The sequence below is a fragment of the Thermobia domestica genome, chromosome 2, assembly GCF_964235325.1.
Source record: "Thermobia domestica chromosome 2, izTheDome1.hap1.1, whole genome shotgun sequence".
NCBI lineage: Eukaryota > Metazoa > Arthropoda > Insecta > Zygentoma > Lepismatidae > Thermobia > Thermobia domestica.
The window spans coordinates 318,433,175-318,577,353 of record NC_137455.1 but is presented as its reverse complement, the minus strand read 5'-3'; the positions used below and the strand labels follow the sequence as shown (position 1 = coordinate 318,577,353).

The window sequence follows — 144,179 nt, the reverse complement described above, 5'->3', positions numbered from 1 at the left end:
CGGTAATAATAAAATCCCATTTTACTTTAATATATGTAACTTACATATTTATGCAAATTTATAACTTACAAGTGGCTATGTTCACGTATTATTTTCAAATATGACTGGTTAATACATGCTTTTTATTAGCTTACAATATACAATGTAGCAAATAATACTACATTCAATTTTGTAGCTACATTTAATTCGCTAGGTGTTATTGTATTTGCTCAAGCTTGAAGATCTGGAATGCATAAACTAAGTGTAGCTAAAAGAAGAAAGTATCAAAAATGGACGAGAAATGAACTCAGGAACACCAGCGTAGAAATCCCTTTCACTAACCTCTGATCTAATAAGCTTTGACGTAAACATGACTATTTGTTAGTTATTAATACTCATCCAAACAACACGCTTATGAGAATGTGTAATAATTTTTGCTCTTTCTCTCTTCAAAAACGTAGCATATTTAAGACAATTTGATTCATTTTCCATTAGATCCTCGAAAAAGATGATTTGTGTTTGAGTATATTGTCTTCTTTATCAGATATTTCTAACCAATACAACTCAATTCACACGACAGTAAAAAAATTCTTACTGCCCTAAAAATGTTCCTAGAAAGGAAAACTTCATCATGCAGCATGAACGGTGGCGTAACTAACTGAAGTACGGTGCGGGAGACTTACAGCAGAAGGGGGGCCATTTAAGATTCATAACTCCTCTTTGTACATTTTTATATAATTTCACACTTTTTCCTCAATGTCTAAACTGGACACTACTTCATTCTTAGAAAAACAGGAAGTTGTAAAGGAACTGTAGACTGTAAAACCTACTCAAAACATTTATCCCCTCTTTGCTGCAACAACGTTAACGGACAGTAATAAAGGAAAAGATTGCGAGAAATTTTAAGTTAGAATGAATTAGCTAAAGTTTTATTCTTTGATAACTATCATTGCTAGTTGTGTTCCGTATTTGTTTAGATCCCTAGTCATTTATAAATGTATATCACTTTTCATGTGATGAGAACAGCATCTAAGCGAGCATCAGTGGACTAAACACCATTATAACCTATATTAATAGCACAATGGTGCAGATAACATTGAGGTCTTTGTCAATCTTCAGCATGGAAAACGAAAATAAAGGCACCCATTGGTATTGATAAAGTAGTCAACGAATTCCTCTTCGAGAAAGATTATATGCGTACTTAAGTTGGTTTAAATTCCTGCATAGTTAGTGGCTAGACACTGAAACCATCCCCATTAAGGGAGGAACGTGAAGTGTAAAAGTAGTAAAATACGAACGATATTAGTGTTGAATTCATAGTTTTCGGGGTCACAAAGATGAATAGTGACTCTGCTGATTATGCTTAAGTACGAGTTAAGCCTTGGTTGGCATGGAGGTCAGAGTGGGAGGGTGATAAGCAAAAAGAATCGAAAACGTTTTATACTTGTGTCGAAACCATAGTTTTTGGGAGCATTGATATAAATAGTGCCATTCCAGATGTAGTATATGTCCAAGGTCGGACCTATTTGCATAAGAGTCAAGGAGAGAACAAATTAAGATTTCCGAACAGTTCCTTTGGCATGAGTTTCAATACCCTGGGAGTGGAAAGTGGTAATTCATAGATACTGGTGTCACATCTGGACCTATCAGAGATGTGATTTCTGGGAAATTGACGTTGCATTATCCCCTGATCACTAGCTAAAATCGCCACTGCTTTGGAGGGGCTAGGCAGAAATTTATTTCAGGAATAGAAAGCTTTTTCAGGTGTCCAAATTTAATATTAGGACATTCTGTACTAAAATGTCTAACATCATCTCTAAAAATAGGTAAAATTTACAGATAAGTAGTGATATCGGGGTTCAGGGGGTTCTGGATCGCCAGTTCTGAGTCGTCATAAGCTTCTCTTCAAACGTATAAGACATATCATGTATATAAGAAATGTAGAACAGAATAAAATATAAATAGAAAATATATGTAATTATAACTAAGAGGTAGAAAATAATTACAAACTAAAGTGGAAGGACAAGTTTTTTTAAACAATTCACACTTGAAAAAAAAATATATTTATGAAGCCATTTTCCACTTATGTAGGGCTGAAAACAAGTGAGGAGCGCTCATCTGAAGTGCCACTATTCATCTTTTCGAAAAAGCAATCTATGAATTCGACACCAATATGTTTCGTTTTCTTTTACTTTTTTACATGTCATCTCTTCCCCTTCTAGGGTTGGTTTCAGTGTCTTACACCCCACAATAAATTGTTCAGATGGTAATTTAGACATATGCTAAATTCGTTTGAATTTCCTACAGGAATCCATGTTGCATCGTTCGATTTAATGTACCTATTTTCTAAGTCATTCTTCCTAAATATATATATACGAGATACGAGGGAGGATCAAATAAAACCTTAAGAGTGCAATAAATGTTAGAATGTAACAATGAAAAGGAAATCTTACCTCTTATTTTTCAAGAGGTAGTTCCCTTGATATTCAATGCAAGTATTCCACTTTTTCGGAAGTGCATGGGTACCTCGGTGAAAGAATTCTTTTGATCGAGATTGTAGCCACTCATGCACCGCATTTTTCACCTCTTCATCACTACTGAAATGTGTGTCGCCCATCGCTACTTCGAGTGCTCAAAACAAACGAAATTCACTGGGCACAACGTCTGGTGAATTGAGTGGATGAATGAGACACTCAAATTTGATGCCATCGATAGTCTCAACGATCAAATGGGTAGTATGCGGTCGGGCGTTGTCATGCTGTAGGAGTACTTCTGAGGACAAAAGTCCTCGCCGTTTACGCCTGATTGCAGGGCGAAGTTGATTTTTCAGCATGTTTGAATATGAGGCACTGGTTACTGTCACTTCTTTTTTCATGTACTGTTCCAAAATTATTCCATTAGAGTCCCAGAAGAGAGTGAGCATGACCTTTCCTCCTGATGGTTGAGTGCGGATTATTATTATTTTTTGTTTCGGCGAAAAGCTATGCCGCCATTCCTTGCTCGCTTTCTTTGTTTCTGGTTGATGACAGTGAACCCAGGTCTGATCGCCTGTAACACTCCTGTCCAGAAATGCATCACCCTTGGTGTTGAAATGACGCAAAAGTTCTTCACAGGCGTCGACGCAACGATCTTTCAATTCAACAGTCAAATGACGTGGGACCCATCTTGCTGATACCTTATTGAAATGCAGAAAATTATGCAGAATGTGTTGAGCTGAACCAAAGCTAATCTTCATTATGGTTGCGATTTCTTTCAGGGTAATACGCCTGTTGCCCTTTACAAGCTGTTCCACTGGCGCAATGTTGTTGTCAGTCACTACGTGGTGAGCCTGTCTCGGTCGAGGAACATCCTCCACAGATGTTACGCCACTTTTAAATTTCCTACACTACTCGCATACTTGCTGCAGGGACAAACACGAATCACCATACTTTGCTGCCATCCTGCGATAATTTTCAATTAGTTTCACACCTTTACTACTAAAAAAACCGGATCACCGAACTCTGTTCTAATGTGGGCAGTGGGGCAGTGGGGCGGTCATCATGAAACTGCTCCTGTGCTGACGCTTGTTCGACTAGACACTTCTGCCACCTACTGAAGAAAGAGAATGTTGTTAGAAAGAATATTGCCAACTTTCAAAGCAATAGCACAACATTTCAAATTTATAATAAACTTTTAAGGTTTTCATTTGATCTTCCCCCGTATATATATATATATATATATATATATATATATATATATATATATATATATATATATATATATATATATATACAATGGATTTTATATTACCGCCCGACAGTCGCTCATGTGCAAACATTGAGCATGATATGACGTATTGAAATGAATTACATAAAGGTAGTAGGATTTAGTAAAAACATTAAAACATAATAAGTTAAAGGAAAGCATGTAATAACAATATATCATATTTGAATATAATTTCGTCTTAAGCTAACTGTGACTACATTTACCTCAAAATTGAGTTTCTCGATTGCACAGTATGAGCGTGGCTAGAAGAAAAAGTAAGGAAGAATGGTCGGAATTCAAACCTAACGCCATCCAAGTAGGAATCCCTTACATTAAACATTCAGACAAAGTATTTGGCACTATTTTATCATATAGTTCTATCAATATAACTTAATGAACACAATAAGAATAAATTTTACTGACTTAAAAAGTGTTCCTGAACAAAGGGAAGTTCATTATACACTCTATAACTAAGCTACAAGAGGTCTGCGTCCCATCTGAACGGCGCATCCACCGTGTCAACGTTTGGAATATCCCATTCTAGTTGATAGAGAAAAAGTATGTGCAGACTACGTAGAGTTCTCCGTGGCTGAGTGGATAAAGTCATGGATCGACAACTAAAAGGTTCGTGATTAGAAACCCGGGTCGAAAGCTAAAGATTTTTTAAATTCTTAATTCTCCAAATCTTAAGATCTTTCTCTCCCTTCGCGATCGTCTGATGCTCTAAAAAGAATTCCCCATCTTAATTCAGGAACTGCCTAATGTAATCTTCGCAGTTCGGAACCTTTCCTTCTTCTGTTTCACAAAGTCACAATTTTCATCATAATACGGATTCTGTCCGATCATTTTATCTCCAATTCTAAACTTGTATATGTAAATCATTCCTTTCTGTCTCCATGTTTGAATCTCTCTCTCCCATTCTCTCTCTCTCTCTCTCTCTCCCTCTCTCTCTCTCAGTGTCTTCCATGGACTGTTATGGCTTGGGATCAAACCTTCGACCCTTGAAACCAAATGTAAGCGCTCTAGCAATGTGCTACCATTACTGTATAGGTTTATGTTAGAAGCAGCGTCATTTTAGATTTTGTTCGGGTCCAAAGGGTGGGGGGGGAGAAGCAGAGATTCTTCATCCACATAATAGTTTTATTTCTTTATTAGTAAAATAATGAAATGAAATCTTTAAGTTTACCGTCTCCGATTATGCGGGGAGGATAAAGGAGACAGTGACGATAAGCAATGATGGAAATGATGGAAAGAAAAGGTGGAAGGAAGCGGAAAAATCCACGCTCACGATGTTTGTCCACCACAAAGTTTATTTCTCGCGAGCTGGGATTGAACTTTTTTTTATTATATTATTACACATTTGATCAAACAATATGTATTTGTGAAATTCAAGGGAGGGAGCAATTACACCCTTCTATCCTCGCCTAATGACGAAATCTAGAATATCTGCTTGCAATTACTGACAAGAAATGAATAACACTAATTTCTGTCAGTAGGTTTTAGAGCACTGCGTCCGGATTACAGACTTTGGGAAGCACAAAACCTAGTGCCATGATTAACAATTTCCATAGTATTCACAGGGAGCATCTTTCTAGCTTGATGTGGTATGCAGCCTTTGAAGAATCGAAAGAATGCATATAAGAGTGATTATGAAAGTATGGGAATATTTTGTGATGGTTTGTTTTATTCGGGCTCAAAAAAGCCGAAAGGCACTTCAAAACAAACGAATGAAAGAGACGGTTTTAGAGCGATAAACCTTGTAAACTGGTTCGTGTTTTCTCCGTCTGAATGGAAAGAGTACATTACGTCACACACCGCTTTAGACATGTAACTAGTCGATGAGAAGTGTATTTCGAAATGCATAAGCACACGGCGCAAGAGTTTGTTCTTAAGTTGGACTTAAACTTTTTGTAACATTTTCTATGCTTCCAACTGTACATGGTTAAGATGTAGGTTTCTTGTAGCCTTGATGATAGAAAGGACGCTAAATTCGAATTCATCCTTCTTTTCTTTTTAACCACTGTAGGTGACCGATAGGAAGTGAATTTTTGGGCATGATTGATATACCAGAACAACGATTAAGTATCGGGTAGAAAAAAAGTGATATAGCCACTTTATTATTTGAGTCATGACCCGTTTAGATAAATAAGTAAACAAATATAAGCAAAACAGAAGTAATGTAAGCTTTGAAATAGAAACTACACCCTAATGACTAAGCTTAAATATGTTTATACTATCACCTACAGCCCTTTAACATACCCACCTAATATTTTTACAGTCGAGCGCATAATCACCTTAAATTTATGAAGGTATTAGAGGTAAATATATACTATATTTTTGAAAACGATCAAAATTATGCCCTCCAAAATTTGCATTGCATCTACCCATCACAACCGCGAGGCATAAAACTGAAAAGATTTCATAAAAATATGCACGTTTTTATGGTATTTCGATCTTGAAATGCAATTATATTTTTAGTATTAAAGCATACCAAAATCACTATATAAATTTTAACTCAGTACTATCAGCATATCTAATAACGGAAAAAATATTTCTTTATGAAAGCAAAATAATAACAGGAAGGCAAAAAGACTATGGTGATTTGTACTTAATGACATTTAAAAAAATAAATTTATTTTACTGAATTAAGTGTCTGTTCATATCAATGGATTTTTTTTACGATTGAAACTGTTATCTTTCTTAATTTATTGCAGACTTCATTTTCATGTTTTCTATTTTACTTTACAAATAAACAAAAGTATTTTATTTACCTCCAATTTATGAACATGTCTTATCAGACTATGAACTTTCTTTCTTTAACAATATGAACCTCTTTGTTCTTTGGAAAAGGGGCTCAGTACACTTACCGAAACAGGTAGTTGCAAAAGATCAACTTTCAGCATACTTATATAAACTATGGTTTGAGTTATATGTGAGTTTCAGTACTTTAAGTCAGAGTTGCCAAGCAATTTTCTTCTAAACAGCGATTTTCTACGAGAGTGAATACTTACAGTGCAATGAAGATTTCGGGGAGTGGCCCTTCCGTAAATCCACTGGAAACCACAAAATCCACCCCCGAAGGATTTCTCCAATCAAACTCATCCTGGTTTGGCACTATTATGGTAATATTATTTTTAGTCTCAGGAAGAAATATTCTGAACTCATGATTACAATACTTAATCACTCGAATACATATTAACATGTATATCATGTATGTATCGAGTTCTAATCATGTATATATATATATATGAAGTGGTCAAATGTTTGGAGTTTACGAATCACGTATAAACACGTGTTTCCATCCAAAATTTACTTTATCAGTTTTTCTTTATAATTGTACAAAATTAGCGATCATTAATTATGAACTGAATTTCATTAATTATTATTTTGTAAATAGATGGTGCCAAATGTTCCTTTCCCTTTTAGGCTTTACGGTAACTTTTATTACCATGGAGTAGTGTTGTGTTTGACCGCTAATTTAGGTCCTACAAAAGGTATTTAAGGCAGGTTTTTTTTTTTATTGGTCAAGTCAAGCATGGAACAAATAACACTCCAGATGCATTTCAAAATCCAATGGTCATCTTGGCGACGCCAAGTGAGGGCGAAGGGGCGTGACTTTTTTCTGTTTTCCTTAAGACAAATTAAAAAAAAATCACAACCTTGGTTCTCAAGATATCAGATTGACATTTTCCATACTTATTGTGTTAATCTTTGAGTATTTCTCAATTTTTTGAGATCTCTACGTGAAACTTGGCCGGGCCCGAGGAGCGCCACTATTCCCAGGAAGTGCTTTTGGTTTTTTTTTTAAATAGAAAAATTCCATTTTTTTCAGAACTTTTTGGTTGAGCTGAATGACACTAACACGTAACTGATACAGTTCGAAAGAACTCGTTACTAAAGAAAATGGCGTTTGATCCATGACTCTAGGCCACAGTAATAATGCAGTAATTTTTTATTATATATATATATATATATATATATATATATATATATATATATATATATATATATATATATATGGCTCACCTTCAGGTGTTTTGGCCCTTTGTTTCGAAGTTACAAGATTGGCATTTTGTACACGCATTGTGTGCAAAACTGAGTATTTTTCAAGAGATTTCCAGATCCCTATGTGAACTCAAGCCCGTGCCAGAGGGTTTAAATATTAAATTGTGATTTTTCTGAAAAAAAAAATCCTGTTTTTTCCCGCTTCAGGTGTACGATAAGGACACGTGAGTGCTACCATAGAAAAGCAGTTTTTATACTGAAGAAAATGTTGTTTAAACCATGACTCTAGGCCAAATAGTACGGACGCAGTAAATTTTAATATATATAGTAGTTAGTATATATATAGTAGCAGCTTAACTGGAAGTCTAAAATTTACCTCAAACAGTGGAAACCCTAAAAGAGTTACTGCCAAACTTTGGTCTGTCTTGATGCTCGAACACAGCCTAGAAAATATGTGGACGTGCTCAGGAGCCAGGGAAAAAGAGAAGAGGAATAGAAACAAAAAGAAGAAGAAAACAGGAGGAAATCAAAAGAAACAAAACAGGGAAAATTCAAATACTTTACTGTATTTCTTAAATTATATTAGGACCATAAATCGGAGACGTAAAAAATGTGAAGTTTGGACAGACTTCACAAGGGATGAAATGACATAAAGCTTCAGAATTCTGCAGCTGATTGATTTTGTAGGTGCCAAATTGAACAAGAGTTTCTTCATTCTATTTTTCAGCACTTTTTTCTCTCCTTATATCACTAATAATCGGTGTTCAGAATGGAGACGATAACTTATATCAATTTACAAGCTTGAAACCTTCGCTTACGCAACTATACTGTCACTCAAAGGTACATAATTTCTCTTGAAAGAAGAAAATAAAGAGGAAAACAAAAATTAATTCTACTTATAAAATATCTAAAAGTGTATTTTCAGGAGAGTCAATTTTCAAAACCAAACAAAAAAAAATAATAAAAAAATAAATAAAAAAAATGTAAAAATGGGCCCACGCTAAACCTGAAGAGTATTTCTTATCCCGTGATCTCTGGTCATGAATTCTGAGAGCACTCATGCTGATTTTAAAAATCTGGAGCCCTTGCTTATTATTATGTTGGTGTCCTTACCTGAAAGCAATTTACTTGTTGGTATACGCTAAAATTGGGGATAAGAAAGTTTATCTGAAGATGTCATGCACCTGAGTTTGCAGGAGGATTTTAGGAAGAGTGCTTGTGTTCTTTCGTAAATAAGATGCGATGAAATACATGCAGACATAAATTAGGAAATCATTATTATTATTATTATTATTATTATTATTATTATTATTATTATTATTATTATTATTATAACTTGAAAACACATACTATAATTTTGTTAATATTTCATATACAAGCGTTTTAGTAATAACTGGAGCAGAACTTGCCATTTAATAAATGGAAAGGAAAAAGTTTAGTGTAGTGGTCCGTATCTTTTATTTAATTTCTCTTTAAATAAATGGTTTACATAAAGTTATCGAAAATCATAAATTAAATAGATTTAAATGTTAAAATATATTAAGGTAAACACCCGTGATGGACATGGATAAACTCGCCACCAGTAATGAACACTTTGGCGGAAATATGTGAAAAATAAGACATTCACTAACGCAGGGAAGTTTGCATTGTGCTGGAAATTATCTACATGATATACTGGTTCCTCTCAAAATCGTGAGGCTGCCGTCTGTTATATCTACGGACTCTGCAGCTATGGTAAAGTCATGGTGTAGATTATATGCGCTTGTTTTCACATTTGTGTTATGAAGTTGATTAAGATAAAAAATCACTTGGCAGCTCTGCTATAATAAAGCTTTGAACAAAATGAAAGGTGTGTATGTTTTTCTACTCACTAATATAGGTATAGGAAAGACATAATTGCGGTAAAAATGTATATTAATAAATTTGAAATGTTAATATTGGGGTCTGCATGATTGGTAATATAAAGGTGCTATTTGCCAATGTTGGACACCCTCCGTCCATTACTTGTAGAATTGGAAAATGTCTCAATAACACAAATGTCCACTGCAAAAATACCATGAAAGCTATATGAACAAAGTGGCTCAAAGAAACGGATAGCTTGTGACGTGTACCAGTAATGGACCGTGGGAGTGTATTATTGGTGTAGCTTAAGAACTTTAGTCCAGTTATTGACACTTTTCGCACGTTGCAGATCATATACACGGGTTGATTCAAAATAACTACTACAAAACTTACGAGGTGATTCTAAAGTTCCAAAGAGGAGAAAAATGTATCTGCCGCTGTATCCTATGGGACATCGTTTCGTTGATAGGGTCCCTTAAAGAGTCCAAGATGTGAGTGATATGTTTGGCGCTCCGGCAAATTTGGCTGAACGTAAGGCAATAAAATGGTGATTGGTTGCGGGCCTACTCGGTAATATGTACGTAGTATGTAGAAAGTATATTGGGTCGATATCTCTGAAGATCAACTGTTTATTCTTTGTACTGTTAATTTGGGACATTTATTCTTACTACTACTTTCACGTAAGGTTTGAACAGATAGTGAAAATCAGATTCGGTATTTTGTAGAAAATCGTGTACTAGTCTTGTTTTCACTTGCACTTGTTATAAGGTACTGCAGACTTCGGTACCTTACGCTTGAAGATTTTTAAAAGAGATTATAGAACGATCCCAAAAATTTTGAAGTGACAATCGAAGCCGGAATGAATGGCGATTGCTTATAAAATTAATAAAACTTGTTTCAAATGTTCACCATTTAGTTAATTGATACCATCATAGCTAGGGCAACTGGAATCAATATTTGGAGCACTCTTCCGAATAACACTATAGAACACATTTCAGTAAAATCGAGTAAAACGATAAGCTCCCATGTGGGTAAGAGGTTAGCGTACAAGCCTTTGGAGTGGGAGACCAGGGTTCGATTCCCGGAGTGAGCTTATGTGGATCGGATCTCATATCAAGCTGCAGGTCCACGTCTGACATAACGTTGCTGCTGAAAGGGATGCTAAACTCAAAAACAAATCAAATCAAATCAAATGGTGGAAAACTGTAGTATGTTTGCATGTACAACGACATAGTTTTCTATTATACTAATGCCACAATTTCCGTAATAGAAATTTTTTCAGTTGAACTCTTCACGATCGTGCGCTTTGGGCTAAGGGAGAATGATGAAGATCAAGGCAAGAGAATGATGAAGAAAGAATTGGTGGAATGGAAATGTGGAAATTAACTTCAGTACTCCGAGGAATGGAGGAACGAGCGTTTCAGTATGCACCAGTCATATTCCGTACAGCATTATTTCATTGGTAAATCCAAAAGTTTCAAATATACCATACAGCTATTTAGAGGGATTGCTCCATTTCTTTGAAAAGTAATTGAGCGTCTTGTCTATCACGCAATCTCATTTTACAAAGTGTTATCATTCTATTGCTCTTCGAGCGTGGTTTGGATATTTTATCGTTTAGCTCTAGAATGAAGGAACATTTGACTGACAATAAAAAAAAGCGGTAGTAAATTTTAAATGATCCGATTTCGGGTAAGAATTTATTTGTTCGATTGCCTATTTTTCTGATTTACTCAATGTTTATTATTTTCAGTTGATAATGTTTTTTTTTAATTTCGGGAGGGGCTCCAACCCCATCACCCCTTGCGCGCACGACATAAGCATAACTAAACTGGGAATTACACTATGCATTCACTTAATTAATAACCATATGAAACATTTCAATGAATAAACCTTCGAATTCCAAGTTATGAGTTACCAAATTTGCAGCTTGAACTGGGTCAATCGTTTGACAAATATTACTAATTGCTATTGGGTATTAATAATAGAGAATTACGAAAATATTAATAAAAGACGAACTTTCTCTGTAGAACGATATATAGAACGATCTTTCTATGTAGAAATACGAACTATCATTTCTGTAATCATAATTTCATTTAAGCTATAGTAATTTCTAAACTGTATTTCTGAAAAGGAAACATCTTTGTTTCGAGATGGCTCTATTGTTGATATTTGCTCTTATGGCTTTCGAGTTCAATGTCGGTGGAATCTTATGTGTATCCAATCCCCAATAATCAGTAGGTACACGTCGCATATAGTACACGTATTGAAAAGAGGTATTAAGGCCCTAATCAAGCAACCAACTAATTGTAAAACAATTGTAATCTTCTTAGCAATTGATAAATATTATGTGAAACTGTACATTTTACCTGTTAATCCTTTATCTCTTCTAGATTCATGAAGAAAAGAGATCATGGGGATTTCCAAAATACAATATGTCTTTTCAATACTTGTGGTACTTCGAATAGAACATGTTCTCGGATTTTCTCCCCAGTTACGAGATGGATCTAATATTCGCCTTTCTGGCTATGTGGTTCCAGATCTTTATACCATCACCTTGATACCTTTCCTTGAAGATCGAAATTTTGATGTTCTTGGCTCCGAAAACATTGTTGTTAATGTAACACACGAAACTAACAATATAACACTGCATATTGCCAACATAAAAATAGACGAAGAAACTGTGCAGGTGGTTGATGTATCATCTGACTTAGAGATTGCGATAAGTGGCCACGTGTACAATGAAGATTTAGAATTTTACACAGTTCAGTTGGAAGATACTCTTCACCCAGGACAACAGTATGAATTAAGTTTAAAGTTCACTGGAACGTTGATTCATAGTGGATACCTACTTGGATTCTACAGAGATTACTACGTAACAAGTGATGGAGTAATGAGGTAAATACTATCATCATCTGTCAACTATTACAGTTATATTACCGTAAATCGACTTGATGCACAAAAGTATAACTGTCTTTTACTGTATGTACTATTCATACTATACTATTGCGTAGTAAGGGTCCAAAGAAATTAATTTTAGGATCGGATCCCTTGATTACGGAGAAGACTACTTTTTGTTATTTTCCCATATCCTTATCCCTGTTAAAATTCAGAAAAAAAATAACTTCAGCTAACTTAAAACCAAAAGAGGTTTCTAATGTGATCAATTTTGTATAATATTTTGATCAGAGATTTCCAGCTTGGGTGTCGCGTGCTAGTATCAAGGGATTTGCGAGATAGTTTGTTGTTATAAATCCAGAATATAAACTTGTGATAAAATAGTCTTGTATTTCCTTTTATTTCTTTCTGCGTTATAACTCCATGATAAAGTCGTTGATTTCTAAAATTTTGTGAGTTACACCCAACTTGGTAGAAGATATCTTTATCCTAAAGCTGGATATTGGTTAAAGCAATCTATTTGCTTGCTTAGTAGTAGATATCTTTATCCTAAAGCTGGATATTGGTTAAAGTAATCTATTTGCTTGCATTTTAACTTTTCGAGTGTTTTACAGCTCAGTGATCCTCAAGAGTGCGAGATTGAAACGCTTCTGAAGCCAATAAGACACATGATTGTTTATTATTGTAGATTCTTTTTCAGCATGTGATATGTTGGAATAGACTTCAATAAGTACACTGACGTTGGGTAATGAGCGACAAGGGGTAAAGAGCGCCAAAACATCATTAAGTCTTTATTTGTGAAATCAGTAGTTGGCGCAGTGCGACACGGATTGGATCATGTGATAAAGTTGTCCTTGTTTTGTATGACAATACACACGTTGTTCTTGACAGGAGCTGATGATATACACTTGTAAAAGCAACAGAAAATATATTTGTTTCATTCAAGATACGTAATTTTCATGCTCTTAAAATTTCAAATTTTGATACAATGGTGTTGTAGCATATTATGTAATATGATCAAATACTGATATGTATATGGTCATATATATATGTAAGACTTTGTTTTACAAATTAGAAACAACCTATTGACAGGCTGACCGCGGCGTTGCCAGTAACAAGGGAAACAAAAATTGTAATTTTTGAAGTTGTTAGTGTTAATATTATAATAGGTAAGTGTTTCGCGGACACTAACTGCAAGGCGGAGGTGCTTAAGGTCCTAGACCATTAAGTTCCTAGACGGCCAAGCCAAATATTTTTGCCATGGGTTTTTGAAACATCAAGATTCGGCTCCGATATTTCTCTTTTTGTTGATATTGTGTCGTCAGTTTTGAGTTCATTTTGTTTAGTGCCTCTTTCAGCAGAAAGGCTATATGAGACGTGAACCTATAGTTTAATGTGGGATCTGAACCACTTGAACTCCCTCCGGGAATCGAATATGAAAAATAAAAAAATAATAGTTATGAATATAGCTGTCGCTCTTTGCCGGACGGTGTGGGGCAACAAGCGCCAATTGTAGACCAGCTTGTATTGTCATATTTTTAAAAAATGTACTAAGACTTTTCATAACTTAATGGTTTTATTATGTTGCTAAAGATATACATAAGTTTTTTTGTTAAGTTTTAGTTTAATATTTCTAAGAACTTTTTACAGTCTATTTCTAAATCTTTAAGTGTCGCCAATACCTTATGTTTTTGAGTTGATTTTAAGTTTAACGTCCCATTCAGCTGAGAGGCTATATGAGACGTGGACCTAGTGATTAACGTGGAATCCGAACCACATAAGCTCCGCCGGGAATCGAACCCTAAGGTATTAAAAAGTACTACAAACTTACGAAATAATGGTATCGAAAGGAATAGAGAAAATAAATTAATTTATTATTAATATTTAAAAGTTCTTTTTTATCACAGGGGTACATAAGGCGGCACCTATTCTTAAAGTGGTGTCTGAATAAATAATCAATTTTCTGTCCACAAAATTCATCGTCAAAATTCGAGTTTGCGACTAAGAGTACAGAACGCACATAGGTAAGCATTTTCTGAAGACGTACTAATTAGTGGGTTAAATAGAAACCAATGATGAAGTGCTAGATATGGAAATGGGTGAAACAACAAGAAGAAACTAGTTTAAAGAGTTCATTGTTATTTGCTCATTGTTTCAAAAAAAAAAAAAAAAAAAAAAAAGCTGTTTCTAAGGGATGAGATAGAAATATTGTGAAAGTTAAGAATGAATTAGAGGAAGAGATGGCGCTGTAAACGCTAATTATTAGGGAGCATTGCTCTCAATTTTTATTCAATTTTTATCATTTTCAATTCATTACTTTTGACAATTTTATTATTTGTTACAATCTTAATACACTGTTTCTTTCAATTTTAATATATTCATGCTCCGCTTAACCTTCCTTCTTACATTAACAACAGTGTGATAAACAATTATATTTAGAACAGGCAAATTCGGCCATTTTGGTACGTGCCACTTTAGTACATACACTTACTTCAAACAATTTTTATTTAAAACAAATTTATTGAAACAGCCCACAAGGCTTTAAGGCTGGCACTTCTTTTATAAATCTCCCGTAGGGGAGACAGGAGCGTCATTTCAGATTTTGCTTGGGGGGGCGGCAAGACCCCTTGATATAAGTAAAATTTCACTTTCTTCACCGATTTATTCTATTGATAATATATATATATACTGTATATCTAACTCAGGGAGGGCAATTGCCCCTCCCTGCTCCTTCTAAATGACGCCCCTGAGGGGGAGATGACTGAAACTAAAAATTGAATTAACTATTTAACTATATAGAAAGAGAGAATTAATACGTGAAGACGTTAGATGAGGACAGTGTTTTTGATTTTTTTAATTGCAACAAGTGAACTGTCAATAATAGCGGAGTACCTTTGAAGTATGTAAATATTCTACTTCTATGTGTAACGTGTATGTTGGGTGGCTTAAGTTATAAACTTTAGTTTTGAGTATTTTACATCAACATCGTAAAGAAATATATAGGAGTTTCTAATCATTACAACAACAGAGAAACAATTAAACTTAAAATGTTTCTGGGAAATGTGGTATATTGGTTCTTATGCAGAATGTAGTATTACACTTTATCAAATAATGTGATTAAGCTAATTTCATTTATATGTAGACCGAACAAGAGACTCTGTAGATAAAATGTTTGAAACCGAACTATTTCTACGTCTTATTTTTTCGATTTTCAAATGACTTAATTACGTTTATCTGAAACAATTGTGTCATTGCATATTGATTTTATATCACCACAAGAAATGTTTTGCATTTCTAAAATGTATACTATTTCTTTTGCATTTTAATAAAGGTCGATAGCAGCAACACAATTCAAACCAACAGGAGCTAGACGAGCTTTCCCATCATTTGATGAACCCGGATACAAATCCAGATTCAGAATTTCTCTTGGAAGACCAGAAGGTTACTCTACTGTGTCCAACATGCCACAAGTTGGAGAAACTCAACCCATGTAAGAGCTATATGTTGAATTAAAATAATTTTAACTTATGCAAAGAGTAATCAATTTTAGGCCTAATTATTTTCTCTTGATAAAGTTGTTCCCAAAACATTCGGAGGATGAAAATTGTTTCTATTTAACTAAAATATTATTTTAACATATGACATACACAGAGGGGTCCATAATTCTCCCGAACTACAACGAAGTGAAAAAAAATAAGGATGGTGTCATTTTATTATTCTTTTTAACATTCAAAATATACTTCATTTGAATCAATATAAGGTATACTGCTGATACGTACTTTTGCCTTTTTCAAGGCCCTGAAAACTTCTTCTGCAGGAATCTTGTTCACCTGCTCGGTCACCAGTATTTAAATCTTTTGATGGCATTGCATTTTTCACCGTTTACTTGCACCTTCATGTTGTGAAATTGAAAATAATCGGACAAAAACTGATCTGGAGATTAAGGAGGATTGTGCAAGATTACTATTAGTTTTTGAGCAAGAAACTGCTTAGTCATTGTTGCCAAATGGGCTGGAGTGTTGTTGTGGGGACGGAAAATTTGTAAATTCGGTACAGAATAGGATGAACTCGACAGTTGAGTGCTATAAGGCGTTCTAGAACTGAGGCAATTTTATCATCGGTTCGGGTTGTTTGAGCCAACCACTGCACCTGGCATTTGTCACTGACTCCCTACCCTCTTGAAATCGTTTCTGTCACTCACAAATGTTTATTGTACTTAAAGCTTTACTGCCATAAGTTTTCTCAATTGTATTTAGAGTGTCTGTTGCAGAAATACCAGATTTACAGCAGAAGCTAGCCGATACCGTTATTTTGCCGCCCTTCTAATCCACTTCACACTTAGACCCAGACTAACAAAGCGGTATGAGTCTCAAGTCCTGTCATCTAAACTACTGCAACTATTCTAACACTAATTTGCACTCTTATTATGTACATATAATACTACGTAATTCAATGGTTATCCCACAAACAGAGTTGGTAAAAAAACAATAAAAGGAATTAATTCGAGGACTTTATGAGCCACCCTGTTTATAAGAGTCAATAGAATACATTAAATTGAAAAACGATATGTGTGGAGCTAAATTGTCTTGGTAGTACTTGAGAAAGTCGAAACAAGAATCTTTTGTGAAGATGAAAAGACTCTTCGCTGCCAATAAAAACTGACAATTTTATTCTGTTGCAGGAAATTACTTATGAGTAATTGTGTATTGTAAAGCTGTATAAGGACCAAACTTTTTACTCCCAACAAGTACCAAGTAGCCAAATTAGTCATTAATTTATGTCTGTATATGATGAAAAGTAATTTAAAATTTATTTTGAAGTTAGTTGTATTTCTCTATAATCTTTTACTCCTTGACGCCTTACTAAAATGTTATATTACCTGATTATTATAGTTATATTGCACGTAGTGGATATGTTGGGTACTATGTGTGAAATATATTGTGCTCATACTTTACATGTACGTATTATACACAACATATACGTATTTATTACACTTCCTCTATATGAACAATGAAAATCACAATTCTACATTCACACAAAAAAATATTATTCACAAAACACAAAACTATGTTGCAGGCTGTGCACTTTTCAGTTAAGGACGTATGTTGACAATAATAGATTTACCTTTAAGCACACTTTAAAACTACTTTTCCGACACATTTATCACAAACACATAGTTTACTACTTTTACACACATCACTTGTTTAATACGTATTGAACAGCAACATTTAATACTTCTTCCGTTACTTGCACTCCGAGCTTCTGTCCTAGAGATTTTTTCCATCCTTCTTCTTCAATTATACATAGTTTTTGAAGCTCTCAGCCAGTACTTATCTTCCTTTCAATAGTTTCGTTATACAAAATGTAAATATTTGGACTCGCCTAACCCATCACATTGTATATCACATGCACATTCCATCTCCTACTAATTGGTTTTCTGGGCATTTGCAAAGCACTTGGTCAACAACATCAACACCAAAATTAGTTTTGTTATGTATCTACTGTCTCTGGTTTCTTTTCGTTTTTCATTTCATCTGTCACTGATATATGCATACTATGCATGAACATGTTTAATTTTTATTTATACTATGTAAGTATACTAGCTTTATTGTCCTTGTAAATACCAGATGCATACATTTCCTTCTATTTTCATACAATATTCCTAGAGAAAGTCCTTTACTGTTAGACATTTTGGTACCAACTCGAAATGTGATATTGATCTTGAAATACTATGGTATGTGTCTCTCTGTGGGAAAAAATGTACAGGTGATATGGAGTTAAAAAAAGACGTTTTCTTCAAATTCATCACCACTATTTCCCTAGTTATAAGTGATTTGAGAGTAACGTCTGTACTCAAGTAAGGAAATTCATTCGAAACGTATTTAAAGCACAATCTATAAGCTATCAAAAGTTTACTCCAATTTATTCGATTTTTTCATCATATAATGTATAAATTTGACTAAACCTTTGGTGGGGAGAAGTTGCTCGCCGACACATATGACATTGATAAGCATTGTTTCGCCTCATGTAAAAGTATATTGTGTTCATCGTGCATTGCGTAACAACCAAGACAGATGATTTGGAATGTAGTTTATTTCTTTTACGCTCATGTGTATGTGTGTTGATATATGAATATGTGACATTCGGAATTCATATACCTGTACCTCTATTGTATCACTATTTTGGTTTTTATTTACTAGATTTAATTTTATTGTGTGTGTTTTAATTCTGTAAATAACCTACAAATTCTGAATGAATTGTATAGAGTGACTTCTGTAAACAACTTACAAAAAACATTGACCAGCTTTCAACTGAGGAAAAACTTGCAATTCAGGCTTAGGCAAATCAAGCGTAGGACAATTCACGAGAGAGTTCGAAAAAAATCCGGTTTAAATTTACAGGATAATTTATGACAGTAAAGTTGTTTGCACTAGATACATTTTCTCAATTTATTTTAAATTTTCCTGGATAAACTGTGAATAAAGTGTGTTCAATGTACATTTTTTATAACACTAATCTCTGTTACGAACTCTCTTTAGTCAACGCTGAAGAGGAATTCGGATCACTATCTTGGACTGAGTTTGCTAGAATGAATCGTTCGCAATAATCTAGAAAAAATATTTATTGAATCTACAAAGCTTCTGAAATTAATATTAACTGTACCTATGGCGTCAGCAAAAGACGAAAAGTATTTTTCTACATGAAAAAAATTGACACTTTCAAGGAATTGAATGTTCCAAGAAAGCTTATCACCATTGGTTATGCTTTCCATCGAAAAAGACCTGACAATAAGAATACCAGAGCTCACCCAGCATGTATTACACAGATTCGTTCCATTCAAAGAGAGGAGAATGAACTTACTAATTAATTAAGGTGATAAATCGGATAAAATGTTATCCTTTTTTATTTTTTTTAAAAACAGAATTTTATTTAATTTCACATGTCACACAGCATTTGCATCTAAAGTTATGCTGATTAGTCAATGAGTCCACTTTATATCTTCTGTCTCTTATCGTTCGTACTGCAACACCCGAAACCACAATCCACCGGCCGCCACTGTAATTAGTAGATGTAATTATTAACTGTATGTCCCTTCAAGTTACGAAACTTTCCATGTTTAACTACAAGATTCGTCGATGTTTACTATTTATTGCACAACATTTTTAAATTCGGTATGTGTAAGATTTGAAAATTCTGCATGTTGACACTATCTCTCCCAGTTGTATATACAGCTCAGGGTGTCTCTTGTAAAACTTATTTAATATTATTTGTTATGAAACCTGTGCTAATCCTTCCAAAGTTCTCTTTCTCCCATGTAAATCTAAGGAATGACAAGAGACATATTTTAATCATTATATCTATAATCAACACAATTCCGACAAGCAAACTAAAGTCAATTAGGTGGACTATATTACTCTATTACTTGCTAGTTGGAAATTGGAATCAAGAGAATATGTTCATGAAAATTCACCCACTAACTTCAAGTTATAATTAGTCTTTACGTAAGCATATAAATAATTATTTTTTTAACTCTTTCTGTATTTATACTTGTAACTTCCAGTGGTACTATTATTCTACCATGAAAATCCAATACCATGAACTTCAATTTCAAAACGTGGCATATTTTGTCTACTAGTCTAAAAACTTACTTTTCTGTTTCTTCTTCTTCTTCTTCTTTTTGTTGTTGTTGTTCTTCCTCTTCTTCTTGTTTTTATATCCAATTTGGGGTCAAGACAGTTAAATTGCGGAGTGCTCACCTCTGGTGCGAATGATCTGTTATTGAATTCCAAACGAGACCAAGCATGTTTGTGTTAGTCAATAATCTATTCTTAGGCTTCCTCGAAGCCAATGTTCTTTAGCTTACAGTACATAACATTCGACATAAAACTAAAATGATATCATTTTTTAAAACATCATACATTAACGTTTGCCTAGACGTTTCTATTTACACACGTTTAATTCAACTATGGTCCTTAATAATGGTGTATATTTAATTTGTAGCATCGAAGAATGAGGCTAGTTATGGCACAAGTGTTGATGATTTGTCACTTACAAAAGGTTGGTACGATTATTTTCTAGAAATAGAACACTACATGATGTTTCAATGATTAAGAGTATTTTATATGTTATTGGATTTTGTCAGTTTAAATCGCACTGAAAGTTGATAACAAATATTATTGTTAACCTATTTGTTATGTTACAGAAGAAAACTTCATACGTAGTTTACCTAATATAATAAATTTTATTACATTGTTGCAATGACCAATGACTCATTTAATTGTAAATTTTGTTTCACACATTTCCATGGAATGAATTCTGATTTTCAATGATCAGTTTTGGAATTGGGCCATTCTTTCAAAACTTCATTATCAGAAATTATTCTTGTTTTTCGTTTAGAATAGTATTTTCCTGGTTTATGAATTTCATTATTTATTACTCAATAATTTCTTTGAATTCGTATTTGTTGAAAAATAATTATATTTTTACTTTACTAGATCTGGTATTCCTGGATACTATTTGGACACATTTGATGAATCCCCGTATATGTCTTCATATCAGGTTTCTTTTCTCGTATCAGACTTTGCTACAGTCTCCAGTAGTTCTAATTACACTATTTATGTTCAACCTACTCGCATAAATTACACACAGTATGCATTAGAAGTTGGTCCTAAACTTTTAGATGTCGTAACTGAATATTTAGGCATGCCATTCGCTCTTCCAAAGTTAGAGTCAGTAGTCCTTCCTGGATATAATGGAGATACCGAGAATTGGGGATTGATCTCATATGGGTAAGTAAAATACAATAATATGTACGTAAATACTATAAGTAGAGGGAACGTCAGAAATTAGGTAAATACATTTATTTAATTAATCACATAAATTTATACGTTATTCATGGTTAGAATTTATTATTTAAATGAAATCTACTTATTATAACATCATATACAACTAACGTCATTGTTAACAGCATGAAATTATAAAAAATTCTACATTTTGCACAAGAAAAATAAAGTTTATTTTTGGTCGTTTCGGACAAATTTCATTTTTAAGATGTCTATCTTAAGTCCTTTTCAGTTTTTTAATGGTTCAGATCCAAATATTGCAAATAACTTCTATAATGTAAAAAAAGCAGTGTAAACATTTCAATGTACTTGAGTATATTCTACAAACTTTGCCTTTTTTTTCACAACTTAGGTAATCTTACTTGATTGCCCAGTGCTCTGAACATCAATTCGTAACTTAATAAAATCTAAGAATAACTTTCAACTCTTTCTATGAAGATATTATAAGTGCAGATATATCTCAATTTCTGGAATTTTAATTTTGTTATACAAGAGAATTATATGCAATATAATACTGCACTTCCTTTATTATATACTATTATGTAACATTAGTAAAAAATGTGACTTATTAATGTCCATCCATACTACTATGGATTGAAACGTGAAATTTGCACAACAAACTCTTTTGTTACGAGTGGTAGAGCGCTCACCTCTATTGTGAGGAGTCCCTGCCTCTATCCTAAAACAAAGGAAGTTTGTTGTCGATTCTTACTTTCAGTCAGTAGGTTCACTCACGAGTTTCCAGTTTCGTCTCACATTCACATTCTACTTCATTAATCATGCATCTGGTTTAGTATAAAGTGTGTAAACCTTGTACATTAAATTTGTAATCATTCACAATCTCCTTTCTGTCACGAAAACAAAAGATAAAATTGGTATTTTCAAATACATATCCTAATGAGAGGTTCACATATTTTAGCAAGAATGCAATTTATAAGAAAGCTCTGAAATTGGATAGATGAAACTTGGATAGACGAACTCATCATTAAAATAAGTTAAACAGCGTTGTAGAGTTTTCAAAAACTCTGCCTCTAATAGCAAAGAGGAGAGCTGACTTGCATGGTATTCAAATTTCCAATTATTAATTAAGAAAATTGTATAATATATATGGGTTCATTTAAATTGTGAATATGACTAGAAATTAAAAATAAGGGAACACGTGAGTATTAATGACAATTGGTTCTGATTGGCTGTTAGAGGTCACGTGACCTGTTCACTTGGTATGACATAACACTGTTCCCGTGCATGTACATCCATCTCATTATTACATTACTACTGTAGCTTCTGTGCGTAATTGCGGGATGTTAAACTCAGAAAAAGAAATATCTTCCTTACCTTCACTGCTCTTATTACAATGCATACTCAATTCGAGCTACATAATTCAAAGTTGTAGATACACCAAACAACAAACGTTAGTAATTGTTTGTTTATTATTTACTTCTAGCTGAAATCTAAATTCTTCGCACGGGTGTGTCACTACTTATCTAAGTGGTCCCCAAAACTATGTATTCTACACCAATATCTGCCGTTTCTCATCATTTTATATTTCCTTCCTTCCCAGCCCTCAAGAGTACTTCAAGGGTCTTAACACAACTGGGAACTAACCTTGGACTTAAAGGACACTAAAACTGTCACCAATGAACTTTGTGATTCCGAAGACTGTGGATTGGATGAAGATATCGATCATTTTCAATTATATTTTCATGATACCACCCTCAAAAGTATTAATAGTGGTTGTATATGGATTCAGACGCATCGGAAGTGTTATTGTTCATCTCAGCAACTAATAAATTCGAAAATAATAGCAGTCGTTTTCCATCATTTTCATATATCTCTGCCAATCCACGCTCTATAGCTGTACAAGGGAGCCCTTACACTGACTGGGGAGCAGACGTTGAACTTAAAGATTATCGACACTCTCAGCAATCAGCTCATGGATCCCAAAACCAAGGTTTTAATACTAATATCGGTCGTTTTCAATCCCTTTTGTGTCTCCCCATTCCCCTTCAACCCAGGGGAACGGAAAGACATAAATATGATTGAAAGAGGGAGAAATATTGCTCTTTTGGAGTATTACTCCAACGTTTCTTTGCGCTGTTGCAAATCGATTCAAAATGTGGCCCACGATCATGAGGCTACAAACCATATGGGTTTACCACTTGAACAAAAGAGTAACACATTATTTGACTCTGAACTAATATCGTGTTTCCGTATTGAAAAGCTACTTAAACTAAGCGTTATCATACTTCGTGTTAAAAAAAACTTGAAACACGGTGCTGTGAGTAAAGGAGTAAATTATGCATCCTGATGTTGAATGTACACTCATGCCCATAATGTACACTCACGACCGTAGGTATTAATTCTAATAGAAAAGCTTAACAAGGTTTCTTCCAGATCTTGCGTCACTATTAAAATTGTAGCATCAATAGAAAAAAAAGCAACTTGATTATTCAGCACATTATATCGAATAGCGCTAAATCCAAACGCCATAATAAAGTAAGACTAATACACCTTAACAATAACGCAATGTTCGTCAATAAGGAATTATTTGGTAAAGTAGCTACTTCTGGTACAACTATTAACATGTTAACCACTTAATTTTGATTTCCTATTTGATCAGTACAACTATCGCAATAATTTTTAAAACCAACAATTGTAAATTCGAAAAAACGTAGTGTTTAATTTTCAATATCCCTTTTCAATAGTACAAGCTATATCTAATTGCTTCTTGTGTTGTTTATAGGCGAGAATACTTTGAAACATGTGTCATTCCTTATAACTTTATAATTTTCAGCATGGGTTACTTTTATTTTTTCTTACTCGCAGTAACTGTCAATATAGGGTCTAAGGTTAATGGAGTTAATTTCAATGTATGATATGCTTCATAATATGGTTATTTTTCAGACCAGGTAATCTTTATAATCCTTCTCAAGACAATATTCTAACTAAACAAAGCATTATTGGAGATCTAGCTCAAAAACAAGCTCATCAGTGGTTTGGTAATTTAGTAACGGCGCATTGGTGGAGTGACGTTTGGCTTAACGAAGGATTTGCTAATTTCTTACAACACATTGCCGTTGAGGAAGTAAGTTTAACTGGCATTTTCTAAAAAGAACAATTCTCCTTATTATTAATAGTTGAGTCAGGTTTTGGTAACCTTGCTCTCTTTCGCTGGATTTCTTTATTTTAGTATTTCTTTACTACCCTACGGATTTTGGTTCAATTCAAGAGAGATAATGATAATGCTAATGAATAAAATGGTGGTATGAAGCCATCACAAAGTCCGTCTGGCACGAGCTCGAATAGAACCAGGGATAAATGGGAACGCTCTTCCACTGAGCTAACCTGGTTCATTGTGTTCCTTTTGTGATTATAAATTCATTTACTTTACACCAACAAAATCCCCAATCATTCAATGTTTATCTAAATGAAACCTTCGTTGTATATACTCGATTGCCTTGTTGATCATATGTTCTTCTCGACATACATTATACTACTGTCTAAATAACACTGAGGAACAAAGTCCTGTGTTGGAAAGTCCAATGGATTTGGATATCATATTTCTTGCTGAATCTGTTAAATAGCTTACAAATACCAAGGGAAGGAATGGTGTTTCGACAAGATTTCCCGGAAAAAGAATCGAGTAAGATTGAAAATGCAAATTGCTTAATAACCTACCATTAACAGCTGATATTACATTTGTCAACAGTTTTAAATAATATCAAAATTATTAACTACTAGCCTGATATTGAACAACTAGTAATTAGCTTGAGTGACAGACTGAGGTGTCTTGCATTCATAATACGCGTACTTCTCTTCCTTATTTCACACTGGCCTGAAGCGGCCATGTTTTCTCAATAACAGAAGAAGTAAAAACGAAACAATTAAAATCAAATTTTCGTAGAAATGTCACATAAACGTGAAAGGGCAGAAAGTACAGCTCACAGTATAAAGAGTTATGGCGAAACAGTGAATATTTTCAGACTTAACCTTATATTTAGTTTTTATATTTAGTTAAAAAAAGCTTCTATTATACAACTTAAAATATAACTCTATTGCCTAAGGTATTTGAATATTCAATACCGCTTTCAGAAATGTTCTCCATTGACTTGTTTGTTTAGCCAATGGATTCTACTTCGTTGCAACCATTATAGTTATTTTTCTTTCTAACATTTATTGATTTTAATATCTTATTGATTGTCTTCTCATATTCTGCAACAATGCAACATCACCTGCAAACCTTTTAAACCTAATTATTCTACCTCCTACCGAAGTGCCGTCTACGTTATGTATATTTTTTCACTATATCTTCTAGATTGATATTAAATAATGTAGGCGAGAGTCAGCATCCCTGTCAAATCCTCTTCCAATTGTACTCTCCTTTATTATTTCCTCCTCTATACTAACATTTACTTTTGGTTCGTGTATAAGTTTCTTTTGAATCTTTGATCTTTCTATTAATACCCAATCTTCTTAAAACTCCCAACAAAAAAATCCAAATTCACACCGTCAAAAACCCTTTCTCAATCTACAAATACAACCTACCCGTATTTCACTTTTCTAGAAACCTTTCGCTAACTCTACCCTTAATAATCCAATTGCATCGATGGTGCCCTTACGTCTCCTGAACCCGAAGTGTTACTCATAGCCTTTTCATTTGCTTTTCATTACAACCTCCTGTTCAATATTAAAAACAAAATTTTTGCTGCATGCGATATGAGAGTAATAGTTTTGTAATCCTCACATCTCTCTGAATTCGATTTTTAGTCTTCGGTAGCATGTTGATCTTCAGGAAATATTTTCGCGATTCGTCTGCTTCATATATTTCATTGCAGAGTCAGAACACTTCTCTCTTGTCTTCCATATTCTCAATGAATTCGATTGGTATAACACCTATCCTCGCTGCCTTTCAATTTCTAATCTTGAATATAGCTTTTCCAAACTCATTCCGAAGATTACTAAGCTATTTATCATCTTCTTATACTTCATTTTCTTTCTCGAATGCTGACAACTTTCCCATTCCTATTTTATTCTGTCCTTATGATAATCCCTTGTTTAATCTGACGTTCCATACACTCCATCTCCTTATATATTTCTTCTTATGTCCCAACTCTTACTATTTTTTTCTGTCCATGAATTTTATTTTGCAGAATTCTTCCCTTACTCTGTCTATTTCCTTTCGTAACTCGCTGCATAAGTTCCCCGTACATCTTTCTGCTCTTTTCCATATCACCTTGTTTTCACATTATTTTCCACTACTTCTTCATTTATCTGAAATAATCGATACGTATCTGAATCACCCTAAATCGTGCTTTCTCCCTTTAATCTTTAAATCATCTACTTTCTATGTATGACTTGATATTTTAATTAGGCCTCAGTCAGTGGAGTCGTATATTGATTTTCAATATTTATAATGTATATATTCCTTTCGCGAAGGAGCAATATAAACCACATCAGTGAGCATCAAGATTATAAAAAAAAGTCTCCTTTATTGGATGTGAACACTAGGTTATAGGAGTCTCTGCTGGGAGTAATATATATTAGCTTCAAACTATTGTTATTGTTGGTATTGAAGGTCTCCAACGTTTGGATTACAAAGTATTTCTGAAATTCAATGTCAAACACTGATTCTTACAAATTTAGAGTGAGTGTTTTCCCTATGTAACGATTTACCTTGTTTCGGCACGTTTGGTCATTTTGCAAATTTGCAAGCAGAATAAGGATTCTCTTTCTCAATTGCCTATTGACTGCGTCAAATATTAGGTAGAATGCACACAGGGCTTTCTCTACGTATCTATTCTGGCTTTCTCTGTCTCTGATGGGCTGTCTCGCACTGTGATCAACTAGCGGCCGGCCCAATACTTTTGGCCTTTTATAGAATCAGATTCTTATAAAGGAAAGTAAATTTAAGTTATTTTCTAATTACTTTTAGGTTGATCCGGGATATAAATATGATCAACAGTTCTTAATAGATCAACTGCAAGCTGTGTTTCCTGTGGATTCAACAAGTTACACGAGACCTATTTCTATGAACGTTAACACCCCATATGAAATTCAGAATATGTTCGACGATATCACATACAAAAAAGGTATGTAGAGAATTATATATACAGAACTGAAATATCCTGGTACAAAATGCTCCATCTATTGGTTAACTGGCGTTAATGCATTAAATAACTGATCGAAACTATACCAAACAAAACTTTAATCTCGTATTAACAATGAGAGAAGGTACACTTCTGGCTAAGTGTTCCAAAATGTTCTTTAACATATGATTCATTTTCCTATAGATATTCTCAATTACTCTAGAGATCTTAGACTGAAGCGTATATCTGTTTTAATTTACTTATGAAGTAAGCTTTCTTTTAATTCAAAGAGAATGAAATATGTGGTTTATGGCCCATGCTTATACACAATAAGGGAAAAGCGATAGATGGATGATTAATGAAAGTGGAATGTTATAATCGAACGAGAATGGAAGAAAATGGAATAATTTCCAGAAATTTCATAAACATTATATTGTAGCCCTGTTTTTCAATTGTTGATAAATCTTATATAATAGTAAAACATATAAGTTCGCGTAACTTGCTCTATCGTTGAATAGCTGATAGCTTGAAATTCCGTGTATGAACAAGTCGCTACATGTTATACCACCGCCATTACAACTACAACACAAATCAGAGGAAATCTAGGTCGAAATTCTCAGTGTGTGTAGAGTATAGAAGGACAAGAAAGTTATTTAGCTCGCCACTGGTATGTATTAGAAAAGGACCGGCAATATCATCAAGTGAGAGAAGCATGCGGCCAGTCAGAGAAGAACAGTTCACTGATAGATTGGATCGAGGTGATTATAAGAATGGTCAAAAGTTGACTGTTGTCGAATGCCGTACACCTTGTACGTGGTTTTGACCATTGATCATTGAAGAATAGTGGGAGTGTGATTTATTCCTTTCCAATATTTGTGCCATAGTAGAAAACATGCGGCCCCAGTGCAGCACATATAAACTCGGTGGCTCCATCAAGCCACTACACAACACACTGGACTTCAGCGATCTTGCCATCCAGTCAAGCAGATCAGACACCATTATCCGACACAATAAGGAAAACACAGAAGGCTGTTATCACAGCTAGTTCTATGTCGGCAGGCAGAGCAGGGTATTTTCACATGGCTCCCATTGCCGTGGTTTCTGTAAAATGCGAAAAATAGGTAAGGAAGATTACAATGTTGTCGCATGCATCGAACATGAAGAACCAAACGGCAAATCGTTCTCCTTTCAGATGAACTCCACTTTCGTTGTAAACGAGACCCTATTTGGCCTCATCATGTCACTAGAGCGGGCGACGACTGTTTTTATCGTCACGTTAGTCAGGGGTGCCCACGAGGGGGCTATGACGCAAACTGCGTCATTGAAATATTTGGGGGGGTTAAAAATCTATATAAATATGTTTGAGGGTGTGTAAAAATTAATCGAAATTTTTTTCTCATGGAAGAACACTTACGGATAGACAATTGAGGGGGGTGCGTCATGGACATGAGGGGGTGGGCACCACTGCGTCAGTACATCACCAAGTGTCGTGGTGTAGGATGCCCCGGAATCAAGTGCCCATTCGTACTTGGTACGTATTAACTTACATTTAACCAGGCAACGTAACATTGCTGACATATTGAACCTGAAAGTTTCCCTCTAGTGCAGGTTCTGCAAGGGCTACCTTTCAGGAGAATAGCTCGTGCTTTGTATTGCATGTACTGTCTACACTTTTTAGCAGTAAACAATATTCCCTGATCGTTGTATAACCGCTACCAGGTTATAGAAGGATTTTTTGTGGACACTCTGTATATTTCGTAAAGACAGTGATTATTATTTTCGATTTATACTTTATTCTGCAACGCACATAAGTTCTTTCTTTGGTGGGAATTGCTTCTTTCCCACACAATTGGACAAAGAAGTCTTTCATCATTTTTTCATATATATATTTGAAACGTTGTTTTTAGTGAGAACATTTTAGCTAGTGACTAACCATTTCAGTGTTTCTCCCTGACTCATTATATGCACAGTAGATATTCTATAGTTATTGGGAACTGAATTAAGTGCTTTCTTTAATCGCTTATGGAAACATTATAATAGATTAGAGAAATATGGGCTGACCAGATGTCCCAGTAGCCGAAGTGGCACCAACTGCGTTGTATTCCAGCCCGTTATCTGTACTTTCTCACGCCAGTGTTATCGCCGTGTCTAGTGCATTATAGGCAGTTGGCTAAAATTAACATAAATTGTTTTCTATATTCTGTTTGTATGTGCATACAGGTGAGTAACTGAGTGATTTTTGAAAGGAACTGCCAACACTTTTCTGTTGAAAATTGCAACCCGTAGCTTGAGCTTGGATGCTCAGGGAGTTCGACTCCGGTGTTGTACGCAACCACCACGCCCGTTGCGTTGGTTAAGTTTTGTGAAGGGGCACAAGCTATTTAGCCGGTGAAGGACGATTTCTTACGGCTAGCCCCAACTAGTGAAATCCCAGGTCCGCAGACCTTGTGCGTTTAAAATGTTATATACGCGCCCTCCAATATCTGTATTCCACTGTGGAGATCTTCTTTTGTGTGTTTGCTGAAGATTTACCTTTACGCTGCAGGACTGTCAGCGTAACAATTGGATTCATTGTGAGACGATCCAGACAACTTTTCCCCAGTGCGAATCCCCCAAGTGTGTTAATGGTGTGAGCGAAGCATTTGTAGTGATATCTGAATTATAATCATATATATATATATATAAAGGGCTATATTGTCCGGAAAGGGCAAAGCGTAATTTCAGCGGCAAAATTTATTAGTGTCCAGTGTTGTATTCATTTCTCTTCGTTATTTTTTTTTCAAAATAGTGTTCTAATAAATAAGTATAGTGTCAATTAATCCAGTGTGTTTTCGTTGTTTATATGAGTGATGTTTGTGTGCGTTATGGTCTGGATGACCGTCTGATCGTCCGTGAGGTTTTCGAGACGAGACACCCGAATCTCTCGGCGCCTAATGCTCATATTATTGAGACCGACGAGCGATTTGGGAACAGTTTGTAACCTTTTCTTGTGAGGTCTTTCATCGTCCTGTCCAGGTAAGTTAAAGTATCAGAAAGATACTTATTGGTAGTACCACGAGCCACGGACAGCGACCAGATTATCCAGGCGGTTACAAATAAATAGCTGCCCGAACATGGACCACGAACTTGAGATTGGTTACAAATAAATGGCGCCCGAACTACCGACCCGAATCGAGACCGTTGGTGCTCGAATATACATATAAGATTAATATTTTAATATATCATTTCTCTTTCAGCTTAGTACCAGTAATCTGAAAAAAAATCTCTTTCAGGTGATTTTAATCATATGTTTTGGTGATAATATATTTTATTCTAATCATACGTTTTAAATTTTACTTTTGTCCATAATGGAACATCAGGAAGTAGATATTATAACTAGAATGAGTTCACTTCTCGAAGAATCGATGAGAGACAATAAAAAGAATTTTGCTCAATTTAAAGAGAATTTAGATAGGTTAGAACGAAAGCTAGATAAATATAATGAAGAAATGGAGAGATACATAAAGGAAAGTAAAGTTGATTTTAAAGACAGCTGTGTTGAGTTTAAAGAGAATTGTGCTCGCTTGAAAGAGAATCTCGTTGAGTCAAAGAGTGGATTAGGTCAAAAGATAGACGCTTTACGGGACGTGTTTCGTGAAAATAGTCAGCAAACTGAAAATGCTGAAAACAAAACACCGGAATGTGAACCCCAGTTACAGTTAGATTTTCCTACTGAATACGAAACACCGGAAATTGAACCTCAGTTAGTGACTGATATTCCTAGTGTAAACAAAACATTGGAATTGGAACTTGAGCCAGACACTAACACTCTTAATGAAAAGGAAACGCAGAAATCTGAACTCCAACCAGAGACAGGTAGTCTAAACCAACCTCGTAACATATCTGATAATGATTTTATCTATTCAGAATCTAGTGACGCCGCTTGTAGTAGAAGTAGTGAAATCCACGAACATATGATTGTAAACGACAGAGGTCGCAAGCGCACAAGAATAACTACCACAAACCACAGAGAGAAAAGGCGTAAACGAGATTATAGCTATAGCAATAAGCAAAGATACAAAGATCAGATCGTAAACAATACAAAATTTAAAGGGAATCAGAACCAAGAGCGCACACGAAAGAATAACAGATACAAAAAAAGTCGTAAATCACGGCCATTTAATCTGAGTTATCACAAACGAGATAGGAACCGCAATTTGTGTGACAACATTAAACATAGATTTGTACATAGAGGTAACCGCTGTAGGAATAGACGAACAAACCGTAATTATCAAAGCAGAAACAGTAATCATAGAAAAAGAAAAAAAAGGCAACCAAGACTTTGTGTGTTGATACAAATTTTTCTGCCAGGAAGGCAACGCATTTCTTTTAATCTTTCTTTCAACTTTTAAGCAATAGACATTCATTCATTTTTCTTCCTTTTTGCTTTTAGTTTTTGATAGAACACCTGGACACGAAAAGAAGAACTACGCATTTCTTTTAAACTCATTTTTGTTTCCGGCTTTTAACTGTTCAGCAAAGAGCAGATAACACGTTTTTCTTTCTTTGTTTTGATAAGATAATCGCTGCATTTCTGAGCACCTGCTTATGTCGCTGAATACCGGACGGTATACAGCTGATTAATTTTTTTCCTCTTTTTGTCTTTGCTCCGTGTAGCATTTCGTACCTCAGTCAGCTGTGCATTTGTGTTGCAAACCTTATCACTGACTTACTATTAGTTTAATGTTATTAATTTTTTCTTGTTTTCATTTCAGATGTTTGAATTTAGATTTTTTTGGTAAATAATTAACGTATCACATACGTAGGGGAATTGCATTTTAAAAGCAATTTGAAATCTTGGCGCGATTTCCGTATCCCCAGCCAGTGGGAAGATATTTTGGCCTTATAACATATTTTTATTAAATGTTTTAAATTTTAAATCCCTTTTTAGGATCCCTTCCCACTTTCGAAATTCTTAAATGTGCTATTACGTGTTATTTACAAATAATGTTCGATTTTCTTTTTAGAATTTTTCCAAAAAAAATATCCAGGTGCGCAGGTCAGAAAATTTTTAGTTCTTACTTATATATATAGTTGTATGTTTATAATTAAAATTTAGTATGTAATCACATACGTAGGGGAAATGCATTTTAAAAGCAATTTGAAATCTTGGCGCGATTTCCGTATCCCCAGCCAGTGGGAAGATATTTTGGCCTTATAACATATTTTTATTAAATGTTTTAAATTTTAAATCCCTTTTTAGGATCCCTTCCCACTTTCGAAATTCTTAAATGTGCTATTACGTGTTATTTACAATTAATGTTCGATTTTCTTTTTAGAATTTTTCCAAAAAAAAATTATCCAGGTGCGCAGGTCAGAAAATTTTTAGTTCTTACTTATATATATAGTTGTATGTTTATAATTAAAATTTAGTATTAATCACATACGTAGGGGAATTGCATTTTAAAAGCAATTTGAAATCTTGGCGCGATTTCCGTATCCCCAGCCAGTGGGAAGATATTTTGGCCTTATAACATATTTTTATTAAATGTTTTAAATTTTAAATCCCTTTTTAGGATCCCTTCCCACTTTCGAAATTCTTAAATATGTTATTACATGTTATTTAGAATTAATGTTTGATTTTCTTTTAGAAAAAAAATATCGAGATGCTTAGAATGAGAAAATTTTTAGTTGTTAGTTATGTATATATTTCTGTATTTGTAAATGAAACTTAGTACGTAATCTCATGCGTAGAATATGAAACTTTACATTTATAATCAACGTTAAATTTCTTTTCAGTGTTAATCTTAGATTTTCATTTTCATTTTGAAGTGTTTACTGTAATTTGATTGGACCTCATTTACGTCATTTACCCGATTTTGACTTATTTGAATTTCCAGGATGTGACATGATATAATTCGTTCGAAGAGAAAAGTTTAGAACGGAAAGTAGGCTAAGCCTTAAACGAGTGAAACCGACATTTCCTTGTTAGCTAATAGTGTGTGTAGGAATGTCGTGTGAATAGTATAATTCTCCGAACGAAAGCAGTAATCTTTTTATTGTAGAAGGAACTATATGAACAGATATTCTGATGGTGAACGGTCGTTTTTCCCCTCATATTAATATATATGCGGAAATATGTTTAACTTCTATATTTTCTTGTAATTTCTAATTAACATTTTTTTTCGTCTTCTCTAGACCACTGAACGACCGTAGGGGAACTTCTTCGGGTAGGATATTTTATGGGTATAAATATTTTTTTTCAGGGAGGCAATATTTCCTGGAATTGCAGATCTCTTGCAAAAATGGATGTGGCTAATCCATTGGATATTCCATAGCTAACTGTATTTTCGCCATCAATCGCAAAATATAGTTTTCATTTCCCTTCTTCCTTTATGGTATCCGTAACTAAGTATGCGTATTCTTAGGTTAAATATTTTGAGTATATTTTATTGTCTAGTAATATTCTAGTGAATATTTTAATGTTTATGAATCTTAACTATATTGTGTACTTGTATGCTAATGAGTTGTAATGTTTATTTTTCATGTTAATTTTGAGAAAATTGTATTTTAGTTCCAGTATGTCCTAGAAACTATTCGAATTCGATATAGATCCCGAATAATAAACTTATTTTCTTTCCAACAGCGTGAAGCCATAACGATTTTTGAAAATTATTTTGTTAATTATTTCGTATGCTTGATGACTGAATTTTAATATGTTAATAAGACCATTTTGAGTATTTGTAGCGAAGATGCCGAAGGAAGCTTGTTACAGCTGTTTTGTAGGGAATTTAATTTGGATGTTTTCAGACCGACCAGAAATTTGTAATGTCGTTGACTATACTCTTGTTTGTATCCCATGTTTTTCTTTTCACCGGTCTCATGTATTTTGTCTTATAGAGACATATCTTTACCATGCTAGGAGAGCATTAGTATTTCGTGTGTTTACACATCTTTTTCCAGGTGGATGATGTACGTTATGTTCCAGGGAACATACGTGTATTTTACTGAATATTAGTGTTGATATTTCAGTTATGTATAGAAACATTTTGTAAGTGCCTATGGTCGCAGGCCTTTCCACGTTTCTAGTTTTTTGCCTCGCAGGTGTCGATGGCATATTGTGTGTGTAAGTACGTGTAGTATTACACATTTTTCCCACCTATGGTTTTGGTCAATTCATGACGTAATGACCATTTATTTTCAGGAATGTTTAGACTAGTGAGTCAACTTCCTTGATTCAGACCTTTGAAAAACTTGGATCAACACTGTATAGTTTTCAACGCTTTATTAATAAGTTCTCTTGCAGATAATACCCATCTATTCTGGTAACCCTACAATGTTTACGTTTTTGGAACTGAACAACAACCATTATTCTAGGCCTAAGCTAATAATAACTTTGTTTCAGAATGAAACCATTTGTTGTATTGAGCATTATGGAATTAAAGTCTCGATTTTCACGACGAGCAGATGGCATTTGATCTTATGGCGTGCCGAATTTTCTTCATACATGTCAACGAAATCACGATCTTTTCTTTGACATGCAGAATCATGCTTGTTTCTTGGAATCACTATGAACGTCATCTTTGACACTTAAGTTTATTTTTTTTTATTTTTGAAAAACGATTTTTCGTTCTTTTCTGTCAAACAACACGAGGCACAGTTAAAAAAAAAAGGGACATACAGGTAAAAATCTTATTTTGTTTATATATTGTCAGTTTATCATGTATTTACATTTCCATTCATTTTACTTTTTCAATGATTTTCGGCTATATCCCATTTCGCTGACCGATTAAACTCATCTCGTCGATAGTTGCACCAAAGATCTCATACTTGTGAACTCCACCACTAAAATTGGTGAGCGGTAGAGTAGTCTAAAAGTCTTCACTATCTCTAATCATGTATATACTCTTTTTATTTTTGAGTGGAAGATTGATTCAGAGGTCAAAAAGTTTGCATAAAAGACTATTAATCTCAGGAACCTGTAAATTTCGGATGATACTTGAAGAAAACAATATTATTTTACCAAAAAATGCCCAACGTCGATCCAATATTATTTAAAATTTTCATTTCAAGAGTATAAGGGAATAGGGGGTGATGTATAAATTTAATCGTAAAGTGACTGTTATTTATATCACACCCACACCATGCTGGGTCATTGAGATGAATAGGGATACTCCCGACACCGTTTTACTCAAAGTTAAGTACCAATCATCCTGGTGGGGAGGTTTGAATGAAGACATGAAAAAATTAACCCCTATTAGTGAAGGCTTTCGAGATAGCTGAACTCATTGGTGGCACTCCGATGACATTTAACCCCAATTGATTTTTAAAGGGAAAAGGTATTGGGGTGGGAGACTCCTAATATGTTAAATTATTTGAAATTATAATGGTTTTGAAAACATTCCTTTGAGAACATTATTCTCCCCACCATTTTATCCAGACACTGCGTTAAAACTTGGCAAAAATAGTTACATAATACTATTCAAAAAGAAGGAAATAATTTAGGCTATCTGTGAGTTTATGCAAGTTTTGAATGTTAATTTTGAAAATATAAATTACATGGGAAGGAGTGAGTTTTCAAACATGTGAAATCTTTCAAGAAAAATACCACTGATTTTTAAACGAACGTTGTAAGAGAAACATCTGGCAGAACATCCCTACGAGACGAACCCATGAGCATCCAAAGAGAGTTCAAAATGACGTACCATAATTTTGTGGAGAACTTCGTACTGAAATACTGACTACTTAGGAAGCTGGAGGAGATATATGCATTCGCACACAGTAGATTACAAATATTTGGCACGATTTTGACCGAGAAGGTGCAATTTTAAGCCATATAGGCGAATCAAACTAATTTCAAAACGTTCTTCACCAGATACACGATTACATCAGTAGATAGTGTAAAACTACAACTTTATAATAGGAACTTGATAGGATCGAGCGACAAATAGATAATGTCTAAATTGTAAACCTTTGTGGAAAGCAATTCTTGTGTTCTGAAGCCAGATGTTCCAGGCTTCTCTAACCACTGGCACCAATTTTATACATATAAGTGTAATTGCTATTAGTTAGTAGTCTTTCTCGCTGAGTAGATCATTCGTAAACATTCAGGAATATTTATATTTATAACATGTTGATTTGTTTTGTAGTCTTGAAATGAAATCAACTAGAGAACATAACATTAGTTTGAGTTAAATGTATTTGGGAACGATATTAAACCGAAAATATATCTGTGTTCACTTAAATAGAATTTAGGTAAGTATCTCCAGTAAATTCTTTAGGTGAGAAACCAAATGTTCAGAGCATATGTCATAGTCTGGCATTTTACCATAATAATAAGAGGATTTAACTATTATTTTAACAATAAAGTTCTTACTACACTTTTATCTGGCTGTGGCGAACCTATATCGGTTATTCTTTTCGCAGGTGCTTCCATCATAAGAATGCTACAACATATATTGACAAGGGAAGTTTTTCGTCGAGGTCTTAACCGCTATCTAAATGAAAGGTATATTATATTTCTTGTTGAATAAACATTTAGACTTGTTTATTTTCTAGATAGCTATATAATTATATTATTTAGCGACATAGTCCTTAGTCAATACCTTCTTCCATCTGGCACCAACTTAGAATTGTTTCTGTTACCCACAAACCTATGTTTACCTGTTTTAATAATATAGTCATCTGCTATAACTTTTCTAGTACAGAATGTTTTTACAAAACGCAAAAAATCAGTCAGTCATTCTAAGCTAAATCACAAGTGTTGGATAATATGGCAACCTACATCATAAATTTCATTAAATACTACACTGTTCTAATAATCACAGGACAAGAACACAAGTTGTATTTTCTACTTCCATTGTCTGGTGTCACATGTATTGTTAGCTTTAGTTAATTGCTAAACTCAGTAAATTTCGTATATAAGTTATCTTTTAAAGAAATCAGGTCATGTATGTAAAATGTATATGGATGTGAGTATATACAGAGGTTATTCGGCCTACGTTTGGCAGATTTCTTTCCTTCCCCCTCCAAGTGTGTTTCCAAGTATGTGGGTTTCAGCTCGCTGACCAAAATGCCGCCCAAACTAAACCGGTTTTGGAAGGCTATCTGCGGCTCTTTATGATGCCCACTTAGTGTATCTATCATTAGAAAACAGTGCAAGAAGAATGGGTGTACATCAGTTTAAGTGGGATAAAGAATGTTATTAAAAGTACAAGGGCAACGAAGCTCCACCATTTGCATCACCAACGAAGTTGCCTAGGAAGCTAGAATTCACCAAGGCCACCTCCCCCATGCAGAGGAAACTGGTGTATGGCTAATTGTCTTGACGTGTCTTTGGGGACTGTGAGCCGGACGTTAAACCATCAACTCAAGCTGGAAAAAAGTTATGACATCTTCTCACAGCTGCCCACCAAAAGGAACGAAAAGGTAACGCCCAGAAGCTGTACGAACGGCATCTGCCAAAACAAAGGTAATTGAACGTCGTAACGCTCGATGAAGCATGAATTTGCTTTACCGACTGTGGCAAACCGAGAGCCGTCATGTACTTGAGAGAAAGGCGGCAAGAACTTCCGAAGGTTGGTCCGTGCCTGTAAAGAATCCTTCCCAAAAGGGTTCATGGTCGTTACTGGCTACTGGTACCGAGGTAAACTGAAGATTCGTAGGGTGGCGAAGAACTGCAAAATAAATTTGCAGTATTTTCAGGAACATCATGCGGCCGATCTAGGAGCATGAGATTCCAACAATGTACGGAAACGACGCCAATCTGGTGGGCATTCACATGGACAAAACCTCATCACATATCTCACGACCGTCTCTCGCATTCTACAGGGTGATGGAGGAGGAAAGTGGTATACAGGTGATATATTTCACTGAGGTACCTGTTAAATCTCCAGATGCAAGTCCTAAGGACTATTGTAGATTTGGATTGCTGAAGCGGGCTTTGGGAAAACGACGTTTGACAACTGTGGAAGGACTTTGGGCAGTTGTGCAAAGGGAATGGGGCAAGATTCTCCTCCCAGTTCTTCAGAGAAGCCTATTATAGTGGAAATTACGCTGTCCGTCTATTGTTAGGAACCAAGGGAAACACATCGAGCACTTACGGACCGGGTGCCATGGAATCATTTTAATTTTTAAATAAGTCGAAATTGGCCAAATGTAGACTGAACAACCTCTTTATAAGGTGAACATAGATACACACAAACATGTGTGTCTATGTATAGGTAATAAGATAATGAAACAAGGAATATTATTATATGTAACAGTACGTTTGAGCACTGTGACTATCTTGTCTTAGTTTTGCATTGGTTGATATATTATTAGGCAAGGAGTTTTGGTAGTTATTTCCTGTGGAGTGAGACTCTTGCAAGTGCGAAATGAAAGTCCCTGCTGTGATTTTCAAACATACGATATTGTGGGTGCCTTAATCATTGGAGTAAATTTATGTGAGACTAGTAGTGTGTCGAAAAACAAGTGTTGAAGCTCGTGATCACACATAGAACTTACGGAAAAATATACTCACATAGGAGTAACAGTAGGTGGCAACCACTTCTAGTTGAGACGGACCGGCGAGTTTTAGAAAAATTCGCTCTTTCATTGAAAGATTACAGAATAAAGGTGGCGTTAGCGGAAAAGCTACTACGAAAAAGGATATGACTAACGTGAGCTGCTAATGAAGGGAATTCAAAATTACAAAAAAACCTTCTAAATGAGGTGCTATAACGAATTCGAGAAATCTATTAGTATTTTACACTCCTATTTTTATAATGGCAATTCACTGAGATCTGTGTGAACTAAAAATTTTTTCAGTTTCTAATATCAAATCATTTGATAGCCTATTATAAGGCCGTAGTGTAGAAAAGTTGATGTCAATCCGATAGGTACTATCTGTCTTTGTTTCCAATAATAGACCAATTGATTGTATATTTCGTGCCTAAACAAACATATGCTCTGGGTTGTCGGTTTTCTTCATTTGAAATGATGTTGCCTTCTTCATACGTACCACAATTTCATTGTATGACACTTTCCTATTAGATTTGAAATGGCTAGAGACACGATTTTGTGCTAAAAAAGAATTCGTAATTTCGTTATATAAAATATGCGTAAAGCGGGATAAAATCGGTGAATAAAAATTCATTGTAAGAACACTATTTTACTTGGCAATTACAATTAGTTACTTTCTATTTCACTTTAATTTTCACTCATTAATCATGACATGAGTTCATGCATGACTATACAAAACAATATTTAAGTTTTTAAAAAATAACACTAAGCATCCTCATTGAATAAAAGTATCATTTAAAGAAAACACACACACAAAGAACATTAATAGAAGAAAATAACTTTATTGTTCACAGTTTACTTTAACAAATAACAGGTAAGCATTGTTTCATTGTTCTCTGGTGATAAATTTGTTCTTTATTGCGAACAATCTGGTCTAACATTACAAAATTTACACATAACTATTTTTTGAAGTACATCAAAAACGTAGTAACCATCATCTTTAAACGATTGTGTTCTATCAAAACATGTGATTTTCGGCATTATACCGGTTGCTTTGCCGTTCAGAAGTACACGAGGCAAATCTGGGACTACAATCGTTACTGCCAAGAAACAGACAAACTTAGAGCGGGCTGGCACTAGACATCCGGCAGTTCCATATTTTATTGTGGGAGACAAATGACAACCTAGTAGCGTTTACTCACGGTCAAGTATGCAGAAGGGAGAAATATTGGTAATGAATAAATCGTAAAAGCGTCGAAAAATTGTCATTTTTGCGTCAATTTACTGGAATATTGGAGGATTCAACGGGAAACTTGTTGCAAATTTCGCTAATTCGACAAAATTTCACGTTTAATCGCGAGCGTTATATGGCTTAACAAATAATGAAAAAGTATATATTTTAAGTACACAATATTTTTATACAAAACTGATACATATCGTGTTTTCCAGTATCATCAAAACATCGTGTCTCTAGGAATGACAAATAACTGTCAGTGTTTCTGTGAACATTTTAGTACAGCACATGCATCCTAACATACAAGTGTCCTTTCCGAAAAACGATACTATTTTCGAAAATGACAGTACGCCAATTCATTAAGTTAGATGTGTTTAAGCGTAGCTTGAAAAATTTCAGGATGATCATTAACATCAGTACTTCACCCAATTTGTTTTCCATGTGCCCACATTCATCTCCAGTTACACGTAAAGAAACTAAAAGCAGTTTTATGCTCAAGCGTTATAGTAGTGTATGATTGAATTCCGGTTATATGAAGGCCCATAAATATACAGATTACTGGTATAGGCCATTAAAATTAGTACAATAAACATTGGGCCTCGGAGAACTTTGCATTTGAATCAATTTTACACGAATTCCGAGGTAACACTGCGCGAATATACCTTGCTCGACTCACTCTATTCCTAATTGAAAAATATACTTCCTTAACTTGATAATTTTACTGTAGAGCATATGGTTCTGGAACACGACCTGCACTGTATGCAGCTCTGAACGACGTAGCACATGAGAAAGGAACATTACCAGATGATCTGAGTGTGGAAGAAATTTTTGAGCCTTGGACTCTGCAGGCGGGATATCCTCTGGTGACAGTAAAAAGAGACTATGAACATAGAAGCGCACATGTCAGTCAGGTAAGCAAGATTCTGAGACGAAGTAAGAGATTATGTCACACGAAATGCAATTATTTGAATAAAGTTTTCAAAAGTTTATGATACAAAGATTCCTTCTTAAGCCCTTCTAATACGATTAATGTCTCTTATTTAACTTCTAATGAACAAAGTGTTGTAGTATAAAATTGACACTGCACACAATATACTTAATGTTGTTCAGAATTAATTGCTCTTAAGTTTATTTATGGCATTGTTTGACAAAATCATAATTAGTAATACCCATAACCATGTTATTTAAATATTTGAAAATGTAGTTAATAAAATGGTATTACTAATGAATTATTTTAACACATTCATAATATAAATGAAATTAATTATCCGAACAATTTTACAACATTAAGATTCCAAATTAATTTTTTAAGCTTTGAAATAAGATTCAGCTATAGATCTCAAATATGAAATAGGTCTAAAATGGGCAAAGTTTAACCTGATTCTCGTGTGCATTTAAATCACCATATATGTAACATGGCTGGTAGACCTTATCAGTTGCCATTTTTCCTTGAGAGCCATTTTACCATTTGTCATATATATATATATATATATATATATATATATATATATATATATATAGGGTGTCCATGAAGTCCGTTGTCACCCCGTGTATCTGTGAAACTACTGCGAATATGAGAAAATGCTAAAACATGTCCATCAATATAATAGGGGGTTGCAATTGTGTGTTGTAAAAGTTTCATCTCAAATTTCTCTCCCAAATAGAGGTACGGGGTAAATTTGAACATTTCAAATGGCAAAGGGGTCGAGTAATTTGAACAGGCTCGACAAAAGACCTTTTGCTTGTAAGTTCTAAATTTGCTAGGTTGCCGACATCTAAATTGACGGTGAAATCAAATTTCGGAGTGAAGACCTTAGATGACTTTTAGATAGCTATGGTTTGTGAATGTGGTCCCTCTACTACTTTATGATTTGTAGGCAGGGTGTAGGTATTGTAAATACGTTTGTGAAACGAGAAAATGATGAGTGTTTGGGTCGAGACATTGTTTTTGTGCATGTTACCCCTAGTATGTAAAACATATATCGATTTTGCTCTTATACTGTATTACCATTAGAGTAAAGATTTACGGAATGGTTATGTCAGAGGTGGGAATAAAGAGTTGCGATAATATCGACATCAGAAAAAGGGATCAGTACTACCGCAGCGTAGAGAAGTTTACACCGGTACCCCTATTTGGGGGGTCTGAGCTGGAACTTTTATAGCACGCAATTGCAACCCCTTAAAATAATGAAAGACATTTCTTTGCTTTTTCTCATATTCGCAGTTGTTTTGCGGATACACGGAGTGACAACAGACTTTATGGACACGAAATGTGAACCCCCGTCATTTTGTACGGGGTCAACATAGCGACTAGAAATATCGGCAATCATATTTCACACCTTTCCAACGACATATTACTCGACCTATTTGCCATTTGAAATTTTCAAGTTAACTCATACTGAAAAAGAAAACAATCCTTTCTCCGGACAGCGGTATATTGTACAAATATACTTAATCCTCTTGCTTACTACATAAATCAGTAATGAAGTACTCTATTCGTATGCTACATAGGCGCTGCCCTTACATATTATATCATTTCGTTAGAGGATATCTGATATCTAACAGTTTTCCTTATATTACACACACACACACACACACACACACACATATATATATATATATATATATATATATATATATATATATATTACCTTCGTCAGCTATATGTTATATACATCCATTTGTATGTGAGATCCTGACCGCCTATATTGTTTCATTCGGTAAATACGTACAAATGGAATACATACAGAAAGTATTATAGAACATGGGTTTTCAGCTATACGTTTGCTGTACGTTAAATCCAAAAACTAGGGGGATTTTCAAATGTATGAGACGATTTTATGTAGGCGGCATACATTTTTTCTCACTGGTCGTACCTCTATATGGAGGTGTCTGGGGATAAACCTTCTATAGCTCAAAATTCATGCCTCTCACAATAATGACGGACGTGTTTTTGCGTTTTGTCATATTCATTGTCGTTTCTAAGATACACGGGCTGGCAACGGACCTTATGGATACCCTGTATATATATATATATATATATATATATATATATATATATATATATATATATATATATTAACAATATTATTTTACTTCGTTCAATTTAAATAGTAGAGAGTCACTTCAATAATTTAAATCTTAAATAATTGAATGAGACTCATCTGTACCTTTTATACATGATCCCATTAAACATTCCTGGTACGTTTAATTCAGTTTAATAATTGCGGTAGACGTGATATAGACTCTGTAATATTGGTGAAATGCCTCAGTTGGTTTATCAAGAGTGAAAGTGTATAGCAGAAGTTTTCGTGTAATTCTGGTATTAATCATGATAAATCTAATAAATTCAGCGTTGGAAGAAATTTTATTCAATAAATACAACCTTAAAATGTAAATTGTATGCATTTGGTTAAAATGACATATATTTAACATTAATTAGCAGGTTACTTATATCTTGAGCTGTACGCTACGCAAAGAGTAACTATATAAAAGTAGCCCTAGTAGTAAGAGTTGAAATACATTAATTCTATCACTCTACCTCAGAACTTCTGAATATTTTACAAAATATTATTGTAGCAAATTGAAATCAGAAACTAGTATTTTACAAAACGTAAGCACATAAATAATGCTACTTCCTGTGCTATATAATGGAAAGATTAATATAGAAACACATATTCATATCTAAAAATAATTAAGATGCTTTAAATATCCTATATAAAGAAACTAATGAAATAAGATTTCAGAGATAAACTAATAATAGTAATTTTAAATAGAAACACATTTCTTCCATGAGCAATTTTAAAAGCGTATCTTAGCTGAAATTTTGAAATTGGTTGGCTATTTATCAATGTATGCAATCTTGATCTGTTTAAGTTATGTAAGTGTTAAGTTGATGTGCACGAATATCCTGATGACGTACTTTGTTACACATTTACGTAGCAAAGATTTCTCACTGATGGTTCTACGGATAATGAATCTCTTTGGTGGATCCCTGTGACTTTTACAACGCAAGAAGAGTTGGATTTTAATGACACTTCTCCATTTGACTTCCTAAGAAAAGAGAAGTCAATCTTAATAGATAGCCTTCCTGGTGACGATCAATTTGTAATCTTTAATATTCAGCAAACAGGTTAGTTGAGATAAGGTTATTTATTTACTAGCAGAGATACAGATTTCAGTATAGACAAATACTATAATAAAATATTTGAAAGATGTATAAAACTGGTGTTTTCTGAATACTTTCCACTTCATTGTAGTTCGATAAACTCGTTTCGGTTTCTCGATATATCAAGTTTTCTCTTCGTATTCTAGTAGTAGTGTAATAGCGTAAACTATTTCTGTATGATCAATAAGATTAGCACATGTAGTTCCAGCACGACCAAATAATTTGTGTTTGCACTTGTCTGGAGGTTCACGAAACAGATATCCTGAATAAAGTCATTTGTTGCCTATAAATAGACGTTATGGACTTATGTTGGGTATGTTACGTTCTATAGATACGTGAAAATATCATGTAGTAATTTCTGTGGGAACTCTCAAATATCAAGGATCAACATTAACGGACCAATATCATATTCATGAGGAAATTGAATGTCGATTAAAAGCAGGGAGTTCGTGTTATTATTCTTTTCAAACTATTTTGTATTCGCGAATTCTGTTGAAAGATTTTAACCTTTAGATATATAAAACGATTAATAGAACTATTTACTGTATGGTTACGAAACGTTACACTTCCCTTGACGAAAGAAAGCAGACTGAACGTTTATGAAAATAAAATTCTGAAAGGAATATTCGGATGTAAGAATGATAAGAATAGGTAATGGCCCAAAGTTCGTAAGGAAGAATTGCATAATTTAAACTGTTTACAATCATTGTTAGAGACGTTAAATTTAACAGGGTGGCCGGGCTCATTATTTTGCCAGTAGGAAATGGAAGAAAGTTGCAACTATTAAAAAAAATTAAACTGGAAACTCAATCACACAAAGACCATTAAGAAGACTTAAAACGAATAAGAGGACCTCATTTAGATGGATCTCGTAGAAACAGTAACACAAAATAGGAACTTGATTCAGAGATAAGAATACTTTGTTGAAACGGAATCCATTTTCCTGAGCACGAAAGTAATTGCAGAGCTTTCATGAATGAGGCATTGAACTTTCGGGTTGCATTGGCCACAGAGTTAGTCAGTTTCTTATGTAACTATCTCGTAGTGTTATGAACAAAGTTTAAAATTGGTCTACACTTTATTAGAAGAAAACGAATGGAATCAATCTTCTGTATTATTCAATGTTATAAGAAAAATATCAATACTATTATTGAAAACTAATTCACTGTATACAATATAGAAACAAATAGTGAGTGAGTGAGAGAGAGAAAGAGCGAGAGAAAAGGGAGAGAGAGAGGTAACTAACATCGACTTTTACCACTATGATTTGCCTTTCCATTTCAGATTTAACACTAAAACTATTTTGCTCCATTTCTATCATTTTATACTATAACACTAGTCAGCATTGTTAAAAAGTAACCTTAAATTAACTTCCAGGACCTTTTCATATATTTCATTACTAAAATATTTCTAATCCTTTAAACTATCGTGTTGGCATATTTTTATCATTTACGAACTTAAAGTAACTTTGATATAGGTACATTACAATTCAAAAGAATATTCGAATTTTTTCTAATAGATGTCTTAGAAAAATAGTTTTATAAGCTAAGCTGTAAGTAACATTGCATCTAATATCTACTTAAATATGTTTGCCATTTTTACCCAATGTTCCATTTAGTAATACCTTTTCTCAACTAGGTACTAATTGTTCTAAAAATTTAAAAATTTACATTGAAACAAATCTTTGTGATAGGTTACTACAGAGTGAATTATGATGACAGAAATTGGCAGCTGATTGCTAATTATTTGGACTCTGAAGATGGACTCAACATCAGTCCCTTCAACAGAGCTCAGCTGCACGATGATTCCTATGATTTATATGATGCTGGTCTTTTAAACATAACTGTGCCCTTGGACCTTACAAGATACTTGAATAAAGAACTTGAATATGTTCCCTGGTATGTGGCCTCAAACAACATATTTCAATTGCTGAATCTATATCTGAGACACCAAGATGTTTATGACACTTACAGGGTAAGATTTGATACTTGAATACTTGAATAAAGAACTTGAATATGTTCCCTGGTATGTGGCCTCAAACAACATATTTCAATTGCTGAATCTATATCTGAGACACCAAGATGTTTATGACACTTACAGGGTAAGATTTGATTAAATATAGTAAGAGATAAGAAACAACAGAGCTACTTCGTGGCTAAGCGGTTAGCGTATGAGTGTTTGGCGCGGGAGACCCGGGTTTGATTTCCGGCCGAGCTCAAGTGGTTCGGTATCCACGTTAAATAGTAGGTCCCGTCTCATAGAACATCGCTGCTGAAAGGGAGGTTGAACTCCAAATCAACTCAACTTAGAAACAACAAGTCCAAACCATAACCATAATGAATCTTTAGATTATTAAATTTAACGCGATGTCGTTTTAACTTTCAATGGGAGATTGTGTTCTGTCTTTGTAGGACCGAGAAGTCTTATATCCTTGTTAAGTAGATTATTTATTAAGAAGACGATTTATATGTTAAAATTGGCATGGCTTATGACAAGAAAATCAATTGTGTCCAAAATTTCCGACTTCCCATTACAGCGATTGTCAACAATAGCTATATAAAATACATCGCATCAACGTTTTTGATCCACCGTTGTATTATGCATGTCGCTATTATGACGTTATTCTATGACAGATATCATATATGGAAAAATTAATGGACCAGCTACGGCCAACAAACTTAAATAAATTGTATTACTACGTATTATATTAAGCTTCAGGAACTCTCTTTTGATAGCATTTACTACAATATCCCTTCTAAGCTTTTGCGGTATGCTCTTGGCATTTGTTAGATTGATGTCAGGCATTGCGTTATCTATTTCTTTCTTTATAAATCAACATGAAGCAAACAAATACAGAAGGTCAATCCGCGTATAAGTGTCCAATTTTACACCTGTACCCCTGACCACAGAAGCGGCCGAACCAAGTGGCTAAACGCCTGTGCTATACCTGGAGGTCCATTCTATCGTCTGCCAAGCGAAACTGTGTATCGTGTGCATCATGGCTCCAAAGGTGAACCGTTTTTGGATGGGCTACGTAATTGGAATTTCCACGCTAAATATTCGGTTTCTAAAATTCAAAAGCAGTGCAAAGAAAATGGTTGGCATTGGGTTCGACGACTATCAAGAACATAATCAAGCAGTATAAAAAAGAAGACATACCAGGTAAGCATTCACCCACTAAGGGGTCGAGGAAGCGAGCATGTACCTCAGTGACTCCACAAGTAGCTCAGAAGTTGCGGCGAATGGCCTTACAAGAAACCCCCCCTCCGGAACGTGTGATGGCAGCTCGAGTCCACATACCACAGTCAACTGTTAACCACGCCCTGAGTAGGAAATTAAACCTCCGGAGGGTCTACCTAAGGGCGGCCCATCGCCGTGAGAGAAAGGCCAACAGCAGGCGCCTCTATGAACGTCATCTATCTGGGGAAAAGTGAAAGTTTGTGGTCACACTAGATGAAGCATGGGTGTATCTATCAGATTGTGGCAAAATTCGCTCGATAACTTACACTTCGCGAGATGCAAAAAGCTGTCCTGCGTTCATCCGTCATTGCAAAGCAACTTTCTCGAAAGGATTTATGGTTGTCGCCGGTTACTCTTATCAGGGCAAGTTCACAATTCGTCAGGTCCCTAAAAACTGTAAAATCAACTCTGCATTCTTTCAGCAACATATACTGACCCCAATTTATACAGAAGATCTGCCTCGTTTGAATGGGCATGCCATAAAGCAAGTGTTTGTTCATATGGATAAGGCCTCCTCACATACATCTCGTTCTACCCAGAACTTTCTGAAGCAGATGGAGACAGACACCGGCATTCGTGCTATTCCATTTCATGATATACCAGTGAAATCACCAGATGCCAGCCCCATGGATTTCTGCGGGTTTGGTCTATGAAAAGGGCACTTTCTTCTCGTCGTGTCACTACTTTCGGGGGTCTGTGGAAAGCCTGCCGGGAGTAATGGGAGAAGATTCCACTTCCTGTACTTCGTCGTCGATGGCGGTCTCATGGATTTTCATAAGGTTAGTGCTATTTCAAAATTGGACACATATACGCGGATCGACCTTCCGTGTTTATAGTAAATGAACCGTATCATAATTGTACTTCTGCTTAATCTTTAATATTTCATAGATTTGTAACTACAATAAATTACCTAAGTCTGCAAAATATTTCCTTTCGGTAAACCACAGTTTCATATTTTCAAAACGTGTTGCAAGTTTAGAGAAAATAAAGCAAGAAGTTTGTGCTTCCGAACAATATCATAAAGAAATGAAATGAAACCTTTAAATTTTACGTCCCACGATTATGCCGGTTAGGCTAAAGGAGACGGAGATGATGAAAGATGAATGAAATGGTGGAATGAGGAAAGTGGAAGGAAGCGGGAGAACCCCAGGAAAACCCACGAGCATGGTGTTTGTCCAGCACAAATAATATCATAAAGAAGTACACTAAGAAAATTAAATTTGAATATAACGTTTAAAGTACTTTATCTTATGTAAACAATATAACAGGAATGTATTACACTAGACACTCAAATGGAATGTATTATACTAGAGAGACATGCAAATATCCTGGCTATTTATGATTACACACATCCGCACACTGTGGAGTATTAGATAACTCATTTAAGGTAACATATGTGTAAAGAATCAATAATTTACGCCGTTATTCAAAGACACTCTACCTCTTTATTCAGGTATTTTTATTTTCAGTCTTTCATGTGTGTGTTTCATTGTGGGTGTAATTTTTGTTTATTTCATTATTTATTATAATTTGGAAAAAAATAATATTTATATGTGTTGTATTATACACTATAATTTTACACATGCACCAATGGATATGTGTCATTTTTAATTAAAGTTCTATAAATAACTGAAGTATTATATTCTGATCATTGTATGATTATGTAGGAAACAATGCATTTTTAGTCTTAACTTCGCCATGCAAATTAAGATGAAATAAATAAATATATTTGAACAATACAGAAAAGTTATCAGCCACTTCAACTATTCCTTGATTACCTAAGAAAAGGGACTAAACTTATTCTTAGACTGATTGCTGAAAGATATTTATGATATTAATATTCTATTCTAAACTATGTAATAAGTAATTTTCAGTTTTAAATTATTTGTCGTTTTATTTCAGACCTACCTGCTTGGACTTCTTGAGGGTATCTACGAATATATAGGTTTCGATGAACAACCAAGTGAGTCCAAAGATAAAACACTCTCAAGGTATCTTTTGCTTCCACTTATTAATGATCTTGGTAATAGAGATTCTTCGCAGCGTTCTCTGAAGGCACTTCAACAGTGGATGGCATCAGGAAATCCAGACAAAAGTCCGTAAGTATATTTGTAATTTTAAACACATATTCTAATCACTCCTATATATCAAATCTATTGTCCTTTCGTTTTCTGCGTAAAATTACTGCTTGGATTTGCAGATGTATGCACCAACAACCATCACGTAGTACTAATAGACCAAATTCTGATACGCGAACCTACTGATAGACTAAATACAGCATCCAAACTGTTGTCAACACTTTCAAGTACGAGTGAAGTATAGCAAATGAATAGGGTCGTGTAAAAATATTATGTGCAAGAGATGAAAACAATTCAAAGTTCTTAATTACATTAATTTTTAAAATAATCAATCGTTCTGAGATTATTCCCAAGCTGTTAGTAGAAACGAGATATATTTCAAAAGAAACATGCGGAAACCCTTTATGTGATGTTCTTTGTCACAGCCGAGTTGCCAGAAAGAAGCTTTGAATTAGGAAGAGGAATAAGAAAATGAGCTATCAATGTTCTGAAGATTAGAATGAATATACTAGTGTGGGAATTTATGAAACAGAGCAATTCTAAGTAATCTTCTGATGTTGACATCAATGTAATATTCAGTTTAAGAAAGAAATTACTAGGCTAACAACGAAACCTGCTGATAATAACATTGAAGCATCGAATGCATTTATTTATCATAGCATGGTTTTGCGAGAGCACATCTCCGGTGCAAGGTATCAGCCTACATAGATTCCAGCCCATATAAGTTTATAACAGATATCATCCTCTCCGTGTGCTTCCATTTCTTCTAATATATTCATTCTACTAACTATTTTATGTTCATTCACTTTCTAGTCATCCATTTCGGCTAGCATAAGGAGCATACCTCTGACATATAAACAAAATATTTCATTTCATTTCCAGAACATTCTTCCTTCAATTGTCTTTTTTCTGAAGTATACAATATATTTTGTGTATATTAACTAGAACTTTCAACTGTTCTCATACCCAAAACTTATGTACGATGGAAATATCTTATAGGTAGTTATACAGATAAATAAATCAAAATCCAAACCCCACAAACGCATGTTTTACTTCAAGTACGTCCATTGCTTCTCCATTGAAGGATTTTTAAAAAAATTAGATTAACCTTTCATGTTTGTGTGTTTGAGCCCAAAATTGTTTGTATTATTCATTTTGGAATTAGCAAATATTATATACTTATCTTGTGTTTTCTGTTTGTTGCAGAATTTCTCCAAATTATAGAAGATCTATTTATAAAACAGCAGTAAGAGAAGGAGGAATTGCTGAATGGAATTTCGCGTATCAGCAATACTTAAACGACCAGCAACTGATAGATAGTCCATATTGGGTTGATGCGTTGGGTTCTTCACGAAATGGAACTCTTTTGAACTAGTTAGTATACATTAGAGAATAAAACATGTACAGTAAATACATTAAAATTATCTTCTCTGCATTAACCGCATTTGAAGATATAGCCAACATGATTAGAATCTCGTAAGTTTCTAATTTCTGTTGAATATTTCGTGTGAATCAAGCAAGCCAGTTCACATTTCACTACTCTACGTTGCTTATTATCTGAACTAGCTCGTTATGCCCCTTCTTTGCACGGATCAGATAAAATGTCAATGTAAACCAACTGAACAATGAAAGAATTAAGAATCATTTCTCAAATTGGATCTATTTTGTGTGATATATCCAACAACGTAGACATGTTTTCATTGGGATGGCCGATGAGGGCTGAATTTGAACGTAAACGTTATCGGGAGTGTCACTATACATCTGAATGACCCCGATAAATATTGATTCGACACAAATATTGGTCATTTTCTACTACTTTTACATATCCCGGTAAACTCCCCATATGACCTCTTGATTCCAATTAAAAAAACGTCTCTGGTCCTAGCGGATGGGAGCTGTATTTGGAAGTCAACGCCTGTGGGAGTATCACCATTTATGTAAGCGACAGCGAAAACTATGCATTTGACACTGATATCGGTCATCCTGGATTATTTTTACCTGCCTCGGGGATCCCCTTTATTATGCCCCCGGTTCGTTAGCTGATGTGAGGTAAATGTGAAAGTAAATGCGATCTTGAGCTTCACCATTGATCTCAGCGACCCCGAAAACTATGATTTTGAAATTAATATAGGTTATTTTAGATTATTTATACATGTCTCAGAATCCAGTCTCCCCGCCGGTGACCCCGGCCCGCATACAGTGGTGGCTGAGATTGAAAAACATCGCTAATGGAAGTGTCACCATTGATCTCAGCGGTCACTAATAATAATAATAATTGACACTAATATCGACCATTTTCGATTATTTTTACGTCTCAGAATTCCCACCCCGGTGATCACCCGGGCCGCATCCAGTGGTAGCCGAATTTGAAAGTCATCGCTAATGGAAATGTCACCATTGATCTCAGCGACGGCGAGAACTATGGATTTGACACTAATATCGATCATTTTCGATTATTTTACATGTCTCGAAATCTTCCCCCGGTAACCCCAAACCCGCAGCGGAAAGAGATGAATTTGGAATGTAATGGAATTGGAGCATCACCATTGGTCTCAGTGACCGAGAAAACTATGAATATTTGTTATTTTCTACTACCTTTGCATGTCCCGGTAAACGCCCCTCCCCTGAGATCCCTGGTTCAAATTTTTTTAAAAAAAGCTTTGTTTTGCTCTGGGTCCTGGACCAAGGTACCTGCGACCAAATTTGATAACTCTCGGTCCGCTCGTCTGGTCCCCAGGTTGCACACAGAAAAACACAGAAACAAACTTTTTATTATATTTATATTATCTCGGTAGAAGATAGATTACTAGCACAGTACGAGCAAAGAATGGTTTCTGGTTTTAGACTCGAGTTGAGTCTATATCCTTGTTTATGACAAATTTCAAAACAGAAGATGTACAATGATTGGTAAACTTCAAAGGAAACATACTGTGTTTACTAAAAGTGAGATTTTCTTTAAAGAAAAGTAAGGTTAAGACATTTTCTAAAGTTAAAGATATGAAAAGTCTGCTCTTTCCTTTCATCAATCTTAAGCTCAAGAAGTCTCCGGAAGGTCACAGCTTGCTATCAGTAGATCGTATTCTGCTTTGATGTTACTTCAATACGCGGTCGTTTTAATCAATTGCTTATGCTTCGATGCTGTACATTTTCTGCAAGTATTGGACATTCTACGAAGTTTACTTTTCTTGTTACAGTTCTATTAACAAGCAGTGTATATGCCATGCTTTAAGTTCCTTTACATTGAGACGTACATATTATTATTATTATTATTAGCTATTGGCTTTTTCTCGCTTGGAGGGTGCATTACGAAATGTGCACAGTAAAATGTTAGTAGCCTATAACAAAACTTTGGTGACCTCCGAAATGTATTTGTTATTTAAATTTTATAATTCAGATAACGGGAAATAGCCAAATAGCTAAAAGTTCATAACGACCAATTATTTCCTTCTCTCTGGGACCGTTTCTTCTCCATGATTGTCCCATTCCAAGTTTCCAGCGCGTAATCGTTACTCCACTGTTCACTCTCACGTCAGCTCGCTACCATACTTGTGTGATGTGTTGGCTACAGATAACGCTGTTATATGTTTCCCAAATACACCACTCACACATTTTCAACGGCTGCAGGCCCCGTTTAATGGGAAGAGTGTCAATCAATATTAAACACCCTAAATACATACATCTGAATGAAATCCCTATAATTGGCTACAAATTAAAATAATCCAAACTCTAACAATTATCTGCATATCTACCAAGCAGGAAGCTATGAATGATGTCGCTAGCATTCCGAAGACTAATCGGACATTATTAATACTACATATCCATTATAAATATAAAATAAATACATTTTAGTTCACTTTTCTGGAATCTGAAACTAATAAATAAACAAAGTGAAGACGTTGTATCATACATAAGCAAATACACCTGTCCCAAAGTATTATTATTAGGATTCTGAACATAACATACAAACAATGTATCCGTGCTAAAGGGCAGTTATCATCTATAATTCAAGTGTCTGAGATTCATACTCTAAAGGTTGTTTGTGTCTGTTACAGCATAAAGATGGACATTTTAAATGTACCCGTGCAAAATACAACTTCTCAATCACCTAACACGATATAAAGACGCTCATGCTGAAATTGCCTATGCAATATACAAGAACAGAATCAAACAAGGTACAGCTTACCAGGTTCTGAAATTCAAAAGCACACATAAGTATGAAATACAGGCACTTGTATTTACTTGTTTATATCCTCGACCGTAATAGTAAAAAGCAAATCACGGTCAGTGTCTGCATCTGTATTGACACAACTCTATCATATACAGGTCGTGGCATTATACACAAACAATTGCCCAATATATATATACAATATATAATATTCAAATGTACATTGCGTGTTCGGTGTCTGCGTACAGGGAACTCATAGTGATGTAAGGAAAACACAACATATACATACATACAGTTGTCCTGTATACATTAATATAAGAGTGTGTCGTGCTAACTACTACCAAAGAGAACAGTTGCACTAATAGATGTCGCAATTGCACTATCAATTTTCAGCCTGGTACTAATACGTGTTACTATCCTGCAGAACATTTGCGACTATAACTGTTTTCATGCTTTAAATGCAACATAAATTTGTATTGTGTCAATTTACTTAACTCAATATAAGAGACGAGCTGTGATCATATTTGATTTTAACATTTTTTTCTGCAATAACATATTGTGACGACTTAATTCCAAATTAAACTCTATCGCTTTAACTTAATTATTTCAAAATGAATAATTATAACAATGAATATGAATATGCATCCAGTGAATTAATATAATAAAGCCCTAAAACGTATTTAGATTTGGGAGCTAATATTTGTATAACTACATGCTCTGTAGCATACTACAACATACATTAGATAATAGAATTTAATTCATTAACATTAATTAAAGATGCAATGTAAGCATTAAATATAAGAATAAACACTGTTCCTGCTTTTGTTCAATTTGAAACATTCCAATGCCCATTTACAAATATGTCTCTTAATTTAAGGTGCGACACAGTTGAAGCCTGTTCCTACACCCTCTGAAAGTTAAACTAAAACGGTGACTTGCTTGTAGTTTTCATGGTACCAGCAGTTTCCATCCTTGAACTTTTTGAGAGTTATAACTATACTATAATGATGTACATATTTAATGTTGCTAAATTGAATACACTTTAGTCTGTTTTCCGCAATCAATTACGGTCTCTCTACTATATCTCTTGTGTTGCACCCAACGACTTGCTATTACTAAAGTGTGTTGCACCCAATCACTGGAGGTGATGACAACGTTGTGTATTGTTAATGGTTTTAACACTTATTAAAACTTAATAGTTCAATACTTTATTACGTCTTATTGTATTTTCGAAAATACGTCAAATGTAACACTTTGAACATATTTCTTTATATAACGTGATAATTGTGCATTACACAACAAGTAATAGATTTGACAATCTTGAAGAAATACTTAAGGCATAACAATCTTCGAAGAATAGCATATGTTTAAAGAATTTAATTTATTCTGTCTAGCATTTTACAGCAATCTATTGTTGATCCATCGAATGGAGGAGTGACTAGTGTATATTTCCCTACATTGTTTTATGCAATTGCTGGCAACGAAAATGTTCCTGGATTAGCATTTAATTTCATAAGTGAGAATTTTGATGCAGCTGTTGAATCGTAAGTAGCTGACATTAACCTTTGTATGATTATAGTACCTTATAAGTATTAGTAATGTAAGTAATAGGAACTTAAATGTAATTATTTACTCACTTCTTATATTACTGTGGTAGTGAACTATTTAGGGCCTGATCTTATGACCGTGTTATTGAGGTGGTGATTGGCACTGCAGAATAGTACTGATTGGCATTTTGATGAAGAACTAAAGAACATTAAAAACACAGAAATACCAGAGTGTAACTAGAAATTTGTTCTAGGATTGAGGCTACCAGACACTCCAGTTTAGACTGAACAGTCTCAGCTTTACATCATGTGTCCCAATAAAATTATTGGAAACTCCAAATGCGCCACCCCACAAGTATAAGTTAACATCATTTGAAGATATTTAAAAGTGTATGTTTTACTAGTCGTCGCTACTAAACTAATAATAATATTAATCCATTCTATCTCTCTCTCTCTATCTATCTATCTATATATATATATATCTTTCTATCTCTCTATCTCTCTCTCAGTATTCTATTATTAAGATTATAAATTATGACTATAGTAAAATTTTTCATAATGTTTTCTGACTTTACCCCTAAGTTTTTGTAAGGCATTTATACATTATTCGGCGTAAGCTCTAAACTGCGATAAACAAAGCCACGTGATACTAAATCTCGCTGATTTGCTGTTGTCCTACCGACGCTTGTACTCCTCCGCAAAATAGTTTATGTGATTGCATTATTACTTTTACTATGAAGCTTCATATAAAACTGCTATATTATTATAAATGACAACAATATAATACGGATTATCTAATAATACTGCAATCGAGTGTGGCTAATGAAACAATAGAAATAAACACTAAGCATGCGCAGTAATTATGGCGCCAACTCAACTGTGGACGGGTGTTCTGCTTTTAAAGTCTGAAAGATGACTGGCATGAATCTCGGTTCCGCGAGTGTTGTGGTAAAACACCAACAAGGCAAACCTTTACTCACTAAGCAACAATTGTTTACGAGCGAAATTCAAATACTTTTTTTTAATCTTTCGAGTTTCTTTTCTTTCTTTTCTGCTGCTGCTGTAAGTATCTGGACAACACGAGACAGTATTGTCAAAATGCACGTGTATAATTTGCCCCTCCCCGTGGGGAGTGGGAGTGATACATCACTAGCCAATCGTATTTGTGACAAGCGGAAGGATACAAATATATTGTTTATCGGAGTTTAGAGCTTACGTTGAACAATGTATAGTTTTGAAGTCTCGAAACCTGGGAGTACTACCTCAAGTTGCCTCATTTCTTTTTGAGGGGAAACGCGCTTACTACAATCTAACCAAAAGTTTTATTTCAGTATACCAAATCATTAGTAATTCACCATATATACATAAATAATGTTACACACGTACTTCAACGTGCAATAGTATGTTTTAATCTTAGGATCAGAATTAAGTGATTTACAAACACTAAATATATCCACAGACCTAAATACATTGAGTAGTAGACCGAGCGCTGAACTCTCACTTCAAGAACGTTATATGAAATCTTTAAATTTTTTGAATTTGTATGAAATTTGTCTCACGCTTATGCTGGCTACATTAAAGGAGACGGTGATGATGCGAAATAAATGAAATGGTGGAATAAAGAAAGTAGTAGGAAACTGCAGAACTCCGAGAAAATCCACGCACACTGTTTACCCACCACAAAGTTCACTTGACGCGAGCTGGTATCGAACCAAGAATCTCATGCACCTGAAATGAACGCTCTACCACTGAACTACCCATTTAAGAAAGTTAAGTTTTGTAGGTAATTGAAGAGTACAGACATCTGAAAGAATAGTTTTGTTAAAATCCACATAATAATAATGTTTCAATTTTAAGCCATTTGCTGTCTTCTTCAGCCTAATGTCACAACCAATGGACGTTATACTAAAGTTTATTTTTTATTTACACTTATACTGAGCTGTGACAATGCAATTTTCAACTGTCTTTTAAAGCAATCTGAATAGTTGACTTGTATTTCAACTATCATTAGGGAAATTTGTACAGTACATCAAATCATTTTTTAAAGTTGTGTATCGATGATCCATTTCACTATGTAGGTGATTGGATTTAAATAGAATAGTCCCACTATCACTTAACAAAAAATTGTTGTAATACCATTTCTATAATTCTTTCAAATGTTAATATTTCAGACTTGGATCTGTTCAGGTACAAAATGCAGTTTTAGCTATACTAGCCTACACGAACACTCAAGAGGAATTTCAACTGGTAAGTAATAATTTCACTCTTCCTTTTAGTTTGGTAGATACATAATTACAAAAAAATCTTAAATACAATCGCGTTAACTAGGTAAAGTAGAAATTTCAGTATTCATAATTGAGGGCATTACATTAGGAATTAAACATAGAAACAGACATAATTCTTAGAAAATTGTGTCAATATTTCGCTCCATTATGAATAATTTCATTGGTTGGTTTATTTAGAGTTTGAAATTATTTACATCATGGCTATATGAAACGTTGACCTACATATCTCTCACGATAACCACATAGGCACGAGGAAAATCTGTTGTAGATTTACACAATATATAGCATGAGATGTATTAGAAGCAACATGTTCTTTTTCAAGAAAGTCACTGACTGTTAAGAAAATCGCAGAGCGTATAACCTTTTAGATAATATTAAATATTACATTATAATATTGTTATATATATGAATTTTATAATCGATATCTTTAACACATCTCGAAGAGAAATTGCACTTTCTATAAGTTACATAGCTAAAATTTGAACTGATATAACTTTCCAAGAACAAACATACACACGATGTTAAGCAGTTTACTTTAAATATGTATGATTTAATAGCAAATTCCAGTTGGAATAATGGATAATTCTGAGATATGTAGTATTGATTGCAAGACTTGTCTATAGTAGGTTTAAGTTCTGCTAAAGGCATAAGAGTTTTCTTTTCTCCTTTCATCATTAAGGTTACTACCATGAAATAAAATAAAATAAATAATAAATCGTATTTCAATATTTATAACCTTGACATGAAAAAATGGATTACAAAGACAGTCATATCTAAAACCTATTTCATAAAATGTTGCTCATATTCAGTAAAACTTTTAAACAAACTACGTATGTTATTCACATTTTGATGGAAACGGTTAATTTGGATCAATTTCAAGTTGCACAGTACAATTTCTTTCTGAAAAAAATTTGGAACTGTCTATATAATATACATTTTTGTGGCTGGCGGAGTAACGTGGTCGGACGGTCTGAGGCGTCCGGCGGATAATCATAATGGTAAACCAATTTTGGATCCAAGTCTCATTAAAATGTATCAGAGTTACTAACTGTTCTTCATATATCTACATCTAGTCGCTTTCATGCCAATTAGGTAAGAGTAAAAACCCTTAACTACGAAACCCAGAAGCAAAGAAAAATGAGTTTTGATTGTTGATTGGTATATATGTTGCTCTGGGTTTTATTCTTTGTCGGGCTACTCGGCTCAGATATAAACCTGGTTATGGGTTCGCATAGGACATTAAATATTCAGCGAAGATAGTTTACCTGGGATTTGAGATACTTGGTTGGCAAAGAACAAAACCAAAATCGACATATATCTTATGGTTCCAGAATTAATGTTAATTAGCCGTAAAGCAGTACAAGAAATAATAGAAAACTGGGAGCAGTGACAGAAAATACTGTAGTGACAAATTCATCAACCAAGTGGCTACAGCTACCATTTAGTAGGGAAGGCAGCATGTTTCTCCATATTGCATTTTCCTTCTTTTCTTTACCGTAATAGCTTAATGTAGAAACATTTAATATTAAATTTCCGCAATAAGTAGCAGCCTAGGAAGTTTGAGTAGTACAATTTATGTAACAACCTTATTTTACATCTGACTGTAAAAATTAGTTCTGAAATTAACGAAAATGCTTAATAAATATTTTTTCTTTTAGGTGCAGGATTTCATAGGTCAACATCAGGAGGTTTTAGGAGTATTATTTGGATACTATCCAGAGGTTGAAAATAAGTTGCAATGGCTTGAAGAGAATTATGATAGTGTTGCTAATTGGCTTAGGAATGTAGTTGCTGATTAAATAAATCTTATATATTTAATTCATATGTTGGCAATTGAATTTGTAATGGAATGGCGAAATTATTAAATATTGACAATCCTAACTCAGTTTGTGTCATTTATGTAGAGTACAAAACGTAACTACACTATTGTGTCACTTTTCTCAAATATATGTGATTGAAAATATAATTAACGAGCTGTTTGAAGGAACTAGCTATTTGGAGAGACACAACGAATTGATAACATTGTTCCATTATCCCAAACGCAAATGCAATTGGGACAGTCAGAAATAATACGGCCAGAATATATAATATTTTATTCATAAACCTTTAATCTAATGTAAATATAAAATGCATTATTTTAAATAAAACTGAAATTACTGAGTAAGTTTATTCGCAAAAGTAAAAACAAACCAAAAAATAATCAAATTGTTCAGAAGGGTGACAAATTTCGTGAAACATGATTATGCTAATAATGGAAATATTGTGACACACTTTATGTATTACTTTGATTTTAGAAGTTTTTGATGACCGTTATTTTCATGCTAAGTTTAATTAATTATTCCACAGTTGTTGCTAAATTAGTATTGCTAGATACCTATCTAAAACATAGGACACTTTCTTCCTATAAAGTGGGTAAGCTTAAGTAATATACATGATCATATATGAACCGCTTACTGCAAAAACAAACATGTCCAATATTTACGCATTTCCTTTGTGTGACGATAGTGGTTTGTATTATGCAATGGATGGGTTAGCACCGAAATGACACTTATCCGATCAGTAACAATAGGTATCGCGACGTCTTAAATTTTCATGTTATGGTTGAAAGATGCTTTTCTTCAGTTTTTTCCCTATCGTGCAAACATTACGAAATGTGGACATGTTTGCTTTCTGTAGTAAGCAGTTCTATATAACCAAAGTGACAAAGTAGAAAAGGCATAGGGAGGTCGGGAAATGTTTGAAGGCACATCATAATGACGTCCGATATCTTGAATTGTATGCAATTTTGTTAAATGGGAACCATGACAAATGACGCATCATTTTCAGAGTACATTTTCGTAGAAACTGAACGGCATTACTATTTTTGCTCTAGAGCTAACCATTATGAAGTTATGATTGTTATTTTATTCTGTCCTCAACAAAAGAGGTTAGTCATACGGAAGGAACACTCATTTTATAGGGACATTCCGATCAATTGTCAAATGCATTTTGAGTTCCCAGCCATACAAAACGTTACGCATAATATATTATATAATGTTGGAACATGAGTTCACAACTTATTCTTTAAGACGCTGAAGATCCCTTATATTTACAGCATACACAATGGAGCTCACAAAATCCAACAGGTAATAGTCCAGTGGAGTCAGGTCAGGGTAACGACATGTAATTAAACAGCACCTCACCGAACAATACATCGTTACAGAATTGTTGATCTAAGTACCCACGGACACAGGTACTATAATAAGTGTCGCTATCACCCTGGAAAAATTAGGAAATGACCAGCAGAGTTGGCAAAATGTTGTCCCCTTACTACTCCGATAACATATCGCAGTTGGCGCCCTGAGTTGAGTTACTGTGCGTCTCTTCACACTATCACCCTGCCGTTAACATAAGCGGATGGATCAAACCAATGAGAATTACCACCCGACCAGTACTAAATTTTCCGTTTCTTAATCTCGGCCTACACATAAAATATTTTCTAACCAGTAAACATCGTGTCAGAGGGAAATACGAGGTTATGTTCTAGCTGGGCTCTGGCCCATTGAGAACATTTCAGAAGACGATCTGGCTCAACTTCTGTAAGATGTTGGCGAATTCTCAGCTTATACGGATGTCACTTATTTACTGACACAATGCACACGATCAATGTGTGACTAACACTACTTTAAGGGGATATACTATGCGTGCTTCTCTTGGAACTTTTAATGAATTACACCAACACTGCCAGAATTGTTGTTTTTTTCTGTTGCAATATGAAGTCTACCAGTCTTGGATCAATCTGCTACAGATCCAAGTTTTATGATTTTCTTCAGCAAATTGAATTCAGTGCCATACCTAATGGAATTTCTTTCCGGGGGCAAATTCTTCTGTATTCACTTTGTTGCTTCGTATCGTAGATACCAGAAAGATGTCATCGCAATTTGCTTGAGTCAAGGCCATATTGTAATTGTTAATCACCTACAATGATTCAAACAGTTATAATTTCGTAAAGGTTAGCGGTAGAACAAAGTAACAGTGCTACTCGATTTCTACGAAATCTTGGTACTAAAAGTGGCACATCACGGTTTCAACTTAAAACAATTAAGTAAATTTATAGATAGCAGACGTTCATATATACGTTATTAAGTTATGATTGACTACTTTCAAAAGAAATTTGATTAATTAACGCTATCAGCCCTCGAGAAGCTTCCTGCTTTAGCTCCAAAGACCACTGTTAAATTATTAAGAAGTTCATGAAGTCATTGTCTGGTGTGGATAGATGATTACGTTTCTTCAACGATTAGCAAGTCCCCTGTTTGTTTGTACCAGCCTATCTGTGAAGTAGTTGGTAACCATCCACATGTGTTGATACCACCTGATACAATCAATGTTGCCGTGTTACACTATCATGTTGGAGAACTGGTGTTTTACGACACAAATCATTATCACGAAAGTCGGATGTGTACACTTGGTATCAATGTATTGTTGATGTTTCAGAACGATGCATTTTGAACATTAGTTTGCAAAGAAAAGTAACAATTGAGTTCTATTACTAATTCTTAGCATTTAGGTTTAAAATCTTCACCTTCGTCTTTCTCTGGCACTCCTAGGGAGAAACGTCGAACCCCAACCCTCGGATAATATCTCAATATCTGAATGGAAAACATTTTGTTGTATTGAAATTTCGTTCGTACTTATTGCTCAAATGCACTGAAGTACCAAATTTTCAGATTGAAAGACTTTATGAACACCCTGTGGCTGAATCTTGAATTTTCACCAATTTATGTGAGGTTACAGCAAGAAAGTACCCTTTCAACAAAAGACTAACTATGAAAATCGGTGCATATATGTAAAAGTTATGTGTGATCAAACACAAAATTAATGATGAAAAATGTCAGACGTTGAGGATTTTCGTGTTTAGCACCGAAGAACAACATTAGATTCTTACTATTACATGGGATCAAAGAAATAATACTCTCCCAAACAAAAAGAAACGATCATCAAAATCAGTGGAACTTTTTCGAATGTATGCGTGATGATACACTACTTATTAGGGTTGGAGTGGCTCAATGGAACGTGGGTCAAGTGGGTCAAGATTTGTGAATTCACTTTTGTCTATTCCGCCTATAATTATTTCCCTTTCTGTTCTTTGATCAAGAAGAAATGGCACTTCTAACTTTGGCATTCGTCTTTACAGTGAAGTAGTGGATCAACACATTTACACCAAGCAATATCAAATAAGGATTCTCTGGCAAATTTTTGAAATTGTACTATTTTAGCATCACATGTAGGGCTGGAGTTTTTCACTGATTTTAGGAGCTGACAATTTGTCTCGTGATATTCAAAATTAAATCAACAATTCGTTGTTGACTTATAGTAACCTTTGCACATATATATCACTTCTTCCAAACTTGAATTTTTAAGAAGCAACTATGTAAGTAATGTCGTAGGCTGGCGGATCTTTTCTAGAACCAGAATTATTCTTTATTTCCCTCTTCCCATAGGATTTTTTTCAGCACACTTTCTATTGTAGGCAATTGAACACAACTAAACTCCTCTGGAGAGCCAATAACATCGTGAATAATGTTTTTTGTACCCTCTGACTGTAATCGAGACTTTTCTCCAATTCCATGTTGATACAAGCAAAACAATGGCGCACTCACAAACTTATATGCAGAAAGCCACAGGCCTGTAGACAATAGGATCAAGCAAGAAAACACTGTCACGCGTCAACGCTACCAAACTAGCAGAAGCACAACACTCAAATGTGATAATTATTCACCTAAAACTGATTGTTATGTCTGAGTAAGACAAGTTCATTTGTTTCGATAATTGAGTTGCAGGGGAGGCATATGCCACACACAAACATTATAAATTTATCGATCCACCCCGATGCGATGGCGGCACCTCATGAACAAGAGCTAACGATTTTAAATTTCTTTTCTCATTATATTTGAACCCTTTGGAAAACAATTATTACCAAGGGTAATACTGTATAAAGCAATAAACATTTCATTTATTGTTTTAAAAATTTACGATTTCATTATTTTCTTTTTCGAATTTCAAGTCAAAAAGTTGAGGTATCGATTTGACATTTTTTATATGTTATATTAAACAGATTTGGCCAAGGGTAATAAGATTTCGAAAAAAAAACGTCTTTTCGATACACTCTATTCTTCAACTTTATAATTATGTTTCTCAAACCACATCCAACATCTTCAGCTGTGTGTGAATATATTATAACCTTGGAATATGACGTCCGTGCCCGTAAACAACGAATGGTCCGTAGCATAAGCATGACTCCTAAAATGCCCACTGAATAACGGGCTTTGACGAGACCGGTAATTGTCATACATGACCCACTGAAAACCAGGAAATTGCTGTAAACAACATAACAAGGCCGCCGCCAAGTTCTGCGGTTGAGCAGGGAGGCATTACGGACAGTAGCTTTTTAGGGTATCTGCTATACATAAACACAGTCCGTAGTTCGAAAGAAGGTGCACGATAACACATACACATACTACACCAGCGGTCTATGTTGCATAATAGGCGCGCTGTGCTAAAGCGTTATGGTATTTCATTCGTGTAACCCAACACCGTTTCTCCATGTCATATATAATCAGCTAGTGAATAGCGTTTATCGGTGTTTTTATAAGGGGCATTCAAATGAAACCCGGTCAATAGTATAAAGTAACGGTAACGATTTTATTAACTCAAAATGTAGTTATACACAGTACACATATTCAAAAATAGTCGCCAAAACTGTTGGCACATTTATCCCATTGCGACACTAGCCGGTCGATTTCATGCTTGAAGAAGCTAGTAGGCTGCTGATGGATCCAGGCCTGGACCCAGTCACACAGTTCGTCGTCCGTTGCGAATCGATGTCCGCGGATAGCTTGTTTTAGAGGCCAAAACACATAAAAATCACACGACGAAAGGTCGGGACTGTACGGTGGATATTCCAGCGTTTCTCACCGAAACTGCTGCAATGTAGTCTTCACCGTATTGGCCGTGTGTGGGCGGGCGTTATCATGCTGAAGGATAACGCCATTAGACAGCATGCCTGGGCATTTCGACTGGATGGCTCGTCTAAGGTTCTGTAAAGTGGCTTGATAACGCTGGTACCCAGTTAAAGGAACTCGACAAGCAGTGGGCACTTGTGGTCAAAAAAGAAGGACATCATGACTTTACCAGAATTGGTGTGCACAGCCTATGATATCTTTGGAGGTGCTGAAGTTGCATGTTTCCACTTCTTGCTCTCACGCTTGCTTTCCGGTTCAAAATAGTGACACCATGTTTCGTCCCCTGTGACAATACGCGACAGAAAGCTGTATTTCTCCTCATAACGTTGCAGATGACTCAAAGACAGCGCCGTTCGCGCATTGCGCTGTTCGGAGGTCAGTTGGTGGGGAACCCACTCCGCACAAAATTTTCGAAATTTCAAGTGTTGATGCATTATGGTGTGGGCGGTGCCCACGCAAGTACCTAGTAACCGATGGATCTTGTCCACGGTGATTCTGGTGTTCTCCAAGACTAAAGCATTCACTTCTACAATCATTTCCGATATGATGACACGATAAGCCTGTCCAGGACGAGCATCATCTTCCAGTGACTCGCGCCCCTCAATGAATCTTTTGCTCTATTCAACAACACTTGCACGACTCAAACTGTATTCACCATACACAGCCTTCATCCGTCGATACATTTTACGGCCTCCAACTCCCTCCGCCGCCAAAAATCGAATCACTCCTCGTTGTTCATGCTTACTCGCCTGCATGTTCGGTAGTGGACGATAACTTGTGTGACCACCTTCTCTTCGGCTTGAAACCGCACTGGCTCTATCCAAAGTCAAACGGTGCTTACGCGTCAATCGATGGCGCTACCATACCCGCAGTTGCATGGTGCCACCTTATATGTAAGGCAAATTTAGATCCACTGACAAGGTTTCATTTGAATATTCCTGATATAAAATATGTCCAGTATGTTGTTCTTGTCAAAGGTCCACACTATAAATCTTAAAGTCACAAGTTTCTGACTAATTATTATTATTATTATTATTTTCTGAATGGCAAAAGAAGGAAACAACAGGCACATAGCTATTGATAAGAATAGAAGGTATACTTGTCAGGTGCTTCTTACATTTGCACATGAATATAATAATATTATTACGTTTATGGATTTACACAAAGAATTATGATTCTATAACAACAAGAAATTGATTATAAACATCTTTTAGCTGGTAGCAGAAATAAATTTTGTTTCGGCTTTCTTCTATGTAGGAAGAATAGGTGACATCTTGAACAGACTCGTTGTTGTGACTAGAGTTGTAAAGCTGATCTCTATTTGTAATTTGTGTCGTTCCTTTAATAAATTCTGAACTATGTATGAAGCATTAAAGCTAATAATAATAATTTACTGACGAAATTATGAATACAATTCACAGACATAGTCAATTGTGTAAATTCTGACATAACACGGACACAGATCGAAGTAACGTGGCCGCAGTAATTTGTGTATGTCTCTTGCAATATTAAAGCAGTTTTCGTCTTTTGACTATCGTCCTTCGTGGAGTATTGAATACCAAGGAGTCTGAAGATCTTGTAATCCGAGAGTCGATTCACGTACACACCGAACACTTTTGGTTTCTTGAGCAAAAGAAGAAAATTTTTAAAAAATCTTTAGTCACATGAGATCTACAGCTAAGACTGAACCAAAGTTATTAGTCATTACGTGAGTTGTTTAAAGAAGCTACAAGATAGTGGAAAGATGTGTTATATCTGTATAGGAATGCGAGTATAAATAAAAGAAGATACTACAATAGTTATGTCCTGTTGGAAAATAAGAGGATGTCACTCGCTCTTAATAAGAGGAATAAAATATATTGATAATATATTAAACAAAAAGTAACTCGTTTGAATTTGTATGAGCATCAGAAGTAAGAATCTCTCGTATTTTGAAACATCAAAAGAAAATAATGAAATACACTAAAACATTTGTCTTTGATACTTTGAGGTAATATTTAACTATTAACAAATCATAAAAACACATGAATGAGGAAATACATAAAAATAGTTTCTATATAAAAAACAACAAAAATGATAGAACTTCACTTTTACCAGAAAACTAGTTAAATTTCCAGAAATAAGTGTAACAAAGAATTTCATTTACCTCAGAGCTGTAAAAGAAACAACATTTTTGAATAAACAAGAAAAAAGAACGAAATAAAATTTCTACATACAACTACACAAATGAAATGAAACTTTAATTTGAGTTTTCCACAGTTTGCTGGCTAGGGTGCAGAGGCGATGAAGGATGAGGAAAATAATTTATGTCAGAATTGGTGGAATATATTGTGTGGGAGAAAATGGGAGAACTCCAAGGAAACCCATGCACACAATGTTATGCACTATAAACTCACATGACTTAACTCTTGGAGCCAGAGGTAAGCGCTTTATCAATGGGGAACCCTGGTTCCTATTACTATCCCTAAAAGAGAAGGAAGTAAAGAAGTCACATTATGCTTCGCATGGAGAAATTAAAACCTATTATATTCACCATTTGCAGGGAAGTAATGGGGGGGGGGTCCCTGGATCCGAAACCCCACTTCCGAAATTTTGACTTTTGTGTAAATTTAGCCTAGTCTTAGGGGCAATTTTAGGAATTTTAATATAAAATAACCTCATATTGAGTTTGGACCCACACGGAAATAAATTCCTGCGTAGGCTCTGACTGTTTGCTTCATTACCATCAAACATATTGACGGGCGAGGTCGGAAGTGATCCCAGAATGCCATGGCGTGAATCTGAAGAAGTTCCTGCTCTCGCTCATGCACTCTGAACCATAGAATGCTAAAGATGTTCTATGGGGCTAAGAGCAGGAAATTTGGAAATCCAATCTGGGCAGATCTGTTCAGGGTGATCATCGTACCATTTTGTCGTCTGTGTTGATGCATGAACAGTGCTATTATTGTGCATAAAAATAAATTCGTCTTGTTGCTGGAAATCTTTTTCAAGAGATGGCAGTTGCATGTTTTCTAGTAATTGAGTATAGGTTGCACTGGTCATCCTCTCAAGAACAGACACGACCTCACCAGGACTCACAGCTGTCATATATCTTCAAAATTCAGCTTGAACTCGATCACAGTGAGAAGTTTGAACGTGCTACAGCTTAAGTCGTGTTCTACGTGGTCGGTGTAATGTTGCTCTTCTGTGTTGGTTGGAACGGAATACCTTCTCATGGATGAATAGCGCCGATTTGCATTTCGGTAGTATTCACATCCGAGTGAGCCCAGTGCAGACAGACTGCATTGTGCTATTCTTTGAGAATATTTTTTTCGGGACATACATGGTTGGTTTCAACAGCCTTGAGTCGTCATCTCATTGTTTCGTTTGAACATCCATATTCTACAGATTTATCCCTCAAAATAGATCGATGACGCAGAGACTGCTTTCGCACCTCGGCAATAAAACCTGCATCTTGTTGCACAGACATTGCTCGCAGCCGGCCACTTCGACGTCTTGAATTTATGATCCAGAAAAATGAACTGAACAGAAAAGTACTGGTACGTATTTGTGCAATAAACATACACTTCACATTTCATCCACAGTTCCAATATGCAAAATCAATCAGTATCTTCAGTTGAAATTTCTGAAAAAGACAGAAAATGACTATTTAAAACTTCAAGCGTGAACTTGCGCTTGGACTGATCTATTAGCAACATTACAAGGTGTCCATTCGTAAGTTGCCTCGGCGATCAAGCGGGTTTAGTAGTGTTGCTGAAATTCTAGTTATGAAGGGCGGTAGTTCGAATCTCTCTCCGGAAAGTTTTTTTTTCAAAATAGGAAAACATTCTTATAAAATATAAAGTTATACTTTCAAAAAACAAAATAAGGTAAACTGTCAAGTTTCAAAGCTCAGTCACATTTATTAATCATGTCCATCATTTAGGAGGCTGTATACGAAGACGCTAAAATGAGGAACGTTAACACTCCTCATCAACGTTAATACCACATTCGTTATAATGAAAACAGATGTCTGATTTGAATAACAATCATAAACCATACCTCCAAAATGAAAATATTCTTATGCCTCATACCTACTGCAATGTACAGGTATATATGTAGAGAGAGAATGACAACGAAGCCGTAGCCTATAGGTGAGCAGAGTGGTGCCCCGGGCGCTGATAACAACAGGACGCCGAACAAGCAAGAAGAAAAAAAAGTGTTGGAACTGAGAAAATTACGAAGCGCCCCGGAAAATTATTGGCGCCCCATAAAATCAATATATATATATATATATATATATATATATATATATATATATATATATTGTGGCGGATACAACGAGAGGGCTATAGGGGCTATAGCCCCCCTTGATGCTCAGGTTTACACTGGATAAAATGGGCTTCAATCCTGTTTTACACTGGATAAAACGGCAAACTATGCTATAGTAGCCCCTCTCTTGATGATATCCTGGATCCGCCACTGTATATATATATGCGTGTTTGTGTGTGTGATAGTGAATTTCTAATGTTAATTGATAACAAGTACCATTAAATTCAGATCTTTCATTATTAAGAAATTACATAATTACTATAATTCTAAACATACGTAGTAGCCAAAATATATTTTGGATTTTAAAGACAAACATTAAACATATTCTTCACCTTCATCGATCAATATTGAGAAATACGTAAAGAAGGCTCCTTTTGAATTTCCGTTGCATTTTACAAAAATGTTTATTGTGAAAGAATCGAAATTGTAATGGTATTTGTGTGGCCACACACAGAATAAAATTACAAAAGTTTACAATTATTACCGGTAATTAATGCTGTCACTCAGTTTGAACATTCTAAAAGCACATAGTTTCTGACGTATTGAAATTTCATTTCTTATCGATATCATGAAACGTTGTAAATAGGTGTAGTAATTGCTCTCCAAGTGGATTTGTATACAACCAAAGGTAGTTTTGTCAAGTTTAACAAAAGGACCAAAATAAAACAGCTCGTATACATAATGATCACTTTTGACTGCTGCAATGGTCTGTCTAAACTGTTTGATAAAAATTCTGGGTAGCATAACAACAAAAGCAGCTTCTCTTATTTCAAAAAAAAAAAAAAAAAAAAAAACTTGGTAGGGTAAGTGTAGGGGTGAGAATTCTACATCGCCCCAGGCATCGAAATCTCTAGCTACGGCTCTGGCTATTGATGGTACAGAAATAGTGTAGAGTTGATTTTGAGTTTAACACTCCTTCAGCAACGAGGATATGTAACGCATGGACCAACTGATGAACGTGGAATCCGAACCACATGAGCTCACACCGCGAATTGACCCTGGTATCCCAGTCAAGAGGCACGTACGCTAACCGCTTAGCGACGAAGGAGCTCGCTACAAAAATAAAATACCACACATTACTCCTCATCATTTCACAGACAGAGGTCTGTTTTGTGTTCAGCTATATAGAAGTAATTGACAAGAGATGAAGAGGGTCGGTGGGTCAGTGGGTCAAGTGGGTCGATAATTGTGAATAGGTCAGTGGGTTGTGGGTCGGCAGGAAGTGTCTCACTGCGACCCACCACCCACCGTTACCCACTCTTACCCACCGACCCATCATGATCCACTCTGACACACCGACCTACACTTCTCAGTGCATTGCAGACAGGATCTTATAAACACTTTACTTTCAAGGACATCATTTTTCTTCCTTTTCCATTTGTTTCTAATTACTTACCTGGGCTGAGCATATCTAACAAGGGAAAGCATACTTTCGTAAATGAACTTCGATGCCGTCTTTCGCGAGGAAGCAGTGCACATTTAAAATTGCAATATTACAAAATGGGAGGGTGGAATAGCCACAAATACCAGACGAAAACAGTATTAATGTTTCCGACTCGACACATATGACACGACGCGTTAAGTTGTCAAGTGACGGCATGACACAGTGAGGAGCATCCCTATCTCATGCGCAAAAGGCCCTCGGTTCAATTCGCTTTCGAGTCATTTTTTACTTTGACCAATAAATTAACCATTTGTAACTACAAGTAAAATATTAATTCACCATATGTTATAATGCATAAAGCAATAGAAATGTTCAAATCAGATGTAAGACATTACAATATTCCATGTTAACTGGCAACAAAATGTAAGCTTTTCTATAAATATATTGATATCATGAGTTATATTATGGTTACAACAGTTGTTGTGTAAAAAAAATATCTGGACGCTTCGTGTCCATATCTGTGGACAGTGTTCGAATTACAAGGGGGTTGAGAGAGAAATCCCCTCTGGTAATACTGGATGTATGCTATAATCTGGGGCGTCAATTCAAACTTCGCTTCAGTGAAAGAAGAGAGCTACCGACATAAGACTCACGTTTTATAAACTCTTCGGGCTGGCAATTGCCCTCTCTTGCTCCAATAAATGATTCCCTTTGCTACAAGTATAATACTTTCCATTGCTATTGCCGTCACGCCCCTGTTTCAATAGTTATTTCCTTGTTGAATTACAGAAACGTTTCAGTGGAAAATGGGATGTAATTTGAAAGTCTCAAACCAAAATAAAGTAGACCAACCTAAGGGGGAAAATGTAAAATTATCTGTATAACTAAGCATACCGTACAAACCTAAAATTTCCATGTAATTAAGCTTACAATACAAATTTTATTTGTGACTGAGAAATATTTGTCAGTTTCCTCCCAACTTTAAGGCTTGATTGCATTGTGCTCTGAACTTTCCATATATATACGTAAGCATCAGCAATTATTATAACAGAAAGCAGTTGATGCAAAATGTGAAGCACTGTAGGTTTTATTTCTCAATTAATATTTTTTCTTACCTAATATCGATCGTTTTTGATTATTTTTTCCAATCGAACCACTACCATTGTAATATATGGTAAATTCTCCCATAAAGGAGAATTTAAAAAATGCTAGGACACGTTATGCTTATTTTTAATAAAGAGTTAATATAATGAATTTCAGTTACCTAGGTTGAAAGACTCGTGAAATACTCAATTTTTTGCAAACATTCGGACCCCTACTCCTCCCACTCCCCCTTAGGATGTAGAATAATGAAAACTATATAACATGCTAGTTGGGATAAGGGACTAACTATATACCAAAATGTGATTTCATTTGACTTTGCAGTTTGGCCGTGATAATCAGGAACACATAGTTACATTTAATTTTTATAGAATAATTCACATAATACATGTGATTCAAAAATATTATTTATCTAGTAGTTAGCTTCTCTAAAAATACCCACAGACTGTGTCTCGAATTCCATGAAGTAAGGAATGTTTCTACTATTACAATTACAAATATCAATATCCAAATGTGTCTGAAGTTCTGTTTTCACTTGTGAAATTAGTGTCGAATTCATAGTTTGAGTTCGTTAAACTATTAGATTATAATTGCGATGACATTTAATCACGAGTTTAGGCATGAACAGTCATGTCAGTTGGATTGAGAATTTACAAGGGCAGCTCGGAGGGACGTTATTTCACAAGATTAAATATTAGATAGATATATGTATGAATGTATATTCCAGTACAACCCCGGAACGTCTGGAGAAACTTTGACCAAACTTGGTAAACATATGACTCTCAGTTTAAAAAAAAAGGATACTGTTGCTGTAAAAGACCTCAAACGATGGGACTTGGAGGAAGTGACATGTATAAACATTAGTGGCAATTCATTGTTTATTGGGTCGCTGAAATGAATAGTGACGTACACAATGACTTTTAAGTTCAAGGTCATCCCATCACACCAACTCCCAAAACAGTCCACTTTAGAGTTAACTAAATGTTTCTTCAAATATTTCTGGTGGTAATAATTCATTTTATCATATTTTTGTCCAGTTCTATTAATAAAGTAAAATGCTGTGCAAATTGAACTCAAGAAACGACGAGTGAAAGTCCCGCGCTCTATCAGTGAGCTAACATTAACAAAATTACAAATGTAATCTATATAATAAAATTCAAAATGACTACGTTTGTACTCTCAATCTCTTTAACCACCATACCGATCTCGATCAAATTTCCAACATAGATGAAGTCCGTGCCTGGAATGATGTTTATCAATTCACTTTGACGGTAGTACATAGAGGAGGGGGAGTAGAGGAGATATACAAATATTGCAATTATAGTTCATTTGCAAGTCTACGGTGAAAATTTTTGTGTGCAAGTAAAAATGTCCGGCCCCCAATGAATACGGGCCTGATTCACAGTAAAATGCTCTAAATTGTTAAGAATAACTATTTGAAAAGTACATGTACTGTTTTGAATAAGAATCATTACGAAATTGTCAGTAGAACGTGGGACTACTTTAGTATAGAATGTTGTCATCCTTAGTGCTGACCACTAGACTACCCGGTAGTATGAAGATATAATGCTACGTACTTGTGAAGAGAGAAGACGTGTCGGTAAAGCATTCATGACTTTGTGCTCTGTTAATGTTCTTCTGGCCGCAAAGCCATTTTTGTTAGGGTGTTCTCGTGGGCGGAAACCAATCATCTCCAAATGTTAAGACACGGAGCCAAGTTTATTAAAATTTGCATAGATTTGAATAGACTGAAACTTTCGGGCCTGTGGCTAGAACCCATCTGGCTCGGTACGAGAACTTATCAGTCTCATCATAAGGCTATAGATTTCTATTAAGTTACAATTCTATGTATTAATGAGCATTGTTATTACCACTGGAAGCGTTGACTAGTACAATTTGTCTCAAAATTGATTAACTAATTATTAAAGTTTCTTGATTCTTAAATCCTATAGCTTTGCGACACACCTAATGAGGCTCCGAGACCCTAATGTGTGGCGAATCACAGCTCTAAAACACTGATGGGTTGCACCTGTTTATATATAGCTGATCCTAGAGTTTTAAAATTGTGCTGTTCCAGAATGGAAATAGATACCAGTCACTTTTCTTGACTCACTCTGTACTGCACATCTGAAGAAGAAAAAAATTTTCAGAACTATTCAAATGAGATTATACTTTGTGAATGTATCTTTTGCTATTGTGCAAATAATGTAGAACATTAAAGTTGCTACTATAAACAATTTAAAATGTTTCAAATCTTTGTTAAAATAATCAATCATGCAGTTCTAGCTTATCTCAAATGCATAACATTAGAATGTAACATAAGCCGTTCAAATCTCTGTTCATCTCCTGATATAATAAAGTATACATTACTTGTTTGCTTGAAAACATAGTAGAGTTATGCTTTGCTTAAATGAAAATCGACAGATTTTCTAATTAAAATTACATGATTCTGCATCAAGCACTAATTTTCACCATGACCAAGCTATGAGAATTGGGAAACAAGTATAAGAACCCAATGACAAAGATTAAATTTGTTATATCATGATATTTCCGGACCAATTGAGGAATTCGAATGGGTGGAAATAGGTTGAGAAATTTTGACAGAGTGTGTTATTTTCTACTGAATAGCTTTTCTTTATAAGATCATCTTGGATTCTGAGTGCAGAGTAAAGTTTTTAAAATTAAGTAGAACAACTCCATATGTAAGGCATATACTGGGTTTATGATTGTGCAATGCCAACTTCATTGTTTTGGGTTTACAGTGATTCAGTGGAGAGAATAGGATGATAACAGAAGACTACAAGACTTAAGTACTGAAGGAATCCGGGTTTTTTGGAGAATTTTTTAGACTTTCAGTCAAGCAGCTACTGCATCGTCACTATTTATCCTAGGATCATGGTTCATACATCATTCTCTTTAGAATGGAGCTGGCTTTCAACTGGTACCACTGCATGCCCATATCATATAACAGAAGAGGGAACATTGATGTGAAAGAGAAAATTTCGGAGGTAAAAATTTATTCACACTTTGAGCCCCTCTGGAGCGGCCCTGTGTGAACGTAGAGATCTCAAAAAAGGTGATAAATAGTACTTGGTAGACTGAATATGTGTGCCAAATTTCAAGTTTCTATCTTGAATACTAAGTTCGGGAGAAATTTTATCAAGAATCCCACGGTGCTCCAAATTATCGCAGAAGACCATGATCTGAGGTAAAAAAAATCCTGGGACATCAATAATTACCCTAGGGTCATGTTTCGCCCATCATTCTCTTCAGAATAAAACTGCCTTTCAGATGGTATGGGTCAAGTGTCTCCATCGTGTATCTAAGGCGGGAAAATCCCGAAGAAAGGGATTTTTTTGTCTAAATATCCCTTTTTCCAATTTTTTGCCCCTCTGGACCCCCCTGTTTTAACGTAGAGATCTGAAAAAAATCTGATAAATACTACTAGGTGGGCTGAATATTTATGCACAATTTCAATCTTCTAGGTGCAAAAGTAAGCCCACCAAAAAAAATATATACCGATAATGTCCCATATTCCTCTATACAGAAGTATATTTTGATAAACATTCTCTGGGACATACCTAATTACTCTAGGGTCATGTTTCGCCCATCATTCTCTTCAGAATAGAACTGCTTTTCAGACGGTATGATTCACGTGTCTCCATCATGTATCTAAGGCGGGAAAATCCCGAAGAAAGGGATTTTTTGGTGAAATATCCTTTTTTCAACTCTTTGCCCCTCTGGATTCCCCCTGTTTTAAGGCTGAAATCTGAAAAAACATCTGGTAAATACTACTTGGTGCACTGAATAGTTGTGCAAAATTTCAGTCTTCTAAGTGCAAAAATAAGCCCGCCAAAAATTAATGAAAATAGGTTTAATAAGAGAAAACATATATTTTAAAATTATGACGTCATCACCTCCTATATCTGGACGCAGGAAGCTGTGAAGCCATACGTAAGGTATTCTACAATGTCTCTGGAGTTGAAAAAAAACGGACGAAAAACCTCAAATAGAAGAGTTATAACGGAATGTACCATGAAACACCCGTATGGTACAAATTGTACCATCAGATCCCTTAAGGGATAAGAACTCAATGATAAACATTAAATTTGTTATATCACGATATTTCCGAATCAATTGAGGAATTCGAATGGGTGGAAATAGGTTGAGCAATTTTGACAGAGTCAATTATTTTCTGCTGAAGAGCTTTTCTTTATATGATCAGCGTGGATTCTGAGTGCTGAGTAAAGTTTTTAAAATTAAGTTGAACAACTCCATATGTAATTCATATACTGGGTTTATGATTGTGCAATGCCAAGTTCATTGTTTTGGGTTTAGCCTTTTATTCAGTGATTCAGTGGAGAGAATAGGATGATAACAGAAGACTAGAAGACTTAAGTACTGATTTTAGTTTTATGAAAATGATATTTACGTACGAAAAATGAAGGAAATTTTAATATAACAAGTATAATGAATTAATACATTAGGGTTTTTTACAATTAGGATGAAGCAACATAACTGATGAGACTTCCCTTTTAGAAACTCAGAAGCTCCTAGAGTGATGTTTCATTCGTATACATTGTTTCTATTAGATACACTTATAATTAGAATTAACCTAGAATAAGAAGATACATTCAGTTACCGAGAAAATATGTTTTCCTGTGCATCGTGCATTGATTTTATCTTATCTCAATAGCCTACATTCGAAATAACAAGCATAAATCATGACATGAAACTGAACTCATCACTGCACTCTTTCAACCTCTTAATAATTTTCTAAAATAACAGATGAAATTGCACACTTACAGATCATTTTTACTCTTTTACTTATTTAAATAACAATAACATCAGATACTACTTTCTTTTTACTATTAACATTATCTGAGATATACATGTTGTAGTTTGTACACAAACAAAATCAAGGTTTTGGAAGCAAGATTTAAGGGCAATGTTACTCACCATTACAGATAAGATTATGAGAGGAAAAATCTACCAATTTTTCGATAACGCTAATTCCTATGATTCAGTCACCAATTCCGTTAATAATGTCTCCCTCATGTTAATAGATATCTATTGTGCAGACAATTTGCAGAGTTAAAAGTATTGTAAGGATTAAATTGCCGTTTAAAAGATATTTTGTTTCAATTTACTTCGTTCCAGGACAAGGCTCTAACTGTATTTAGATTTAGTTAGGAATATGTGTATATTCCTCCAGTAATATATTATGACAATTTAATTGCAACTTAAACTGTATTCTTTCAATTAAGTTTCCTTTAAACGAATAGTGATTATGATAAACACGAACGTGCTTTGCTGTTAATCATTAAGACAATGGGTAACCATAGTTACATTTCAGCATTAACACTAGTGTATTAATTTCAAACCCTTATTTTTCTCATACGAAGAGTTATTTTTCTTTAAAAAAAATCATTAAAGTACAAAAGTTTTCAAATATTCATTTCTGTATGTCTTCATTATTTTTAAATTTATGGCATACAAGATGGAAATTTTTAAATTCAGTTTTGATGAGAAATCAATGAGACGAAAAATTAGCTCTAAGGAATGCCATATGAGCTTACACTTTCCCAGAATGATGCTTGTAGTTTTCTGAGGGCATGGAAAAACTCAAGATTTGCTACATCAGATTGTAAATTCTGAGGGAAAAACTATCTACGACAGTCGTAAACGATCAAGATAGTGCTCGGGTTGTAATCCATCTGCAGAAGATATTGTTGCTGCCATTGTGGTTGGGGGACCATCATGTCCTTTTCCAGTAAGACGAAAACATCACATTCACATTATTGCTGAATTCTATGTGAAATGCACGGCAAACGTGATAGCAAAAACCTAATAATGTTCAACAGACGGCGTACTTTCTCTGTATGACAATGGATCTATTTTATTCCGGCACAGTCAGGCACTCCAATAGCAGCACTACGAAACTATTCTCTATAAAAGTTTATTCTACTTACGTCTCTTTCATTACCACTTCTTTCATTACTTCTGGCACACTCCTCAGAAAAGATCTTCCCTGATGACTGGGGGATTAACCATACGCCTTGGCATTACTTCATAAGACAGACTCGAGAATTCTTTAGTCGTGGAGTTCAACCGTTGGCTGAACAACGGTAAAAAATGTGTGGTTGGACCTGGAGGCTAAATTGATTAACCAGATATTGTAGGTGTTCATTCCCATGTGTTAATTTGAAAGTGCCATGCTCTCAATGGAACCTTTCAATCGTAAACACTGAATATATTAACCTAATATTTTGTTGTGTATATTTATTTACATTAAAGAATTGAGTTGATTTTGCGTTTAACATTCCGTTCAGCAGCGAGGATATATGAGACGTGAACCTAATGATTAACGTGGAATCTGAACCACATGAGCTCTCGCGAGGAATCAAACTCGAGTTTACATTAAAGAAATACAAGAGTAAAGAGAAATATGAAAACACCTGAAAAAATGATTATTTGACGCAGGGGATAAACAGAGATTCTGTATGTTTTAAAGGAAATCTGCAGTCCTATTTCATGTAAAGATAGTTCCGGTAGTGACAAAGTAGATTGACAACTTAGCCGTACTATTATTTTTCTATGCAATGTTGTGATGTCGATGATAGTATGGAATTTCATCTTTGTGCTCATAAACAACGAGTGACCCTAATAAAATGGACATCAGCTTAAAGGTAAAGGCCATAGCAATGGCGAACAAACTTTACTCGATTGGATAAACGGGGCTACAAAATCTTCACATAACCATTGGCAGGGACGTGACAATGCAGGGACGGCACTCTTTAAATATCAAACTATTAGAATCACACTCTAGGTAACTCGTTCTCCAGATGCACATTCGCCCAGAAGTCGCAAACAGACTAAAGATTTACTCATGACCAAGTGGCCGTCTTCCTTTCTTCGATAACCCATGTTTGAAGACTTTGAATCAACTGTCCCCTCTTAGAAACATTTTGATTACTGATGATTGACTTTGCTTTTATATGTTTCCTGCTTGTGAGCTCCTGTTTGTACTACCTTGGAGCTGTAGAGTTTGTGAGAATTGTATTAATTTCATCAACCGCTGTTATAACTGCAGGGTTCTTATATTCCTTCATAATTATACGCAATGTTTATCTGCCTTAATCAATTAATTCACATTTCTATCCATACCGGTGTTTGAGGATGTATCTTTAATTTTCAGTCCTACTAAAGGCCTTCGTAATCTCAAATACTGCACATTACGGCACAAAAAATAGTTTTGCTACCTTGATCACTAAACGAACCTCAGTAACTTTTCCGAGGTTTATTTCTCTTACCCCAAACATGATTTACTGATGAATGCTCATAACGCTGTCTCCACTACAAATGAAGTTTGCCGCATGTTAAGGAGGCTGTACCGGTGGTTCTATTAGGGAAATACATCAGCGTCATCTACAAACTTCACCATTATAAAAATATAAAATCACTCGGTGTTTCATGTATTTGTTAACCCTTGTACTATAATGTATGCAGGCAACGAACTAAAAGCAACTATAAGATATTAAGTGAGTTAAGAACTAACAGCAAAACCAAGAAACAGGAGATTGGAGAAATAGTTCATACCAATATAATGAATTTAACTAAATTCTAAGGATAGAGAAATAAACACATATTCAAATTATTCTATATTTTTATTTTGAGTATGAAATATGAGAGCCCAATAAAAAGGAACAGATATTACCCCGGTGTCGCATATTACCCCAGTATCCATTTTTTGTCGGTACATGCCAACTCTGAACGCTGTCACTTCTGGTTTTCTATACCAGAGTTCGCTGGACTTAAGAATTACACCATATATATTAGTAACAGCAATGGTTAAGCACCATATGTCATGATTCGTAATTGAGAATCGAACTCGGGTTTCAGAGCCGAAGACACTTTTACGAAATTAATTAAACAAATAATTAATTTTATTTTGTCTTATTTGTATTACTTTCTTATATAGATGTAAGTTCAATAACATGTTCAATTTCCTCTAAAACCTATTCCATTATTAAAAAATAAATAAATGAAGAGAAAGAAGGCAAGATAAAAATAAGAAAGCAATCTGAATCTGTTCCTGCAAACACTATTATCTATCTTGTGGCATTGAAAAATAATATTGGTCATTTCACATCTTAACCTGTTGTTTTGTCTGAAGATAACAGAGATTTGTTAGTGATAGTAAGGCATTGTATGTCCATAATTGAATCATTTTTGCTGTATCATCACATCTGAATATCATAGAATGACTGTATATTGGGGAAAACTTGTCTAGCCGATAAAAAAGTTACATAATTATATCTTCATGAGCATAGTTATTGTATCAGTGAAACAGCAATTGTTAATTTTTCTTGATATCTGTCCATTATAAAAGGATGGATAAAAATAACTCTAAGCTTTCTTTAGCCTACTGCCATCAGTTAGTCCAGGAGAAAGGAAGGTGAGTTGCTTCTGAGAATTTGCATCGTCATTGTGGATAATAGCAGTAGTAGAAACTTGGGATTTAATTAAAATTATTAATAATTACTTTTAATGTGTGACTATGTATGAACCAGAAAGGTGACAATCTTATATTTTGACGAATTGACATTTAATTTGAAATCGTAAAGTACAAACAGTTCTTCCATTGGATTATAGGTAAAAATCTAGTACAAACCATCTTGTGTACAGGTTACTTAATGCTTAATATTCAAAATATATATTAAATAATTCTTTACATAAACTGACCACCTTCTTCTCCCACTAAGATGAACGTTTTGTAGGGTTTCATGGACACTCTATATACAAATAATTGCTAACTGGATTTTTGATTGCTACAAACAAGACTGAATTGATATTTGGAGAATGAAATCAAACAATTAACACATAATCGAAGGTAGACCCCGCAAGTTACATTTTGAAAACGGTATAACACTAGTGAGAAAAGATGACAAACACGTAGCATATTTATTTTTCAGCTCTCAATGGTAGAACTCTTACGTCTGGTGAATAGTGTCTCTAGTTCGATCCTTATCAAGTAAGTTTGTAATACACAACATTGTGACAGTGAGTTTTCTCGGAGTACTCCCATTTCCTCCCACTTTTCTATTCCATCAATACCTTCATCATCATCCAGTTAGTTTTATCATTGTCTCCCTTATCCTAGGGACATAATCGTGGAATTTCAAACTTAAAGATTTCATTTTTGTTTCCCAACTTAAAAAAAAGTAACTCGAAATGGTATTAACGGCTTAAATTCGCCATAAAAGAGTATTATTTTTAATACTAAAACTAATTGCGTTATGCCAAATATAATTTATTTAATTCTGAAGTAGAATACATTTATAACACATTACTACATTGCTTATTTTAAAATAGAGGACAGACTTATTCTCATGGATTTTAATTAAATACCAAGGTCCAATTGATCCCGTTTATCATTAGAAAAATTAAAAGATTTTCTATGTCAATTCCGTCCTCAATGTAAAAATAGTATGCACCTTAAACCAGGGATTTAAATCACGTTATGCACGTCTTTAAAATATTGTTACAGTTGTAAAGCGATTTGTTCGACTGTATGAGTATCATAGTAGCCACTTCAAAGAATTCGATCAATCAAGACTACTTGGTGAAAACAAAAATACTAAACTAGTTTAAATACAGTAAATGGGATCAAGCGAAGCGTACACAGCTGTATGTTAGAAGGATAGTGAGCGTTAAAGTCGCCGTTACCTGTATACATGTTAACGAATTAATTCAAGTAATGTACTCGGATGAGATAATCGCTCTAACTATTCATTACAAAAATACAAATAAAACAGAATTCGACCAGTGTGATCCCAACAAACGCACATATTTCTATGTGTGAAATATAAGATAAAGATAATTACGGGTTAAAGCCACCGTTACCCTGAAGATGTTAAAAGATTGACTACATTAACGAACTCGTCTAGATAATCGTTCTTATTATATGTTTTAAGAAAAATAATTCAAAATCCACTATCATGGAAGGTAGAATAAAAGATGTACGTACTAATATAACACTCTTCTTTCTTAAGCTTTTGTAATCCTAATAAAAAATATATATGGACAGTTGAAGAGTTGGATGCAAGAACTAGGTAAGTCCACTTTAAGAAATGTTTCCGAAGCTGCCTGTTTCTTGCTCTAACTTCACAATGAACAGTGCAGGTAGGTACTTCCTTTTACATTATAACACTGAACAAAATCATTGGATCAACATGATTCTTACACACAGTGTAGAGTGATTTTTTCCCTAAAGGAACATGTGAGAATCTAAAACAAAATGGGCCTATCCTAGTTCTTGCACCCAACCATTCAATTATACTTTGTGCAATATAATTCAGACAAAGACACTGAAAACTAACAGTATTCAGAACTTTCTTAATAAAACATCGTGCTTCATCTGATAAAGTTAGTTACCTACCATTTTACGATTGCATTGAAAACTGGCAAATTTCCAATTAACAAGGATAGATAAGGTATTGATCTGACCCCATCTGACCCCATGCCGAAAGAGAATGCTATAAAATGGTAGTTTCCTTCCAAACTTTTAATTTTGTCTATAAAGGACACATAATACTTTCCTTTCTGCAATATTTTCTATCACATTCTATTTCTAAGTTCGGTTTTAGTAAAACATATTTTCATATTTACTATTTTTATTTGCCAGTCCTAGAAAAGGAAAACTCAAGAACTACGTGACGATCACCAGTAATCTTAGCCGGACAAAACAAAAAGGCACAGCCGAAAGTAGTTACCTGGAATTGATTTAGCGTTCTAAGAATGACTACTATCTTGTCCCTTAGCCGTCTATTCAAACCTGAAATTGGGGGCCATGGTGTCTCCATAGTAAAAGGATTACCTCTGCTATGGGAGTCCCTGGTTCGATCTCCGGCGAAGTAAGTTTGTGGTAGACATATGCCACAGCATATATCTTGTCCGTGGGGTTTCGGTACTCTCATTTTTCTCACATTCTCATCCCACCAATTCCTCAATCATCTTTCACTTGCCTTAATCATATATCTCCTTTAGCCAAAAGGGCATAATTGTAGGGCGTTAAACTAAGCAACGATATAAATAAGCAACGATAAACTGTGTTGCCCTGTCAATTCCCGAGCAAGTAATTTTTTCTTGCTTAAGCTTAGGCTTAAAAGTCATCAGGACAGTCACGAGTCAGCTTAGCAATTAAGAATATTATGGATTTGATAACAATATCGGTTATTTTAGACATGTTACTGTTCGTTTACCTTCCTTGACGAAGGGCGGTTAAAATTGTACTTGAACGACGTCGTTAGTGCTACTAATTATCTCAGCGACCTCTAAAACTGTGGTGTGGACCGTTGGGACTCTATAGTTAAAGTACCCTGGGTTCAATTTTTGATAGTAGGTCATGTGATTAGAATCCTCCGTTAAGCAATAAGTCCACGTCTCATATAGAACAAATAGTATTTTTTCATGATCATACAATACTTATTGTAACCATAATTACAGTCCTTGTTAAAGGATACACAAAATTCCAATCTACCATCACTAATACCCCTCATTCATCCTCTCGTTTTCGTACATACACTTCAAGCCCCAAATCCGACTCACAGGTCAAAGATCCAGTGAAGAGCTGCATAGGCAATTAGATCTCCTAAAGATCTAAGTGCACAAAATTTGGTGCTTCCAGGTTACTGTTTTCTAAGCAAATAGCTGATGACAAACAGACCAACATAAACGCATACACTAATTATTTAGTTATTATTAAACACGATATAAAGTTTATATCATTTGAATTTTCTCACCTTCCTTTGGTCAATGGATATTTTCTTTCTGACCGAAAGTAGTAATTTAATATCACCGTGTAAAAATAATTTTCAATGTACCGCATACTAAAAATATCAGAAAAAATATTTCATAGTTATGGAGATACAAAGTTTCAAACAATATAAAAATGAGCTACGTCACAGCAAACCATTCTGCAGCACTTCCATCAACTTGGAAGCACTATAAGTTAGAGATGCAAGGGCTCGGAAAAAAACCGGCTTTTTTGGAAAAAAACTCGGTTTTTTCTGCTTTGCTTTTTTGCTTCGGAAATTTTGGGCTTTTTTCAAAATACTCCTTTAAATGGATAAAACAGACTTTGTATCGCTTCTCTATAACACAAAAAATCATTTAATTAGTGGTTGATGCTGATAATAATATAAAACCTCGAAAATAAACTATGAATTTCGAAAAAATATTTCAAACAATTTTTCTTCAACATATTTACATTATGAATTCCACAGGATTAACCAATGTATTTGGTCTAGGAATTAATTCGTGCGGGTGGACAAGAGATGGCGCAACGAACGGAGCGTTCCACAGTTCCGTGTATCCACACATGTGTTGCAAACCCCTGTCATCGCGTATCGTTCGTAGTATACGGCAGTGGATTAAAGCGTCAACAACACCAGTTTGTAGTTAAGTGAACATGGCGCAATTTGTGCCTGATAAAGTGTTTTTGCGGGGTGTCCTGCTGCATTACTTTAACATGCAGAAAAGTGCGACTGAAAGTCATCGTATTTTGGTGGAAGTGTATGGTGACCATGCTCTAGCTGAGCGAACGTGTCAGAAGTGGTTTGCACGGTTTAGAAGTGGTGATTTCGGCTTGGCAGACCAAGAGCGAGCTGGACAGCCAAAAAAATTTCAAGACGAAGAATTGACAGCATTGCTCGAGCAGGATTCGTGTCAAACGCAGGAACAACTTGCAGCAGCATTAGGTGTTGATCAAACAACAGTCTCCAATCGCTTGAAAGCCATGGGAATGATTCAAAAGATGTCACATTGGGTTCCACATGAATTGAAAGACAGAGACGTTGAAAGACGAAAAACCATTTGCGAATTGCTGCTTCAACGACAGAGCAGAAAGGGGTTTCTGCATCGAATTATTACGGGTGATGAGAAGTGGATCCATTACGAGAACCCTAAACGAAAAAAGGCCTGGGTGAAACCAGGTGAACCAGGTCCATCACAACGAAAACGAGATATTCACTGTGCAAAGGTTATGCTGTGCATATGGTGGGATATGAAAGGTGTGGTGTACTATGAGCTGCTGCAACCGGGTGAAACTATGAATGGAGAACGTTATCGACGACAATTAATGCGTTTGAAGCAAGCTCTGGCCACAACACGACCAGAATGGGGGAACAGACATGATAAACTTATTGTTCAATATGATAACGCTCGCCCACATGTCGCAAAACCGGTCAAAACCTATTTAGAAAATGTCGGATGGGAAGTTTTACCCCACCCGCCGTATTCACCAGACGTTGCTCCTTCGGACTACTACTTGTTCGATTGCATGAACAACGATTTGATTGGACAGCGGTTTACTTCTTCAGAAGATATCGAAACATGGGTCTCTGACTGGATCGCTTCCAAGGATGAGGACTTCTTTCGCCACGGAATCCGTACATTGCCTGACAGATGGGCGAAAGTGGTGGCTAGCGATGGACAATATTTTTCTTAAGGTATTTATGTATTTTGTGTTTGTACTACAGCTTCAATGTGTGCGTACCAACCGCACGAATTAATTCCTAGACCAAATATATAATAAGAATTTTTTAACCTCCTATATACAAAAGTAAGCAGAGTTGGCAAGAACCGTGGTTGTTTTTGAATATGCCAAAAACACGTTTTTGGGGGGATGTTTAAACCAGGCTTTTTTGGTTTAAACCAGGCTTTTTTGACTTAGATTTTTTGCTTTATGCATTTATATTACATATTCACAGAAATAGCCTAAGTTTGTTTCGCCTTGATGTTATTATGCAACAGCGGGATTATGCCGGAAGAACTCCCATAAGCTTAAAGAAGTGCGATCAGTAAATTTCTTAAGTTGAGAATCTCCCGCCCTAGCCACTGGGAAAATCCCGTCATTACTTGAAATGTAAGACAATAACGGGAAAATCCTGTTATTGCTTTGCATGTAAAATTTAAAGGTCAACGTACCATAATCAGTACGCTAAAACTGAGGTATTAAATTACAAATTTAGTACCGGTACGTAGATATCATTGAAAGTCCAATCCAAGCTAATGTTGGAAGCTACGTAGGCAATCGATAAATTTTGCCAATTTCTATCAATATATTTAAGCAATATTGGCTTCTTTATAAAACAACACGCATTTAGGCATGTAGAAATATACAATTTGGTTTGTTTCGTATATTTAGGCTTAACATCCTTACGAAATACCGAGGTTATCAAGGAGAAGACTTTCGCTTAAACTGACATCCGAACCGCTACTTGGGTTACGCATGAAAAAAGTATTGTGGTTCGACTGAGAATTGAACATGCGATACCTTGATTAAAAGGTGAAAGAGAAATAAAACTATTGCAGGTGGTTTGATATCTGGAAACGTTACCATGAAGTTCACACGATTCGCATTTTTCATTCTTTTTATTTTTGTGGTTTAAACCAGTTATTAAAAAAAAAGTTGGTGTAAATCAGCCAACCCTAAAAGTAAACACTTCTTTTTAAAGAATACACAAATAACTAGCAAAATAGTATGTAGTATTTTTACTTCAAAATATTCCATACCGTCAAATGGGGTGAATAGAAACATGGGGGTGAATAGAAACAAAACTCCCAGATTAGTTTTGGATTTATCTGGACGATAAATTAATCAAGAAAACTGAAATTTCTTAACATAGTCTTATACGGCTAAAGTGTCCAGGGCAGAGACAAAATGTTTTACTGAGTTGGGAACACTGAGGTAGACGGCAGTAGCATTAATGTGTTACTGAAATCTTACACGGTATTTTAGCGCTCCTTAAACTTTCTTGGTAAGTATGACATTTTCATATTTGTTGCATTTGAACATATGCCTATTTTGTAGTTTGTTGTTTCATTTACTGACGTTCATAGTAAAAGTTTTCCTTTTGTAAATTATTTTTAATCAAAATTTAACTTTACTAGGTTATTGTTATGATTTTTAATTAGTGGGATGAATAGAAACACTTCTTGGGAAATTCTTGAAATTCCTCAAGGAGTGGAAAATTCTTGAGGAGCAGAAAAAAGGACCTGATAGGAATGTATCAACCATCTCTAAGAACAAATTTCCAAGTCTTCTGAAAAAAAAAAAAAAAAAAAAAAGTGAAACTGAAGAAGGAAAATATCAGGGCTGGATTTGAAAAGTGTGGAATTTTTCCCCTTTGTCGAGACCAAATACTGAGGATGTTGCCAAAAAAAGGCAATGAACGAGAAGAAACAGAACAGCAAAAGTCATCTCAGACTGTAAACCGTTCCCTTATGGATCTTCTCAGGAGCATGAGAGAAGATGAAAAAATTAAATAAGGGAAGAAGAGAGTACGAATAGATGTTTCTGGTAAGACTTTGGTTTGTTTTCTGAAAATGATACATTTTCATCAAATCACAACGAAACTCAACGTACCTTTGTATTGTCGGAAGAGGAGAAAGACAACACTCCAGAAGACAACATTCCAGACGATCACGAACTAGATGATGGTTTTCTAAAGCTGGTGATTTTGCTGTGGTAAAATGAGAAGCTAAAACTCGATGACTATTCAGCACCCAAGTGCAAAAATGGGAACATGATGCATATGTGGGAGTGTTTTATAAGAGAGCACATAAACAATGAAATTTTCAGAACGAAACTGTTGGGTTTTATTAGGAGTTCGTCAGCACGCTTTAAGTATATGATAACTTTCGGGCCCCTTCGTGGCTAAGCGGTTAGCGTACGCGCCTTTGGCGTGGGAGACCCGGGTTCGATTCCCGGCGGGAGCTCATGTAGTTCTGATTCTACGTTAATCAGTAGGTCCACGTCTCATATAGCCTCGCTGCTGAACGGGACGTAAACCTCACAATCAACTCAACTCATGATAAGTTTCCCTGATGATTTCAGTGGTTTAAATCTTATTCAAATATCATCAAAACTATATGGTCGTTTATACCTATATTGTGCATTGTATTGTTTTATAAGTTTGTAACTTATGTAATACTGGTCTTATTGAACTAATATCTTGCAGGTATCAAATAAATCGTTCGTTTCAACAAATACGCTGTTTCTTTTTTACCTTTCCAATAGTATAAAAGAAACAACAATGAAAATAAAGTAATTGTTTCTATTCACCCCATGGGTAGGGGTGAATAGAAACATTAAGAAAAATCAAGGTGAAGAAAAGTGGAGTTGATAAATTAATATGACGTTTACTGAAATTCATTAGCATATTAAGACCTTTCTTTTGAAATAATCTGATACGCGAAATCTTTAACATTACCAGACTTATATTCTCATATAGCCAAAAATGTGTTTCTATTCACCCCATTTGACGGTACCCTCTTTTTGAAACAAAATAAAATTAAAATAAAACATAAGAGAAATACTTAGATTTATATGATACACTTAAAAGCTGCACATCTAGAGCTTTTGGTTCTGTATATTCTTGAAATTCTACAGTTAAGTTTTATAGAACCACCATCACAGTTTACCCAATCCTCAAGTTTTCTGAATTTTTAACAAGAGGGATTCAACATATCATTACGGAATTCCCCCCCCCCCAAAAAAAAAAAAAAGACTACGGAATATATTTAAGTTAAGCTAAATATAACTGCACAACAAACATGACTGAGTGATTAGCTTTAGCGCTTCTATCGGGAAGTCCGGGATTCAACCAGCATTCGACCATTCTGACAAAACTTTTCTTCATTCCATCTGTGAATGTAGAAATAGTGCGTGTACTGTGAGTTGGGCGACTTCCTTTTTTATTGTTTTTAAATCGTTATTATTACTAATTACCAGCAGTGACGGTTTTGCGAAGGTTAGGGGAGCGGTCTTTCGGACTGAAGCCCGTTCCCCAAAGTTACGGAATGTCTGCAACAAACGAAATATCTATTATTTATGCCTTTACTCATAAACTTTAAGCTCCCGTCAAATAAAAATTACGAATGTTTAAAAAAACTAAACATTAGTAAGAAACCCTTCCCAAAATACTTTTCTAAATCCGCCACTGATTCTCAGTATAAAATGATTTTTAAAGTTGTATCCGGAAGATTATTGCTAAACATATAAACGAAACGAAATATTAGTTATGCCTGTACTCATAAACTTCAAGCACTTCCCAAATAAAAGTAGGACTTCTTAGGAAACGAAACAATCAGAAAAACCCCTCCTAAAGTACTTTTCTAAATCCGCTACTGATTATTTGTATAAATTGGTATTCAAGGTTGTGTCCGGAAAATTATTGCTAAATCACTTCACAGCTACAGTATAACAGAAATGTGGAAGTACGGTTTGACGGATATATTGAAAAACGTACGCTTTGACGGATAAATAGAAAAACGGGCAAGTTTAACTTTTGCGCTAGAAGCTAGAGTACTAAAAGCTCTTAGAAATGAAACACGGATGACAAACTAGAGAAGAAAAAAGATTTCGATAACTCAAAAGTTAAAATAAAGTTAAATAGCCTCTAAAATTACCCTCAAATACTACATTCTTCATGTTAGCTTTAATTCGTAAAACATGTGCTCCATCCATCTTGATGGTGAATTTCAGAGCGAAATATCACATTCAGGTCATGGAATTTTTATCTAACTATAGAATATACTATAAGAAAGCTATTTAGATAGAAAAATCATGAAGTTGAAAAAAGCCAAAATTTCCAAAATTCTCGTTTTTTTCCCAAAAAAGCCGGCTTTTTATGTGAAAAAAACCATCGATTCAAAAAAGCCGGCTTTTTTGCATCTCTACTATAAGTTGGGTCTATGAGTCCCACATGATTTGATTCCGGACCAGAAGAAAACGCGAGCAGACATCTGTGTTTCTTTTCTGTCTCGTCTGAGGAAGGAGACTTTTCTGGACAGGGTGTTGACATGTGATGAAAACTGGATTCTGTATGAAGCTTCACGGCTCCTTTATGATTGGTTAGCTTCCCATGAACCGGTTCTAATACAGTCGAAACCAGCACTGCACCGGAAGAAAAGCCTCCTGTGTTTTTAGTGGACTGCTCCTATACGGGAACTGCTATCAGCTGGTCAGAGCGCCAATGCAACTGTCAGCAGTTGAGCCGTGTTCAAGAAAAACACAAAACTCTGAAAAACACATTTCTGAATCTCAAAGGGGTCCTACTGCAACAGCACAACTGTAAAACCCATGTGGCTATGATGACCCGGGACACTGTCCTATGCCTTGAATGGGAAATACTATTGCATCCACCACACTCCTCGGACATTGCACCGTCCTACTATCACCTTTTCTATTCCCTGGACAATGACCTCAGAGGAGGGCAGTTCAAATCCCCGTAGAGGCCCTAAATGCACTTGATACCTTCTTCGTTTTACAACCCACCAAGTTCTACTGCGATGGAATCCATAGTCTTCTAGAACGTTGGTCGAGGTCGTCGATGCTGATGGAGACTATTTTTGATCTTCCAGGTACGTCTTAGGTGACATGTCGATGTTCGAAGTGTTTTTTGAAATAACGATGGAACGTTCTGGGTTACCTTTGTGATTAAGGCTCAAATATTGTCTATTTACGTAAAAGTATTAAATAAAATTGAAATCTCAACTCTATTCGTGTGCTTATACATATAGCATATGTTACAACTTTTAAAAGAGCAGCACAACCCAACTGGGAACGTATATTCATAGACACTCATTGTGTTGTACTGATAAGGAAAGGAACATTAGTTACATATTTAAGTGGTTTAGTAAATTCAAGGCATAGACTTTATTACTAAGTAATACATCAGTAATATAGATTTTTTTATGTATATTCTTGCAAATTAGAAAACTAAAATCTTCTCCTAAGATATTCAATATACGTATTAACATAAAATTTATTATAATCAAATAGACGAATAATTTATTTTCCAAATAATCTTTAAGTTCTGTCACTTTTATATTCTTCATTCTATTAGCAGCATTCTAGACATTTGAAATAGTGCATTGTAAGTTGCTAAGCCATTTTCCTACTGAGCAGATAGTTTCCCATGAACTGAGAAAAGACGTACATATATGGTGGTTATTGTTTTAAGCACAGGAGTAACAGATCGATATTCAGTCGCTAAGTTCTACCAGTTAGAATTAACACATGAGTGACAGGGAGTGTTTTCCGTAATCAGCTAGCTCTAAAGTGTTTTATAGCGAAATAAAAATGATCAATGGAAATATTCATGTCCTAAATATGATCCACTTTCCACTAGGGAATCTTATTTTATTTTCGATTACCGAAAAATGATTTCTGGTACTTTTATTCTCATCTACCTATCCTCTAACCTATTACCTGCATGAAGTATTCCTACATTTTGTTTCATTAAGGTGGCAACACCTACTTCTACTTTTTTTGTATGTTAGCACGGACTTAAAGATCATATGTATATATATTTTTATTTAAATGTATACGCGATGACTTTTTCCCACACGCTATGGAGGCTGAAACATTATTAAATCCATTAATTTCTTTACTTCTTTCAGGTGTGTGAGTGAAAGCGAATCATGGCTATATCCAGAATACAATCAGCCTTTGTAATATTGTTCGTGGCAATTGGAATAGGACATCATGTACAAGGAATTCCAGCACCTGTGCGATTGGGACCATTCCCTCCCGATCCAAAAGACGGCTCTAACATCCGTCTGTCTGGCTACGTAATTCCTGATCTTTATACCATTACCTTGATACCCTTTTTCGAGGATAGGAACTTCACTATTCTGGGTTCTGAGAGTATTGTTGTTAATGTAACACAAGAGACTAACAATATAACATTACATATTAATTACATAACAATAGATGAAGAAACTGTACAAGTGGTTGATCTGTCATCTGGATCAGAGATTACAATCACTGGCCACGAATATAATGAGGACTTGGAGTTTTACATAGTTCAGTTGGAAGAGACTCTTCAGGCAGGACAACAATATGAACTGAGTTTGAATTTCACTGCAACTTTGATTCATAATGACAACAATGGTTTCTACAGAGATTATTACACAACCAGCAATGGAGAAGTAAGGTAAAGTATGATATTAACAAATTATAAATATTTAATATGACAAGGAACTGTTTCTTGTCGGTAATGAAATGAGGAATACTTTCTTTAAAAGGTTATAATAAAGACATAGTAATGAAAGAGTCTATTATATAACGATACAGTTAATCTATTGGCACACTTTGTTTACTATTAATATTGTAAATAGACTTACTAGACGTACTCATTTATATCAACTAGTGGCGTATTTAAGGGGATATCCTTGCTTAAGCCCCCCAAATTCTTTTTTCCTGTTTTAAAATAAATGAAATATCTTGAAGAATTTTCACATTGCCAGGAAGAAAGTTAGCAAAGCCTTCCCGAAACAAAATCGTAAATACTCCACTGATATCAACATATTATCTTCATTAGGTCCTAAAAATGGACTGGGAATTTTATTTTTCTCTTTTTCTTCTTTTTAAATGGGGAAATGGCATGCTGTTACAGGTACCTAAAACTACTTAAAATGTCTCAAATATTCTTACATGTAAAACTGCATGCTAGTATGTTTTTTTGCCCTAAACAAATATACACCACTGCGCTGCTCGCAGTTAATTTTGGAAAGTAGTGCATGTCTCAAACTGGCTTTCTATTACGTCATTTTAACTAAAATTAGTTGACCAAACATGTTACAGTTGTTGCATTGTAATATCAATAACTGAGTTAATTAAAAGAAAGAAGGAACATTTTAGAGGGTTTAAATACAAATGGAATCACGCTTGCTAGTATAAGTGCTATTATAATTTATTTATAGTTGAGTATATATTTGAATTGAGAGATTTGAAGCTTTATATTCTCTAACAAATTTAGATAATTCTAGTCATTAATATTCGCCGGAAGCAGAGAAAGAATGCCTCTAGGCTTCAGGTGATCATATATAGACTATGTAGTTAGTAATCCCAACTGTTGAAGGTTAGGATGGAATGGTCGAGAGGAGTCTTCAGGCACCAGGAGCTGGTCCCCAGTATAAAATATTGCGTAAACACTTGAGATATGTATTCGAACTTAACAATTTTCTCCGAAGTGTTGCTTGCTTTTAACAGTATGTAATTTGAACGTGCGAAGTGTAAACTTCATAGCAATCCTGTGGGCATTCAATTTGGAAAAGTAGGAATAGCAAATGGTCATATTGTAAGTAGGAAAATTACATATCAAAGTGATTAACAGTTTATATATATCTTTTAGAAAAATGAACGATAAAAAAGTGAAATCAAGAAGGTCTTAACTAGAATTATAATTTATGTTAATACTTATTGCTGATCTTTTCATGCGTATAGATTCGTTATACTGTAATACATGAAGTAGTAATTTAATTTCTATAAATGAATGCTATATAACAGAAAAGTAAGAACTATTTTTATACAATAATTCTATATAGTACACATTATATCTCAGGTGATTATGCAAAGTATGCCTAGTCAAAAAAAAAGTTTCTTTGGGGGAGGGGTTGAATTGGAAGAGATGTCTTGAGATATTTGAGAATATGCAAGTTCTTTGTAGATACACAACACTCAAAAATGGAGTTCTTTTAACTTAACGCCCCTTGCAAAAGCACCCGATATACATACTTTAACTCCCGTGAAATATATCCTAATAAGATATGACGTGCTAACAATTGTGTTTCTTCTATCTCAAAAGTTAGCGTAATTTATGGTATGACAGAAAGTTCTGAAGATTAGTATATTAAAAATAAAATATTCTTTTTGATTAAATCTTACCTACAGTTTTTTGAGACTTTTCTATCATCTTCCTTGCTTCAATAGCAATAGATCAAGAATAAGAGATAATTTTACAAGAATTTACCACATTAAAACAGAATGAGCTCCCTCACTGTTATGCCGTTAACGTACGCCCCTTCGGAATGGGAGATCCGGGTTTGCTTTCTGCCGGCAACTATTGTGGTTCGGACCCCACATTAAGTTCTAGATACACGTCTTATATAGCCTCGCTGTTGAATGTTACGCTAAACTCAAAATCAAATCAAAATTTAGTAAAGCACACCCAACGATAATGTTCCTAACACTTGTAAATTTAAATGATACCTAGTATCCTCGTTATTTAAAGTTCCCAATACACATTTCACTTTGGATTGAAATTCGATAAAGATAAGGGTCTGAATTCGCAATTAACTTTAAAAAAAATATTTAAGGATACTTTTCGTCAAAAAATAAATTTTTAAGTTTGATTTAATATGTTCTTTACTTCGTATCGAATTAAAAATAATTCCTGTCAGTTCTCATTAAAATTGATCAGAGATAATATGGCAAGGAATCCTCACAGCAATAAGACAAAAAATAAATATTCGTGCTGTAATTGGAACCATTTCTTTAGTGATAACGCATATGGAAATATAATTTGGCATGATATAACTGGCATGATTTTGTGGAGCTATCGGTATTTTAATGAGTATCAAGCAGATGACAGTGATTAAAGAGCAATCCATTCAAAGTAAAAACAAACAGTAGTAACAGTAAAATTTGTGTTGTATAAATACTTAAGACTTGATTAAATATTCTAGAAGAAAAGTAGAAAATCTCGTTACATAGGACAGCTACCGTTAAGATCAGCATTGTATATATATCTTTCGTTTACTCGATTTTGCCTATTGTAGTTGCAAACATTGTTACTAAAATTTTTGTGGATCTGTTGTAATAAAATATATGAATATGTGATATTTGTTCTATTTTGTAATACAGATGGTTAGCTGCAACTCAATTCGAATCAACAGGAGCCCGAAGAGCTTTTCCGTCTTTCGATGAACCAGGGTACAAAGCCAGATTCAGGATTTCTCTTGGAAGACCTGAAGATTATTCTGCTGTATCCAATATGCCACAAGTTGGAGAATCTCAGCCCATGTAAGTAATGAGTAAGATTCTTTTTTAATAATTCAAGTTTTCCAGCTGCTTTTAGGAATAAACTTATTTCTGCTTACTGTTAACGTTTTCAAGAAGAACTTTGTTATGAGGGCAGACCTCATCAGAAATATGCTCTGGAAACATAACTTTGATAGTAATCGTCTAATGTTATGAACTAAATGAATTTTCAGTTTGGAGATGAGAGATACATTTCATAATATTCAAAACGTCTCGATTTACATGATATTGTTGCCGGCAAAATCGCATAATTTCCATATTTATTAACATTAGTTCCGATTCTTTTGAGGACAAAATAATTGTACTATTCACATTTTCTAGTAAGTGTATATTATGAACCATATAAATTTATCTGTTTCTACGAAATCGTATAGTTACTGTGGTATTTGAACATGGTTTGCCCAATAAGGTATTAAGAAAAGAATCCACTTGTTGAATTTTGAACGATTGGTTTTAATAGAATATTTTTTATTAAAAAGTATATCTTTGTTTTTGTGGTAGAAGAAAAAAGAGAGATAGTGCAGTTTCTACAGTTTGACACTAGGAAAACTAATGATTTTTTCTGAACGTATGACCAAGATTAACCCAAAATAAATTACATAAAATTTCTAGTTCAATGTCCCACGCATATATCATATGCGGTTTTATATGCGGATGAGTAATGACAATGTATGATATCAAAATAAGTGGTAGAATGAGAACATAGGGTTAAACAGAAGAACCCCGAGAATACCTACAAACACGAAAAATTAACACAACGATTACTGCATTATATTACATCAAAAATATTGCAATAAATGCGAGTTTTTTTGTTTGAATCGAAATTAAAATATTATGTAGAAACTTCTAGAAACATTTTCGTTTTACAGATAACATAAAATGACAGATTTATAACATTTAATGTTGATAATGACTCGAGAGCTATAGAGATGTATGTATCTGAATACATTTATCTATTTTGCCATAGCAAAAACAAAACATGCACTTCATAACACTTGCTATTCATTTTAATAGATTGAAGTTTGAAAGAATTTTTGATGAGAAGAGAACACGTGAAAACAAAGGCATTAGCTTCATTGAAAGCAAGCAATATCTACAGTCCCAATATCTATACTAGAAACAGATATAGTGATATCTGAGAAATCCACATAAGCTATGTTGATTTATTAGGATAATTAATTAATTCATCAAGGTGTGCTAGAATCCATGGGCTAGTTAGACATCATTCCAAATTTTATATGGTAGGTACCACTGAGTGTAGTTGCTTGTGTATCTAGCAGAAGAACGCCGTTGTTTGGAAGTTTCTTACAGGCAATGGATATACCATTCGCACTGTCATAATATATGTAGATTACAAATTGATTACAAATGAGATTGATATGCACGCCTTAGTTTCATTTTAACAAAAACGTCAATAGTTAAAAGTACAAACGCAGTAAATTATTAAAATTGAAAATTCATAACTGATAATTACTTTGTTCATATTTTTGGCAATACTCTCTACTTTGTCAGCACTTAAATTTGTTTCCATGTAATGCATGCTGACAAAATGCACTATTAGTACTGATGTAAGGCGAAGTTTAGCTCTGTCGAAGATACGCAACTGCACAAAGTATCCTACAGGGTTAAAAATGCTTCACATTCCTTGATGAAATAATGAATACATTGATGATCTATCGTAACCAAATGTATAATTATTTTATATGCATCTCTTTCTTCCCATTAAATACATCACGTTTTCTTATCCTACTTGTCTTCTATATACAGGACATGAATAAGTCATATTCTGTGCGTGTGAAGTTTTATTATTTCATGAGCCTCCAAACTACCACAAAAAAGAAATTAAAGGATATAAAGAAAAAAGCAATATCAGATAGTTTTGGTTTGACCAAACCAACAAAATGTTATAGCTGTTCTTACTTTCTTTCCTTCTTGTGGTAATTTGGAGGCTCATGAAATAATAAAACTTTGTTTCATGTTGTATCAGAGTAATATGAAGTAGGTCTCGGTCAGCTGTTACTGTTTCCAATAGTGGCATTATTCTCGCAGCATAATTATATTTCCATATTGCTCACTAAATTATCGACTCAGACAACATTGGTAATAAGTTGGATTAGATATATCAGGTGCAATTTAAGGTTAAAAAGGGTTTATATTTGTTAGATACATGTGGAATTTGTGATCTACTGTTTGCCTAATAAAATCCAATTAATCCTCCGATGAGCATGATAAGGTATTTGACTTATCTTGTCTATACTTCCAATAGAAACAATTGTGTACATCCCTAGTTGAACCATAGCTGGTTATTTTTTCAGAGGTGAAAAGTAATAAAATATCCAATGATATAACATCTTTTAAGTACTTTAACTTGCTTCATTGCAGATAATATCTATAATGTTCTTATGTTATTGTATACTCGAAGTTTTATTTTCACAACGAATTGTTAAAGCTACAGTGAGAGTGCTCTTTCCCAACTTCTCTCCCCTAATTCTTGCACTTCTTGGTCTCATAATAATTTTTATTATCTACTTCATATTATATTGAAAATAGCAATTACTACAGTTACACATATGAAAATCATGTATCATTTTGGTATTGACACTCAGTAGAAAATAATATCCACTCTTTGGATGCAATAATTACGAAAACCACCTTCTTGACCAAAGATATCTAAGGTGGTATATATATATATATATATATATATATATATATATATATATATATATATATATATATATATATATATATATATATATATATATATATATGTATATATATATAACAAAATTTATATATGCAAGTAAGTCCTTAGCAAAAGCACTCCTCTTTTCTAGAACAGAAAGAAGAATATTCTGTTAGCTTTAAAATTTTTTAAGACCTTACTTAATGCCATGCGACAACCATGAGAAAGGACCGTTGTGGTATTCGGCTTATGCGTAGACCAGCAAGTGGATCCGGAAACGATACCTCCCTAGTTCGAAGCGAAGATGTTAACCATTTGTCTATGCACACTACAAGAAACAAATGTTAGAAGTTTAATCTATAGTACGTAATAATAAATTACTGTTATTTTGCTTACTAATGTGCTGCAATTTAAGAGCTGATATTATTCTTTTTTTCAGATCTGATATTCCTGGATATTATTTGGACACTTTTGATGAATCTGTATATATGTCTTCATACCTGGTAGTGTTCCTAGTATCTGATTTTGCCACAGCCTCGAGCAGCTCAAATTATACCATTTATGCACAAAGAGCGCTCATTAACGATACTTGGTACGCAGTAGAAGTTGGTCCGCAAATCATAGACTATTTAACCGAATATACAGGAATTCCTTTCGCTCTTCCAAAACTGGATTCCGTAGCTCTTCCAAGCAAGGGTGGTGCCATGGAAAACTGGGGATTGATCACATACGGGTAAGTATAGAATAATTTGTAGTACCTTCAGACAGAAGACAGGTACGAAATATGACATTTTATTTACTATTAAACTCATCACTACGCACATAATCCTAGTGCGTACCCATTGAATGACTAATTGCCATGGCAGTAATATAACTAAATTTTGTGTGAATGTCAATATTATGAACTCCTTTTAATGCACTTGCTGTTCTTTATGCTGTTTAGTTCTATAGATTATGAAACTTGAATATACTATTTACCTGTGTTCCAAATTATGCCCAGACTTAATACGATGTGTTCGGTAGTCCGAACACAATGTATGAGCGTTCGCTCAGATCTATTTTATTATCCCGCTTTCAATTAAGATCGATTACAGAAGTACACCAGGGATCTGTACAGAATATACTGCTTCTGAATTTGGAAAATTACTTACGTATGCATAGAATATGACAGCGTACTTTAGCCAGCTACAAAAGAGAACTATTAGGTAACAGTTTATTTTGCTACATTTCCTCTGTACACCATGTACACCTTGTCTCAAAAAGGTTGAGCGCATTCTTTATTGGTGTTTTGAGGCAAAAATTTTCTAAGTCCAGCTTCGGGTATCTTCGGGATAAAGTAAGCCAGGTTCGAACCTCCAAGCCAGCCTTTGCAATCGGGAAAAAGTTTGCAGATGTGTTTTTCTTCTTTTAAATATAATAAGACTTGTTACCAAGTGTTTAAAAAAGCAACATTGATTGAAATACTTAATGATACAATATTTCGAAACCTTTTTTTTCAATCTCAGCACATGCTTGTTTGTCATTTAGCTGTCCATACGTAATGGAACATTTAAATACGTTAACGAATCTTTCCATATGTAAAAGAATGCTCAAAGTTAAGAAATAGAACATAATTATCGCCTGAGTACTAAAATAAAAGTCAAAGTAGAACAGAAACAGCGTTTGTAATGGATATGAATGTCATAATTATCTTGAGATCCGTTATACATCGCTAGAAGGTTGTGTTAGCTCATTGGTAAGCTGTCGGGTTTCAAATCATAAGGTTGAGGGTTCGAATCCCGTCTAGGCTAATCCTTTTTTTAAAATTATATTTTCCGCAATGCATGAAAAATTATATAAAATAATTACATTAGAATACATAAGTTGTGTATATATAACATAATCATTGCAGAACATAGTAATTATTATGTTTAAAATATAACATCTGAGATAATTTTCACAGTAGGTCGGTATTATATATGAGGATGTAAATACAAGTTAGGAAAATCATTTAATAGCAATAAATAAGTTATGTAGTGTATTTATTTGCATCTATTTGTCATACAGATGTATGACAAATATTCTCATGAATGATATCAATATTCTCATTACAGCATGTCATTTACATTCGTGAAATACAATATATTCCTACGGATATAGAAAGTGTATAAACAGAGTATCCAAAGTCGTATCCTGCTTCAAGACACATAACTTTTCCCGATCCCCTTAACGTCACGGGAAGAAACACAAATTCTCTTTAGAACGGAATGTCGTTACTTAGAGTCTCATTCGAATACGTTGAATATGCTTTTGTATATTCATCTCTCTCTCTCTCTCTCTCTCTCTCTTTCGCTTTGTTTATGTGTGTGTGTGTGTGTGTGTGTTGCGGAATATCCCAAGTTGAATACAACATTTGCCAAGTATATCAGCATCATATGGGTGATATCAATAAAACGGAGAAGTTACTCATTACGCCCAATTTTAAAGTAGTTACTCGCATTGGTATCAATAAAAAGAGAACTGAGCACTAGTCGCCTCGGCTGACCTCGGAGAAGCCCCGCCCTTTTGAAGTAACCACACCTCTATTCTCGAGCCGAGTAACTACTCCGCGTTTGATATCAATAAAAATCAAAGACTCCTCTGTGATGCTAGTAACTTCTCCAAATTTGTGGAGCAAGCTAAATAGGTGACTCCGTGCGAAATATGGCAGAGTGTATGATTGTTTTACTACGTAGAAAAACTTATAAACTGCATAGAAATGTTGGAAATGGAGATTACAAAAAGCATTATAAGTTTATGAAAGAAAATGTAGTGATTAGCACAACATTTTTAAAGGAGAATCAACCGAAATTCGGGGTGATGGACTACGTAATGATGAAAAGATGCGGGTTTTCTTCAAGGGCGCCGATCCTGAGGGGGCCCGGGCTCCCCAAAACTCATGTGGGCTCCCTATTGTATTTATGAATATACAATATTTGACATAATTAGAGTGCAATTTGTCTTAAAATCCTGATATATATACCTTCTGCATCTGAATGCCCTCCCCCCCAAATTTACAGAGAAATCGGTGCCCTGGGTTTTCTTGCGTTACGTGAGTGATCCGGGATTCCAGGTCGGAATGTCAGGGGATTCTGGTATGGCTCAAAGTACTGTCTATGACTACCTGAAAATGGATTGTTTCCGGAAGTGTGCGTAATATACAAACAGGAAAGGCAGAGTGGCAAGAACAATATACATTTCCGGGTGCTATCGGAGCACTTGACTATACACAAGTGGCATTAAAGAAACCTAGTATTTTGAAGAGTAATACGTTAATAGGAAGAGCTATTTCGTGGCTAAGCGGTTAGCGTACATGCCTTTGGCATAGGAGACCCGCGTTCGATTCCCGGCAGGAGCTCATGTGGTTTGGATTCCACGTTAATCAGTGGGTTCTGTCTCATATAGGCACGCTACTGAAAAGGACGTTAAACTAATAATCAACTCAACTCAACGTTGATAGAAAGGGTGTATAAGGGTGTATACATGAGAATGTATTTAGTTTATGTCAAGGCGAAAGGGGACACGTATGGTGTGGAAAACGCAATCAGATGGACGTGATTTATGACGTGGGTGGCTGGACTTTTTAAAAAAGAAAACAAAGGAGCCAAGTGTCTGATTTCGTTCTTAAAGCCAAACAATCTACAAAGACCTTGGATAACACGTGATATGCGCTTGTCGTGTTAATCTTGATATTGCTGGATTCCAATCAACATCCATCAGCTCAAATAGGTTCATTCCCATGGTTTTAGTATTACTTTCTTCTTTCCCGTTTTTTTTTAAATTGTTTTCTTCTTTTTTATTTTTCTTTTATTCTCGCTCGAATATTAAAGATTCTCTTTTGAATTTGTGTCTCAGTCGTAGATGTATTTGATATTTCGGTGCATTTCACTGTAATTACATTCAAAGCTTCGGCTTTCCTTCGTTTACTTTCTGGTAGCTGTGACTTTGAAAGTACCACTGGAAACTCTTTTACAATATCCACAAATGCACTTTGATTGAAGCTATCGTTGCTACTTGCCCCTTCCATGGCTTTTAAGATACTACGCCATAGATTAAAAACAACGAAATGACTGCGCGATGAATGGGAGAAATGAGTAATCACTTCTTTTATTGATACGACTCAGTGCTACGTGCAGAGGAAGCGCGAGTAAACGTTCATAAATCTGGAGCAGACTAGACCTGAGTAGTGGCTTGTTTTATTGATACGAAATTGAGGGAGGAGATTACTCCAGCTGTAGTTACTCCGATTCTCGAGCAGGACTTCTCAGGAGTAGTTACTTATTTTTATTGATATCACCCATTGTCATCGAATACCAGAAATTGAAAATCGTGTTTCTTCAGATTGGGTTTGCGTGTTCATGTTAGCTCACTGGTAGAGTACGGACTTGCCAATAAAGAGGTCTTGAGTTCAAAGCCTACAGCTAATTATCATTCTTTTGTTGGTAGGATTGCACAGAAATCGGATACAAGGAGTGGTTTACTTCTAGAAATATTTTCAGAAGCGTTTAAGTAGCCCTGAAAAGGGCTGTTTTCGGGAGTTAAGGCGGGGACATTAATATTGTGTCCAAGACCCTTCTGAATTTATTACACGCTCCATTCTTCTGGGCATGGAATCTATTACATGGGTGACAAATCTATCTCCTTCCCCTACCTCCAGCCATGCTTCGGAAACAAGATGCCACAGGTCATCCTGAGTTCTTGGTGGATCTGCCTCAGGCCAACTTTCCCTTAGAGTACGCTTCACTTCTGCCCACATATTTTGCATGAGATTGAGGTCTGCTCCACGAGCGGCCAGTCGATTAAATCAATCTCAGGGTGCCCTGCGAACCATTCCTGAATCACACGGGAAGTATGTATTGGCGACTGGTATTGCTGGAACTGAATTACACCATCAGGCTGAAATACTCGTACAGATAGCACCATGATATTACTGATAATGTCTAAGTACTGAGCATTGTCCAGATGTCCTTCAATTCTATGAAGCTGTCCTGCTCCGCGACTAGAAATCCAACCCCAACATAAAATAGATACATGGCCACTGCGATTGCAAGCAGCCACATATCCATGGTCATATCGGGTGCCTCTCGGACGATACACAAAACGGCGTCCCTCCTTTGATGTTGTGAATATGGACTCATCTGAGAAAACTACGTTTTCCCAATTGAGACCCACATTCGCCTGTGCAAACGCGAGACGGTAAATTTTGTGGTCGCCTGAGAGTTTTTCCTACACGGCAGCAACACGGCCACGTAACCCAGCATGAAGAAGCCTTCGCAGAGCTGTATGCTTACTACCAGGAAAGAGAGAAACTTCCCTTAGCTGTCTAGACGTCCTTAGTGGGTCTAACCGGGCTTCGTTTACTAATCTCGCATCTTGGGCTTCGGTTGACACATGCGGACGACCAGGAGATCGTAAATTATCAGTCTGACCTGTAGCACCATATTTCCGAATCCATCGCCTTCCTGTAGAGGCCGGGACACCTACTCGCTTGCTAGCTGCAGTTGCAGAATAACCTTCCAACTCCATAAAGTAATTACTGCTGTACGTCTATCCATAGTTACCAATGTTCTGAGCTGTGAGAAGGAAGCAATAGGTAAAAGCTAGTACCTGACGTGTGATTGGTTACTTGCACGACACGCCTATTGTGGGGAATAGCGTTGCCAGATCTAGCATAATGATGCTAGATCTAGCATAATTTGCATGTCTCTAGCATCTAGCATTTTGCTTTTAGCATCCTGCCCAAATCTAGCACAATTTCAGCAAGTTTATCGAAAAGCCGTAAAACCTGGAGATGAGAAAGAAGTTGGTCGTGGGAAGAAAAAGAACGGCAGAAATGTATCCTCTTCCATTGATTCATACAGTCGGTAAACCATACAGGCAGTCTTATTTTTCGAAGTAAGTTCGAAACGTCTTTGGGCTTTTTTGTGGCTCCACCCAGGGTTTTCTAATCCTTTAACTCCGACGCGTGGGCGGAGCTATGGGGGCCATTCTCCCCCCAACTTTTTGACAACTTCATCTTTATTTCTGACTTCATGATCATATTTATTCCTGAAATGACAGCTCCGAGACCGACCAAAAATCTGCCCCCCCCCCCCAGCAGACGATTCCCAACTCCGCTTATGCTGCGAAGTAATTTTCTTTCAAAATATGTAAACAAAAACTTTGCATTCATTTATACGACATATACGCCATTGAATCTGGCAACGACTGCATTAATTTAGTTGAGTTAAAATTTTGGTGCGTGAAGTATTGAGTTCTATCCATGCATTCTTGCTCTCTGTGTATTTTAAGTTACGTTATCGTATCTCAACTTCGTTTTTTCAAACTCCTGAATTAGTAATTATGAGGATCTAGCATAATTTGACCGAATCTAGCATAAGTTCGATCAGGTTTTGGAATAATTCCGAGCTGTGAGTCTGGCAACGCTGGTGGGGAACGACTTGGTCAACGACTCGCGAAAGAAATCTGAAAATGGTGCGCCGTAATAATAATATTAAAAACAGTTTTTATAAAGAAATATTAATACATACGAAAAGCTGTTTAAAGAATGAATTGTTATACTTACTTTACACGTATAAAAACATATACCATATACCAAACAGATTGAGCAATATGATGATAGCTGTTTTGAGACAAACACTTTCGAAGTCCAACTTCGGGTATCTTCGGAAAACAGTAAACTAAAGCTGCTGGTTCGAACCTCCAAAGCCAACCTTAGTAATCGGGAAACGATGTACAGATATGTTTTTCCTTCTGTTAAATATAATAAAACATGTTGAAATGGTATTAAGTGTAGAAAAAAGTAACATTGAAATACTTAATGATACAATATTTCGAGACTATGTATTCACACTCTCGTTTCGTCATTGTGATTTCCATACGGAAAAGAGCATTTACGTATGAGCTCAGTTATATTTCAGAAGCAGCTTCCGAAAAGCGGTCCTGTTAGCTCAGTGGTACACCACCGAGCGCTAAAATCGTGAGTTCGATACCCGTTCAGGTGAAATTCTTTTATGATATTCTACTTTCCTCAATGCATGAAAATTATGTAAAATAGTTACATTACAATTCGTCAGTTGTATATATCAGTTGAATATATATATTCATATCATCAGTTGTATATATCAGTTGAATATATATATTCATATCATTTCACGACATAAGTAATTCTTATCTTTAAAATATAACATCTGAGGTATTGACAGAACGTCGGTGTGTTATGTGTGAATATTGAATACAAATTTAAAAAATCGTGTAATAGCAATAAATAAGTTATGTAATGTATTTATTTGCAGCTACTTTCATCGCAGATAACTTCTCAATATTCGCATTACAGCATTTAGGTAGAGCATATCGAAAATCGGATCGTGGTCCAAGACAAAAAACTAGCTAGCCCCAAACTGTCACGCAAGAAATTCGCGAATCGCAAAAGTAAAGCGGCAATTCCTTAATCGCTCTCTCTCATATCTCTCTTATCTGCATTTATACACATAAAAGTGTATGTATGTATGTTCCAACATAACTCATGTATGCCTAGAGCAGGGTATCTCAACCTGGGAGTCGCGGCCCCTAGGGAATCGCGAAGATAGGCGGAAGAGATAAATGTAGTTAGAATCTAATACCAGAAATTATTTTTAAATATTATTTTTAAATATTATTTTTAATTTTGTTCTGATAAGCATACTTTTATTTTTTATACACACTGTAAAGAACAATAAAAAATAAGTCTACTGAACATTTTCAAAGGGTGTAGAATTCGTGTTACTATTCGGTTCAAAGTCTCCTGTCGTCGCGAATTCTGTCGAGAAATTTGAAGCTTAAAATATACAAAACGATAATCATGCCTGTTGTTCTGTATGGTTGCGAAACATGGTCGCTTACTCTGAGGGAAGAACATAGACTGAAAGTATTTGAGAACAAGATCCTTAGACGAATATTCGGACCCAAGAGGAACGGGAATGGGGAATGGCGGAAACTTCATAACGAGGAACTACATAATTTATACGGTTTACCCAACATTGTCAAGTCTAGAAGGCTTAGGTGGGCAGGTCATGTAGCTAGAATGGAAGAAAGTAGAAACGCTTTCAAAATCTTGACTGGAAGACCAATCGGAAAACGACCATTAGGAAGACCTAGGCGCAGATGGGAGGACAATATTAAGATGGATCTCGCTGAGATAAGAATACAAAGTAGAAACTGGATCCAATTGGCTAAGGATAGAAGTCAGTGCAGAGCTTTTGTGAACGCGGCATTGAACCTCCGGGTTCCATAGGCCATAGAGTTAGTTAGTTAGTAGAGTTGTTTAAAAATGAATTTAAATCAAAGAGGTATGATATAAAACTAATGAGAACTGTATATAGAAATACTAGAAAAATACACATGCAACAAAACCTGCACATTGAAATACAATTAAAATTAAAACCTAATGAGATACCTAAGCATGGTGTAATTTCACTAGTGCAGCAATGTCCGGTTCAATCTTCATGACGAACATTATCAAACCATTTTCAACTGATAAGCGATTTCTTATCTTTGTTTTAAAGTTTACCATAAAAAAACACACTTTCACACAAGTGCGATATAGCAAATGGAATTATTACTTTTAAAGCAGCAATCCCCAGACCAGGATATTCTTCTCTCCTCATCAGGCAGAACTTGTCCAAGTCTTCGTTACAAAAAAGTCCAAGTCCTCGTTACAGTTGCAAAGACTTGTCGCATGATCATTCTATTATTTGGTCAAGAAGTTGTGGGCTTAGATCGGATACGTTAATGGCCTCTTCAATGAAGGAGTTTAACATCCATCTTGAACCAGCACCTTCGACATTGGGAATATAGATATTACAGTTACTGTATCCACTGTCAGTGCCGGGCGCCGAAAAAAGGGGCCACACATTTCGGAGGAAGTGTGTTACTCATGTTAGGAAAGTACATGTGCACATGTGTAAAATAGAAGGAAAAACGTAATAAAATGTGCTCAAAATTAAGGAAAGGTAGGGTTTATTTTGAAAATGTTATTGAGCTTCGTGCCAACCATGGTGGCGCTTCGTAGCTAGTCTGTCGACGTCACTCATATATACGGTGACATCGTACTATACTCTCGCCCCGGGCGCTGATTTTCCATGGCACTGTTCACTATGAACAAAAAAATGGATTCTACTATTATAGAAATAGGTATGTTAAAAATCCCACACAAGCTTATTATAAAACAAATTATAAAAGGCTCGCTGGCAAGAGCGTGTGATAAAAGGGGATCGTGATAGGAATTAGATTGAGAACCACTGGTCTAGAGTAATTTTAACCACATTTCTTATAGTTTCAAAAAGATTGCTGTCGGGTTACCTATGGTGAATGGGAGGGGGATACATATAAAAGATTGCTAGAAAATGATCGATATTAGATTCATAGTTTTCGGGGTCGCTTAGATAAATAGTGAGACTTTCAATTTCGCTTAACTCCGATTAAGCTCTCATTAGTAGGGATGGGCACGAACGACTTTCCTTTGAAACTCGACTCGACTCGAAACAGACATCTTTGAGGTCTACTCTTGGACTCGGCGCGAAAAATATCTTCCAACTCGACTCGGATTAGAGTCAAGTCGAACCAAAACGAGCCAAATCCTGTGTGTAGTCCTACCTAGACAATACATAGACAATAATTATTCTATCATCAATTATACTACTATTACTACAAATAATAATAATAATAATAATAATAATAATAATAATAATAATAATAATAATAATAATAATAATAATAATAATTATTATTATTATTATTATTATTATTATTATTATTATTATTATTATTATTATTATTATTATTATGACAACACCGTGTACAAACATGAACAATAGATGGTTAGTAAAGGAATACTAAAAGCTAGTTGACTGCCGACGTCGGTAGTCATGAACTCTACAAGGCAAAGACATCGTTCATTACTCTAAGCTGTAAGCGTCGGTGGACTACAGATGGTCAACTATTGACCTCTCGCCAGAAATTGGTGGCCCCGCAGCGACGATCCGTGGTGGCCCAAGTTCCATTTTGAAAACTTTACCACCAGCAGCAGAGACGCGATGAAACGCCAACGAACCACAAAATTACTCTCCCGAAATATGTCAAAATGCCTATATGTGTGTTTTGTTTATATTTAGCTGAATCAAAAAAACACAAAACAAATACCTGGGGTGGACGCAAACTATCAATATTACGATTACTAGGCACGTGTTCTTCTGACTTCCCCACGGAAACGATCATAAAAAGCTTGGTTGTTGAAGGATAAATCATTGACGTCTTAATTTAGCCAATCAGACAAACCCCTACATCTCGAGTTCTAGAAGGTGATACCGTGAACCGTTTCAGATTTATTGCTTCCTGGTGGAGTACTATCCATGAGCAAAATTTGAGCATAATAGCCGACATACATCTTCGGTCCCTCTTATCTTTAGTACAATTTTAACCAGAGATGGTGTGGGTCAATGAAAATTTGATCCACGACCCACCATGACCCACTATCACCCACCACCCAAATGCCCCATTGGCCCACTCTGACCCATCAACCATCGTGATCCACTCTGACCCACCACCAACTATGAACCACTCTGAACCATTGCGACCAACTCCGAACCACCAAAACCCATCGACATCAACTCTGACCGATGGCCCACGTCCTCTTCTCCATTGACTAAAGAGGTTACACTTGTAATAAAACAAGACTGTGAAATTATCACTTATCGGAGTTTGAATTTCTACCGTCAATGGCTCAAGCACCTCTCTGTTACAATACTGGTGGGTCTGACCTTTACGATATATAATGGCAAAGTGTTTCTCATCTTCCAAATTAAAATGAATTTAAATTTATCATATATATATATTTCTTTGTTGCCTTACAGACACATTTCAGTAGAAAATAGGGTAAAATTTGAAAGTTTCAAATCAAGGAAAAGTAGACCAACGTAAAAAAAAAAAAAAAAAAGAGAGAGAGAGAGAGAGAGAGAGAGAGAGAGAGAAACTAATTTTCTATATAATTAAGCATGCCGTACTAATTGAAAATGCCAATGTAATTAAGTTTAGAATACAAATTTTATGGCCATTTTTCTCTAACTTTATGGCACCAGCTTCAGCAATTATAAATAGAAAGCAGTGGGTATAAAATTCAAAAAGAACTTTAGTTTGCATTACTCAATTTGTTTCTCAACTAATATCAATCGTTTTCGATTATTTTTACAAATCAACCCACTACCAATTTCCAATATATACAAAATGCACCCCCGTCCCCCCGCTCATAAAAGATAATTTAAAAAAATGCTAGGACATATTTTCTTTATTTTTAATAAAGAGTTATATGTTGAATTTCAGCTCTCAGTTGAACGGCTTGTAAGATACTAAATTTTTCGCAAAAATTCGGACTTCTACTCCCCCTAAGGATATGTATTATAATGAAAGTGACACGCGTATGGTAACTTCCCAGTTGGGAATGGAGCCTGATTATATACCAAACGTCAATTCATTTGACTTTGCAATTTGACCGTGATGATTACGCAGACATAGTTACTTTCAATTTTTTATGATACATATCCTTATTTCATATGTTACAGATGATTCAAAAATATTTTTTCAAGCAGTTAGCTCCTCTAGAATCTCACAGGCTGCATCCCAAAATCCAACTCCTACTATCCTATGACAATCCAAAAGTGACTGAACTTTTTTTTATTAGAAACAAATGACAAAAGAAAAATGGAGATCTTGAAAGTAAAATGTAGAAAAGCTCGGTGCCCCCAATAACTACATATTTCTCCACCCCTTCATCCCGAACTTAAAAATAAAACTTAATTCGAATATGGTTAATTAGTGAATTAATTAAATTCCACTCACTACATGCTACAGCTACAACTATGTAACAAAAAATAACAACTGTGAAACATGTTCTGAATTACTATTAGATTTCTTATGCTATTATTAAACATATTAAAATAGTAAAAGAGGATTGTTCGTGAAATAGTATATTTGCTCTTGATTTATAACTTTTTCATACGGAAAAATTAAAATATTATTCAAGTTTTAAACTTTGCACTCTGCAAATATGTTGCCCTCTAGGCAATGGGACTAATGTGAAATGTGGACTAATGTGGACTAATGGGAAATGCTGCACTGTTAGCGGCGCTGAAAACTTACGATTCGATTCTAATATCGAATGATTTCGATATCTTTATGTCGCTACGTAACCACCCTGGGTGCTAATGGAAGCTTAATTGGACTTGAATTGAAAGTAGAACTATTCACCTAAGCGACCACGAAACTATAGATTCGATACTAATATCGACCCGTTTCTAGCATTTTTGATATGTATCCCGACAGTACTCTTTTTCCAGACTGTAAGAAATATAGTTAAAATTGCTCTAGATATATCAGAATTATGTTGAAATACACACATAAATCCACTTTTATATTCTGTATAAATAGAGAGTGAGCGAGCGAGCGAGCGAGAGAGGGCGACTCAAGGCATAACCACCTCCACATTGCAAAAGCATATATCAGGAATTGAATTGAAAATCTATGTAAAGACTTTCTGCTGTGGCATGCTTCATAAGGACAATTCCAGTCTGCTCACGTGACCTTTGGGGTTCATGAATTTTTTTGCGAGCGTTCCGACTTTGGATTCTCTGTTTATACCTTCTGTTTATGCATCCAATAACTTTTCAAAAACATAAATGACATTCTGTATTATGAATGTTGAGAATTACCCTCTATATGACAAATAGCTGCAAATAAATACACTACATGATTTATTTATTGCTATTGAACGAGTTTCTTAACTTGTATTTACATCCTCATATATAATACCGACCTACTGTGAAAATTATCTCAGATGTTATATTTTAAACATAATAATTACTATGTTCTGCAATGATTATGTTATATATACACAACTTATGTATTCTAATGTAATTATTTTATATAATTTTTCATGCATTGCGGAAAATATAATTTTAAAAAAAGGATTAGCCTAGACGGGATTCGAACCCTCAACCATATGATTTGAAACCCGACAGCTTACCAATGAGCTAACACAACCTTCCAGCGATGCATAACGGATCTCAAGATAATTATGACATTCATATCCATTACAAACGCTGTTTCTGTTCTACTTTGACTTTTATTTTAGTACTCAGGCGATAATTATGTTCTATTTCTTAACTTTGAGCATTCTTTTGCATATGGAAAGATTCGTTAACGTATTTAAATGTTCCATTACGTATGGAGAGCTAAATGACAAACAAGCATGTGCTGAGATTGAAAAAAAAGGTTTCGAAATATTGTATCATTAAGTATTTCAATCAATGTTGCTTTTTTTTAACACTTGGTAACAAGTCTTATTATATTTAAAAGAAGAAAAACACATCTGCAAACTTTTTCCCGATTGCAAAGGCTGGCTTGGAGGTTCGAACCTGGCTTACTTTTTCCCGAAGATACCCGAAGCTGGACTTAGAAAATTATTGCCTCAAAACACCAGTAAAGAATGCGCTCAACCTTTTTGAGACAAGGTGTACATACATTCTCCAACTTTATTAGCACTTCACGAAAAATAGGTCCAATGATTAGGCTTATACTAATCAATAAATATCATCAAGGTCAACAAAATTATATACAAGAAAGTAAACCCTCATCCATAGTTCTAGATAAAATAATAATAATTATTATTATTATAGAACATTTTCTTGTAATCCTAGAATAATACTTCAATCTGACTTTAGGAAGACTAGCACGAAGAACATGGTTAATCAAGTATGAACAAAAATTATTATTGAATGCTAAAAATGTAAGCATTGTTTAACTATAACCTTATTCAAATATATTAAATACAACCCTCGACAGATCATATGATGGTAAACAAAGTGTGTTTGAGAGCAAATTCCTATCAAACTTTGGGACAAATCGATCGGAAAATTTTTTAATAAAATACGTAAATAAAATATTTTAAAATTTCATGTGAAACAGAGAAGAGATCATTGCATAGTATAGAATGCCCATTCTGATTTGATACAAGAACGTGCGATTTTATAATTTTCGTAGCCGTTTCTTTTTGTTTATGTTCTTCTGTTTGCACTCATTTAAAAATATATTTTAACATGTTTCTCCTGAATACTTCCACTTTTCGTTCCTGTTTCCACACTGAAACAAATATTTTAATTTTAAATGTGAAACAGAAAAATAGATAAACGACATCTAGAGAACTACATCGCGGCTATATGGTCTGCGTCCACTCTCTCGGTGCAAGAAACTAGAGTTCGATTCTAAGTGGGAGCTCATGTGGTTTGAATTGCACATTAAGCTGTACCTACAATTCTCATATAGCCTCCGATGCTGAAAGACATGCAATACCCTAATTTTATCACCCACCCAAACTAAAACGACTCTGATAAAAGTGACCAAAGCATAAAGCATATGCAGTTAAATCATAAATATTTTAGCAACAAATTCCCCTGAAAAATACAGAACATAAACTATAAAATACTACTATTACTACTACTACTACTACTACTACTACTACTACTACTACTACTACTACTACTAATAATAATAATAATAATAATAATAATAATAATAATAATAATAATAATAATAATATAGTAGTTACATGTGATTCTCTGACCTCAACTGTATAATTTTAATTTTAATAGATGGAATAATAGATGAAACTAAATAGTGTTGTTCAACAGGAAACAAACACTTGTACTAATATTTTACAACCTTTCATATTCCTAGAGAAGGAAATCTGCTGCATAATCCTTCGGTGAACACAATACGAAGGCAACAGAGTATTATTGGAATCATGGCTCACGAACAAGCTCATCAGTGGTTTGGTGATTTAGTAACAACGCATTGGTGGAGTGACATTTGGCTTAACGAAGGATTTGCTAATTTCTTTGAACACATTGCTGTAAATGGAGTAAGTATGCAATAAAAATTTTTAATAAATTATTCTCACATTATACCCTTCTTTGTTTCGATTATTCTATATCTAAATCTTATTCATATAGTTTAGTCCAAAATGTTTAAAAGTAAATAACATTCAACCCATTCAACACAAGTACATGCTAAGTATGTGTAAAGAATGTTCTTCGAGGTACTTTGGACTATACATGATAGGTACTTGAATAGAGAAATCATGTGAAATTCACATAAAGGGAATAAAGTTACTTCCGCCCTAAAGTATGCGCCTGACACATATCGAGAAATATACTTGCTATTGCGTATCACATACCGGGTATGTACTTGACATATTTACTGACATGTGCCAGGACTGTACTAGTCATGTGTCAAGAATATTCCTTTAAATACATAAGTATGTACCTGGATGATACCAAATAAAGAAATCATGTGCTGTGTATGTGGTAGGAAGTTATCTATGTTCTTCCTATGCATATGCGATTGACACACAGAAAGGTATGAAATTTGATATTAGCGACTATACTAGCTGTTACGATTGCTAGAGCGAAGCCAAGCCGCCAGCAATTAAATTAGAATCCATAACAATAATACAAAATTTGATATTTTCTTCTAGTGAACGTACTTTAATATACAAACGTTTGAACGTATAAGTGTTATGGAGAACATGTGACGTGAAAATACGTCACGTACGTACATTAATAAACATCTAAAGCAATAGTCGTTGACTTTCATATGCAACTTACCTCAAACAAACAGAAATCTTGTAAACGATATTTCTAATTTATTTTATATTAAATACAATCAGTGCACATCTCAAAATAAATACCGTCTTCTTTCAAACCCAGCTTTTTTCCTTGACCAACTCGGTTTGCGCAGACTTAGGCAAATGAGAGCCGTAATGTGAAGCAACTACGCGAGACAGGGCCATGGTACATGAGGTATGTGCTATTTACATTCCTCATATTTCAGTAAAGCATGTAAAATACCTTTTAATTATCAGAAATTCCTCGAAGAGTACTTACATAGTGACAACTGCTGGGAACCTGAAATTTATATACCTCATGTACGAGTTACGTAAACGGTTGGTATAGAAGTTATATGTTACGTACCAAGCATGTATCTGGTTGGGTGCGAAGTAAACTTATGTTAACCCATCAGCTCCTATTATACTGAGAAGCGATGGTTTAAAAGGGCGGTCACTTAGCATGACTTAACATTTATAATTTCTGTCTTCAATATAGTATATTTGCTAATCTTACAAAATATGTATAGTACACTAATGCGAACGAAATTAGTGTATTCTTTCATAGGTAAATATCTGAAATAAATACTTTTTACAATTTTCGTTCCTTGGAACGTAATTGAACTTTTTTATTCATTAGTTGGTGATAAAAATGTAATGCATCATTATATCATACTTATAAACTAAGCAAGGAATTGACTATTTGCTTTTTAAATTCAATTTCTCAGGTTGATCCTGAATACAAGTACGACCAACAATTCTTAATTGATCAAATTCAATTAGTGTTTTCTGAGGACTCAACAGGTATCACGAGACCAATTTCCATGAACGTGAGCACCCCAGCTCAAATTGAGAGAATGTTTGACGACATCACTTATAATAAAGGTATGTAAGAGACTACTACACTGTACAGATAAATTTTCCACATTGCCGTAATGTTCTACAAAAATATAAATAATATTAAATTGTTTACGCTATACGACAATTCACATAAGATACGTTTGAGGTGATCAGTTCTTTACTGAAAATTATATGTTATTAAATGCATATCAGGAGAGAATAAGGGTAGGAAAATATGGTGAATTATCGTTTGATTTAGCTCGCATAAAATCCTGCAATAATATTTTGCGTTAATTCCATTAACGAAAATATATTTGCTGAACTCGCTCAAGATTACATCTTAATAATCAAAGCTAATTCCCCTGGTAATTTACACTACACAAGCTTGTAACTTAAGAATATTTTTTAAAAAATCTCAATCTAGATACAATCCTCAACAGAATAATTAGAATTATTACTTCTTAAAATATTTTCTTTGATTTGTTTTCTTCCCTTTTCTTTATTTCTTTTTCCAATTTTCTATATTTCAAGATTCATACAAGTCCACTATATAGAAAACGCTATGAAACAAATTTGTCAGTTTTGGAGAACATATTTCAGAAATCCTTTAAACCACTAAACCACTAAGCACACACCTCAAATATACTTTCCACCTTGTTTCTTGCAAAAATGGTTATTGCAGCCTCCAGGTAGAATGTCAATTACAATGAAATTTTATGCATTCATAGAACATTAGAAAATAAATTACACATATTTATTTAATGTTATTAGTAATCTAAAAAATAAGTACAATTACATAGCTCTATGAAAATGGATTGAAAATCACACTTTGTGAAATATGTCGTGAACTATAGAAGGTAGCCGAAAATATAAAGAAATTAAATAGAGAATTGTATAGTCAAGTTTGTAAATGGATTCCAAAGGTAACGTTGCGGTCTCCAACTATGGAATATTCTTAACATGTTTAATGTGATGGGTGGGGATAAAACTCAGGAGAGAATCTTATATCATCTAAGAAGGCACTATAAAAAAACGTTTTAGTCCTTTGTTTATACTTACGAACTGGACATACTTTAGAGAGATATTTGAGTGGAATGTTAAGTTCCGACATGAAGGACATGAAGGAGCTCAGTTTCTATCGAAGATTATGTGAAGTTCTGTTGGACATTAGTGTTCATGGGTACTCTTGATTCCTTTCACATTCTTCCAATTCTTTCATAGTCTTTTATTTTCAATAACGATCCAACTGCTTTAATCTACATGGCATGACAGTGGGACTTAAATTTAAAGATTCTATTTATTTTAATTGCTTGGACGTAATGTGTCTTTTTCAGTCTTTACACTGTAGGTATATTATATTACATAATCATATTACCTTTGGCTAGAATGAAATATTGACAACATAAGAGAAAAAGGAAATTGACATTATAATATAATAAAATGATTATCAGGTATTGTCTATCTTCCTGAAATCTATTGTTCGTATATTTTCATCTTACATTCTTCTTACTAACAACATTGATCTAGGCACAGTATTTTTCAAATTGCTAGAAAAATAAAGTTCAATAGTTTCATTGTAATAATATTAATTATGAAATATTATTAATTTTATACAGGATCATCCATCATAAGAATGATTCAACACATCCTGACACCTGAGGCTTTCCGTCAAGGGATCAGCCGTTATTTGAATGACAGGTATGTTTCGTTTCGTATGCGTACTATACTTTAGCCCTGAATTACTTTACTAATGAAAAGATACAAATGACAAATAACGGGGACCGCGCTGGCTCATTGGTAGAGTGTTCACCCCTGGGTCAAATCCTACTCCCGCCAAGAGAAATTTGTGGTGGACAAACACTGTGTGCGTGAATTTTCTCAGGGTTCTCCCTTTCCCCCCCAATTTCTTCATTCCACCATTTCATTCATTTCTCATAATCACCGTCTTCTTTAGCCTAACCGGCATAACCGTGGGACATAAAACTCTAAGATTTCATTTCATTTTTACAAATGACAAACAAGAAGTGATAAAAAATCGTATTATTTAGATAGTAGAATGAAGAAAGAGGTAACCGAGTAAGATCCTGGGGATTAATTTTAATATAATATTTGTATAATTGTTCTAAACTTTCAAAAACTAAGTTTTAAAAATTAATTATAACGTTAAAGAAAATGATAAAAGTTCTTTTATAGCATTACTAGCACGGAATTATCCGTGAATGTTAAAGCTCCTTCATCATGACATCGGAGTTGTGCACTTTAATACAACTTGTCAATTGTTAAACTCCTTCCCGTGATTCCTACCACCACGCCATTTATCACGTCAGTAAAAATATATTTTTATTATTACAAATACTTTATTTACCCTATTTAAAGTTTTATCATGTTCAGTTACTGAGATAGATTTATTTTAAATTATCGTAGGGCATATGGTTCTGGAACGCGACCTGCTTTATATTCAGCTCTTGATGCTGTGGCTCACGAGCAAGGAACTTTAGCAGAAGACTTGAATGTGCAAGAGATTTTTGATTCCTGGATCCTGCAGGCAGGATATCCCCTCGTAACAGTTACAAGAGACTATGAACAAGGCAGCGCAGTGGTCAGTCAGGTAAGTAAGCATACAAAATGAATCAGCAATAAGAAATGTATGTGTTGTATTGCTACTTGAGGAAACGAGAAAAAATTAATGATGAATACATTCCTTTTAATTATCCAGGAACAAACACAGTATAAAATTTGGTTCGTATAAATCTAGATGCCAGTATCAGATGATTTCTGAAAAGTGAATATTACATGATTCAATTGACCTAAGACCTTTCCAGAACATTCAGTATAGATGTTTTCTTGTTTTTTTCTTTTTCTTTTTTCTTTTTTTTTTTTGAAGTCCTAGACCTAATGTGATGAAGTACCTCAATATTTAAGAACAAACATTATAGGATGATTTTTTAAATATTTAAGGAAAGTAATATCAAAATTTGTGTAACTCTCAGAAAGCTAATAGAGGATTTTTTTAAAATGAATCTTTCGTAAATGGTAGTTTTTTACCTCAAATTGCGACTTAAGTTCCTCTGTTTCACTCTACCAGTTGCTGATGGTATCTCAACACACCCTGCAGTCATGGTATCACTATTTGAAATGATTGTGCAAATAGGGGAAGCAGTTGTAGATTTGATCTTTCTTTATTAATGCTGCGAATACTACCTGAGAAGGAAATATCTTACAGTGATAGTAGCATTGACCAATCAAACAATGCGTAATCGATAGAGGAGTGAAGAAAAGTGAGAAATTCAGAGTTTTACTGGCCAACACCCAGAAACACAGGAGATACAAGGGAAAGAACGATCTATAATCATGTGAACATGGCAATGCAAAAGTACACTGACACAGAAAGAACATCTAAATGATTAAAGTACAAAAAATTGCATTTACACTACAGTATAGTAAGCAAACATTCATTCACTATTCCTTCAATGTGTATCCGCTTAAAATATATTTTATGCCTTTGTGATGTAGGTGTGGTATGACTTTGGAATCTCTCTATGATTAAAATAAAATAGCCAGTGAAATTTTCGAAGTTTTAAAATAAATAAATAAATAAATAAATTTAACTATACACTAGAAAGAAACTAGTAAAACTACTAGAAACTATAATAAGTTATATTTTTTACATAAATGTTAAAGAAAGTTCCATTCATTATTTCATTATTGAATTGTTTCCAACGTTAAACTAAGTGGTTATTTGACCAGGTCAGGGCCGCGCTCTCGGGTGATGGGGTGAGAGAACACACTTTTTAATTCTACAGACAGTTGTTCAGTTTCTTAGAATATATTTACTCTACCAGATTAACGATTAATGTATCCTAAGTATTTGATCTTACACTGTATTTGTACGATTTCGTTTCTTGTATAAATCAATTTATTTATATTATTTTATTCTGAAAAAATAGGTGCCATTACTTAAAAATTGCTTATAGTATATACAGGTAGTGTCTTGTATTATTGAACCTCCACTCCAGATAATCTTCTGGTTTTGCGCCTGATTGAGGCTGATATTTTTTTGAATTTTTTATAGTTGTAGTTATAGTTTTTGTTATAGCTTTTTTATAGTTGTAATTGCTATCATTGTTTCTGTAGAAACGGTTTATTACTGATGGTTCTCCTGATAATGGCACTCTTTGGTGGGTTCCTTTAACATATACTACGCAAGAGGAGTTGAACTTTAACGACACTGCTCCAAGAGATTTCCTAAGAGAAGAGGAATCAGTCATAATAGAGGGCCTACCGGGGGATGATCAATTTGTAATCTTTAACATTCAACAAACAGGTTGGTGGAACTCTAGAAAATACTTTTCTAATATTTTATACCACGTACTGAGCATGAATTTGAATATAATATTTCTATATATGGATTTTGAAAAGGATAATAAGCTATAGCTATACTTCGGTAACACTAACTCACCTAATCAGTATAATCAGTGCCAACAATGCACCAAAACATTTATAGGTACTTAAATATACGCAACATATATCGAAGTGCGATCCAAACTCACGCCAAGTAAATATTGTGATGGACAAACACTCTGTGCGTGAATTTGCTCGGAGTTCTCCCGATTCCTCCTACTCTCTTCACTCCACCATTTCATTCATTGCTTATTTCCTTTAACCTAGCCGACATAAACGTGAGGTGTAAGACATAAAGGTTTCGTTTTATATTTTGGAGTTCCTTCACACTGTATTTTAATCAACAAATTTTATGATAAACTTATCGTTTTTTTAAAAAAAATAATTTCCCGAAACCATAAATGATATCTCTATAAATAAACGTTATTATCGCTATCTACCTCTTCATGACCAATAGACTAATGGACAAACTGGAACTCTTTTATGTAAACGAATGTTTAAAATGTGTTTTAGTGATATTTCGTTAGTAAGATAATTACATCGATATTCACATTTGTGGTTTTCATTGAATTTCAATACGAAACTTTTTGACATTAAAAATTTCAATTGATTGTGCCTCGAGAGAATTTTCTATTGTGCCATGAGTCGTGGTTGCTTCATCCAAAGTAGATTGTTAAATGTAGTTATTTAACAATTAACATAGTTTTCTTGAATTATTAGATGTTGTAAATGAACGAAAGTTAGCATTTGTAGGTTCTTTTTCCTTTTGAGAACATCGAAATTTGATTCTTCTACACACATTCAATACGAAAGGCCACAAAGAACAATTCGTTGTAGCAAGTAGACATTTGCGATTTGTACTATCTAACCGTTGTCAAAAGCAGTGTAGAGTATCTTTCCTTTAATTTAATCTTCATAAACACGGTACTACTTTAACCAATTTGTGTACGTAATTAGAACTGTGCATAAATTAAATAATATTCATGATTGATATACAGTTTCGTATTTTTTTTTTATTTTAAGGGAATATATATTTGGTAATTTTTGCTCTCATCACTTCAAGAAACGCAAGGAACATGGAAATATTACACTTACGATTATTCAGTTTCAGATTTTTTATATAGAAGCGGTTAGAGGATAAAGGTGCTATGTAACGAAATGTGCACTTTGGGAAAAATGACTCATAATTATGTTTATTAACATACATCCTTCATCGTTTCCAAATATCTTCACTGGGACGAGGGCTCACAAAATGTTTTGTAGCATGACTAACATATAGCACGTGCATCAATCCCAGAAATCAACGTTTCGAAAAATGTAACGTAACACCTTTATCCTCTAAGCGATTCAGTTCTTTGTCGAAAATGATGATGTGCTTCTAATTGCCATATATATATATATATATATATATATATATATATATATATATATATATATATATATATATATATATATATATATATATATATATATATCAGTTAAAGCATTCATCCTAAAAATCATAAATCATGTCTTTTGAAACTTTTTCATTTAATATATATCTTTATAACAGGTTACTACAGAGTGAATTATGATGACAGAAATTGGCAACTGATTGCTGATTTTCTGGATTCTGAAGATGGTCTTAGCATAAGCCCTTTTAATAGAGCTCAACTGCACGATGATTCCTATGATTTATATGAGGCTGGACTTTTAAATATAACTGTTCCCTTGGAGCTCACAAGATACTTGAATCAAGAACTTGAATATGTCCCCTGGTACGTGGCGTTAAACAACATAATCGAATTACTGGATACGAATCTTAAACAGAGTGATGCGTACGAGACTTTCAGGGTAAGTTATATTTCCAAAGCCAAAAGGCTTAAGTTACGACTATTGCATTGTATGGTCTGTAGTTAATAGTGCTCTGTAGTTATTGAATGATATTTTATTTCAATGGAACAATTGTACATTGACGTAGTACATAATATAGGAATACCACAGCACAAGAAAAAGAAGCAAACCAAAATTATGAGGAAGATTTATACAATACCCTTATGTACAGTTACGGAGGTTTCAATCCTGTATTTGAAATAATTCATAATACACAAGGGATGTTTAGTAGATTGTGAGTGATACTCCCTTCCTTAGATATGAAATGTTTGATCTAGATTGCATAAACGAAACTGAAAACCCACATAAAAGATAAAACAAACATTATAGTAAGGGGTAGAAGATCTGAAAGGAATATCGTTATAAAAGGTAACTCAAGCACAGCACCTGGTTTTGCAGTGACGATCTTCTAAATTTTCGCCCTCCGTCTCTGCTGTAGGCGGGCTGATAGTTGTACAGAGTTCAGGTATGAGGTGAGCTCAACTATTTCTCAATGGGTAATTACGAAGCTTATCTCTCATATGCTAAGATTATGGTAGCCTCTACTACCAGGGTCTGCTGCAGATAAATGCTCGACTCGTGGGTCTTAGTTGATTGAATTCTCCTCCATGTCCACATTGGATAATTCTTCTGCGGCATGAACATAGCACCTGTGCTTGCTATGTTCTAGGACTTTTTGAACTCCGGACTGATCTTAACACCTCAACCCATCGCTACGACAACACCATTCTCATTCCTTTTCGATAATACTTCTCTAGTTTTCCAATCATACGTAGGCAAATCCATGGCATTACAATGAAGAAATGAACGAATAAGTGGTTGATCGCATATATAAAAAAGCAGCAAGAATATAATTGTTCATGTTCTATTTCCATAAACTTACAAAATTGTTAATAGATGGCTTTACGAGTTACAGGGGATATTTCAAAAGTTAACACTTTTTATTACATTGGACATGAACTACACCCTCCATTCCAAAAGAAACCGAACTTTTGAAAACAAGTAGTACCACTAGTGCCATCTGTTGTAATATTTTCCCGGTAGATGGCGTAGTCAGTCATTGACAACTGGTATAAATGTCATGACAGTTGGATGCACGGCAACAAAGTTATTGCGTTTCAACTGTCAGTGTGTTGTGTACATCGGTCGGAAAATGAGTTTCAAACAACAAGCTGCAATTGAGTTTTGTGTTAAACTGGGTAAAACTTTTAGTGAAACGCACCAAATGCTACAAAATGCATATGGTGATGAGTGTCTATCCCGTACACAAGTTTACGAGTGGTTCAGGCGATTCAAATCGGGTAGAGAGACGCTGGATGATGACGAAAGATCAGGCCGTCCCAGAACCGGATTATCGGAAGAAAACATCGAAAAAGTGCGTGAATTCTCAAACATAACAAAAAATCGTCGGTGAAAGTTATTGAAATGGAATTAGGCATTCCTCAAACAACCGCATACCGCATTTTGACCGAAGTTTTGGGCCTTAAGAAGGTTAATTCGCGGTTTGTACCACACAAACTCACCGAAGACCAAAAAGTTGATCGAATTGCGCATTGCAAAGACATCGTTAAAAGTGCTCGGCAGGATCGAAACTTCTTGAAATCGATTGTAACTGGTGACGAGACGTGGTGTTTTGAATATGAGCCCGAAACAAAGCGGCAAAGAGCTGAATGGAGAGCGCCGGATGAAGGAACACCCAAAAAAAGTCGCTTGGTGAAGTCAAAAGTTAAGGTGATGCTCATTTGTTTTTACGATTCAAAAGGAATTATCCACAAAGAATTTGTTCAGCCCGGCCAGGCAGTCACTGGAGAATTTTACTTGGGCATCATGAAGCGTTTGCTGGCAAGAATTCGTCGTATTCGGCCCGAATATCGCGAAATCGGCAGTTGGAATCTTTTGGACGATAATGCACCATCACATCGTTCGCGACTTGTAACTGAATTTTTGGTGAAAAATCACATTATTCGGTTGCATCATCCGCCCTATTCACCAGATCTCGCTCCGTGCGATTTCTATCTGTTCCCGAAACTGCATTTGGCGATGAAAGGAAAGTGGCACGCATCGATTGATGCCATTGAGAAGGCGACGACCGCCGTCCTAAAGACCATTCCAATAAAGGACATGGAGAAGTCGTTTGACAACTTGTTGGAGCGTGCAAATATGTGTATCGATGCAGAAGGGGAATACATTGATTAATAAAAATGATTTGTTCCAAAATGTACATTGCTTTTTTGTTTTTTTAAAACGTTCAGTTTCTTTTGGAATGGAGGGTATATATAAGCTCTCAAAGGAACTTAAATAAACATCTTAAAGATTAAACATGTGCAAAATAATTACAAATTTGGCTAGATTTCCTTCTGCACTAACCACACTGTGTGTGTCATAAGCAAATTTCGTGACCTTTTACAAAATGTTTGTGACCTACCATGTTAAACTATAACTGTACCGTGAGATTAGTTTTAAGTAATATACAACCAACAACTTTAATATAATGCACTTTAGTGTCACTCTTAATAGTTCTTATTATGAATATGGGAGCGGGGATTCAGTGGTAGAGCGTTCGCTTCTGATGCTATGGGTCACTGGTTCGTTCTGGGGCTAATTAAGTTCGTGATGTCCAAGGGTTTCTTCTAGTTCTCTCTCACATTTTCATTTCACATTTTTTTGGCATTATTATTTACCTTCGTTAATCAACTATGTCATTTAGCCTGAAAGCAATAAACGTGAGACGTAAAACTCAAATTTAATTTCATTTCATGTCTCTTGGAGCCTATCGAAACACTTTCATATAAGTAAGCAATACATCCATCTTGGCGTATTTACCTTGCCAGCAGTGGCGTGGCGTGACACTTTCAAAATTGTTACCGGTTGTTGATATTACAAATATTTCTAGTTTTTCAACATCAAAAAATGTAGTACTTTTTTCTTTTAGCGTATCAATCATTTCAGACTATAGGCATTGGCAACGATTTTTTAGGGGGGAGGAGTCAAATCCTACTTCATTTACCTTGATCTTTTAGAAAAGTGTGGATCTTCAGGTTCTTCCTTTTTTTACTAAATATAATCGAAATCGTCCTCAATGATCTTAGATATTCTTCAAGTAATCTATTATTTTTTTCTGCAAAACTTACATAATGAATTTCCTTCTGTAAGAAATTGAACAGATTTCTTATCTTGATCCTGTAACATAAAACAGTTCAAGTAAAAAATTGAAGTCAAAACTTTGAAGGCTTTGGTAGAATTTTGCTTCACGAACTCTGGTTTGAGAGTCTCATTCGTCGATGTTTTCGTCATGGATTTAATGAGTCCTAACAGCTCATCTTTGAAGCTATACAGCAAATCATTTATCCTACTTCTATAGTTCCACCTTGTGCTTGAGGCTGTTGGGATACTTTTGTTGACTACACAGGCCGGTAGCCAGTCCAAAAATGGAGGGGGTCCGGCTGAAATTAGAGGGACCCGATTCAACCTTATTACAGTTCATCACCATATTATAGCTCATTTGCAAGCCTAACGTGAACATTTTAGGGAGGACAGCAAAACTTTAGGGGGACCCGGCCCCCTAAACCCCCCTGGATACGGGCCTGTGAGTACATAGTCCAAAGCATTTGTTCTTTTTGAAGACTTCGAGAAGAAAGAAGCAAGTCACGACATAGTTTTAGAAAAAACTTACACCCTTTTGTACAGTCAACGGACTTTTCTAACACTAAATTAAGCCTATGGGCATGACAGTGAAAAAAAAATAGACTTCTGTATATCTTTGTTTAACAAGAGGCTGCTGCTTCCTAAATCAACAACTACTAACTGATTCATATTAGCTTTGCTACAGTATATTCAATAAATTACACTAAAATACAAATGCTGAGCAAAGCAACGTTTAATTATATAATAAATAAACTTATAAATGTGACACTTTCGGATATCTAACATAACATTCTCCAGACACTATCTAAAATATAAGATTATTTTAGATAGTATCTGAAGAAGAGTATGTTGGATATCCGAAACTGTCACATTTATAAGTTTATTTATTTTACAATAAAACGTTGCTTTGTTTAGCATTTGTATTTTAGTGTAACTCACCAACCATAACCGAAGCTCTATCGTATGTTTGAGCAACAAGCTTTCCATATTGAAAACTAGTCAGACTGTCAAACACAATTTGGGACAGTATGATGAGGACGATTGCACAGTTCTTTTACAACACACCAAACCGCATCAAGGTGCAAATTCAACTAGTAGACCAGAGGCTAGAGCTGGAAATTTGCTGAATCGAAAGTATTCTATACTAAATTAAAAACAAAATATTTTCAACTCAATTAGCATAAATCCTAAATAATAATAAATATACGAATTAGACGGCGCGCCGGGAAACATCTTTACTTCTCTCTAATTATCATTACTATGAAACTGTATACTGTAAAGACAATTAAATAACTTTACGAATACGGAAATTACAGCCAAGTTTCCATACTTGGATTAGGAAGCAAACGAAACACTATAGTTGAATCACACTGCCAGCTCGATCCTCTATAACGAGGGGAGAGCGAGTAGAATAAACATGCTAATGATATTCTAGATTCTCCTTATTTTGACAGGGAACGTTCCTATTTTTTCCTGCTCCACTCAGCCGAGCGGTAACATAAGGGCCATTCCGAACATTCAAATACGAGCGCGTAGGATGCTTCTGGCTGGCACGCTGAAAGGTGCTTCTGGAGTGAATGACCGCTATCGGGGTTCGCGTTACCTCTGAAATATACGGTATCAACAACAGTATGTTCCTATTTGGCACTGGCAGTGTAAATGCGTCATAGGCCGTCTGAACTTTGAAAATAAGAAAGAAAAAAAAGGAAAATATGTAAACATACTCCCATGTTGATGATGAAATTTAGAGACATATGAAAACAACGGAAAACTGTCATATTTTTACCGTTGCCGCCGGTAACAGCGGTAATATGCACCAGTAATATCATTTCACTTAATTAGCTCACAAGATATGTATACGGCGCCGTAACTTCGTCTTTCTGGAGGACCAAGCATTAATATTTGGGCCTCTAAAGGAGAGAAGCTGTTTTCCTTATTATTATTAACCTACTCTTCTATTCCCAAACCCAATACTCACCAAAGTATAAATTTTGTTAAGTATTCTCTCTTTTTTTGTGCAAAGAATTAATACAATAAATTGCTGCTAAACGTTTTTCCTAGTTAGTCATGATTGAAATCAATTTTGTCTACTGTTTCAAAAGGTTTTATTTAACTCATATTTAGTTATAATTTTCTTTCACGATTATGGTTTTCTGACACTAATGAATTATAATACATTTACTGATTGTTACAGACCTATTTACTTGGGTTACTTGACGGCATCTATGCTGATATAGGTTTCGATCAGCAACCAACAGAAACCAAAGACAGAACACTTGCCAGATACCTGCTGCTTCCAGTTTTAAATGATCTTGGCAATGAGGATTCTAGACAAAGGTCCCTTGAAGCAGTTCAGCAATGGATTGCATCAGGAAATCCAGATGAGTCCCCGTGAGTACGAAACTTGAAATTTATTTGTTTAAGCTGAAATAGATAGTTTGTAGATTCAAAGTTTCCAACTACATCCTAAAAACTAGTAAAAGTACTCCTTTTAACCTAGGTATGTACAATATACACACAATAAATATATATACGGAAAGTAATAAATCAAATAAAACGAGTAATTGACAAATTCGTGACCAGTATTTAAAACTGTACATGGCATATACGAGATACATAATGAATCTAGCTTCTCTTATTATTTTTCAGGTTTTAGGTAAAAATGCAATTCAGTTCCACTTAGAATATGTCTTAGCATAAACACGTTGATATGATATTCGGATAAAGGATTTAGGATTTAAATTTCTTCACTTTCGGCATCTATTGATATTTAGCACGTCACATTTGAGGGATGACGACTCGCGGCGAACACACTATACGGGGAAATGAAGGAAGAAAGGATTGGGTAAGGAAGGAAGTGGTATGGAACCTGTAACTTAGGTACCACTCCGGCACTTGCCTATTGTAAATGAGGAAAACCTCTTTCAGGGCGGCTGGCTTGAAAAAGCCTTTTACACTTTTTCGACCAAGTGCCCCACCTGGAATCGAACCCGGGACCGCTCGCACCCAAGGCGAGAGCGTTAGTTACTACGCTACGCGGGGTCACAATATTGTAATAAAGGTGATACAGATGACACTACGAAAATTAGGAGATTTTTATGTTCGTTTACTCTTAATCTCATTAGGTCAAGGGTTATGATTCAAGTAGTTAATGTTTTAGCTATAGATTTCATCAAGATGGTTCAAAATTTGTTAGTTTAAATGTGTCAGTGCTCAATGAAGATTTCTATACTATTGTAAATAACATTTAATTTTTAAAACTCTTGGTTTTAGTAATAATTTTGTTTTTCAGTGTAAAGTAAAAGAGTATAATATTCTGTCTTTTGCAGAATATCTCCAAATTATAGATCTACAATTTACGCAACAGCAGTGAAAGAAGGTGGAGCTGATGAATGGAATTTTGCATATCAACAGTACTTAAATGATGCACAAGAATTCGATAGAGATTATTGGGTTCAAGCACTGGGTGCTTCTAGAAACGAAACTCTTTTGAATAGGTTAGTATAGTCTCAATATGCATATATGGTTCATAAAGATCTGATCTGCACGCTTGTTGGGTTGAGGGAAACTAATAGCCGAATAGGTTTCTATATGTTCTGAAAACTAAGAACGATTACATTGTGTCATTAAGGCATACATCCCTCTTATAAGGAAATCTACTTGCCAACAGTAGGCATCACCGGCTGGAAAAGTATTCTCTAAACGTAATAGTACTAAACCAGTATTTCAGTACTGATCCAAGTGGATGCAATTGTTAGGTATGTAGCAGTACATTCATTGACGTTCATGATACATCATTTGGATGTTGACTGTATAGATCACCTACGTCATCGTCGCTTTCTAGTACATTGATATATACGGTTAATCAGTTTTTGTTTAGCTTGAAATGAACAGATAATTTAATGTTCTGATTGAACTGTTTTCTTATTCAAGTATAGTTAGATAGCCTTCACATTAGTACGTTTTCCTTAGCATGACCTAAGTTAAATCAGAAATCAGAAATAAAAATTTCCAACCATAGAGTGGTTTTGTGGAGAACTGAGAAATCTTCCCTATGTTATTTATATGGGACGTCTTCTACACTCCAAAATGTTTAGGAACTTCCGGCATGATTAGAATGATGAAATTTGGCATGATTATAGCATTCCAGGAGTCAAAAGTGAATGTGTTTAATTTTTAGGGGTCTAAAGGGGGATGAAGAAATTCCAAAGGCTAGTAGGTATATAAAACAAGATTTGAGTGTGACGTAGAATATATTTACATGTATTTGAATAAGAAATCAATCAAATTAAAATTCCAGCTCATTTAAGAGAAAATAGGGGAAAATTTCACTTACATAAATTACCGAGCTGAAAGAGTAAAATTGCCTATCTGTTCAATATAGTTGAGCCATAGACCTCTGTACGTTCAACTTAGGATTTTTCTATATTGAGATCTCAAACGTGTGCTATATATCATTTGTTAAATTTCTTTCAAAAGTTCATAAACTTATTGTTTTATTGCTTACTGTAAATCAAGTATGACCACGTGTCATTATGGTAAATCACTGACACCACGTTTTGACTCTCAGTTGTCGTCACTGTCTAAATTTTAAGAGCTGTCTGAAAATGACATAATTTCGTTTTTATATACAGTTTTGCAAATATTATTTTTGGAGGAGATGCCTCAATTGTATAATTAATAAATTTAAATGTTTCTACCTACTTTCTAAAGAGATACAATGAGAAAAGAGCTAATTAAAACGAATGGAGTCTTCAAAAGAAAAATGCGAATTTTAGCATATTACAATGCCAAAACATTCTAAATTTTATATTGTATTGACCATCAGTATCATATTTCATATCTTTCCCAAATATTAAGTCTTCTTAGAAATAGAGGTCTTAGAATGTTTTGTTTCCTTAGTTCTCTACTTTGCTCTCTTTGTTCTCTTAGTTTGTGCTTAAATTTGTTCTGATTTGTTAATGTATTTTAGTGTTTTGGAGCAGTCTCTTGTCGATCCATCCAATGGTGGAATAGATTCTTACTTTTATACGTTCTTCCTTGCTGTTGCAAATAACCTAGATGTTCCTGGGTTGGCCCTCAATTTCATAAGTGAGAACATTGACGCAGCTGTAGAATCGTAAGTAGAAATAATAAAAGAATAATTTGTTCATCATACTTTGTTTTATAAATATAGTGGTCAATTATAAATAGTGTTTTAAAGATATGACATAATCAGCATTTCGTTTAATACAACTTGAATTAGTGCAAGAGAGAATTAATGTTAAGTTTGCAATCTTTTCTTTTAAGATAAAAGTTAATACTAAATTTCAATATGTAAGACATTTATCCCTAATAGTTGTCGACATACTGACAAGGAACGGACATGAAACGGTCATCCTGACATCCGAATCAAACCTAGTCCATTCGCTAAACATAAGAAAGGTATGAAAAAAAACAAGTGCCATGGACAACGGAGTAAGCCCCTGGGGCCATTAAGCCTGTCATTAAAAAATCGTAGACTCGCAGTGAAATAGCTATTGCATCAGCACTGTTCATTGGAAAGCCATGGTTTATAGTTCATTGTCTTCAGAATGAATCAAACTTTCCAGACGTGCTATATATTGGGCCCCATTCCTTTGAGTGATACTTTTTTCCAGAATTTATAAAATACTATCAGATTTAAAATTTGCGAGCACTAGGGGTGGATTTAATTCGATTAGTTTCAGTAGCTTTTTTTCAGCAATTTGTAAAAATTGTGCAAACTAATGTCCACTCAATGCATATTATTGTAATATCTTTCATTGTTTTTACTTTAGAAATATTTGTGTTTTTTTATTACAGGCTTGGAAGTTACACTGTAATATTAGCCGTTGATAGTATACTCAGTAGTATTAATATTCAAGAAGATTTAGATCAGGTACGTCAGCTAAGTACTATATGTTATAAGTACAACAGACAGATATTTATTTGTTTCGAATGTTGATACGAAACAAGAGTTAATTAAGAGGAGAATTAAAATATTATTCAAGAATAATATTTCATATTTCAGAAATCCAAATTTTTATATCTAAGTGCATCTTTTTTAAATAGTTTAAAATTGAAGTGGAATACCATTTACATAGTTATTTTAAGTACTGTATATAGTCATTGACATATAATTTGGTGTAAGTCGAAAATATTTCATTCGCCACGGATCTCTAACTTCTTCATTTTGATGTGCTTGCTAGAGCTTTTTACTTAAGAATTAGGTGTCAGAACAGAATTAACTGGATCTCATCCGCTTTAATACACAGGAGAGTGTAAGTACATTTGAATTTGAGTTTGAATTTCTTCAGTTTATTATATCGCTATTGAAATAATCTTCCCTAAAGATGTGAGTTCTTTAATTATTTGTCATACTTGTATATCGTACATACCACATTGCAAAAACAAGATTATTTTTCACATTCGTTTCTATATTTCTCACATATTATGTATTATGTATTTAGAACTCATTTCATTCTTAATCAATGCCTTGAAAGTAGCTTCCATTCCTCTTTCCCAATTATCTTTACTACTGTTATGCTTGTTTTAACTTTCTACTGTACTTCGTTAATTTTATTAAACTATCCAAAAATTAACGGCAGACACCTACAAACTTCATTGAAGTCATACGTTTTATATTACCCATTGCATTTAATTAGTAGAATATCGTGTATTAATTTGTTACAGTTCCCTCTCCTATAATTTGTTTCTATATGTAGCTGTATTGTATAGCTAGTGGCTAACGTGAGTGCTACCTGTGTGTTTGTGTGTGTGATCCATCATTGGACTACCGAAGAAAGTGGTTGTGTCTGACACAACGCCAAGTAGTGGTTCCTTAGGATTTCATTTTAAACGGTATTTTCTGTCTCAAATAGCCTCATTGCTAAAAATGATGATAAACTGTAATCAATCATCCAACATATACGTGATAATGAGAAAATGTCAGCAATTCGCAATACTCTTCACATTCAATAATTTCTGTGAGACACCTTATGACAATACTTTTTAAAAGGTAACTCAATTTGACAGTGTGAGATACAGTGGTTCAGTAATTGAGCGCTTATCTCTGGTACGTGGTGTCCCCGTTTCGATTCCCGGCTAATACGTTTGTGGTGGACAACATCATGACCGTGGGTTTTCTCGAAGTACTCCCGTCTCCTTTCACGTTTCATTCCACCGATTTTTCCGTTATCATTCCTTGGCCTTACTCATTGATTTCCCTTAGTCTCAAAGGCCTAATCGTGGACCGTTAAACTGAAATTATTCTTTTTATTTCATTTTCAATTTAATAGTGTATTTTCATTTCTCACCATTATAAGCAATCATCATCTTTTGCATAAAATATCAAGTAGTAAGTTCCGCCGTAAGCTTTTTTCGTATTGACGTAGCAAATATTTATTTTAAGATAGTTCTTTAATTGTAGTCTTTTCTTATTCTCTTTTTTATTCTACTATAAATTTATATTTAACCGATTGGACGATGTCAGAAGTAGATTTTCTTCCTTTTCTTATTTCACATCCAATATGGTTCTTTTCTTTCTCAATAATTCTAACAGTGACTCATTATTTTTTCTTTAATTCAGACAGTTTGTTCCATCCTTTTATACAACCAGAGCCAAATAAACACTTTCTGGCGACAGTATGAAAGAGAGGGTGACCCCAAGAGACAATATTAGAATAGGGGGACGATATATCTTTGGGGGAAGTTTTGAGTTTAACTTATATTATTGAATGAGTATTCTGGCTATCCTCCAGCTACGGACCTCGGTAAGGTACCTGCCTTTTCCCAATGTTCCATAATACTAATCATAATAATATACTCATCGATTTTGTAATCCCAAGCAAATATCGATATTGTAAACAAAAGTAACAATTTACACTCACAGCCACTCTTACTCACTTCCCAATAGCAACAATAACATAAAATATTTTTTCTACATGTTGGTATGACGAAATCATTTATTAGATAATAAAAGTTAGTAATTCGTTATATCTCATATTCAATGTTCATTAAACTTGAATTGTGGTAGTATCATGCTGCTACTCATTTCATTCGTCAGTAATTTCACTTTGGAAAGTGAATACTTACAGCAAAATCATCATTGAAAAAATCCAATACACCAAACCCCTTTAATTTAAATTCACAAAAGTGACGAGGGCACTGTGACTCAGTTGTAGGTAGCTTACCTCTGTTATGTGTGATTTCTAAACAGGTGAGTTTGTAGTTTACCACATCTTGCCCTTGGGTTTTCTTGGTGCGCCTCCTTTTCTCCCACATTATCATTCTACTAATTATTCCATCATCATTCAATTGCCTTATAGTGTTTTTCTAAAATAATTTGCATCAAGTAATACTGTATGTGTTACTTTAGTAAAACCGTATCGACTGCTACTGAAATTTTCTTTGGTTTCTCCAATAAATAAACATTATAGTGGTTTGGATTCTCCGGTATATAACATCCACATTTTTTCCTTTCTGAAACTTCTTGTAAGATAACTGTACTTTCTACTTCCGGTTCTTAAAACTTATGTCTTAAAAGTTGTTTCTTCTGAACTATGTTCCTTAAGCAACTTACATTAAACAGAATCTAATTAATCTTCGAGTAATGTTATGTTCTCTTTTAAACCAACCTCTGGATCTGTAATCATTTTTGATTGTCATTACACTTTAGGTAACTCTCATTACATCGCACCACATTTATTATATTGTCTTACTAATGGCAATATAAATTATAACAGTGTAAGACCATAGATATAAATTTTTATACAGTTGCTGAATATTTGCAAGTAGAACTCAGCATTGTTGCTACCTTGACAGACATTGGTCTGAATCAGTATTAAATTTAACTCATTATTAAACTCTTCATGCTAAGAATAAAATGTGTGTTAATTGCAAAGTGACCTTATGAATGACATATTATTTACCCTACGTAATAAAATTTCGCGGAGCATCATACCCTGTGACTACAGGACATATCAGTATCAGTAACTGGTCGAAATTCACTGTTCTATATATCAATGCGTAGAGAAAAAGACTAAAGTAAAACAGTTTCTGTCCCTAATTACATATATTACTATTAGAACTTTATTTATCACTGCTTAGCAACTTCTACCTCAACGCACAGTTTTACTCTCCAATCCCCAGCAAAAATGTTCGCCCATATTTCAAATATGTTCCATACCTTGAAGAACTTCGGTACTTGGGTACTGATAGGTATTTCAATATTATTCTTCATTTATGTATGTGGAAATATTGTCACTGATTTTGATATATTGATTAACACTTGTTGAGATAGTTTAATCGATTTTCTTACGTTCGACTTTTCATTCTTTCCATAGGTTCAACAGTTGATTTCTGATAACCAGGATATCTTTGGAAACACTTTGGCTTCCGACATAAGGCAGGTAGAAAGTCGCCTACAATGGCTTGAGGATAACTATGATACAGTAGCTAACTGGCTTAATAATGCTGTCGCTAATTAAATCAACCACTTGACTCTAATAAAGATTGTGATTGAAATGAAAATTCGAATTAACAGTACCGAACCACATATTTTATTATGTCTTTCTCAAATCTTACAGCTAATATAATTTTGCTTGCAATATATTTGTAATACCTTATGAAGCTTTAATTATTGACATAATTGCAAAATGTATTCATACTAAAAATTAAATCAGTTTCCAAATTAATATTTTTGTTCAGAGTAAATTAAACTCACATCACTGATATTCTTACAAATAAAAAAATTGTCACCCGATTATTTACAGCAACTTGTTTTGCTGTAAAAAAGTGTAAACTATTTTTTCGCCCAAAATATATCGTATTACTGTAAAGAAAAAATGAATTAGTCAATTGCATTAGAAGTGAAGGTTAAAGTTATGTTACTGGAAAGTCACAACAGAAAAATCTGCTACCATCAATAAAGTACAATTTCAAGTTTTTCCTGTTGTTTCTTTGCACAATAGTACCCAAATGTTTTTCTGCGTGCTCCTTTTAAAACCAGAACAAATTGTGGTTTCATTGGACTTAGAGTGTTATTTCATCGTTGGCATTTATAAAGCTATTGTTGAAATTATGTATAAACGGCAAACTCAAATTCTAGGAAGCCCACACATCCAATCAGAATAATATTGAGAAAGGAAAGAGAACATTAACTTTACTAAAATGCTCTTTGTTTATCACACAGTCTTGCCAATTAAGTTGTATTTCGATCAGATATGTTTTTAAATGCTTGTTTAGTGGGAAACTTTGATGTTGCTACCTACCGTTTCCCTTGGGTGCTGGCTCCCTACGAAAACAGCTGATAACAATTCTGGTTCAGGCTCATACTCTGTTCAGGCGCTGATTGATAATATTGAGATATGACAAATAATTTGACATGAGCCACGTCGGTGCTTTTGAGACTCAGGTTGTATTATACTTACTTTTACATACTTATCCATACATACTTTTACATACTTACTTACTTATCCATACATATACACAACTGGCAAGCCGTCTGCTCGCAGGAATTCACACACACATGAATGAAGACGATAATATTTACTTAGGTAAATTCCTATTTATTGAATTTGAATATACAGATGGTGATCAGAAAAATGGAAACACCTGTAGTTGGCAACACGTCAGATGTATGGATTAGTAGTGGTGTCGTGGCGCCCGCAGCGCCGGACCGCTGGTGGTGGTGTGTTAGGTCGGTCTCCATACTACGTCAGGCACAGTGAAACAGCAGTGTCCAGTGGCTGCAGCAGACGGAGGTAGTGTAAAATGGGAGACCTCTCAGATTTTCAAAGAGGGCAAATTGTTGGTGCGCGGTTATGTGGAGTGAGTGTGACGGCAGTGGCTACTGTGTTAGGTGTGTCGCATGGGACAGTGTCGAAGGTGATGACGGCCTACACAACACACGGGAAAAAAACATCGGGGAAGCGGAACAGTAGGCGGAAAAAAATCATGAGTGACAGGTCACGCCGGGCATTAAAGCGCATTGTCACGCAGAACCGTCGTGCCACTGCGGAGCAAGTGACGGAGGAACTCAATCAGCACCTCCACCACCCTGTTTCGACAATCACAGTCCGAAGCGAATTACATGACATGAACTTCCGGGGTCGTGTTGCACGGGCCAAACCGCTCATCAGGGACCATAACGCTTTCGCACGCCGCAAATGGTGCCGCGACCATGCAACTTGGACCGTTGGGGACTGGAAACGTGTGGTATGGTCGGATGTGTCATCCTTCACTCTATTCCCAACCACGGGCCGTGTTTATGTGTGGAGAACGCCCAAAGAAACTTATGATCTGCAGTGTCTCCGCCCAACTGTGAAACATGGCGGCGGCTTGGTGATGCTGTGGGCCGCAATATCATGGCTTTCTTTGGGTCCTGTGGTCACACTTAGCGGACGAATCACTCCAACGATTATGTCGCAATTTTAGGAGACCACTTGTATCCTATGGTCCGGATGTTGTTCCCGGACAATGACGCCATCTTCCAGGATGATAATGCATCCATTCACACAGCTGGCGTTGTTGCAGCGTGGTTTGAGGAACATTGGGATGAAGTTCAACACCTCCCCTGGCTCGCTCAATCCCCAGATCTCAACATAATTGAACATCTGTGGTCCGTCTTGGAAACACGACTCCGGCGACGATTTCCACCTCCATCCTCTCTCACAGAACTGGCAGATGCTTTGCACGAGGAATGGTGTAAACTTCCACTTGCTACCATTCACGACCTCTACGTCTCGATCCTACGTCGCACCAAGGCTGTTCTGAAAGCGAAAGGTGGCCCGACACCATATTAATCTGCTAAGTTGCAATTTCGTTCAGGCGTTTCCATTTTTCTGATCACCATCTGTATGTGGGTACGGAGCGGAATAAGAAATATATATATATATATATATATATATATATATATATATATATATATATATATATTAACAACACACAAAATTTTCACTTTACAGACCTAATTGCTCAAACAGAAGAAATTGCACTGAGGCAATCGAATAAACGAAATGAAGAATAAAACTTTTAACACTGCATGGTAAATGTAGATATGCGCACACTATATACGAACACTAGAAACATAGCCCTTGTTTAAATATCACTTGCACTATAAATTTACTATTCGCACTGAGACGAGACTTTCACTGCGTAATAATGACAAGGAGAATGGGGAAATACTGGAAAAACACTGATCAATGACGTATCTTGACTCCAAAAGGACGCTACATGTTCAGAAGGTATTCGTTCGTTTTTTAGCTTCACATCCTATATATTAATGTAGCAACACAATGTTCTTCATACTATGACTTCTTGCTAACTCCTCTTACGACGAACTCCTTTTGCTAACTCCCCGCTTCTACTGACGCTTGGGAACAACCCGTTCGCTAGACTTAGGGTTGACAATGCATTATTCCAAATAATAAAGAAATGTTAAAGTTTTCTGCATTCATACACAATGCCAATAGGTCGATGTTATAATAGAGAACACTGGCAAGCGGAGCGGAGCTTGGAAATAATAGTTTAAAAAAGTGTGGCAGTCTAAACTAATAAATTCTTTCCAGGGTTATTGGATTTTTATGCACTACTGTTATACGTAAAACAGTTCAGTGGAAAGGAGCAAACGATGGCAATTGTGTGTATGAGTCATTTCACCTACGACTCCTGCAGGACATGAATGCTGTTCTCACGGTAGGAAGAATGACGTATTATGAGTGCGTGAGAACACGACAAACACAATATCATTCACACACAATATCAACTTCGTGTTCAAAAATATTCCCAATCTTAATAAATGTTATGAAAAACGTATATGCGGAACAGTCATGGTGACGAAGACTATAAGTTGGAAACTATTTTAGGGAAAGAAAATATAAGTTTGCTGCGACGAAGCACTCTGTCCAGGCGATAAGCGTTGCATTGAAAAACAACAAGTTCTTTGTTCTATCGTAAGAAACGATAAGAACGGCCGAAGAACACTGCAGACAAAGAAAGAATTGAAGTTCTCACCAAAAGAGAAATAGCTTTTCTTTTCTATGAGTAAAATAATAATTTCGTTGCATGAATAAAAGTTAAAAAGAAATACACTGTTCGTCCGAAAACATAGTTTTGTGGCCGGGCAGACGGTCACAATGTATGGTTGCTAGTGGGAAAATGTGGTAGTCGTAAATTATTTTTGGTGGAAATCTAGCATCTATCTTATAGAAACCGAAGTGGAAATCTTTAGTAAGTCTTCCGTTTCTGGTCTTTTTGACGAAGGAATTGAAAATTTGGAACAATATCCAGAAACATCAAATTACTAATGTATACAAATTCATCTCTTCTCCTCTTGAAAACCAAGGTTACTAGAAGGAAAGGTTGCGCTATACGCACAGACGCTTCGCTCCTCGTTTTGCGTGACGTCACCAGCGAGGAGCAGCAAGTAGGTATAGAGGTGTACGAAGCAGCCAGAATGTCTTTTTTCTTTCTTTATGCATAACATTTTCGCTGTCACAACATTCTCCTACACACAAACTACAAATAAATAAATAAATAATAAGCCAGCTATAAATAGAACATCTTCTTAACGCAATTTATATTATGGAAAATTAACGATGTACCTGTGTTGCATGATCATTTATTTATTTATTGATGAGATAGATAATTGTTGAATTATAATTACATTTTAAATGTATTTATATCTGAAAGGTTGCTGTGAATGTATTTAATCAAAGTTGCAGATAAATACGTGTTTTACCAGGGCAATCTCTGAAATTTCCGGTGCCTGGAGTTAAAGTAATTGCAGAACCAATGATGCCTAGCAATTTATTTTGTTCAATATACGGCACTCAGGCTTAAAGTTTAAAATTGCCTATTCATATCTTCTTCACATGATTATTAAAACGGAACCCATCCGTGTTAAACGTCATGTCGACTATCCATCACAGATTATATTCAACGTAACCATGGGCGGCGATTAGGGGGGGCAAAGGGGGGCAGTCGCCCCCCACTTTTTTGAAGCAACCCATTAGTGTATATACCGTAGTTTCATTTGGAAATATAAAGTTTATGTATGTATTACTGTTTCATAAGAAAAATGGTGCTATGTAACATTTGCCGTTGCGTGAGTACGTGTTGGTTGTTTTCCCGTGAAGTTAAGAAAGGTTCAGGAATTGCGTTTTAATTGAGTTGAGTTGATTTTAGTTTAGCGTCCCTTTCATCAGCGAGGCTATATGAGACGTGGACCTACTGATTAACGTGGAATCTGAACCACATGAGCTCCCGCCGGGAATCGAACCCGGGTCTCCCACGCCAGAGTTGCGTTTTAAGTGCGACGGAAAACAACCCCAAAATTAACCTATTGGAGCACAATTCGAGCATATTTTCAATCCAGAGGTATAGAAGCCAAACCTGCTAAATCCATTTTCAGTTTTGTCAGGAAACGAAGAAGTGATGTCCTTATGTTTCAGAATTGTTTAACAATTTTCTTGTTTAGAGGTCCCTACTTAATACAAATGAGTGAAATCAACCATTAAACAAAATAAGTTGTTCAACAATTCTGAAAACAGGAGGGCGTCACTTTTTCTTTGTTCCCAGACAAAATTCAATAATGGATTTAGCAGGGGGGGCTTCTATACCCCCTTCTTACAAGGGCTCGATATGTTAGTCAGCCGCTTTGAAACTAATTGAGAGAACATTTCGCAAAAAAAAAAGTATTTCACAAGTTATTCTTTAATTGCACAAAAATTGACAATTCCAAAAATGTCTTATCTTCTTTCTAAAGTAAGAAATATTGATTAAAAAGAGCGTAATAAGAAACAACAACTACCTTTTCCATTGTTTTATAATGTAATATACGAGTGAAGTGGTGTGTGTTTAGGGGTGCAACTGTATATACAATTAAATTTAGTGAATTCAACATAATTCTAGGTTTTAGGATTATTTTGTATAGCTGGAGTGTAGAGTGATTCTAAGTATTGTTGTCTTTTGATGTGTTCCAAGAAAGTGGAAATTGCATCTAGTGGCAACGAACATGTTTCGGGAAGCTGCAAAAGCAAATATTGCTTTAAATGTCGTAGCATATGCTTGTAGTATTTATTGTCTTTCGTTTTCTAAGAGTTAAAAATTAAGTTGTTCAATTATCCCCAGTTTCAGTATAACATCTACAAAGCAAGACTCCTTATTCATTACTATGATTAATATTATTATTTCTATTTATTTGGTTTTCGAATTTGTTATTAAATAATCTGATTACACAATTTTTCAGACAGAATTTTCAGAGGTTCGTGATCAAGGAATCAAATCTCTTCTTACATTTTTGTTATTTCAGAGTACAAACGTAGTAGTAGGGGTCCGCGTATATGCAACTGAGTCAGCAAAAATTTTTGTGACGTCATAGGTCAAAGGTCAATGACCTTGGCCAGGGGTCAATGACCTAGGGGTACCTAGGACCACCCTCTCTAAATTTTGGCAGGGGTACCTTGGCCCACCCCCTAAATTTTGGCAGGGGTACATAGGACCACCCCCCTTAAATTTTGGAAATTGCCAAATCTAAAAATTTGGTATGGTAGCCTAGGACCACAGTATGTACCTCTATTAGTATTGGGGTCTATGTCGTTCCCTTTCATGGGTAAAAAATTGCCAAAAATTCAAATTTCGGGGGTTTTTGACCTAATTTATCCCCTTGGATGATGTATTATTACCCTATATAGTTATATGGACGTATACAGAGGTCCATTAGCTTTCATAACATATGGGTATATTAATGCACCCCTTGAAAAATTTGGGAGGGGTACCTTGGCCCACCCCTTAAGTTTTGGAAATTGCCCAATTTAAACATTGGGTATTATAGTATAGGACCATAGTATGTACATCTATCAGTATTGGGTGTCTATGTCGTTCCCTTTTATGGGTAAAAAATTGCCAAATATTTAAATTTCGGGGGTTTTTGACCTAATTTATCCCCTTTGATGAGGTATTATTACCCTATATAGTTATATGGGCGTATACAGGGGTCCATTACCTTTTATAACATATGGGTATATTAATGCACCCCTTGAAAAATTTGGGAGGGGTACGTTGGCCCACCCCTTAAATTTTGGAAATTGCCCAATTTAAACATTTGGTATTATAGTACCGGACCCTAATATGTATCATGATAAATTTGGGTGGTCCACATCGTTCCCTTTTAGGGGTACACTATTGCCAAAATATAAACGTAAGCAATACGTTGTACCACGTGTTTGGTTTCGACCTAAGTTATCCCTTTGATGAGGTGTTATTACCCTATATGGTTATATGGGCGTATACAGGAGTCCATTACCTTTCATAAGACATGGGAATATTAATGCACCCCTTTAAAAATTTGGGAGGGGTACCTTGGCCCACCCCTTCATTTTTAGAAATTGCCCAATTTAAACATTTGGTATTATAGTATAGGACGCTAATATGGATCACTATAAATTTGGGTGGTCCACCTCGTTCCCTTCTAGGGGTACACAATTGCCAAAATATAAACGTAAGCAATACGTTATACCACGTGTTTTGTTTCGACCTAACTTATCCCTTTGATGAGGTGTTATTACCCTATATGGTTATATGGGCGTATACAGGGGTCCATTACCTTTCATAAGACATGGGTATATTAATGCACCCCGGGAGGGGTACCTTGGCCCACCCCTTCATTTTTAGAAATTACCCAATTTAAACATTTGGTATTATAGTATAGGACGCTAATATGGATCACTATAAATTTGGGTGGTTCACCTCGTTCCCTTTTAGGGGTACAAAATTGCCAAATTTTAGTACAACCACGTGTTTGGTTTTTAACCTAATTTTATCTCCTTGGATGAGGTCCTATTACCTTATATGGTTATATGGTCATGTATAGGTGTTCATTCCCTATCATAAGACATAGGTACATTGGTGCACCCTGTAACGCACCATCCTTTTGGATCTGGGAAGAAGAATGGATGGTTACATGAAGGAAGATTGTACATTGAGCGATATATTGTCTATTAAGGCTCATATTGTTAACCAATTTCAGTATTTAAAAACGATCTTTTTCTCTTTGTAAAAAGTCTTCATTTTAGAAAAATACGAGAAAAAAAAAGTATATAAAAAAGTTTGATAGGAATAACGTAAGGAGGAATTGACTGAGAAACTATATGCTATGACAACTTGAGGGAAAAAAGGTTTTGCGCGTGTTTGTTCGGTGGGCGTGGCTTGTCCCGTCAACTCTACCTGGCTCGGTGACTCAGGGACCCGTTATCTTGTTCCTTACGTTAGCTCAGAGAGGATGGAGTTGTTTTGTGGTTGCGTGTTCTTTGCTTGCTTGTATGTTAAGTAGGACATGTTTTTGAGTGAATATACGTGGGCAAATCTGAGTTCCGTGCCGGAAAAGTTTTTGCTACTATATTGTCTTTGCGAGTTAATCGAAGTAAAATATCACGTTTTGAGGAATAAGTTCACAGTGTTAGTGAAAGAAGTTGGCAAAGAAATAGCCTATTTTTGTGCTTGTTCAAGTTACAGAGTCAGAGAGGGAAAGTGTGCATGCAAAGTGAACCCTCGATTCGCTCTTTCAGTTCTAGTTAGTGAGTGAATTTAATGTGCATTTTTGTCCTGGTTCTTTACTTCTTAATCTCTCTGAAATATTTCTTTTTTTCTTTTAAAAAAAAGAAATTTATTAAGGAGAGAGAATTCTTGTAGAGTAGGACATTTCTTAGTAGAGTCCGTAGTGATTGCTAGTTTGGATACCTTTTTATTCTGGCAATCCTAGAGATTTGTCCTGGAATTTCTTCTCTGTAACAACGTGATAGCGTAATTTATGGCACAGAGCAAAGAATTGCGTACGTGACTAGTCTACAGTTAGTCAAAGAGGCCAAATACCAAACGAGAGGAAAGAAGAAAATAGGTAAACCATTGAGTTTTCTGATACTTGGTGAGTTAATACTTTTATATTTACCTATAGTAATTGTGTTTGTCTAAAGTGTGGATTGTGAGGTCGTTAGTAGTTTGTTTCCAAAGGGTTTAAAACTCGCGAACCTTTGCCTTCCAACAGTAGTTATTTTCCTCCCAGAAATTGTGGCGATTATTCTTTTTACTTTAACCTTAATCGTGAAAATAAGATTTAAACCACCTGCGGATCCGATATTTCGTTCAAATTAAGTATTTCTTTTTCAGCTGTTTGACGATATGCCAAAAGGAGAGCGTATTTTAGATATTATTTTCTAGTAAGAAAAATATAAATTTATTTTTTTTCTCGAAAGTTGTCATAAGCTTGAAAGTATGATTTTGATTCAGAAATAAATTTGACTGCTATTATTTGGATAAATTAACTAATTTAGAACTGAAACTATTGTTAGATTTATATTCAGAAATATTTTTCATGTTTGAAGAAATTTATCAATGAGTAGTTAATAGTCGTAAAAGTCGTCAGGAGATTCTTAACTATTAAAGTCAAGTTTTGATGAGAATTAGTAATTACTGATTGTAGATACTATTTGAAGTATAATTGAAATCGAATTTAAAGAAGATAAGAATAAACTAGTAAAGTTATAATTGAAATTTCTGAGATTTAATCAAATTAATCAATAGATTATTATTATTAGGATAGTTGTATATTGCACATTTCAAACGAGTGTATATGAGCTATTCAAACGTTTTAGTTCATATACACCTCCTTACATTGGCAATAAAGTTGTTATATTTAAAATTGAAACACAGTTGTACATGTTCATTAAGTTTGCGTTTAGTGTGTTTCCTTTACCAAAATAGAAATATTGGATCTGCAATTCCAGCTAATACTAGCAAGTTGATTACGCGAAACTGCTCGATTCTCCTCTCCCAAGCCCTCTCTGCCAGGCTTTGTGATCTGAGTTCATATTGACAGTTTGTTTAATTTTTGTTTGTTTTTTTTAATTGTAAACTCTCAATGTGGATTCGATTAGGCGAGGCTAGGTGGAAGGGGGCGTTACAATTTCCGTAAGGAACAAGATCTTCATTTTAAGATCTCATATCTAGATCATTAAGAGAGTAAGTTTATGTTTGTGTTATTCTTAGGATATCTTATACATTTTCATTCCACTAAGAGTTATAAAGTAAAAAGAATAGGAAATATTATTGAAGTAGAATATCCTAAAAATATTTTGGTAATTTATCTTTGCCATTAGTATTCTGGTTAAAACTTAGTTGAATTTTCAGATTCCTCCAACGTTCTCATTCCACTTGAATTTATTATTGAATTTAAAGAATAAGATTGTGAATGTGTTGGAGTATTGACTGCTTTGAATTAAATTTGTTAGTAGATTTTCACATTTTTAAGCTGTTAGTTGATACTTTCCTCGAACATTCTCATTCTACAAAAAAAGTTTGTAATATTGTTAGGACTTTGATAAATGGAATGATAGTTAAGTATATTTATTTTGGAATTGAATTTTGCAAGAATTTTGTCCAATTAAAGAGAGATAGCTCTTTCCTCCTACATTTTAATTCTACTAAAATAAAATTTTTGAATTTTTGGTAAAATTTATGAATATTTATAAATCATTTGATGATTATTGAGAAAGACTTTCAAATTTGTGTAGTTAAATTTCAAATTTCTCATTTTCCTCCAACATTATCATTCTACTTAGAGTTGATAATTGTATCTAATCTATATAATTTGAATGTAATTGAATTCTAAATTGTTTATGAATATAAATTTTGAATTTTTGAGGATTATTTTTCCAAATATTGGTAAAAATATATCGCCACTCCGTTTTGTGTTCTTTGAATTTGAGGATCATTGATTGGTCGAACATTATTGTTGTTTATGAATAATTTCAGATCTCTTCCAAGGTTTTTCGTATCAATTTCTAGTTTGTGTTCCTAGTAGTAGTAGTAGTTTAGTATCTGTATATGACTATTTATAAGTATTGTTTATATATTGTGCTGTTTTGCTTTGTTTATCTTTGTATTATGGATAACATTCAAAGCGAAAGTGATTATATCAGCATTGACATGCCAGACTCAGAATTTGTTACTATTGATGCAACTGGGCATCCGAGTTTAAATTCTAATTTCGGTTCTTTGAGTATGAGTTTAACGCCGCCGATGCATACTAATTCGGGTGTTAGGTTTTTTCCTACTCCAGATAGGAATAATTTGAATTTTTCAGTTAATAGTTCAGCGGAGACTTATGGTTTTAGTAGGATAGCTAATCCTCCTAGCTTGAATATTTCTAGACCAGAACATAGGGTTACATTTAATGAACCGCCTATAAGAAGAGAGATGGGGACTTCTCCTCCTGATTTAAATTCTTCCAATGAAAATAGATATCGAAATAGATACTTAGAGTTGGGTAATTACTATAATAGAGTTTCGAATATCCTCAGTTCTACTCCTAGAGTGGGAATAAATAATATGCATGCTGGCAATTCTAACTTTGGTCCAAGTATGAGAAATCTAGACGGTAGAAATATTGATAGGGGAGTACAATCTCATGTAAATTTAGATGATCATCATTTAGAAGCTCATTATGAACATAAATTAATGTTGAAGTATACACATTCTAGATCTTTAACTTATTTGGAGAATAGATTTATGAATATTGAAAACGTGAATGGTAGTGATAGCTTGCAAATTTTCGAAATATTGTTCAAAATTGAAGAAATACTAATGGAGAGCAGCTATTCATTTAACATGATACTATCAGTTTTAATTCCAAAATGTAATGGGGTTGTTTTAAGAATAGTTACTTCGGCATTGAATGATCATTTAGATTGGAATGTGTTTAAGAATAACTTAGTATCTAGATTTATTACTCCTACAACTGTTCATTCATTAGTGAGTGACAGAATTTATAGAAAGCAGAAATTATCGGAACTCATGAATGAATATGTGAAATCTGTAACTATTTCAATGAATGTATTAGGATTAAACATGGAAGAATGTGAATTAGTTAGAATAATATTAATGGGAATGAACCCAAACCAAAGGAATAGGATGCTAGGAAATTATTTTCCTAATAGCCGTTTAGAACTATTAGATATAGCCGAAAGATTTATAATGAGTACTCGAGAACAAATTGAGTATAATAGAGCAATGGGATTCAAATGTAAAAACCAAATGGTTCTTTCTAATAATAAGTTGAAAGTCAGTGATAATAATCAGAAATATAAGAAGTTTTCAGATAATTATGTAAAATCGAATCGAATGAATGAAAATTCCGAGGTTTCGATACCTTCAGAATTCTCGAAAGTTGATAACAATAGAGATC

The 144,179-nt window shown here is 34.8% G+C and overlaps 3 protein-coding genes across 3 annotated transcripts in view; all 3 read left to right on the top strand.

Moving 5' to 3' along the window:
* LOC145679497 (aminopeptidase N-like) overlaps window positions 1-46,272 on the top strand; it is a 50,077-nt gene extending 3,805 nt beyond the window's left edge. The window contains exons 2-10 of the mRNA XM_081750076.1: window positions 11,964-12,468; window positions 15,800-15,958; window positions 20,964-21,257; window positions 24,216-24,396; window positions 27,244-27,400; window positions 36,803-36,884; window positions 40,840-41,023; window positions 44,055-44,244; window positions 45,974-46,272. Coding sequence (XP_081606202.1) covers window positions 11,984-12,468; window positions 15,800-15,958; window positions 20,964-21,257; window positions 24,216-24,396; window positions 27,244-27,400; window positions 36,803-36,884; window positions 40,840-41,023; window positions 44,055-44,244; window positions 45,974-46,272 — 2,031 coding nt within the window. The 5' untranslated portion in view covers window positions 11,964-11,983. The remainder of the gene's footprint in view (window positions 1-11,963; window positions 12,469-15,799; window positions 15,959-20,963; window positions 21,258-24,215; window positions 24,397-27,243; window positions 27,401-36,802; window positions 36,885-40,839; window positions 41,024-44,054; window positions 44,245-45,973) is intronic.
* Window positions 46,273-46,278: 6 nt separating this feature from the next.
* On the top strand, window positions 46,279-59,470 carry LOC145678645 (aminopeptidase N-like). Its single transcript, XM_081749011.1, has 6 exons — window positions 46,279-46,381; window positions 49,423-49,619; window positions 50,805-50,972; window positions 55,158-55,307; window positions 57,482-57,557; window positions 59,254-59,470. The coding sequence occupies exons 2-6, from the start codon at window positions 49,591-49,593 to the stop codon at window positions 59,392-59,394; spliced, it is 564 nt and encodes a 187-aa protein (XP_081605137.1). The 5' UTR covers window positions 46,279-46,381; window positions 49,423-49,590; the 3' UTR covers window positions 59,395-59,470.
* Window positions 59,471-79,747: 20,277 nt separating this feature from the next.
* On the top strand, window positions 79,748-132,863 carry LOC145678642 (aminopeptidase N-like). The gene is made up of 15 exons (XM_081749008.1): window positions 79,748-79,853; window positions 90,866-91,401; window positions 94,113-94,271; window positions 97,412-97,705; window positions 111,754-111,937; window positions 113,410-113,566; window positions 115,138-115,219; window positions 115,946-116,129; window positions 117,656-117,845; window positions 119,475-119,755; window positions 125,133-125,329; window positions 126,268-126,435; window positions 127,911-128,057; window positions 128,762-128,837; window positions 132,283-132,863. Exons 2-15 carry the CDS (start codon window positions 90,887-90,889, stop codon window positions 132,424-132,426), a joined length of 2,778 nt encoding a protein of 925 aa, XP_081605134.1. The 5' UTR covers window positions 79,748-79,853; window positions 90,866-90,886; the 3' UTR covers window positions 132,427-132,863.
* The last annotated feature ends 11,316 nt before the right edge of the window (window positions 132,864-144,179 follow it).

Excerpts from the sequence above, each read along its gene's own strand:
- LOC145678642 (XM_081749008.1), top strand. The coding sequence starts at position 90,887 with ATGGCTATATCCAGAATACAATCAGCCTTTGTAATATTGTTCGTGGCA. Across the intron at positions 119,756-125,132 it reads ATGCGTACGAGACTTTCAGG|ACCTATTTACTTGGGTTACT; the intron begins GTAAGTTATATT and ends TGATTGTTACAG. Across the intron at positions 125,330-126,267 it reads GGAAATCCAGATGAGTCCCC|AATATCTCCAAATTATAGAT; the intron begins GTGAGTACGAAA and ends TGTCTTTTGCAG.
- LOC145678645 (XM_081749011.1), top strand. The coding sequence starts at position 49,591 with ATGGCATCAGGAAATCCAGACAAAAGTCC. Across the intron at positions 50,973-55,157 it reads AATGGAACTCTTTTGAACTA|CATTTTACAGCAATCTATTG; the intron begins GTTAGTATACAT and ends TATTCTGTCTAG. Across the intron at positions 57,558-59,253 it reads CTCAAGAGGAATTTCAACTG|GTGCAGGATTTCATAGGTCA; the intron begins GTAAGTAATAAT and ends TTTTTCTTTTAG.